We start from the raw sequence: 144179 nt of genomic DNA on the forward strand, positions 1-144179 counted from the left end.
TAGTATTTGATAAGATAAGACTTATTTGGCACTTATGACATTTTCGACCATTTTTAACTACTTTCAATTTTTCGGCCTGGTGCATGAAATAAGAAATAAGTTTTAAAGCAAATAGTATGACAAAATCAGCTTTTTTTTTACTTTTTTGACATTCTAGATTCTATTATTACTTTCCACTTCCACTCGACATTATTAGTAACGCCCACCCACCCCCTCTCCTTTCCAGTGATTCAGTTTATCTGAACTAAATGAAATCAATGATCTTATACTGAACAGAAATAAAATTAGTCGTTAGAATTTGAAGAGGAGGGTGGGCGGGGCTAGTACTTGCCAAGATAAGACTGATTTTAGCAAACAACGTTCCTTCCAAGAAAATAGAGGGCGGGTGGGCGGGGCTAGTATTTGATAAGATAAGACTGATTTTGGCAAATGACATACCTTCCAAGGCAACAGAGGGCGGGTGGGTGGGGCTGGTACTTGCTAAGATAAGACTGATTTTGGCAAATGACATACCTTCCAAGAAGACAGAGGGTGGGTGGGCGGGGCTATTATTTGATAAGATAAGACTGATTTTGACAAATGACTTGCCTTTCAAGAAAACAGAAGGGTGGTGGATGGGCCTAGTACTTGCTAAGATAAAACTGTTTTTGGCAAATGACATATCCTCTAAGAAAATAGAGGGCGGGTGGGCGGAGCTAGTATTTTATTAAATACGACTGATTTTGGCACTTTTGATATTTTCTGCAAGTTTTCAACTATTTCCTAAAATTAAGAATTACATTTTCTTCTAAATTTCGATATCCAGAAGTCATTTTCGGCTTCGTTTATTCGGAAATTTTTACCGTTTTTTCTAAAATCGCCAATTGAAGTATAGTCCTCCTAATTTTTACATTTTCGTCAAGATAGCTCACCATAAAATTTTGTAGATAAAAAAGACAATTTTTGTTTTAATATATTGTTCTTATATATTCACAGAAACGTTTAGAATTTATTAATTTGGGAAAGTGGAGAAGTCCAGGACAGGTCTGATCACGTTAGGTCAGTCAAGTCAGGTCAGGTGCATGAAATTAGAAATAAATTTTATAGCAAATAATATAACAAAAAAATTTACGATTAGCGATTTTTTTTACTTTTTTCAGATCCTAGATTCTATTATTAGTTTCTACTCCCATTCGACAGAAGAATATAATTAGCCCCGTCCACCTACCTTTTCTCGTTTTCAGTGATTGACTTTATTTTTACTTTAAATGTTTTTTTTTTTTAATTATCAGCCTTTAATTTTATCGATTCTGGAAAAATGGTAGAAAAGTAATATTAATTTCCTTTTTTATCTACGTACAAAATATTTATACCGAGCTACTTTGATGAAACTATTTAACTTCTATATTTCAGTTAGCGAGTTGGGAAAAACGGTAGAAACGAAGCCGAAACTGACTTCTAGATAACGAACAAGAAAATGTATCCAATTAATTTTCGGAAATAGTGTGAAAAATGGTCGAAAATATCAAAAGTGCCAAAATCAGTCTTATCTTATCAAATACTAGCCCCGCCCACCCACCCTCTAGTTTATTAGAGGATATATCATTTTGCCTAAATCAGTCTTATCTTACCAAATACTAGTCCCACCCACCGGCCTCTGTTTTCTTAGAAGCTTTGTCATTTGCCAAAATCAGTCTTATCGTAGCTAGTACTAGCCCCACCCACCCACCCTCTGTCTTCTTGGAAGGTACTTGATTTGCCAAAATCAGTCTTATGTTATCAAATACTAGCCCCGCCCACCCACCCTCTGTTTTCTTCAAAGGTATGTGATTTGCCAAAATGAGTCTTATATTAACAAGGCAGCGAGTGGACGGGGCTTGTATTTGCTAATATAAGATTGATTTTGGCAAATGACAAACCTTCCAATAAAATAGATGGTGGGTGGGCGGGGCTAGTATTTGATAAGATAAGACTAATTTTGCAGATAACATACCTTCTAAGAAAATAGAGGGTGGGTGGGCGGGGCTAGTATTTTGATAAGATAATACTGATTTTGGCAGATAACATACCCTCTAAGAAAGTCTTATCTTAGCAAGTACTAGCCCTACCCACCCGCCCTCTGTTTTCTTGGAAGGTATGTGATTTTCCAAAATGAGTCTTATATTAACAAGTCAGCGAGTGAACGGAGCTTGTACTTGCTAATATAAGACTGATTATGGCAAATGACAAACCTTCCAATAAAATAGAGGGTGGGTGAGCGGGGCTAGTATTTGATAAGATAAGACTGATTTTGCAGATAACATACCTTCTAAGAAAATAGAGGGTGGGTGGGCGGGTTTAGTATTTGATAAGATAAAACTGTTTTCCACTTTTGTCATTTTCTTTTGAATTACTGAAATTCCTACCGTTTTTCGAAAATCGCTAATTGAAATATATCAGTTTTAACAATTTCGTCAAAAAGCTCTGTATAAAAATTATTATTATTTATTCTCAACAATTTTTCTCCAATCGCCAAAATAGCATATGATAATAATTGTTATAAATATTTAACAATTTTATTTTGAAAATGAATACCTCTATAATTTTTGTCCGGCACCATCAACAAGCTATGTTTTTTGAATTAAGTCGTCGAGATCTATCTATATTCTGGAATTTTTGGTGGATTTTGAGGCAACTTTTCCAAGAGCTCAATTTTTCAATATGAGATTTTATGGAATGTTTTAATTTTTTCGAACACTGTCGAAAATTATCTAAAAGGAGCGTTCCCAGATGTGCAGCTCCAAAATTCCTCCGAAAATTTCCAGTATTTTTCAGGAATCGCCAAAGTTTAATATTGTAATTCTTAGAAATTTTTAAAAACTTGACTTCGGAAAGGAATCGTTTAGGATTTTCATGTTTTTCGAATTATCTTGTCATAAACTGCGTTCCACAATTTTACTTAACGAAAAGTTTGATAAGTACTTTCTAACATAAGACTAATTTTGGCATATGACATACACTCCAAGAAAATAAAGAGTGGGTGGGCGGTTCTAGTATTTGATAAGATAAGACTCATTTTGGCACTTTTGACATTTTAGACCATTTTTCAACCATCATAATGAATGATCTTATACTAAACAGAAACAAAAATAGTTGTTAAAATGACAAATTAATTCATTGCCAATGAATTGTCACATTTCATGGCTAGCACTATTTTATCACAACTCGTAAATTATTTTTTCTGTTTATTTCAATACCAGAAGATGTAACAAAATAAATAAAAAAATTGGTCTAAAGAGTTTAGACAGTACTTCCCTCGCTGTCGGAAATTTGACGACTGCATGCCTATTGTGTTTTTTTTTCTCATTACATTTTTGTAGTGGGAATTTAAAAAAAAATTGTGATGACGTCATCAACATTTTTGCAAGGACACGTATATCAGTTGGGATAGATGTAGTGTAATACTAAGAATAAAATTATTGTATTCCCAAATTTTCGGGAAAATGAATTGGGTCGTTTTGAATATTGATTTCTTATAATCAATAAAATAACGAAACAATTTACTCACGTATACGGCGCCGGTGTGTAATATCTAGAGACCGGATTTCTGTCGGGCTAGGCAAGGCCAAACTCGGTACGGCTCGTACGGGATCCGAATTCATTGCGGTTGCGGACTGCACTTCGTTTATTTGAGATTAGAATAACGTTGTTTCGTTGCACTCTGCTGTTAATTCCCGTTCTCATTTACTTAGCCGTTTGATTAATAAATCGTTAATTATATTTATGGAATCCAGCACGTTCCCCCCTATAATCGTGACGTAGCCCGACAGAAATCCGCTGTCTAGTAATATGAGGGGCAACTGAAAATCGTTTATGTATAAACATTCTTAATTTAAGATGACAAGCGTAACAGCATACGTGAGAGTCAAACAGAGAAACTGTAAACAAAACGACCATCGGTTTTATTGCTTCGACTTCCGCTTATTATATAAAACATTGGGTTTTATTTTAATTCTTGACGGTGAAATTCACAATTGGTTGATTATAAACATGTCTATTCCACATTCGCGGAACCAAGTGAGCGCATAAAACAAATGCAGGTTTGTAATGTTAAAGTCGATGTAAATAAGCGTGCTACCCTTATGTTTCAACCGAGTTTTTCCTTTAACAAATTTTGTGTCTACCAAATTGGGTTGGTTGGGGTGTAATACTAATAATAAGTGTTGCCTTTAATTTAATCAATAAAATAAATTGACTTCATTAATTTTTTTGAACCACCTCTTAAGAAAATCTAAAAAATATGACTGGAATGATAAATCACAAGTACAAACTCATCATATTTTTTGCATTTTAGATAGGATTTATTCAGCAATATTTTTAAGGGTGACGTCATCAATTTTTTTAGGAGGGATGAACAAATACATTTTGAACAAAAGTTTACCATGCTTATAACTTTAAAATATTCCCAAGATTTCAAAGCATTCGGTTTTGTAATTCCTGATTAAATCGATAAAATAAATTCACGCATTCATTAATTTTTTTGAGTCACCCTGCATATGCAAATCCAAAAATATGAATGGAATGATAAATCACAAGTACAGACTCATCATATTTTGTACATTTTAGATACGATTTATTCGGCAAACTTTTGAGCTGACGTCATCAGTTTTTTGTAGAAGATAACCGAATATATTTTGACTAAAAATTTATTATGCTCTTTATAACCTTAAAACATCTGCAAGATTTCAAAGCATTCGGTTTTGTAGTTCCTGATTAAATAAATAAAATAAATTTACGCATTCATTAATTTTTTTGAGTCACCCTGTATATGCAAATCGAAAAAATTTGAATGGAATGATAAATCACAAGAAGAGACTCACCATATTTTGTACATCTAAGATAGGATTTATTCAGCAAAATTTTGTGGTGACGTCATAAATTTTTTAGGGGGGACGACCAAATACATTTTGATCAAAAATTTACCATGCTTATGATAATTTTAAAATATCTTCAAGATTTCGAAGCATTCGGTTTTGTAGTTCCTGAGTAAATCAGTAAAATAAATTTACGCTTTCATTTATTTTTTTGAACCACCCTGTATATGCAAATCCAAAAAATATGAATGGAGTGATAGATCACAAGTACAGACTGATCATATTTTGTACATTTTAGATATGATTTATTCGGCAAATTTTCGAGCTGACGTCATCAAGTTTTTGGAGGGGATAAGCAAATATATTTTGACTAAACATTTATTATGCTCTTTATAACCTTAAAACATCTGCAAGATGTCAGAGCATTCCGTTTTGTAGTTCCTGATTAAATCAATAAAATATATTTACGCATTCATTGATTTTTTTGAGTCACTCTGTATATGCAAATCCAAAAAATATGAATGGAGTGATAAATGACAAGTACAGACTCATCATATTTTGTACATTTTAGATATGATTTATTCGGCAAACTTTCGAGCTGACGTCATCAAGTTTTTGGAGGGGATAAGCAAATATATTTTGACTAAACATTTATTATGCTCTTTATGACCTTAAAACATCTGCAAGATTTCAGAGCATTCAGTTTTGTAGTTCCTGATTAAATCAATAAAATATATTTACGCATTCATTAATTTTTTTTGAGTCACCCTGTATATGCAAATCCAAAAAATATGAATGGAGTGATAAATTACAAGTAGACACTCATCATATTTTTACAGTTTAGATAGGATTTATTCGGCAAAATTTCGAGCTGACGTCATCAATTGTTTGGAGGGGATAAGCAAATATATTTTGACTAAACATTTATTATGCTCTTTATAACCTTAAAACATCTGCAAGATTTCAAAGCATTCGGTTTTGTAGTTCCTGAGTAAATCAGTAAAATAAATTTTGCGCATTCATTAATTTTTTTGAGTCACCCTGTATATGCAAATCCAAAAAATATGAATGGAGTGATAGATCACAAGTACAGACTCATCATATTTTGTACATTTTAGATATGATTTATTCCACAAACTTTTGAGTTGACGTCATCAAGTTTTTGGAGGGGATAAGCAAATATTTTTTGACTAAAGATTTATGATGCTCTTTATAGCCTTAAAAGATCTGCAACATTTCAAAGCATTCTGGTTAGCAGATTAAAAATTAAATTTCAAAATGTTGTTTTATAATTTTGATTTTTTTTCCAAAAATCTGGACGTTTCGGGTGAAAAGTCGATTCGGAGTTGTAAACTACATGTGTAGGACTATGTTATTTTATACAATTGAAAACCCATTTACTATGTACAATTTTGACGTGACGTCATCGCATTAGTGGTGGGGATGATTAGACAAATTTTGGTTAGCGTTTTACCATTTACATGATATTCTTAATATAAGTACAAAATTTCACAACAATCGGTCCAGTACTTTCGGAGATTATCTGTCTAATAAAAATCCGGGAAGTAAAAAGATTGAGATAAAGTTTTTTATTCTCTATAATTTTTGTATTTAATGTTTTGCTCTAAAATAATTAGGGGAGCCAATATTTTCAAGTTTCTGTTTTTACATGTAAAATCCCTATGTTCCATAAACAATTCGACACCCGGTTTATCTTTATTTTAACTTATAAGGGTTCTCATAAAAAATAATTTTCGTATACCTAATCAAATTTTATAATTTTTCGAAAAAGCTTTATTTTATTGCACTTCAGGAGCCAGGGAAGTTCTGTTGAAATAACCTTCGACCAATTTTTGTTATAAAAAGAGATGTACACGTATTCTGGCACAAATTGCTTATAGAGATGGCTGTAAAAATCTTTTCAATAATTTCAGAATCGTGACTTTTCCATGCATGTATAAACATCAGTGATTGATGTATGCAAGAAAACGTAATGCAATTTATAATGCATTAAATCATGCATATGCAACTAGACATAATAGTGTGAATTATTATAGCATAAAATTTTTCACTGTATAAAAATTTATTAATCACTAAATATTTTACAGTGTAGAAGAATACCTTTGTCATAAATTTTAAGTATATATCTTGTACATATATTTAACCCACAATTGACTGTTATTTGTTATGTATTTTCATTGTTGACGTATGTAAATTTGTGTATCCAGATATCGGCATGAATTATTATTATTATTATTATCATCAGTTTTTTGCATTGTTTGACAGTATATAGAACAATTTTGTGAATGGGGATTTTTGTGGCACCTGTAATTTATGCCGTTACTGATTCATTTCCCTGTTGTTACATCATAGGCGGTGTTTTTTCCCATCGCGGTATTCGTGCCAGGGCATCAGGTGAGTCGGGTCTCCATCATCCAAAGATTACTGCACGACGTGAAATTAAAAGGTGAGTAGCACAGGTGAGCGCGTAGTGAAACTACCTGAGCCTCACAAGGAGGGGATATGGGTCTCTGGAAATAAAAGATACGCTCGTTAACTCGCATCTTAACCAAGTTAAAACCACCGCAATCCCTGGCGCAACCCCGACCATCCACCTTTTCTTCGACCTCTATCTAGCACAAGAAGCCCAATTTATTCGTACGGTAGATAACTGTTGAGGTGAATGTCGCTTTCTTCGAATAACGTTCGTTTGCTACGGCCCCACTATCGCACACTATAGTTGGAAGGTAGGTTGGAAGCTTGGCGGAGGCCAACCATGGCTCATGGTGCAGACCGCTGACCGGCCGCAGACCCAACATTCACAAGAATTTTTTAGTGATGTGATCTAACGACGCTCGTGCTGTTCTAGCGGCGACTCGCCTTTCGACACTTTGAGTGATTTTTGTGTTGTGAAGTGACTGACTAGACGATGGTAGTGATAAGAAGACAAACAGTGTTTGTGCTGGTGGCGGTGGTGTTTGTGAACTGGACATGTGGGAATGAATGTCCCGATGGTACGCAAGCAGGAAATTGCATCTTGGCGAATGGACATAATGGTAGGTTTACAAGAAACTCATTTATGACGTACTGTTTGTAAACACAGCGTAAGCAGTTTGCCGCATGAGACCAACCTTCAAATGTCATACTTTTGTTTACGTTACTTCCTGATCCTGCTGCAAAAAGGATTAGTTATTTACGTCAAACTTCAAACGTAATATCTTTGAAAAAACAACCGATATGAGCTTAAGGAGAAATGTCGCTCTTATTTTCCGTGGTATTTGCAGTATCCACTTTCAAGATATGTATACAGTTATAATCACTTATTAATAATGACCTACATTCGCTGATTCATAATTTAGGTTGTAATGAAGTGTGCCTTATTCAAGAAGTAAGTTCATAGTCAAAGTAGTAAGCTTACGCTCTAAACCGAACCCGAAAACGAACTTCTCGACTATTATTATGATTAATGTAAAATTCCCCTACGCAATTTCATTCAGTGAAAGATCTCACACCAGAAGAATTCAGCAAATTACTTTTTCTTTTTTTTAATAACGAACTCTTTTTGTCGACGTCAATACTCTACGGGTTGACGAAATCATTTTCCGCTTTTCTGATTTCAATGAAACTTTTTTCTATCAAATCACAAATTAACAGCATCCTGTTCCGCTGCTTTTGCCTTCACATTTAACCGATGTTAAAATAATGATTTCGATTTAATTTATCGTTCTAGATTCGCGAATCAAATTTGTATCCACATTCGTGTCATACGTAATCCGCAATTCGTTTTTTCATGGCCTTACACTCAAGCCTGCGGGCAAATACTGGCCTGGCATTGAACTCAGCTCTTGTGACTAGGATTTTTCCCTAGAGGTTCTGGCGAGATCTAAGTTGTTGACACGGTTTATAAAAAAAGAAAATTATTCGTATGGCTTTTTGGTGTAATCTTTTAAACACGTCTGAGAGATTTCGTGGACGATAATCGTACTGGTCACTGGCCGCTGGAAGGTTTAAATACGTGTGTTTCATTTTAACTCTTGTCAGTATGACAGCATAGTACTTTGTGACAAATGTTTTCAATATATATAAGGTGTTTCGTTTCTAAACCTGTATACGAAAAAATATACACATTATATTTGCAGCAAACGAATGAAAAATATGTAAATATAATTTGTTTGACATGTTTTTGATATATCGTATCATGTAGATGGTTAAATCATAACTAAAATTTGACTAGTCATCCCCATCACCAGTGGGATGACGTCATCTCCAAAATTTATAATAATAAGTTTTTTTTTTAATTTAATAAAATAAGATATCAAAACTGTGTAACAATATGTTACAATTTAACTTTGAAACTGCAAAATCGAATGCTCGGTTACCGTAATCATGGGAAATCGTTAAGCAAAATTTATTCATTTATCCCCTCCCAAAACACTGATGACGTCATCTCAAAGTTTTACCGAATAAATCCTCTCTGAAATATGCAAAAATATAGTTTTTAGAATTACTTGTACAGGGGACTTCAAAAATTAATGATTAATTCAGGAATTGTACCACCGAATGCTTTGAAATCTTGCAGACGTTTTAAACTTACCGTAAGCATGGTAAATTTTTAATTAAATATATCTGTTCATCCCCTTCAAAAAATTGATAACGTCATCCTCTTTCATATAGATAAATCAAGGACGAGGGAAGTTCTGTCGAAATAAGTTTCGAACAATTTTTTCTTTCTTAGGTTTAATACATTTTCTTCATTTTTTTTTAATTTAGTTATTGCTAGCTGTTTACATGAAGGTTTTGCCAAATTTATGATAATGGCATCACTTATTAGAATATCAGCCACTAAACTATGTCACTTCTTACGTATACTATAAATTTAATGCAATTACTGTAGAACTGGATCTATAAAACCCAATGACATTAGAGGATGGAGGCGTCATGCTCGTAGTTTTATGTTAAATTTGCGTTGGAATAGAATCAGTCCTCGATCAAATGTCCACGAAAAACTACTGACCGTTAACCATTGTTACATTGTTATAACGGATTATTTTTTAATAATTAATTAAGTCTAACTACGGTAGTATTTGAAGTATGTTCCTGGCACTGTAATGTTACTGAACTGTATCCTACTGATTGTAATTTTTATATTTTTTTAATAGGTTGGCAACATATTGTCAAATTCACATTTACGACAACAAGTCAATAGCTGTCATTTTTCAAACACGTTGTGAACTGACATACATTAATTCTGCTGCCAACGTAGAAAAATAAGCATTTTACAATTAAGCTCCGCCCCTCGGCTTACGACGAATAAGAAAAATCATCAGAAGAAACTTAGAACATGGTCAAAATGGTAGATTTTTGCAAGAAATACATTCCTGATACAAATTTTCCAATTTAAACATGTGTTAAGTTTCATATTGTGAAAAGAAGTCTACACATATTAAAACAAAAAGGCAAAATATAAGCCCGCCCACCCGCCCTATCTCAATTGTGATGATTTTTCTTATTCGCCCTGAACCAAGAAGGCGGAGTTTAACTGCAAAATACTTGTTTCTTTACAAAAAATTAAAAACATGTTTTTGAGTATCGTGTTGTTCAAAGAATACTATGCACATTAAGAAAAAAGGGCAAAATATATACCCCGCCCACCCACCCCATCTCAATTATGATGATTTCTTTATCCGTAGAAACTCAAAATACGTTCAAAATGGTAAATTTTTGTAAAGAAATATGGATTTTGCAATTATGGGGAGCCTAATTGCAAAATCGATATTTCCTTATAAAAATTTTCCATTTTAAATATGTATTAGGTTTCATGTTGTGAAAAGAAGTCTACACATATTAAAACAAAAAGGCAAAATGTAAGCCCGCCCACCCGCCCTGTCTCAATTGTGATGATTTTTCTTATTCGCCCTGAACCAAGAGGGTGGAGCTTAACTGCAAAATACTTACTTCTTTACAAGACAACAAAACATGTTTTTGAGTATCGTGTTGTTCAAAGAATACTATGTAGAGACATTAATTCTGCTGCCAACAATTCACATGGCAATTTTTCGTAGAAAAATAAGCATTTTAGAATTAAGCTCCGCCCCTCGGCTTACGACGAATAAGGAAGATCATCAGAATTGAGATAGGGCGGGTGGGCGAGGTTTTTATTTTGCCTTTTTTTTTCGTAATATACATAGCCATCTTTTCACTAGAAGAAACTTAAAACATGGTCAAAATGGTAGATTTTTGCAAGAAAATACATTCCTGATATAAATTTTGCATTTTAAACATGTATCAAGTATCATATTGTGACAAGAAGTCTACACATATTAAAACAAAAAGGCAAAATATAAGCCCGCCCACCCGCCTTATCTCAATTGTGATTATTTTTCTTATTCACCCTAAACCAAGAGGGCGGAGTTTAACTGCAAAATACTTCTTTAGAAGAAATTAAAAACATGTTTTTGAGTATCGTGTTTAAAGAATACTATGCATATTAAGAAAAAAAGACAAAATATAAACCCCGCCCACCCACCCCTTCTCAATTATGATGATTTTTTTATTCTTAGAAACTTAAAACACGTTTCAAATGGTAAATTTTTGTAAGAAAATATGGATTTTGTATTTATAGTTAGCCTAATTGCAAAATCGATGTTTCCTTATAAACATTTTCCATTTTAAAAATGTATTAAGTTTCATGTTGTGAAAAGAAGTCCACACATACATATTAAAACAAAAAGGTAAAATGTAAGCCCACCCACCCACCCTCTCTCAATTGTGATGATTTTTCTTATTCGCTCTGAACCAAGGGGGCGGAGCTTAACTGCAAAATACTTATTTCTTTACAAAAACATGTTTTTGAGTATCGTGTTGTTCAAAAAATACTATGTATATTAAGAAAAGAAAGTCAAATTAGAAATCCCGCCCACCCACCCTCATTTTTGATGATTTTTTTTTATCCGTAAAAACTCAAAACACGTTTAAAATGGTAAATTTTTGTAAGGAAATATGGGTTTTGCAATTATGGGGAGCCTAATAATTGCAAAATCGATATTTCCTTATACAAATTTTCCATTTTAAACATGTATTAAGTTGCACGTTGTGAAAAGAAGTATACACATATTAAAACAGAAAGACAAAATGTAAGCCCCCCCACCCGCCCTGTCTCAATTGTGATGATTTTTCTTATTCGCCCTGAACCAAGAGGGCGGAGTTTAATTGCAAAATACTTATTTCTTTACAAAAAATTAAAAACATGTTTTTGAGTATCGTGTTGTTCAAAGAATGCTATGCATATTAAGACAACAAGGCAAAATACAAACACCACCCACCCGCCCTACCTCCATTGCGATGATTTTTTTTATTATTAGAAACTTAAAATGGTAAATTTTTGTAAGGAAATATGGATTTTACAACTAGGCTCCGCCCCTAGGTCTGCCAACGAATGAAAAAAAACTTTATTACTATTTAGATCAGGACAGCTGTAGGTGGGGCTTAATCCTTGGGTTAATTTTTTTCTGAATATACATAGTATTCTTTGAATAACACGATACTCAAATGGTATATTAAAGAACGAGTTTCATAAGGCAAATATTGAGCCACGAATCCAAGTTTATAGAACGAGCGGCGAAGCCGCGAGTTATATAAAGGATGAGTGCCTCAATGGCCTTATGAACGAGTTATTTATACTATTTTTTCTATCGCACACGTTTTTTCCCAAAATTTAATTGAAATTTGAATTTTTTTTAATCTGGGGACTTTTGTCGTGGTTGGTGATGGGTTGGTCTGACACTAACCACGAAATATTTGAGGTTCGAATTTTCACAACAACAATTGTAATTCGAATCAATTCGAGTTTTTGTAATTTAAAATTGGTTAAAATGTCTTGCGAAGAAGTTACGCGTCCGGAAACGTGGGAAATTTTAAGATTAGATTTGCCACTGACATTCATCTGACATTTCTCGTCATTGCTACCAATCTTACCGATCTAAATTACACCAGATCTATTAAAGAACGCCTTTCCGCTATTAACGAACTGCTGTGACGTCATTTGCGTGCGTTAATAGCTCTATTAGAAAACCAAAAAACGTGGGCGGTAGAAAAACATATTTTTAATTTCTTGTAGAGAAATAAGGACTTTGCAGTTAAGCTTCGCCCCCTTGGCTCACGACGAATAAAAAAATCATCATAATTGAGACAGGGCGGGTGGGCGGGGCTTATATTTTGCATCTTTTTTTTCTTAATATACGTAACCATCTTTTCACAACAAAAAACTTAAAACATATAGGGTGGGAGCCTAATTACAAAATCAATATTTCCTTATACAAATTTTCCATTTTAAACATGTTTTACGTTTCATGTTGTGAAAAGAAGTCTACACATACTACAACAAAAAGACAAAATGTAAGCCCGCCCACCCGCCCTATCTCAATTGTGATGATTTTTTTTATTGGCCGTGAACCAAGGGGGCTTAACTGCAAAATACTTATTTCTTTACAAGGAAAACATGTTTTTGAGTATCGTATTGTTCAAGCAATACTATGTGTATTAAGAAAAAACAGGCAAAATATAAACACCGCCCACCCACCCTATCTCCATTGCGATGATCTTTTTTATTATTAGAAACTTAAAATGGTAAATTTTTGTAAGGAAACATGAACTTTGCAATTAGGCTCTGCCCCTAGGTCTACCAACGAATGAAAACTGGATTATTATTTAGATCAGGGCAGGTATGGGTGGGGCCTAATTTTTATCTTAATATACGTAGTATTCTTTGAACAACACGATACTCAAAAACATTTTTTTTATTTCTCGTAGAGAAATAAGCATTTTGCAGTTGAGCTCCGCCACCTTGGCTCATGACGAATAAAAAAAATCACCACAATTGGGATAGGGCAGGTGGGCGGGGCTCCATTTTGTCTTTTTTCTTAATATGTGTAGACTTATTTCGAAACAAGAAGAAACTTAAAACATGTCTAAAATGGTAAATTTTTGTAGCAATCAACTTAAATCCTCCACTTTTCTTCTACAACCCCAAAAAATACTATGTATATTAAGAAAAAAAGGCAAAATATAAAGCCCTCCCACCCACCCTCGATTGTGATGATTTTTTTTATCAGTAGAAACTCAAAACACGTTTAAAATGGTAAATTTTTGTAAGGAAGTATGGATTTTGCAATTATAGGGAGCCTAATTGCAAAATCGATATTTCCTTATACAAATTTTCCATTTTAAACATGTATTAAGTTGCGTGTTGTGAAAAGAAGTCCACACATACATATTAAAACAAAAAGGCAAAATGTAAGCCCGCCCACCCACCCTCTCTCAAATGTGATGAATTTTCTTATTCGCCTTGAACTAAGAGGGCGGAGCTTAACTGTAAAATACTTATTTCTTTACAAGAAATTAAAAACATGTTTTTGAGTATCGTGTTGTTCAAAGAATACTATGCATATTAAGAAAAAAGGGCAAAATATAAACCCCGTCCACCCACCCCATTTCAATTGTGATGATTTTTTTATCCGCAGAAATTCAAAATACGTTTAAAATGGTAAATTTTTGTACGGAAATAAGGATTTTCCAATTATGCGGAGCCTAATTGCAAAATCGATATTTCCTTATACAAATTTTCCATTTTAAAAATGTATTAAGTTTCATGTTGTAAAATGAAGTCTACACATATTAAAACAAAAAGGCAAAATATAAGCCCGCCCACCCGCCCTATCTCAATTGTGATGATTTTTCTTATTCGCCCGGAACCAAGAGGGCGGAGTTTAACTGCAAAATACAGTTTGGAACACGAAATTTCAAACAACCTGTCAATCATAATGACAATAAGGTATAAGACTACAATGTTTTTAAATGTCAGAAAGTTGGTTGTCGTTTGAAATTCCGTGTCCCTAACCGTACTTATTTCTTTACAAAAAATTAAACACATGTTTTTGAGTATCGTGTTGTTCAAAGAATGCTATGCATATTAAGACAAAAAGGCAAAATATAAACCCCGCCCACCCGCCCTACCTCCATTGCGATGATTTTTTTTATTATTAGAAACTTAAAATGGTACATTCTTGTAAGGAAATATGGATTTTGCAACTAGGCTCTGCCCCTAGGTCTGCCAACGAATGAAAACTTTATTACTATCAGGACAGTTATGGGTGGGGCTTAATCCTTGGGTTAATTTTTTTCTTAATATACATAGTATTCTTTGAATAACACGATACTCAAAAACATATTTTTAATTTCTCGTAGGGAAATAAGGACTTTGCAGTTAAGCTTCGCCTCCTTGGCTCACGACGAATAAAAAAATCATCATAATTCAGACAGGGCGGGTGGGCGGGGTTATATTTTGCATCTTTTTTTCTTAATGTACGTAACCATCTTTTCACAACAAAAAACTTAAAACATATAGGGTGGGAGCCTAATTACAAAATCAATATTTCCTTATACAAATTTTCCATTTTAAACATGTTTTAAGTTTCATGTTGTGAAAAGAAGTCTACACATACTACAACAAAAAGACAAAATGTAAGCCCGCTCACCCGCCCTATCTCAATTGTGATGATTTTTTTATTGGCAAAATACTTATTTCTTTACAAGGAAAACATGTTTTTGAGCATCGTATTGTTCAAGCAATACTATGTGTATTAAGAAAAAAAAGGCAAAATATAAACCCCGCCCACCCACCCCATCTCAATTGCGATAATCTTTTTTATTCTTAGAAACTTAAAACACGTTTAAAATGGTAGATTTTTCTAAGAAAACATGGATTTTACAATTAGGCTCCGCCCCTAGGTCTACCAACGAACGAAAACTTGATTACTATTTAGATCAGGGCAGGTATGGGTGGGGCGTAATTTTTATCTTAATATACGTAGTGTTCTTTGAACATATAGGGTGGAAGCCTATTTACAATTACTTTGCAATTAGGCTCCGCCCCTAGGTCTACCAACGAATGAAAACTTGATTATTATTTAGATCAGGGCAGGTATGGGTGGGCCTAATTTTTATCTTAATATACGTAGTATTCTTTGAACAACACGATATTCAAAAACATTTTTTTTTATTTCTCGTAGAGAAATAAGGATTTTGCAGTTAAGCTTCGCCCTCTTGGCTCACGATGAATAAAAAAAATGACCACAATTGATATAGGGCGGGTGGGCGGGGCTCCATTTTGTCATTTTTTCTTAATATGTGTAGACTTATTTCGACAACAAGAAACTTAGAATATGTCAAAAATGGTAAATTTTTGTACAACCCCTTTAAATACGGCAATTTCACTGACAGAGCCTGACTCAGATGCTTCCCTAATGTCACTACCTGATGATGACATTTATAATCAAGATGACAAACTAATAAATAATTGCTTTGTTTTATTGTAGTTCAACTTTATGTGTTCTTTTTGTAGTGTTCACTTTTCTCAATCCTTGTTCTCGGTTTTGTTTACTATTTCGGATTCGTAGAAAAAATGTTGTTCACACAACGTAAGTAAAAGACAAAACTAGGTGACCTTCTGTAGTTATTTAACATTGATTATACTTAAACGTTAACTAACGTAACTGCGTTATATAAACAGTTAGATTATTTTAAACGAAACGTTTTAAATTTAAAACACTTGATCTGACTAAACGGCACTTTTGTAGCTTGTTTGTCTAAATAAAATATTATACAACTTAGGTCATCTATTAAAGCGTAATTTTTACGTTACGTTCTGTGTGAAACAGTCTTTACAGTGCGAGTATAATTCATTATATTAGATATTCATTCACAAGCCAGAAATTTAAACACCATTTTTCTTTTACATTTCTTCCCACACGAATGTAACAATTACATCACTTTAAGCGAGCATTTATCTTTTGTATCTTGTAACCTTATTACGTAAACAATTTATACCTTAATAAAATTTCATATAAATTGAGACGTCCAAGCAAATTAGGCAAGCACTTATCGCAATTATCTAGCGAAATTACTTCAAAATTACCACCTCGAACATACCTAGGTAATATTTTTTGCGTCAGGGAAAGGCCGAAGTGAGTTTTCGCAATTGCTTTCCTTGTGCTAGTCCCTGAAATAAATGAACTCATCTTCAGTAGCAACGCGGCAACTGTGGTTGAGCAAACAAATTTTCAACAATAGTCGTTTTTTGTGGCAATTTTTGACGTCGTGATTGTCGATAGAAAATTACGGGTTTACATTCAACATCGAAGAAGAATACAACTGATCACGAATCGAGTCAACCTTGACGTTAAATCACGACTGGATTTTTAAAGACTTCCCGAAGATCTCTTGAACCGCCAAGAAAAAAATTCAATTAAAACGCCTCCAGCAATTACTTAACGATTGATTAGGCAACGCTATTTTAAGGTCAGAACACGCACAGACAACCGTCTTCTGACGTGATTGTTGATTCATTCTATGTCTTCTGTTTTTTTTTCACCTAGTATTTTAAGGAAATGATGACTTCACACACTTCTATAGATAGTGATCAAAATTTTAGGTTTGTAAAGAAATTCGTATTGATAAGGAATACAATTAAACGTTTGTTTTTAGTTGTTTTTGTTTGCAAGATATAAACTAAAAGAAACTGAGAAAGATAGTATTCTTTTCTACCAGCATTCACTAATCATTACATGGAGGCGATAAGACGACAAATTACTGGAATAAATTTTCACTGTTGAACTGAAAGTATAATTAACAAGCACCACCAGTATTTTAGTCGTATAGATATATTTGATTCAACACAAAGCAAGATTTTCTTTGTGTTGGTGGAATTCTCGTAAATATGTTAATTAATAAATTTTCTAATTTTTCGAAGAAGCTATGTTTATTCGATTGCGCTTCAGGGACGAGGGAAGTTCTCTTTAAATAACCTTCGACTAATTTTTTCCCAGCAGAACGTCGTTCTGTTTAATTTATTTACAATTTGTTTTTGCTACAACCATTATATTGTTACGAAAGAAACTCATACGACGCCCATGAGTTCTAGTATGTACGGCGATGATGATTCATCGTGCGGTGTCAGAATGGCCGAGTAGCGATCGCAAAAGAAAGGCCGGGAAGCAGAAGTCGCGATGGATTCCAGAAAGACCTCGATCACGAAAGCTCTAGAAGGAGAGTATGCGTTTAAATCGAAGCCAGCTGCGGGAACGAGGATTATTTATTCAAATCGAGTCAAACGAGTATCGAATAAACCCAGTCAAGTTGCGCCGGAATTATTCTATACGTAATCGCTGTTAGTTGTGGTGTAAATCCGCAAAAAGTATCCACATAATTTCATTTTTTATAAGAAAGATCCTTTAATTAAACCATAACCTTTAATAAAATCGACAAAAAATTACATCCATAGAAATTCCAACTCTGAATCTTTACTCAAACGTAAGTAAAAATTTAAACTTTTTCGTTCTTCATTTTTGATTTTTCAATTTTACAATTTTTACTATTTTTGTTATTCGAAAAGCTAAAAAATCGTAAAATTCAAAAATCGAAAAATTGAAAAAAATGAAAAATTGCAAATAGAAAAACTGAAGAAACGGACAATCGAAACATTGAAAAACTAAAAATGTAAGAACTTGAAAATTGAGAAAAATTAATTAATCGAAAATTTGGAAAGAAGGAAAAACGAATCGAGTTGAAAAACTGGAAAACGTAAAAATTGTAAAATGCAAAAAATAAAGTCGAAAAACTGTAACATTCAAACATCGAAATATTGAAAAAAGAGTTAAACATTGAGTTTTAAAATCCAATAATTTCAGATTACAAAAATTCTCAAATCGTAAAATTGAAAAAGTGAAAAATTGTGTATAAATGTTATTAAATCAGAAAAAGGGGTATTAAATTATGCCAAAAAAATAAAAATGAAGATATCTGGAATTATAATATTTTATCTAAAAATTGAAAGATCGAAAAATTGCAAATCGAGAAACTGAGGTCCCAAATATTGTAAATCGAAAAATAAAGAATCCAAAACTGAAAGTTTTCACATTAAAAAAAAAAAGAAATATTATAAAATCAGAATTGAAATTTCGTGAAATTGCAAATGGAAATATTGCAAAATAGAAAAAGCGAAAGATCCAAAAGTTGGAAAATCGAAAAACTGAAAAATTAAAAAATGAAAACTCGCAGAGATGCAACTAAAAATGATAAAATTGAAGAAACAAAAAAAAAATAAAAAGTAGACAAATTGTAAATCAGAAAAATTGAAGACGAAAAATTGAAAAAATAAAAATTGGAAAAACAAAAATTGGAAAAACAAAAAATTATAAAATTAGAACATTAAGAAATCGAAAATTTGTAAAAATACATACAACAAAAAACCGAAACGAAACATGGCAAATCGAAAGTTTGATAAATAAAAATTGCAAAAACAAAAAATAATAAAATCAAAACAATGAAAATTTGAATATGTAATTGAAAAAATAAAGAAAAAACCGAAACGAAAAATTGCAAATCAAAAAATTGAGAATTGAAAATACAAATTGAAAAATTGCAAAATCTAAAAATCGAAAAATTGTAAAAATAAAGAAAATATAAAGCCGAAATGAAAATTGCAAACCGAAAATTTGAGAAAATGAAATACTGAAGAATCGAAAAACTGAAAAATTAAAAATCGTAAAATGGAAAATGTGATTTTTTTTTAAATTACTGCATTTTTATTTATAAATAAATAAATAAATTTTTAAAATGAAAACTACAATTGAAGCAATGAAAAATTGAAAAATGATGAAACTGAAAAGTCTAATATTGAAAAAACGAAAAATTCAAAAATCTCAAATTGAAAAATTGAATAATCCAAAAATTGATAAAATAATGAAAATAAAAGCCCAAACGAAAAATTGTAGAATTGAAAATTCATGAAATTTCAAATCGAAATATTACAAAATCTAAAGAGTGAAACATCCAAAAGTTGAAAAATCGAAAATCTGAAAAATTAAAAATGAAAACTCGAAGATTGCATGTAAAATTAAACAAACCAAAAAAAAAAGAAAAATTGAAAAATTACTAATCGGAAAAATTAAAAAAATTGGAATTGGAAATTCAAAAAATTATAAAATCGGTATCTTGCAGAACCGAAAATTTGTAAAAATAAAGAAAATAAAAAACTGAAGTGAACCATGGCAAATCGAAAATTTGAAGAAAAGAAAAATTCAAAAGTTGGAAAATTGAAAAAATAAAAAATTTAAACTTGAAAATCCGAAAAATTGCAAATCGAAGAATTGAAGGAATAAAAAAATGAAAAATTGAAAAATTGTTAATCGGAAAAATTGGAGAAACGAAAAACTGAAAATATTAGAATTGGAAAATCGGAACATTGAAAAATCGAAAATTTGTAAAAATAAAGAAAATATAAAACCGCAACGAATCACGGCAAATTGAAAGTTTGATAAAAAGAAAACTTACAGTGGCAAAAAATTTAAAAATAAAAATTGAAGAAACAAAAAAATGAAAAATCGAAAATCAAAAAATTGAAGAAACGAAGAATTAAACAAAAAATTATAAAATCAAGGCATTGATAAATTGATTAATTGAAAAAATATAGAAAAAAACTGAAACGAAAAATTGCGAATTGAAAAATTGAAGAAACGATCAACTGAAAAAATTAGAATTAGAAAAGCAAAAAATTATAAAATCGGAATATTGAAAAATCGAAAATTTGTAGGAACGAAGAAAATAAAAAACCGAAACGAATTATGTCAAATCGAAAGTTTGATGGAAAGGAAAATTATAGGGTCGTAAAAAATTAAAAACGGAAGAAATAAAAAAAATATGAAAAATTGAAAGCCGCAAACTAAAAAATTGGAGAAACGAAAAATTGGAAAAATAAAAAATTATAAAATCAAAACTTTGAAAAATCGAATTTTGAAAAAGTAAAGAAAAAACCAAAACGAAAAATTGCAAAATTAAAAATTGAAAACTTCAACACCTCAAATCGAAAAATAGCAAAATGTAAAAATTGAAAAATTAAAAATGAAGATATCTGGAATTATAATATTTTATCTAAAAATTGAAAGAACGAAAACATTGAAAATCTAAAAATGGAGAATGAAAAATCGGAGAAATTAATGAATTGAAAAATTGAAAAGTCGAAAAACTGTATCATTTCAAGATCGAAAAATTGCAAATCGAGAAACTGAGGTCCCAAATATTGTAAATCGAAAAATAAAGAATCCAAAACTAAAGTTTTCACATTAAAAAAAAGAAATATTATAAAATCAGAACATTGAAAAACCGAAAAATTGAAAAAATGAAGAAAATAAAAAACCGAAACCAAAAATTGAAGGCATGAAAAATTGAAAAATCAAAAATTGAAATTTCGTGAAATTGCAAATGGAAAATTAAAAAATGAAAATTCGCAGAGATGCAACTCTAAAAATGATAAAATTGAAGAAACAAAAAAAAATAGACAAATTGTAAATCAGAAAAATTGAAGACGAAAAATTGAAAAAATAAAAATTGGAAAAACAAAAATCAGAAAAACAAAAAATTATAAAATTAGAACATTGAGAAATCGAAAATTTGTAAAAATACATACCACAAAAAACCGAAACGAAACATGGCAAATCGAAAGTTTGATAAATAAAAAATTGCAAAACAAAAAATAATAAAATCAAAACAATGAAAATTTGAATATGTAATTGAAAAAATAAAGAAAAAACCGAAACGAAAAACTGCAAATCAAAAAATTGAAAATTGAAAACTCAAATTGAAAAATTGCAAAATCTAAAAATCGAAAAATTGTAAAAATAAAGAAAATATAAAGCCGAAATGAAAATTGCAAACCGAAAATTTGAGAAAATGAAATACTGAAGAATCGAAAAATTGAAAAATTAAAAATCGTGAAATGGAAAATGTGATTTTTTTTTAAATTACTGCATTTTTATTTATAAATAAATAAATAAATAAATTTTTAAAATAAAACTACAATTGAAGCAATGAAAAATTGAAAAATGATGAAACTGAAAAGTCTAATATTGAAAAAACGAAACATTAAAAAATCTCAAATTGAAAAATTGAATAATCCAAAAATTGATAAATCTCACATTGAAAAAGGAAAAATTACACAGTCAGAACATTGAAAAACCGAAAAATTGATAAAATAAAGAAAATAAAAGCCCAAACGAAAAATTGTAGAATTGAAAATTCATGAAATTTCAAATCGAAATATTACAAAATCTAAAGAGTGAAACATCCAAAAGTTGAAAAATCGAAAATCTGAAAAATTAAAAAATGAAAACTCGAAGATTGCATGTAAAATTAAACAAACCAAAAAAAAAGAAAAATTGAAAAATTACTAATCGGAAAAATTAAAAAAATTGGAATTGAAAATGCAAAAAATTATAAAATCGGTATCTTGCAGAACCGAAAATTTGTAAAAATAAAGAAAATAAAAAACTTAAGTGAACCATGGCAAATCGAAAATTTGAAGAAAAGTTGGAAAATCGAAAAACTAAAAAATTTAAACTTGAAAATCCCAAAAATTGCAAATCGAAGAACTGAAGGAATAAAAAAATGAAAAATTGAAAAATTGTTAATCGGAAAAATTGGAGAAACGAAAAACTGAAAATATTAGAATTGGAAAATCGGAACATTGAAAAATCGAAAATTTGTAAAAATAAAGAAAATATAAAACCGCAACGAAAAATTTAAAAATAAAAACTGAAGAAACAAAAAAAATGAAAAATCGAAAATCAAAAAATTGAAGAAACGAAGAATTAAACAAAAAATTATAAAATCAAGGCACTGATAAAATGAATAATTGAAAAAATATAGAAAAAAACTGAAACGAAAAATTGCGAATTGGAAAATTGAAGAAACGATCAACTGAAAAAATTAGAATTAGAAAAGCAAAAAATTATAAAATCGGAATATTGAAAAATCGAAAATTTGTAAGAACGACGAAAATAAAAAACCGAAACGAATTATGTCAAATCGAAAGTTTGATGGAAAGGAAAATTATAGGGTCGTAAAAAATTAAAAATGGAAGAAATAAAAAAAATATGAAAAATTGAAAGTCGCAAATTAAAAAATTGGAGAAACGAAAAATTAGAAAAATAAAAAATTATGAAATCAAAACTTTGAAAAATCGAATTTTGAAAAAGTAAAGAAAAAACCGAAACGAAAAATTGCAAAATTAAAAATTGAAAACTCCCACACCTCAAATCGAAAAATAGCAAAATCCAAAAATTGCAGATCGAACAACTAAATAATAAAAAAAATGAAGTGAAAAATTCAAGTCAAAAAAATTGCTACCGGTTTTTACTTTATAGAGGCTATCAGAAAAGAAAAATCGCGTTTTTTTATAATCTTTCAAAGAAGTGGGATTAGTTGGGCTGAATTCAAGGGCGGGGGAAGTTGTGTCGAAATAACCTTCGACCAATTTTTTTAATAATGCACTGTATATTTCCTTATTATTTTGGGAGAATTTTGTTCTCTTTTCGGATTTTCAGATTTTTAACTAGTAGCTGATGCGATATTGTTGTCCTTTAGTTGAAAAGTGATTAAGACAAACATTTATTTTAAAAACAAAATTTAACTGTATTCCAAAAGATCTTGAAACTACGAGTGCTTTATTATAATGTTGTGAGATTTGATATTAAATTTAAGTCAAATACTTATTGAAAAATTTATATTAAAAAAAAATCAAAATATTGTGTTCTACTGTTTCCTCTAGTTATAAATGTTGAAAATTATCATAACCTTGTAATCAAGTGTGTCTCCTGAATAATACACATGCAGGTGTTAATGATTTTATGCACAATTCTAGGTAAAAATCACTAACTGGTCTTGTTATTATTAATTAATTTTCAAATATACTTCCTCAGTATTTTTTTAATTGGGACAGGTTCAGCATTTGATATTTTATTATGTGTTAATTAAGGTTAACTGCTCTAGATTATAAAGTGATAATGTATCAAAAAACAATTTATTTTAAATAGTTGGACCACTTATTCAGCTAAGGTAATTTTTCAGTAACAAAAATTAATTTTAGTTTTTTTTTTCCAACTAATCTTTAGAATGTCACTTCCAATTTTAGAATCTCTTAGAATGTACTCGAAAATTCTGGTATTCCCCTTCTAAAATATTATGTCTTGAATTTTCCGGAAATGTCGTCAATATTAAGTCTTGTTTGGTACGACTCCGCTGACGAAATATAATCAGTTGAAAATCTTTTTTATTTTGTCTACACTTTCCTCGGAATTTCGAAGTACATAAGTCATCGATACTCCGCATTATAATGGACCATGGATATCATCGACTTAATGGAAATAAACCCTATAACACTGAGTTTAATTTGGAAATAACATTTTATCTGAGTTTATATTTTAATTTAGAATATAAAAGAAAACTAAAATATTAAGAAATAAATGGTTGAGTTTTACCCATGTCGATTTTTAATCACCGATCAACGTAACAATAAGTTTGTTTTTAATTTTATAAAATAAGATAATCTTGCACTTGTAGTGTATGAATCAGTGTTGAGTTTTTCCCCTAAACATCCAGATTTTTGAAAAAAAATCTAAATGGTGTAACAGTATTTTGCAATTTAACTTTGAAACTGGGACACCGAATGCTCTGAAATCTTGCAGTGATGTAAAAAAAGTTTGAAGTTTGAACTTAGTGTTTTATTGAAGCATTAAATATATTGTTTTAGAGAAGAGATGCAGATTCAATCCTTTCAATCCCACGGATGACTCGATTACAAATAAAAACTATGTTGAACGCCCGATATAATAATAAATAACATAATAACTCTTGGCAAGTGAGGTTTGTTACAGTATACAGTACAGTTATAACATGACTTCTGGAGTCGCAAATAATAATTACTCCAGACTAAAGAAATATATCAATTTGCTACCTACTTATCAACTTTTGTGGGGCACGGGGTCGGCACCTATGACGATCAATTACTCTAAACTATAAAACTTCGAGTTCTGGTGTTTTCACGATTTTTTATTTTTGCTCAAAAATCTAGATGCGCTCCTTGAAACATAAACATGAATAAACACAAACGTTTAATGTTTGATTGTTTCATCATTTTTTCGCCAGTTGAGTCATCTCCAAAAGAATTTTGAATAACGGAAATTCCATAAAATATTCGCGCAAATGAGGATAGTCACCCACTGAATAAACCTGCAAAAGAAATAATTTTTGAGGATGCGAACGTACGCGGAGATTTGTGCGGTGGGTCAACCGAGTAACCCGCATAAGACTCGGCGAACACTCAAGATTAATTACATACATTATTAACTTAATTATTGTGCTAATTTATTTTCCAGCTGGTAATTTTATCACAAATAACGTACCTGCAAAACGATGTTAGTAGATCAACTAGCGATTATGTAAATAGTGTTCCCTACCGACTCACTATTGAAGTCATCGGTTTCTCATAAATTATAAATTAACCACGATATTTACAATAGTTCTTAGTAAGTATATTAAAACGCGGGTAAAAGTCCGATCTTTATTAGCTATATCAAAAACAGTCTATACTTTCTTCCATGCCTTAAGTGATTGTAACTGAACTTCTTACTTTCGAGCTTTTCTAGGTCAAATATATCATTGGCAGTTAGACAGCCATTAACAATTTAATTTGCAACATTTTTATGGAAGCGTGTAAAAGCGAAATATTAATTTTAGTGTATTTTTCAAATTGTGAATTATATTCTGCATTTGTGATTGTGGAGATACTAAGAAAAGTATTTTGAGACATTAAAATTAAGTCTCATTTAGAATGTGTTAATGTGACACATCACTTCAGTGAAATTTATCTAGAAAGTATATAGGTAGAAGTTTACAATAGAGAAATGTTCATGTTGTTGAATGTTAATGACCTTTTGAAGGTTACTGTCTGTAATTGACCGTCGATAATAAAATAATGCTACTTACTAATGTTTGTAATTCCACTAGGTGTACCATACAGTGTTTTATTACTGATATATTCACTCTCTAAACTGAAAAAAAGTATATATAATTAAAAATCAAAAAAGCAGTTTACTTACGATGAAGGGAATATCTTGTCTCATAAATGTGCGCATAATTATTTACCCAACAATGATCATTTAAACAGCAACACAACTTGGTGGTGTAAGAAGCAATTTAACAATCAAATATAGGTCAAAATAAACAATGGTAGGTTCGTGTTCATTGTTGGCTGCAGCCGACATCACCTAAAACTTTCACTGCTATATATGATAATTTGCATATTTCATTATATTATTTGTTTTAGAGGAACTACGGTGTGAGAGAATACTAAATGTAGATCGTCGAGATAAACGGCAATTAAATGAAACATTGATGTTAGAATTTCATCTAATTTATGATGTGACATGTATAAACTTATAGATGCATTCGTTGTTAGTAGCAAATATACTTTAGTTGACTTATTTTTCTTCTATAAGATTTAAAATTTCTAATCTAAAATTTCAAATAATAAAAGTGGAAGAGCTATGTGTATAAGCGAAATAAATATCTTTATTAAGTTTTATTATTTTCATCACTTTGAAAACATAGAAAATTATCTATTAATTAATTGGTTTATTGGTTAAATAATAATCGTTTCTGTTTAGAGACCTTATATTCGTCACTGGTTTGAAAACGAACATAAAATCATAATTATTTGTACTAGTCCAAAAAATACTTTGTAAGTTTGGAATCAAACAAAATGCCTAAATCTTTTAAGTACCTAATCAACGCGTTTTAAAATTGCAGTTCTGATGGTATAGTTATTGATTAAGACAAAGTTTCTGTTTGAAAAGATCATTACATGACATTTATCTAAATTAACAGGAAGGCTATTACAAGCACTCCAGTTATAAAATTAATCAATATCTTTTTGAAGTAAATAGCAGTCATAATTAGAAGATGAGCCTAAACGTTTTTAGATCATCAGCAAGAAATAACACTTCAGAACCGATTCTTTTTACTATATCATTAATAAATATGGCAAAAAACAGTGGTCCTAAGATAAAACTTTGTGGAACGCTAGATAAGACAGGAACTTTGTCGAAAATGTGGCCAAGGTACTTACACATTGCATTCTCCCTATTAGTTAGATTTAATCAGCTTCACTAAGCTATCAGAAAACCCAAAGCTACATAATTTAATTAATAAGATAGAATGGTCAATTCAGTCAAACGCCTTCGAAAAGTCAGTACACACCACATCAGCTTGTTTAATTTCAAAAGACTCAGACACATATTGGGTGAAACAAACTAACTTGATAATTGACGATCTTCCTTTAATAAATCCATGTTGAGAATTACTTAAACAGTTACGTATATCCAGAAAAAAGGCAAAAATTTTATAATATTATATAGAAGCAAAAAAAAAATGTTTTCGTCAATTAAAATAAGTTCAAGATAATCTTTTATCCATCAATTTATTAAAGTTTATTAGTTTTTTAGTGGGTGGGGCTTAATCTTTGGCTTTTTTGTGTACTTAATATACATAGTACTCTTTGAACAACACGGTACTCAAAAACATGTTTTAGATAATAATTTCATCACGATTGAGATCTAGAGGGATGGGTGAGGCTTATTTTTTATTTATTTATATTTTTTTTACTCAATAGATATAGTTTTCTCTGCGCAACACCATCACTGAAGAACATGTTTCACATGGTAATTTCTCGTAGAAAAATAAGGATTTTTCAATTAAGCTCCACCCCTCGGCTTACGACGAATAAAAAGAAATCATCAGAATTGGGATAGGGCGGGTGGGCGGGGTTTTATATTTTGCCTTTTTTTTTCATAATATAAGTACATATCCATCTTTTCACAACAAAACACTTAAACATAGTACGTTTTTACAAGAAAATCTGGATTATGCAATTATGGGGCCGAGCCTAATTGCAAAATGTATATTCCCATACAAATTTTCCATTTTAAACAAGTTTTAAGTTTCATATTGTGAAACGAAGTCTACACATATTAAAACAAAAAGGCAAAATGTAAGCCCGCCCACCCGCCCTATCTCAATTGTGATGATTTTTTTTTATTCGCTGTGAACCAAAGGGGCGAAGCTTAATTGCAAAATACTTATTTCTTTACAAGTAATTAAAACATGTTTTTGAGCATCGTGTTGCTCAAAGAATACTAAGTATATTAGGAAAAAAAGGCAAAATATAGCAATTGATAAGATAAGACTGATTTTGGCACTTTTGGCATTTTCGACAATGTTTCAACTAAATATTTTCGAAAATTCGTTGAAGATATTTTCTTGCAGACTTCAATTTCCAAAAGTCATTTTCGGTTTCGTTTCTTCACAAATTCGTACTGTTTTTCCAAGATCGCTAATTGAAATATAGCAGTTCTTACAGTTCGTCAAAATAGCTCGGTATTAATATTTTGTAGACAAAAAAGGAAATTATTATTAATTTTTGTTTCGCAAAATACAATCGTTGTAAGAATGTACTTTGTAGTTTTTATATATTTACAGAAATGTTTAAAATTTGTTTATTTGGGACAAGAGAGAAGTCAGGACAGGTCAGATCACATTAGGTTAAATAAGGTTAGGTGCATGAAATAAGAAATAAATTTTATAACAAATACTTACTACATATAACAAAAAATGTTACGATTAGTGATTTTCTTAAATGTTTTTACATCCTAGATTCTATTATTAGTTTCCACTCCCACTCAACCGAAGAACATAATTAGCCCCGCCCACCCACCCTGTCTGCATTTCGGCGATTGACTTTATCCGATCTGAGTAAAATGAATGATCTTATACTGAACAGAAATTGCTAAGATGAGACTGATTTTGGCAAATAACATACCCTCTAAGAAAATAGGGGGCGGGTGGGAGGGGCTAATATTTGATAAGATTTGACTGTTTTTGGCACTTTTGACATTTTCGACCATTTTTCAACTATTTCCGAAAATTAGTTGAAGAGTTGAAGACATTTTCTTACACATTTCGATATCCGGAAGTCATTTTCGGTTTCTATTATTAGTTTCCCCTCCCACTTGACAGAAAAACATAATTAGCCCCACCCACCCACCCACCCAATCTCGTTTTCAGTGATTGATTTTATGGAATCTGAATAAAATGAATAACCTTATACTGAACAGAAATAAAATTAATCGTTAGAATGAGAAGACGGTGGGTGGGCGGGGCTAGTATTTGATAAGATAAGACTGATTTTGGCACTACATGAAAAAATAAAAACTTAGAAAGAAAAATTTTAAAAAGTTTTGAAAAATTAGATATAAGTGAGATGGGACGATAGTTGACACTATCATCCATTTTGCCCTTTTTAAAAACAAGAGTGATAATAGAATATTTCCACATATCAGGAAAGGATAAAGTTTTAATTATTAAGTTAAAAATAATAGATAACGGATAAGCAAAAGCGGCTTCACAGTTATTAAGTAAAAAAAAGGAATATTATCAAAACCAGAAGCTAAGTTAGGATTAATTTTTTTCAACGCCGTAAGAGTATCTGACTCGTTAACAAAGACTATATGTATAGTAGCATTCATAGGCTCATCAACAAACGCATTCGAATTGACATTGGAAGAACGAGTGAACCCTGGTCTAAAGTGGTCAACAAAAGCATTAAGAATATCTTTTGGATTATCAACTATTCGATTAAGGTAATTCATCTGCAAAGGTATTCCAGAATGTTTCTTTAAGTTGCTAATATGACTCCAGAATTTACTCATTTGATGTTGGTGTAAGAATTTCTTTTTTTTTCTATCAGGTTTTCAATCCCAATTTCTGCTTTTGAAGTTTATGGTACTAGTGCAGAATAAAAAAATTGGTCTAAAGAGTTTAGACAGTACTTCCCTCGCTGTCGGAAACGTGACGACTGCATGTCTATTATGTTTTTTTTCGCAGTAAATTTCAAAACATTCGGTTCTGGAGTTCCTGATTAAATGGAGTGATATATCACAAACACAGACTCATCATACTTTGTACATTTTAGATAGGATTTATTCGACAAACTTTTGAGCTGACGTCATCAAGTTTTTGGAGGGGATAACCAAATATATTTTCACTAAAGATTTATGATGCTCTTTAAAACATCTGCAACATTTCAAAACATTCGGGTTAGCAGATTCAAAATTAAATTGCAAAATGTTGTTTTATAATTTTGATTTTTTTCCCAAAAATCTGGACGTTTCGGGTAAAAACTCAATTCACAGTCGTAAACTACATGTTTAGAACTATGTTATTTTATACAATTTAAAACCCATTTACTATGTACAATTTTGAAGTGACGTCATCGCATTAGTGGTGGGGATGATTAGACAAATTTTGGTTAGCGTTTTACCATCTACATGATATTCCTAATCTAAGTACAAAATTTCACAACAATCGGTCCAGTACTTTCGGAGGTTATCTGTCTAATAAAAATCCGGGACGGCAGACAGACAGACAGACGGAAATGAGAGACCTAATTCTTCGTCTTCTAGGGGTCATGAAAGATCGAGAAAACGTAAAAGTAGAGAGTCGGCCGATGGACTCGATTTGCTTACGCTCGGGAAGTAAAAATATGGCAAAATTCACCATTACAATATCTTCAAACAACATCGTTCTCTTATTAAAGATTTAATTAGAATCGCGTACAAACAATATACTTCTAGTATTGAAAACCAACTATCCACTAACCCCAAAAACTTTTGGACATTTATTAATAGTACAAAAGGAAATTGTCGAATTCCTGGGCAGATGAAATATAACAATGAAGAACTTAATTCTCCAAACTTAATTGTTGGTGGTTCTACTGATTATTTCAATAGTGTCTACAAAGCCTCAGACCCTAATTTATCCACTCTCAATAATATGATAATTAGTCCTGCTGCCCTGGTGACTGTCAAGTTTATTTCTCTTGAAGAAATTTTGTCTGTCTTACGTAGCTGCAAAAACTCACTAACTATGGGATACGACGGTATTACAAGCTTCCTCCTAAGAGACTGTGCAAGCATTTTCGTTGCTTCCGCCCTGCTGTTTCTCCTGATATTTGGAAAATAGGATCAATATGTCCTGTCTTCAAGAAGGCATGACTGTATTGAAAAACCCTCCACCATTACAAATTTGGCCTATTTTCACAATTTGTTTCAAAAGCAATTGACACTCGTAAGCAAGTAGATGCCATTTATCTCGACTTCCAGAAGGCGTTTGTCCAAATAACTTGTTTAAAGTACGCGTAATTTTATGTATTTGGATATATCAATTATTTTCTTCTATGGAATGGGAGTGGAAACTAATAAAATCTAGGATGTGAAAAAAGTAAAAAAAGCGCTAACTGTAAATTTGCTTTTTATACGATTTGCCACTCGAACAGTAAAAATTTCTATATTTCAATTGGCGATTTTGGAGAAACGATAGAAATTTTCGAATAAACGAATCCTAAAATGACTTCTAGATGTCAAAATCTACAAGAAAATGTAGAGGTAGTTTTTGAAAATGGTTAAAAAGTGGTCAAAAATGTCAAAATCAGTCATATCTTATTAAATACTCGCCCCGCCCACCCACCCTCTGTTTTCTTGGAAGATATGTCATTTGCCAAAAACAGTCTTATCTAATCAAGATACCGATAGAAATTTTCGAAAAAAACGAAGCCTAAAATGACTTCTAGATGTCGAAATCTACAAGAAAATGTATAGGTAGTTTTTGAAAATGGTTAAAAAATGTTCAAAAATGTCAAAAACAGTCATATCTTATAAAATACTCGCCCCGCCCACCCACCCTCTGTTTTCTTGGAAGATATGTCATTTGCCATAAACAAACAGTCTTATCTAATCAAGATAACGATAGAAATTTTCGAAAAAACGAAGCCTAAAATGACTTCTGGATGTCGAAATCGACAAGAAAATGTCTACCTAATTTTCGAAAATGGTCTAAAAATGGTCAAAAATGGCAAAATCAGTCATATCTTATAAAATACTGCCCCGCCCACCCACCCTCTGTTTTCTTGGAAGATATATACGTTTAATACGGATTTGATCATGAAATAATAAGATCACATCGTAGTCGGATTTCATTTGTTGGGGGAATAAATGTGCCAAATCAGCCACTAGAACATTTTCTGATAATTTGTGGATAATCTTCAAATCTTGGATACGCATTTTAGCAAATTTCTTTTGATTTTTGTGGCGACAGATTTCGCTTTACTTGCTAGTTCTGTAATGTCTGACAGACCGGAAGAAAGTACTCTTCTTCTTCTTTAAACTGAACTCGTTTTTTGTAAAAATCAGTTGTTAGACAATATTGACAATCGAAAAAAAAAAAGAACTCGATTGTGACAATATTGTAATTTAAATTTAAAATAAAAATATATTTTGTTCTTAAAACATAAATAACGATTGCTTTACACTGAAAATTTTATGTTTGACGGAAACGCCGGTTAGAAAGGATTTCGGCTGTGACATTTGTTCAGACACACATTTTACATTATATCGTTCATAAATAACAAAACACGAAATTGGTCTTTCAAAATCTTGTAGTCTGGCAACTTTTCACATTGCAAATACCATCATATAAGTTAATAATGTTTATAATTTATGGTGCATAAATTGATATTTTAGCCCACGAGAGAAAGAAAATTAATAATAAATTGATGCATTTTGTTGCGGTCTTTCACTCATACCAACATTTGTAATAACCATAACGGATTAATAAATCGGAAACAACATAATTTATCATATTACAACTACCAAACAAAATATTAGTGTACTAACAACGTAAACGACATCGAAAGTACAAGTTGTCGCATGAGAATGAACTCTGATAATCACAAACTTGAGAAATTTTCGCTAGAGGAACGGTCTTGTTACGTAATTTCCAAGTTCTCAGTGTTACATCCCACAGTAGCAGTAAATTAATTTTAGATTTTAATCATTTTAATTAAGAAAAAAATGTATACTGAACCTATGATATAATTTTACAGTACATAGGGGAGGGTAAGGTAAAACGGTAACTAGACAAATTAGAATATATGTCTTTCTGGACAATATATCTTTCCCAAAACATTCAAAAAATAGTCATAAATAAATATAGTGGCAACAGGATTACCATAAAAAATGAACTTCTGTCAAATAATCTTTATTATCCTTCCATTGTGTTATTGTCTACCTAGTCTAACCCTATTTTCAATACTGCTTCACTTGATTCATCTTCATCTCTCTCCTGTGCAGACGTTTATTCATAAATAGAACAGTAATAAACATTATTTGAGAGAAATTCATACTTTTACTATTACGGTCTTAAAAGTTAGATCTGCCACTTCTGTTTGTTTGCCACTACTATATCAAAACATTTTTTTAAAAACTCTACCGACAAACCGAATAAAAAAAAATAAAACAAACTTTTTCTTCGTTTCGTTGTTAATTAATGCAGGATACAAGGACAAAATAAAAGCAGATCCTCTTTATAATTTATGGTATATTTACGTATTAATTATGAGTACATTTTTATGAGGGCCATTGATGAATATTTATCATTTATATATATATATAAAAAAAAATTATAATCAGTTCCTTTTGTCAACCTTTTGTAGCGATAAAAAATATTTCATAGTCACTGTTATAGGACTAAAATCACAACAGTGTGGAACATATCCGTCAGTTTTTTATTCTGCCTTGTTTTTTCACATAATCTAATTTTTAACCATAATCTGATGTTCTAATTTTAATGACATGGCATAAAGAGGCATTAAAATGGAGTCCATCGGATGAATGGCCACTTTTGTATATTTAAAAACTATTTTCTACACAAAACGCTAACGTTGATTTAATAGTTGCAAAACATCGATTAAAAATGAATTTACTCTTCCGCTACAGAATAGTTAATGACGTCATTTCAAAAATGTTTAAATAAATGTTTGTTAGGGGCATGACTCAAGATAGAGTGTTATTTGTGCTTTTATAATATACTTTTATTTACTAGAATAATTAAAATAAATTAAAAATGGTTTCTCTAATTCTAATTTGTACTAAAACTGATTATATTTGCTCCCACTGAAAAGTTGATGACGTCATCATAAAATTGTGCGAAGAACGTTTCATTTGAAACTTACGAGATATCATGCTTATGTATATTCAAATGAAGAATGTATGTATGTATATATTTTAAATTAAAAAGCAAATCTTATTTTTGTTACAGAATACACTCTAAGATGCATAGGATGTATCGAATGATATTTCATTGAATCAAATCATTTGTATGTAAAATTGAAACTTCTACATTTTGAATAACTATCATAAATCATCTTAGCAAGAAAGATCAGTTCAGAGCATTACATTACTGCAGAAAAATATATTGCGTAATGTTTGAAACTCGTTTCATCACGACAAAATAAATTTACATAACGTCTACCCGTATTTCCCTCCAGACAAAATAAAGCTTCATTAAAATGCATCGATCGCGTTTGCCTCATTCAAAATTTCAGAGATGTCCGGGATAAAAAACCAACGACTGATTACGATCTATCAACCGTAGAGTATTTTGAAGACATTATTAATTTTTTAGTTACGCAGAAGTGTTTTCCGCACAAAAGAATTCCAAAACATCCATAAAAAAAACGAAACCATGTTTAATTTAGCGTGGTTTACCGCAACGATATCGGAAATAAATAGCGAAATCTAGAATGATGCGGTACAAAATCGCATTCGCTTTGGAAATAGGAAACGCACTATAGTAATAAATTTCGTGTGTTTGTATATTTACGCAAATTTATAATCCTGTAATCATTACAATCAATTGTTTTAAAGGTACAAACATCGCCCAGAATCTATAAATTTGTTATTAGCCATTGTGTTCCGACTTGTTTGTCCATTACTACGGTAATTTCAACGGTCGGTTAAGTGAGAAACTTCGCGATTTCATATTTTCTAAAAAAAGTATACAAAATTAAGTGTACGATATCAAATTACCTGTTCAATATAGCTTAACATACATTAAACCGCAAACAACTAATTACTCATTGTTTTTGGGAATATGCTGACATATTTCTTTGTGTGATTACACCCACAGCGATAGTTGTATCGAAATGGTACTTGCTGTAGGGACTAATTTTTATAAGCATAACAACCTTCCGGGCACTGTTAGTACCACTGATGAGCCAGGTTCTATCTTCGAAGAAGTGAAACTGGTTGCAATGCGGATAAATAATAACACCTTTGTTACCCTCCGGGCATATGCTATTAACCTGTATCTCATCTTCTTTCGTAATGATAATGAATAACGACGTGACCATACACGTGTTGATGGTAAGATTTTCTCTCTCAACCTTTCGGAAATCTGCATCTGTTGTTAAAAATCGTGAAGGCGTGTAACCTTTTGCTGCTCCAAATCATTGATTAAATACATATGTATTTAATCAATGTCCAAATGCTTCGTGATTTATTTTTCTATCGTGAGAAAAAGATATCAAATTTTAAATGGTAAGTAACATAGAGAATGAAAAGCGCTAAAGATCAGTGTTTTACCAAACGCTGCGACGATATTTAAATACGGAACTAAAAAAAATATACTTATATAAATCATGAATAAATAGTTTTTATTAAAAAATAGCAAAAATTAACAGAATTAACTGATTAATGATTATATTCATGTTTAAAATTCAAACGTAAGAACCAAACATGGCTAGAAGCATGAATTTTCTGAAATTTTTATATTGATTTCTTGACAAAATATTTTGAAAGCCACCTGTTTTAACTCTTATATTAATGCAACATGTAGTAAGCCTAGTTATGCCGGCAGATACAGATTCATCTACAGACAAATAGCGGAAGTATATACAAAGCACGCAGTTATCCATCTTGGCGAACTGAATAAATTATTTTAACCACTTATCATGTCATTAGAGTCGACATACAATAACTTGTGGAGCGACGATTTGTATACATTTCAGTAGCCTTGGTCATGTCTTGGGAAGCGTTCATAGTTTATACACAATAGTCATATTTCAGATTTTTTCGATACGGTCCTTAAACTTATACCTACCTACATAGCCAAATAAAACATTTTTTGTGTGAAATATAGCATCCTTAATGGCAAAGTTTGATAATTTTTGTGCTTCTGTCGATACATACAAACCATCCATAAGTTTGTTAACCGAAACGTGGTTCACCTCTTCAGTAGCAGATCCTCTGGTTTCGCCTAAAGACTATACAATCTTCAGAACTGACCGAATTGGAAAAAGGAGGTGGTGTCTATTTTAGGTTCTATTCTAGTTAATTTTCTTGTTCTGCCTCTTCCGGTAGACTCTGGTGGTGTAGACTCGTTGTTTTTGAAAGTGTCAAATAGTTACATTACTTTTGTTCTAGGGTGTATTTACAGACCATCTTCAACACATTTTAATGATGATAAAAACTTAGTAGATAGCATTACTGGTATAACAACGAAGTATGACAAGATTTATATTTTCGGCGATTTTAATTTACCACATGTGAGCTGGCTTGTCAATATTAATCGTACATTCATGGCATCTTCTCAGCTTTTTGTGGATCTAATAACACTAGTTTACAAATTTAAACTTTTTTTCGTATCCAAAAATAAAAAAAATATTTTTTACTTCTAAATTACTTACTGATAACAAATCCAAAAACGGATAATCCTTATCACGTCAGGTTTTTTCATAAATCCAAAAGAATGAACTTTGCTTTACCTTCACGTTTGTGTTAAACTAATTCATGTTAATGCACAATTGTCGCATTAAAAATGTCTTCGAGATCGTGGAAAGAAAGTGCAAATCAGTTTTGTTACATTTGTGGTAAAATTATAGTACCTAAAGCGGGAAGACCTGTTCAAATATGCTCAAAATGAAGGTATAGAGGTTTTTGGGACGAAAATGTGTTACTGTTGGTCTATTATAAGGGAAACTGACAGTACTGCCAATAAAAGAACGTCAGTGTTAACCATTTTTAATTTTTCAGTCATAATGTTTATAATATATACTGGGTGTTGCTTTTATTTGATACAACCCCTGTAACTTTATTCTTATAGATAAACCTGTATTTCTTTGAGCTAATTTGTATCATTTTAAAAGATCTTTGTGAGGTCACACCTCACATTTTTATTATCACTTCCCGTAGATAAGTCAAAAGCAACCAATTATTCTAAAATCAATACTTGAAAAATTTTAAATAACACATTGATGACAATCTAGTAGCTTGAAAAATTGACACTCATGTTATTTATTTACCTAAATGGTCTTTTAAAATGATACAAATTTGCTTAAAGAACTATATGTTCATATATATTTAAAAATAAAAAAGTTATAAGAGTTGTATAAAAGAAAAAAAATCCGGGGTATCTTTATATAAATATCTCAAAAACCTGACGTGATGGATTTTTTCTGCTTTCAGATTTGAATTTCCCGAACCCAAATCCTTTAGATTCAACTATTTGTGTCTTTGGATATAAAACCTTGTAAACTAGTGTAATTGATGGTCATTTGAATCAGCTGGTCATAAAACCGACGAGATATAGGGCTAACCAACAACCTTCCCTGCTCGATTTACTTATAACATCCGATGATTCTTCGATCACTAATTTAGAGTATCTCAATCCAATCGGTAACTCATCGTCTCTCGTCCTTCTCCACACATCCTAGGCATTATCTCACCTTCGCTTACACAAAACTTATTATTTCTTTCTTCATTTCCATACCTAAATCTCGCAATTATTTTTTTTTTTTCTTTCGCGCTTTGTCTGTCTAGGTACTTTGGTATTGTTTCTGTTATTATCTTTCTATAGTCTGCATTATACCTAGATTTACTTACACTCGCTCTTCTCTCTTGTTTATCTATGTCTCGCATACACAACTCTTCTCTCATACTCACCCCCATTTCTCTCTTTCTCTCTATTTCCATCCATGCGTATCCTAGTCTTTCATAATATCCTTGTCTACCCTTGTGATGTTCTTTCCCTGCTTCCTTTTTTTTTCGTTCCACCATTCATACAATATCCTACATTCCTCTTTTTCTTTCAACCTTTCATCATACTTTACAGCTCTTTTCCCAGTGTATACTCTTAATTTCTCTCGTTTACATTCTTCTGTTACTATATAGCCTGGCGTCTCTTTCCGTAGCCCTAACATGCACCTCAAATATTTTTCTTGTACTGCTTCCATCTTTGCATATTCCTTCCATTCCCATATCTCCACTCCATACATTAATACACTCCTAACTAAACTATCAAACATTTTCATCCTTCTTCTTACGTCATGTCCAAATATTATCACACCATTCCCATTATCTGCATTGCTTTGATCCTTCTTTCTCTTATGTGTGCTTTTACCGTATTAGTTGTTGTAAACTTAAATCCTAAATATTTAAACTCCTTTACTGTGTCTATGATTCGATCTTCCCAACGCCACACTTTTTCCTCCCCTTTTCTCCTTTTTTTTCTAAACACCATCATTTTTGTTTTTTCTACATTTACCTCCAGTTTCTTTCTTTTAAAGTATCTTTGCAGATTTTTTTTCATCTCATTCATTCCACATTCATCCTTCGCCAATATTACCAAATCATCTGCAAATGCCAAACACCATACCTTTTCTCTCCCCACCACAATTCCTGCCGCTTGTACTCCTCTAAACATTTCCTCGATATCGCTTATGTAACAAGCAGACAGACTGGGACTTAATGGGCATCCCTGTCTCAATCCTTTCGTCGTCCAGAACATTTCAGTTTCTATTCCTCCCACTCTCACACTAGTCACTGTCTCTCTATAAATCTCTCTTCCTGCTACAATTAACTTTTCAATCAGTCGTCTTCTCTCCATGCATTCCCACAAACACTCTCTGTCCACCGTATCAAACGCGGCTTTTAGGTCTACAAACAGTGCATATACCCGACCTCCTTCCTTTAGCAACTTTTTTTCTACTAGATGATGCAGGATATATGCATTGTCCATTGCCCCTTTACCTCTTGACTTTCCGGTAATATACTCTTTTCGTTCATCTCTGTCACCAACCTTTCATTTAACACCATTGCGTACAGTTTATGTGCCGTATTTAGGAGAGTTATCCCCCGATAATTCTTTACTTTTTCTTTATTACCCTTTTTATGAATTGGGCATATTTGCCCTACTCTCCATTCCCGGGGAAAACCTTTATACGTTCACACATCATTCATTAACTCGCTCAATCTTTCAATCATCCCATCCGTCCCAAATATCCACACTTCGTTTACCAACCCATCCCTCCCCGATGCTTTTCCTCTTTTCCGTCTTCCTACTTGTTTTCCTACTTCCTCTCCTCGAATCTCAACTTCCCTGTCTCTATCACCAATCCCGGTTTTACTATCTTGCACTACAATTCTCTCTTCCTTTCCATTCAACAGTTCCATAAAATGTTTCTTCCACTGTATTATGTATCCGTTCTTTATTTATATACTGCCATGCCTCTTGCTCGGTTCTTATGGCTTTAATTTTTTCTTCTTCTTGCTGTATCTCTTCTTTCTTTTCTTTGCATCGTTTTCTATAATTATTTTTTGCTTGCCAGTACTCTTCTTTTATACCTTTCCCCTTTTTCCACCTTCGTAAACATTTCCTTGCTTCTGTTTTTAAATCTCTGCATCTGCTATCCCACCATCTGTTTCTCTTTTCTAAATTTCTCTTTACAATTTCTTTTCTTATGGCTGATTTTTCAGTTTCTCTTTTTAATTCTTCCATTTTCTTTTCAGTTCCTTTTTCTTTAAATTCCACTTCTAACATTTTTTTTTTATAATGCTCAATTCCTTTTTCATTCCATACCCATATCTTCTTCTCTTTTCCTACTTCATTCCTTAAGCATCCGCTCCCTCTACTTATGCCCCTCACTTTTACTTCTAGTGGCATGCGATCGGAGTCCACTCTTTCTCCTATATTGAATGTTTCTACCTCTTCTTCTGCTAATCCGTTTACTATTACGTAGTCTATTCCCCTCTTTTACCTATCCAGGTAAATTCCCCCTCCTCGTCCCCTTCCTTTATCCCATTCAAGACTTGCCAACCTGGTTCTTCAATTAATTCCCATAGCAAGTTTCCGTCTTCGTTTTCTACTTTATCTTTCGATTTTCGTGTGTTTTTCCCGTCTTCTTCCCTGCTTTTTTTCTTGGATTTCTTGGAGTGAGCATATTTTGCGTGTCACCAAGAGAGCTAACTCGATGCTTTATCATATTTTCTCTTAATGTTTCAAAACGTACTAGAGGACATCCCCTGAAATTACTTAAGGAAAACTTTCATACCACGGTGAGACAAACATTGTTGTCAAACAGAGTTTTTCATGATTGGAATGCGCTACCCCAAGAAGTGGTATTAGCGGAGTCTACCTTAATATTTAAAAATCCAAATATGATACTTATTGTACTAACTGAAGAACAATATTGTCATCCCACCACTTGTTGTTAGGGCGGGCACAACAGGCCAGCCTCTGCCCGGTCGCTTCTTTAATAATAATAATAATAAAATATTTAAAACAAATCTTGCATATAACACTAAATTCCTTAAGATTAGGCAGACTTACCTTATATCGACGGCAGACACAATTCTATAGTAACATCGACACAGATTGTTCAACGGAGCATAGTCTGTACAACAGGATAGTTCTACAAATTTTGAGTACGAAAGTCTCAGGGTAACGACAATTTGACCGCGATTATGAATTAAATTGAATAAAAGTACGATGTTAACATAAGTTCTTCTCGCTTTTAATGAAACAATACTTACATCTATTAAGAGTGCATCCTTTGGATAAGACCTTACAGGATATGAGCCAAATTTAATGTAATCTATGTAGGCGTTTGCAGAATTCTCTTTGAGCTCGCTCTAACGATGAAATATGAACTCGATAATATAGATCCCGAATCACACAACAGTTTTCCAACTTATTTCTAACATAAGCATAGCATATGCCTCTCCGGGCGAGGGAACGCCGTGGTTGCTCTCAAGCCGGAGACACGGATTTCAGGTGGTGAGCGATAAATTAAACGACAAATCGGGTTTATTCCCTGCCACCAGCTACACGGCTAAAATAATAAAACTTACGGCTAATCTTAAATAAAATAAATACAAAATGGTTAAAAAAAACAAGAATAAGACGTCCGGCATGGTCGTTCCTCCTGGGCGCGACTTCCTTCAGGACGGGCTCCTCCTGGACTTGGAGGCGGCGACCTTGAACCTGGAAATCGCGCGAAGACGGTACACAACGCGTGCACGACGGTTTCGACTTGTGACGGTGACGACAAAAAAAACGGTGACATCAAAAATATCTATATCACGCTATACAATCTTCAATAGAATTTACAGTTAGCAATCTTCAAATCGTCAGCATACGCAAATATGGGACAATTTAGCTGAAAAAGTGCAACATTAAAATATATAATAAACAGTATTGGGCCTAGATTCGACCCTCGTGTTACTCCACTGAATGAAAAATATCTAGTATATGTATCTCCAAAGATTTTTGGGACTGGATTTTATAAAACCATTATACAGTACCACACGAAATGGTATTTAGTTTATTAAATATTATAACCATCCCAATACGTATCTGTATCCCAAAGCCAAAAACTAGGCTTTTTGCGAATACGAGTAAATTTGTCGGACCGAGCTTGAGAGGCAAATAACGAGTATACGCAAAAGTATGCTCTGAGCGAGGAATGGATACACAAGATTTTTTGTACTGATTTTTATATAAATACAATTGTTATTAAGTAATTATACTGTTTTTGACGGTATACAATTAAGGAAATGAAAGCATATAAACAATCCTTCATAATGAAACTGAACATTGCACGTAATATTTACTTTATTTATTCCTAAAGTAGCTCAAAACTTAGAAAAACAGAATGACAAGCGATAATACCAACCGTTATCAATCATAATCATACAAAAATCCTTAGGTTTTGATTTTGGTTTTTGACCGTATTAGAGATGCGAACCGGAGGTCTTAGAAAAAATGTGAAGTATTCTTATTTGAAACTGTTTATTATCACTTCTATGTATGTATAAACACCTGCACAGAAGCGGAATTGAAAGTCCGATCAGTCTAGATAGAAAAGAACACATATGTCAGATGTAAACTAGCGTCTGGTACGGAAACCTTATTTATTACTCAATTCATGTGAATAGCATAGAAAAATTTCAGAGAAAATTATGCAAATATCTTCATTATCTTCATATATGAAATTTTTAATATACAAGCAGCAATTAAAAAAAAAATTATGAATAGTCAATATCCATTGTTTTTTTTTTATAAGAACCACCAGATATGAAACCAAGCTGAGTTCATTAATGGTTAAGTGATATTCAATGTACTAGATGTTTGTAGTATGAAATATCCTAGTAAATACCCATTTTCTTCTAAAGTAACTGTGACTATAAAAACTTGGTTTGAATACACAATACTCAGTTTATGTGTCAACAAAATTTTAAGCACACTTCAAGATTCATTTATCACGGACGGGCGATCCGATCCTCGTAAGTCTTGACTCCGGGCAGCGTTAACTACGCCGGTACTCGATTTGTACAACACCCCAAGATAAAAATATAATAATATATTTTTTAGAAATTTATATTAATTTAAAACGACATGTTAAACAGTTAAAGTGACGTGACATTTGTGTTAAGTTTGGAATAAAGAAAATCACAAAACAAGAAGGTCGATGAATTAATTTTAATATTTACTCGTAATTAAATTTAATTGGGTAGTTTCTATCCTCAGAGTGGTACTTTGGTACTGTTTCATGATACTTAAACAACTCTCTCACTAGTTTCAGCAAATATCATCACAATAAAACCCAAGAAACTTTCAAGAAGTCTTGTGTAAAAGCCACTCAATTATTTTCTCTGGTTAAAACGACCTAACCTTCCAACAAGTGGTGTTGATTCATACAGTAATTCCAGCGCATGATTGTTCCAATGAATATGGTTGTTTGTTTTTGATTTTAAGAACTAATTTCTCTATTCTGGTTACCCATAAGTAAGTGCTTTTTATTTTCTTTCCAGAAACGTCCCAAGAGGTGACAAGCCACACACCAAAGCCAAAAGATTTACCCAAGTCGATGAATATGTTAGCAGAAGACCAAATGAGCGACGAACCCAGAGGCCGTGCTCTCAATTTTACCATGAAAGATCCCAACAGCGAAAATGTGTTATCCTCGAATACTACAACGCACGACGAATTCGGTGACCTTAGCGATGTTAGCATAAACGAAGATGAGGACGAAGACGAGCACAGCATGCAAACCGAGAGAATATTGACACCTAAAGTAACAGGACATAATAATGTCACGAACAGTTCAGTGCAAGGTATACCGTTGTAAAAACTATGGTAATTCTTAAAGTTTTCTCCCTTTAATTGCATCCTTTTGTGTTTTCTTAAACATTTGTTGGTTTAGGAGTGTGCGAAAAAGGAGGGTTGACATACGAAAACGGGGAAAAATTAGAAATTGGGTGTGACTCGGTATGTACTTGCCGAAATGGGAAAATGAACTGTGAAGAAAGATGTCCTAAGCCGCTGTTCCGTAAGGGAAAGAAAATAGATGATCCGTTATGCACCGCCAAAGATGCAGAAGATTCGTGTTGCTCGATTATGATTTGTTCAGCAGACACAGGTTGGTTGTTTTAACATATTAATTAGTCAAGTTGGCAGCTTGTAGTTAGCTATTCGCTATATAGTAGTTAGAACTTATGTTAGAGTTCACACGTATTTTTCTAGAGGTAAGCAATGTTGAATATAATGCATAATTAAATAAGTGCACGGTAGTTTTTGACCTCATTATCGCTTAATTTACGTAGTGAATTTTAATAAACACAATTTTAATTCGAAGACTGGTGCTAGTTTGTAAGTTGAATTATTGGTTTTAAATTAGTACCAGAAGAATCTATTGCAAATGGTACTACGCTCTTAATTACTATCTCTGCACTACAGATGATCTGACAGTACTAAGTCTCTCTTGGGAACTTCTGCTATAGTATAAATACTATAAATCTGTCCCTACTGCTGTTTACAATACTTTTCGAATCTGTCTTTTTGCAATCTCAAATCACTACAAGACGTCAACTTGACACCATAACATATAACTTTGATACATAAAATTCTGTTAAAAATTGTCATACACAGAAACAGAACCACTGGAAATATGTACATTCAATAATCATACTTACAACAGAGGCGACACCTTTAATAAAGAATGCGAAGAAGTCTGTACATGTGAAGCTGGTGGAAAATTATCTTGTAAAATGCGATGTCCTCAAGTGCAAAAAACCAACGACAAATGTGTAGAACTACCAGACCCCAACGATTCTTGTTGCAAAAAATTGTTTTGCGATGTAACATTAGACGATCACGAACCTGATAAAGACGTTATCCAGAAACATAAGTTAGTTTTCGCGAAATTCCTTAATACATCGACCATAGAGTTGAAGTTTGACCCAAAACCCAACGATAAAGAAGCGGACATTTATATTGAGGGTAGTTCCAATCAAAACGACTGGAAAACGTACAAAATTCGAGAACAAAAGTATGTTGATGTAATGGAAGGCACTAAATATCTCAAAATGGAAAATACTGACCAATCGATAAAAATTGAAAAACTGGATACAAATGAAACTAAATCAGAAAACGGAGAGTGCAGTTATAAAGAGATGAACTTTAAGTTAAATGAAGAATACAACGATAACTGTACTTCATTGTGTGTTTGTAAAGAAACTGGAATGACGTGTTTGGAATTACGATGCCCGACTTACTTTGGAGTGGACGTTTTAGACCCACACTGTGTGGAGTGGGAGACTGTGCCTCCAGATTTTCAACCGTCACCTCCAAATTGTTGTCCCGAAAAACTGACGTGTAAGAGTAATGGGTCTTGCATCTACGAAGGTCATAGTTTCCAGAATTGGCAACAGCTACCGGAAAATATCACGGGTTGCGATAAGAGATGTTACTGTGAGATGGGTAACGTAGAATGTCAAAACACATGTCCACCAGTTACAGCTTTACCACCACCCAACTTACCCTGTCCAGTTCACCAAGCAATCATCGATCATTTGCCTGAAGACGACTGTTGCATGTACTGGGTGTGCAGTCCACAATCAGGTAAGTGATTCTGAATGCCAAAACAGCTGCGTAGACTATGTGCAGGTCGCGGGCTAAGACGTAATTTGCTTTTCGATTGTTGAATTGCGGTACTTTGTGGGGTTCCTACTTAACTAACATAATGTACATAAATGACAGGACTGACTAACTTTCCACTCTGTAAATATTTTGGACACGGCTTTGGTAGTAGTTGTGGATCGAAATTTTGGAGTGGAACTTGACGAGAACTTTATTTCAGCGACTGGACATAATGAAACAAAGAAAGGCGATAAAGCAATCATAAAAAATACGACAGAAGTCCCATTCAATTTTCTTCCAACAAAGGTTCCTTCTAAAAATAAGGGACCTCTATTGGTTTACACCAATCATGCTAGCAATTCATCGGAAACTAACACAAATAATCCATTCACACCACCTAACATACTTCCCGATGAAAATCCCTTTTACCATAAAAATAATAAAGAAGAAAGCAAAGACTCCTTCCCAGGCCCTTATAACCCTAATTATAAAAAATCCGAAGTTAAACCACAGAAAGGTCAGAAACCTAAACCTAGTAAAGATAACCCACCGCTTGCCACTCAACCGCCTCGTGGAAATTACATTCCTAACCAAAAAGTCAAAAACACGCAGTTTCATGGAACTCAAGACGAGTTGCTTCAGTTCATTCATCAACATCCAGAAATCGGCAATTATCCCTCAGGTTCTGTAGTAGAAATTCATAACGTTCCAGCCAAGCCACCCAACCCATTCATTAGCCCCAATGTTCCAAACGGAAGACCTCAGCATTTCATTCCTTACGTTATTCCCCAAAACGGTCACGTTGACGACTTACCACCTGGCATAACACTCGAGCAAATCTTGCAAGAGGTGCACAAGAATGCCAACCCGCACGGGAGTATGCTACCCTTCCCATCTAATCAGTTCACTGGCGGACCGGTATTACTAGCCCCACAAAGCCCAATTCTACCAAATAGACATAATTCGTCGTATCAAGGTTTGTGTAGGAAGCGACTTTAAGAAAATGTACTACTATATTTTCAACTCAGGTCAAATGTTTCCTGCAAACTATCCCAATATGCCGGGAGTACCACAAGAAGATATTACTGTTACCACACTAGAAGCTCTGGATGCACATACGGTTCGATTGGCGTTTGTTGTTCCACCCGTCATAGTAGGGTTACACGGAAGGGTAGAAGTTCGATACACCCATCATGAGTAAGTCATAATATTTGTTCACATTTAAAGATCCACCACTACTTCAATTTACCCAGAAAATATATTGTATATCAAAAATTAAAAGCTGGTGGGCACTGTCGGAACAGGACCCGATTTCAGCTCAATACCGCGACTAGACGCACGGTTTCCATGGCAACGGTGTAAACAAAACATCTAAATGAGCCACCGCTTTTATCAGTACATCATCAGCAAAAACATATCATATATCCAAGACACAACATCTTTAGCTATAAGTTTTGATACATTTTATACAAGTGGAGCTAGTTAAAAAAATTAGTTTTGATAATTATGACACAAATTTCCGGTTAATTTTTTAAATATTCATACTTACTATTTTGCTATGTCCAATGTGTTTGTAGGCGTTGTAATTGGGGGGGGGGGCACCAGCCGTCCCTGATTTTGAAGTGTCGCTTTGTCAAATTTGTCTTTATCCAAAATTAACAGAAAATAAAAGGCGGAGAAATATGAAAAAGAAATTCTGATCCTTTTATGCCTTATTTTTATGCTTAATTATCATATTTTTCTTTCCAATGAGTTTGTCAACAAAAAATTGTCAAGTCTATAACATTATAGCTCACAAATCGAACATGTAAATAAAATCTGTTGGATAAAAGTAATGTCAAGCGTTAACTTATTATAATATGATAATTGTAACTTTTATATATTGTACTCCCAGTTTAAAGTGATTTTTATAACAAGATAATAAACATTATCACCTCATTATTACCCCACAATATGAGTTGAATAACAAAGTACGGCCCTGCAAGAACCGACCACTTTCTTATTTATGGCTAGGGTTTTACTCAATTGTCCCCATCATCAACTTGGACACAATGGACTTATCATAAAATCCACTTTAAACTGGGAAGACAATAACTTGTATTAAATAACTTTTATTCTATTTTAGAATGACAATCTTGTTTATAAGTACACAATTGCGGGCATAAATTGACCTTTATGGCACAGATCAATCACAAATTGCTAAGCAACGACTGATTAATCCTTGAAATTAATAAGTTATTGAAACAAGCTTCGATATTCAACATTTTCTAAAGATTCCCTGGGCCACCTCAAATTCTTCTAAAATTTCTTTTGAATAATTCTTCATCAAAATAGCCAGCTATGTATTAAAGTTTGCATCGGCATAATTCACACAATCTTATCGGAAATATACAAAACTCGCTTGACATACACCTTGTAAACCGCAAAGATTATTACTGTCCATTGTTGCCATAATGGAGCTGTAAAGTTTTGCTATGTATATGTGAATTGAGTTAAGTTAATCATGGCGAGTATGACTTATAAGGAAGCTTTAACTTAAGCCGCTTAAGTCATAAGAGTTTTACAAGGTGTATGTCAAGTGAGTTTTATTATACTCAATATTTCGTTATAAAATATAGAACAGAACAAAACGTTATATGTACCACGAGTATAATTGTCGATTATGCCCTTAATATCTACATAAATACTAACTATTATTAATTTTTTAGAAAATTAAAAGAAACATTGTTGACTGGAACAGTTATCACTCAAAAATTTTTGTCTTTTTTTTCATTACTGAAGTTAAGAAACTGAAAACGAATAGCTACATATTTCTGATTGGTTTTAAGTTTGTTGTTGTCGAAATAAGTCTACACATAACAAGAAGAAAGCAAAATGTAGCCCCGCCCACCCGCCCTATCTCAATTGTGATAATTTGTTTTTTATTTGTCGTGAATCAAGAAGGCGGAGCTTAACTGCAAAATCCTTATTTGTATACAAGAATTTACCATTTTAAACATGTTTTAAGTTTCTTGTTCTGAAAAGACGACTACGTATATTAAGAAAAAATGCAAAATATAAGCCCCGCTCACCCGCCCTATCTCAATTTTGATGATTTTTTTTTAATCGTCGAGAGCCAACGAGCGGAATTTAATTGCAAAATCCGTATCTTCGTACAAAAATTGACCATTTTAAACGTGTTTTAAGTTTCTAAGAATAAAAATAATCATCACAATTGAGATGGGGTGGGTGGGCGGGGTTAATATTTTGCTTTTTTTTTCTTAATATACTAATATAATGTATTCTTTCAAAAACACGATACTTGAAAACATGTTTTTAATTTCTTGTAAAGAAATAAGTATTTTACAGTACTTGGCTAAAATAAGAGTGATTTTTGGCATATCACATATCCTTTAAGAAAATTGACAGTGGGTGGATGGGCGGGGCTAGTATTTGACAAGATAGCACTAGTACTAGTAAATTTTTTTCGATATTCGAATTTTCGATTGGTTTCATTCCTGTTCAGTCCAATTTTTTAAATTTTCGAGTTTTAGAATTTTTGATTTGTGATTTTTTCAATTTTTTTGCTCTTCAGTTTCAGACTTTGATGTTTTTTACTTTTTGATCGCAATTTTTTTACTTTTCGATTTCTCAATTCCATTTTTCGGTTCTTCGATTTTGCATTAGGTACATTAATGTTCTTTGGTCGAGTGGGAGGGGAAACTAATAATAGAAACCGAAAATGACTTCGGGATATCGAAATCGATAACAAAATGTCTTCAACTAATTTTCGGAAATAGTTGAAAAATGGTCGAAAATGTCAAGTGCCAAAAACAATCTTCTCTCATCAAATACTAGCCCCACCCACCCGCCCTCTGTTTTCTTGGAAAGTATGTCATTGGCCAAAATTACTCTTATCTTAGCAAGTACTACAGCTACCCCCTCTTCTCACTGGAACGACTAATTTTATTTCTGTTCAGTATATATTCAGATCCCATAAAATCAGTCACTGAAAAGGAGACAGGGTGGGTGGGCGGGGTTAATTATGTTCTTCTGTCGAGTGGGAGGGAACACTAATAATAGAAGCCGTAAATGACTTCTGAATATTGAAATCGATAACAAAATCTCTACAACTAATTTTCGGAAATCGTTGAAAAATGGTCGAAAATGTCAAAAGTGCCAAAAACAATCTTATCTTACCAAATACTAGCCCCGCCCACCCGCCCTCTGTTTTCTTAGAAGGTATTTTATCTGCCAAAATCTGTGTCATCAAAGCAAGTACTAGTCCCGCCCACCCGCCCTCAATTTTCTTGGAAGGTATGTTATTTGCCAAAATCAGTCTAATCTTGGCAAGTACTAGCTCCATCCAGCCGATGATTTGCTAACATAAGACTGGTTCACGGTGAATAAAAAAATCATCAGAATTGAGATAGGGCGGGTGGGCGGGCTTACATTTTGCCTTCTTGTTTCAATATGTGTAGACTTATTTTCACAACATGAAACTTAAAACATGTTTAAAATGGAAAATTTGTATAAAGAAATATCGATTTTGTAATTAGGCTCCGCCCCATAATTGCAAAATCCATATTTCCTTGCAAATATGCACCATTTTAAAAATGTTTTTAAGTGTCTTGTTGTGAAAAGTTGGCTATGTATGTTAACAAAAAAAAAGGTAAAATATAAGCCCCGCCCACCCGCTCTATCTCAATTCTGGAATTTGTTGCAAAATCCTTATTTCTCTACAAGAAATTACAGACATGTTTTTGAGTATCGTGTTGTTCAAAGAATACTGTGTACATTAAGAAAAAAATAAAGCCAAAGATTAAACCCGACCCATATCCGCCCCGAACTCAATGCTCAATTGTGATGAACTTTTCATTCGTGGTGAGATCGTGGGGCGGGGTTTAATTGCGAAATCCACTTTTGTCTATAAGAATTTACCATTTTAAGTTTCTTGTTCTGAAAAGACGACTACGTATATTAAGAAAAAAGACAAAATATAAGCCCCGCCCACCCGCCCTACCTCCTTTGTGATTATTTTTTTTAATCGTCGAGAACCAATTAAAGGAGCGGAATTTAATTGCAAAATCCTTATTATTTCTCTACAAGAAATTACCATGTAAGGCATGTTTTTGAGTATCGTGTTATTCAAAGAATACTATGTATATTAAGTAAAAATTACAGACAAAGATTAAGCCCCACCTGCCCTGATCTAAACAGCAAAGAAGTTTTCATTCGTTGGCAGACCTAGGGGCGGAGCCTAACTGCAAATTCCATATTTCCATACAAAAATTTACCATTCTAAACGTATTTTAAGTTTTAAGAATAAAAAAATCATCACAACTGAGATGGGGTGGGTGGGTGGGGTTAATATTTTGCTTTTTTTCTTAATATACATAGTATTCTTTGAACAACATGACACTCAAAAACCTGTTTTTAATTTCTTGTAGAAAAATAAGTATCATGCAGTTAAGCTCCGCCCCCATGGTTCACCGCGAATAAAAAAATTCATTACAATTGAGATAGGGCGGATGGGCGGGCTTACACTTTGCCTTTTTGTAATATGTGTAGACTTCTTTTCACAACATAAAACTTGAAACATGCTTCGCCCCATAATTGCAAAAATAAAACGCAAATATATAAGCCCCGCCCACCCGCCCTATCTCAATTCTGATGATTTTTTTATTCAACGTAAGCCGAGGAGAGGAGATTAATTCTAAAACTCCTATTTTTCTAGAAAAAATTACCATTTGAAATATGTTCTTAAGTAATCGTGTTATGCAAAGAAAACTAAATGTATTAATTAAAAAAGAAAATCGAAAGAGAGGCCCCACCCATTCGTCTCGATTTCACTCGTGATGAATTTTTCATTCGTTGTCAAACCAAGGGGTGGAGCGTAATTGCAAAATCGATATTTCCCTCTAAAAAAATTTATCATTTTAAACATGCTTTAAGTTTCTTGTTGCGAAAAGATGACTACACGTATTAAGAAAAACAAGGCAATATGTAAGCCCCGCCCACCCGCCCTATCTCAATTGTAATGATTTTTTTATTCGTCGTGAGCCACGGAGGAGGAGCTTAATTGCAAAATCCTTATTTCTCTACAAGAAATAGAAAACATGTTAAAAAATTAAGCCCCACCCATATCCATCCCAAGTTCAATTGTGATGAATTTTTCATTCGCTGTCAAACCGAAGGGCGGAGCCCAATTGCAAAATCGATACTTTCCTACAAAAATTTACCATTTAAAAATCTTTCTTGTTGTAAAAAGAAGACATTTTCCTAGAAAAAAATCATCTTCAGAAAATTTTTTTTTTTCATGACTTCTGGATGACTAACATTAATCCTTGACTATTATTGCACTATTCGGTGAACCGTTGGTTGGGATACCCAGTTTAAATTTTACAATAAAAAAGTAGTTTCACAAGACAAATGTGCGAAAACCAAATTTACCAAAGAATGTCAAAAAACATTTCCTCAAGTTGTCGGTTACTAAGAGCAGGTGCTAAATTTTTAACTTCGTCCATACACTGTATTAGTGCGGTTTTTAAGTTTTTACGACATAAATTTCTAGCTCTAGATGCGCTAGATCTAGAATGACAGGGAAGCAAAAACCTATAAAAAGTATTTCCAACATATCAACTAGTGGTGGATCTTTAAAATCAAAACAAATAGTAAGAAATTTTCCGAACTAGTTTGTAATGCGCTCTGTTCCAGTAATCCTGATACAAGTACATGGGAACTCCAAGTTTTCGCACCCCCCAATGACTTAATCGCTACTCCACAACTCGAGTTTGACTTATTGGACCTCAGATCCGACACAGAATATAAAATCAAAATAACCATCACAATGCGTGACTTGCACAACACACCGACAAGTCGTGTTTACAAAATCAGGACTCCCAAAGACGTCAATACCACCACTTTACCACCTATGATTCCGATCGAACCCGAGTTGGCCATCAGCGATATCAATGCCACTTGGGTAACGGTAGTGTGGCGTAAATTCACGGAATACGAACTGCAGTTCATAGATGGTGTTCAGTTGAGGTTCAAAGAAATTGAAGGGAAAGTTTACGATGCTACGCCACTGATTCATAGATCCGTCACGAGCTACACTCTCGAAAACCTCAAACCAAATACCAAGTACGAAATCGGTATTTTCTTCATTCCTTTCACCGGTCAGCTAACGGAACTGCATGCAGAGCACATGCTCCACTTTACCACGGCTAATGAAATCGATACTTACGGATTCAATGTGACGCTGGATATTTCCCACATTAAGTCGACGAGTGTGGAAATCTCGTGGTCGGGAGTTCCCTACCCCGAAGATAAGTATGTCAACATATACAGGGCGATTTATCAGAGCGATTCCGGGAAAGAAGATCAGAGTACATTTAAGATCGCTAAACGGGATTCGCCGACCAAGACGGTTATTATGGATCTCAAGCCGGGAACTAGGTATCGACTGTGGTTAGAAGTCTACCTGACGAACGGCAAAACTAAAACTAGTAATGTCCAAGATTTCATTACTAAGCCCAGGGCGGCACCTGCGTTTGGAGCGTCCACGCAACAGGACAAACTTTCTGCGGGTGAACAAAGAGAAAAAGGAGATTATTACGGACCCCTAGTCATTGTAGCAATTTTAGCTTCCATAGCTATTCTAAGTACGTTAATACTGTTACTAATATTAGTCAGAAGGCATAGCCAAAATAAAGCTGCCATCACGCCACCACCACCAAGAGTCAGTCAGTCAGCGTACGACAATCCGACGTATAAAGTGGAGATCCAGCAAGAAACTATGGGTAAGTTCGACCACGCCATAACACTTTGCTTCATTTTACGGTACTCTTTTTTTTTTTTAATTACAAATTAATTATTCTGTCTAATTTAGCAAACTGTTTCACGAGAATATTTAATACAAATAACAGTGAAAACTGGCTAATCAATTTTTAATGTTGTCTCATCACGCGTTAATTAATTTCAGAAGAGAATTTTAAAGAAATATAATTATTTGTATAGAAATTAAAGAAAAAAATTGGCACAATTGACCACATGAGCACAAGCAAGTTGCTAGATAAGGAATTTTTTGTCTAAAATGGACGTAATAATCATTCATTATGCAGCTGTTATCAATAATTACACGCTTTCGACGTAAACAGGAGGACAACATTATATGTATGTACTAATGATTTTCTTTTGTTTTAGGATTATGAAAACGTCCGAACTACCACCTCCAACCATTTTGACTGTTGTAAATAGTTACGATATACTTTTTACCTTTAAAATCCTCAAATGTATTTAATTTTAAATATTAATTTAATGTGTAATATAAGATTTATTGTAACATATACTGAGTTTTAATTTAAAATATACCAAATATACACGGTGTTTAAAAAATAGTGCCCTTAATTCCTTACCTCCCTTTAAGTAGTAAGTAAGTAATTATTAATTAATAGTCATTTTGAAAATAGAAAAAGTGCACTTGTCCGTAGTAACTGTTCCATCGAATTCATTTCCTCAGATCATCTGTAAAAACAAAAGAGGACCCAACACCGAACTTTGGGGAACATCACTTAATACTTGCTGGTACGAATTAAAAGTACATCCACTCATAACTGTAAGCGATTAGTCAAAAACGCAGTGGCGGCTCGTGACCTTTTGAAATGGGGGACACAATTTAATTGATAAATAATAAATAAATAAATCTTTATTGCCCTGCAGATCCAATCCAATTACAGGACAATTTGCAATTAAATAAATAAACAGAATATAATATAATATAATAGAGTAAATAATAATGCGAAATGCACTATGATACTGTATACCTTATAATAAACTACATAACACAGATCGATCTAAGTGCGCAAATCATTTCAAGGAGTGACGATCGCACAGATGAAATATAGAATTGAAATGAGAAGCCATACTAAGCACGGGAGATTTAACAAGTATATTTGTATTGGGTTTGCGTAAATAAAACGTTAGAGTTTGTCGGGAATTTATAATCGAGGAATCAAGATATTGAAGAGAGATAATAGGTGACTGCAAACAATTTTGTTCCGAAATATAGAGGACAAAAATTTTAGACTATAATGTATCCGCTTAAATTCTAAAGAGTCGACATTCAAAGTCTCTAATAATACACTATGACTAAAACCCCTGGCAGGATAAACATCAAATATTTTGAAATATAAAAACTTAAGAAATCTTCTCTGAATGTTTTCCAACCTAATCTTGTAACTTGTAACAAAAATAATAGAGAAGCCATACTACACTGCAATATTCCAATCTAGACCTAACGTAAGAGTAATACAGTTTTTAATACTAATGAATTTTTAAAGGTACTGCTGTTCCGGGTTATTATAAACCCAAACACTTCATTGACACATTTATGATACTATGATCGTTAAAATTAAGTTGGTTATCAAAAGTTATACCAAGATCTTTTATTGTTGAAGTTCTATTAAGTGGAAGAAAGTTACAGCTGTACGCAAATAATATGGAATCTTTTTTTTTTGAATATGACATTATTTTGCATTTAGAATAGTTCAAAGGGAGTTTATTTATCTCACACCAAGCATGTATTTCATTGACATCGTTCTGTAGATGACGACAATCCTCCTGTGTATAGATCCTAGTGAATATTTTTAAGTCGTCAGCAAATAAGAGCTTTCCACAATCAGTTATATTAACAATTTCATTGATAAAAAGTACGAATAATAACGGACCTAGGTTGAAGCGCCCAAGCAGCAGACTGTCGTCTAATTCACGTCAATTTTTGGTCATAACTCGTCGGCGACGTCATTCGCCCAAAAAATCACGTGAAAATGACGAGATTTTTATGACTTACTTCTGACGTCAAAAGGCCGTCCTTTCTTCGTCATTTTTTATAGATTATATGATCAATTAGATGTGGGTCGTCGTATTCTTTAAAAAGTGGCCTTCATAATTATATTTAGAGCAAAAAACACAACGGCTTAATTAGAAATACACCAAAGACAAGTTTTTTCATTCTAATAATTTCTAATAAAATAATTATTTCTGAAAACTTGTTTACTCTGGAAGTATTATTTTGTAAGTACCTGCTTGGCAAATTATAAATAGAACATCTGGGGTTGAGCGAAAAGACCCAACGACACAAACAAAGTCATAAAAATTCTTTGTCCATTGTCCCTAAAACGGGACAAGGTTTTGAAGAATTCCTTCGTCGAATTTTGATTTTATAGAGACGTTTATAAAGTGATCACGGTTACCAAAAAAATTCGAGAGTGATTAATATTCAGTTTTATTAAATTTATTCTTATCCGTATTTACTATACAATACATCAGATGTTTGGGGTGTGCATTCGGACTTTCCCTTTTTTCGGTATTTATGTTTATTGCACTTCACAGAGAAGCATTCCAATATTTCCAGTTGGTTCTCAACCACCGAAATTTTCTCGTGTATCCGTTACTCACTTCATTTTTAACGCAGTTTTGTGCAAATTTATGCCATTCAGTGTGGGTTGTACTTATTTATAGTAGGTAATTTAATATCTAATAAAGTAATCATTTTAATTTTTACGTGTTTCTGTTATTTTTGATAACTGTACGTAGATAACAAAAGCAGTTTTTTCAGAAGCTGGAAAGACCACGATTAATCACTGAAGATACTCCCACTGATTATGAAGAACTTACGGTGATTGTTTTTGAAAATGAGGCGCTATAAAATATTGCAAAGGTATGTTACTGCAATTTTTTATGAACTAATGCTAATGAACATAATTTTATTTTAGATTTGAAACAAATACAAAACACATGTGCGAAACGAAAGAAATGCTAAAGGAAACGAGTGAAAAAATCTCCAAGATGGAAACTTCATCAAATCTGACAACTGAAAAAGAAAACAAAAACAGAAATTATGCCGCCAAAACCACACCTAAACAAATTTTGACGAATTACAAGATTATGTTTACATATTACAACAAGCAGATTTCTTTGTAAGTTAAAAAAATACAATGAATTCATATATAAATATATAACATTAATATTGGATATTATATACCGGTAGATGCCTGTAATACTACCAGTGACGGCTCGTCAGGGACGGCAGGGTCGGCCAGGCCGTACCAAATAATTTGAGAAATAAGAAAAGAATTTTTTTTTGAAACTCCAAATTTTTTATTAGCATTTTTGAAAAACTGATATGGTAAAATGTACTATAATTTATAAAAATTAAAAAAATAATAAACATAAATAAATAAAAATAATTACTATCAATTTCTAATAATGAAGACACAGTTTAATGTTTTAAATTCATCCCGGAGAGAAATTATTTTACTATGTCAAATGCCTATATAGACACGGGCCCGGCCGGCCGATGCGTTGAAAAAATGATTGCATTTCCACTAATCCATGCACTCTACCGGGTTTTTCTTTTCAGTGCAATAAATTGAGGCAAACTTAAAAAACTTAGGTTATTGATATGATTGTTAAAACAGAATTAATTACATATACTGTGGTTTTACAGTGCATTTTCAATCAAGTAACTCCAACAATGCGATTCAATTGTCTTTTCCCTTTATTCTAGTTTTTTTTAAATATTTTTTGTAAATAGATTTGTTTGTGTTTTTAAGACTGATCTATAGTTTATTATAGTTTTTTTGTTTAATATTCTTTGTAACTAAATAGATTTCTTTGTGTTTTTAAAACTGATTTTTCTTTAAATAGCATATTTTATTGCAACGTTTATTTTTGATTATATATTGTACAATATCCTTTTTTTTGTTTATACTAATTATACTCGTAATTACCTGTATGTAGATTTGTTTGTGTTCTTAGGAGTGGTTTATCTTTAATTTGTTTAATTGACATATTTTTTATTTGTTTATTGAAGTTTATTGTTGGTTGTACAAAATTGTAGTAAATTTAATTTTTTTACACTAATTTGTTTTAACTTTAATTAATATATACTTTGTTTTGGGCTTTACTTGGTGATTATAACGAATTATAATATTTTATTTAGCTAAACAATAAAAAAAAATAAAATTATTTCAGCGTTTTATTTATTGCATTTTTTTTTAATCAAAATATAAAAAACGTCTTAAAATCGACAATAAATGCCGTCTCTAGGACGTCAGTAAATCACGTTAATAATTCGTTACAAAATGACGACTCTAAGACGTCAGTACATCACGTCAATAGTTCGTGAGAAAATGACGTCATCTAGACGAGACATTTGACCGTCATTTGTACGTCAATATCACGTGAAATCTTTGGTCACTATGACGTAAATGATGACCATTTATTCACGTGAAAAAGACGACATCATGTTGCCTGGGTTGTTTTACGCCTATCTCGCGCAGCATGAAAATTAAAACCCGCGATTGAGTTACTCCTGCCGAGCACTGTCAGAACGAGACCGTAGTCCCATTGACTGAAGTGGCTAGGACGTGTGGTTTCTATGACAACGGTATAAACAAAACGTTTAAATCCGGTCTCTGTGCCCGGTTTTCATCAACAATAACATGTCATATATCCAAGACACACATCTTTAGATGTAAGTGGATGTAATTACAGTTTATACAAGTGGAGCGAGATAAAAAAATTAGTTTTGATAATTATAACACAAATTTCCGGATAGTTTTTTAAATCCTGCAAAAACGATTCTATCCATGTTAGCAGACGACCGGAAATTTCATAGTCAGATAAATTTAACAACAAACGTTTCAAACCTATCAAACACCTTAAAAAAATCGAAGTAAACTACATCGACAAAGTTTTCCTTATCAAGACTTTTGGTCCAGCCCTTAAGATAACATAATAATTTGAAAGATATGGACTTATCTGGTACAAAACTATGTTGCTCACTTGGGACTACATTATGAGTACATAGAAATTCAGGGAGATTGTCAGATATATATCCATTAGGTATTGCCTCTGTAAGCTTAACAACCAATGACGTCAAACTAACTGAGAGATAGTTTGAAGGGTCAAATTTCCACTCAGCAGGCAAAATTTCAGATGAAAAGGATTTGGTCATGACTAAAGCTCAGAAGTATATGCGGAAAAAAACATGTAAATATGCGCATGTATATGCAGAGAAATTTGGCACTACATGCAAAAAATTGCTAAAATATGCAAGAAATATAAGTAAAATATGCAAGAAAAATTACGTGACCGTAGGTTCTGTACTTGATTATGTGAAAAATGCGGAAACAGGTCGACTTTTGATTCAAGGGGTACGTATATTTATAATGTTATGTTTGTATGGGGGTGAATGGAGGTCATATTCAACATTTATTACGTTGACTATTCTTAACGAGTAAGTAAAAAGAGGTGATATATTTTATTAGTTTTTCATAATACAATTTCTCAGGAATCCATCGACTTTAAAAATTCAAACACTGTTAGAAAGAGAATTACTAGGGCTTCCAAACAAGATACATTAGTGCCATTTAAGATTTTTGACTTGATAGCCGCCCCTCGTTTCTGGGTAAAAGTAAAAGAACAAAAATAGTAATGTTATACGTCCCCCTTCTACATACATATATTCATTTCAACATTTGCGCGGTCGCCCTCTTTTTCGTGTTCCCGGCGGTTTACAAGTAAATACCTGTTTCGTCCATCGTGAATCACGCATTCTTAAAGATGATCAAATCACTTAAGCTTCTTAATTTCAATCCTGTTCATTGCTGTTTCTGTTGCTTACATTCTATTTCAAATTTTTTCGTTGGTAATTCTTCCTCTTCTAGACACTCTGGTGCTTCTTCAGTGATAATCCATCTCAACAGCTAACAATCTTCTTGTATCTTCTTTACTCCCCATACTTCACTTCCATATTGTTTGGACCATTGCAATTGCTTTACCTTTATTTTTCTGGTTTATGGACCAGAAAATACATTATTAACTTGTACAGCACATAAATGAAGTAGTCAATAATGCAATGAAGACCTTAGGCTTTGTTCATTATAAGTGTTTTGATTTCACAGAAAGTTACCCTTTAAGAACATTATTTTGCACGCCTGTGCAATCCAAGCTTAGATTTTGTGCTATAACCTGGTCACCAAATTACGAAATATATACCAGTCATCATATTGTTACGTTGAACGGGTGAATAAAATTGGCGTGGGTAAAACTCAACAACTTATTTCTTACTAACTCGAATTTACACGACTAATAACTATTATAGCGATAATAAAATAATTCCGGCGCAACGTCTCTTGACTCAACTAGTTGAATAATCCGTTCCCCAAAGGTGGGGCACGCGATCCTTCTCGAAACCCTACTTCACCGTAGACTTCTCCGGAACCCCAATTCGCGACTTCCTTTTCCAGGCGTTTCTTTAGCGCTCCGTCGCATTGAGGATGAATCATCATCGGCGTAAGACCAGACAGTTCTCGACGGCTATAGGCGTCGTAAGGGTGTATTTCGTAACAATATTTACCATTCAAACTAGACGGGCTCTCTTCTGCATGTCAGACTCTTTTATTAGCCCAATTTAATTTCAATTCGCTACAAACATGCAGATTAGAAAACAGTTATTTAATTTCCAAGGTCGGAGTCAATATATGATTGTTTTTCGGGTTGGGACCGTATCAGTTGAGTTTTTGGGCCCAACGTTTCGCCCCCTTTCGTAAGTGGCATCTTTAGGAACAGGGTTGAGAAATTAGGAATCAAGCAAAAGAGCACGGTAACTCAGAATGTCAACCATACCAGAGGCGAAACTCTTTTAGTGGGAAGAATGTCGTTGTGACATTTTTATAGAGACGTGATGGGGGGAACTGTCGTGGTTGAAGCTGATTGGCCGGCTCCGGATGGAGTGGGGGGAGATAAACGAGCAATTGCATTTAGTGTGGGCTTCCAAATATTTGACAGATAATAACCATTGTATCACAGATTTTCCGGTCATAGAAATGGAGTGCTTTGGACAGAACTTGGGAATTTTCAAACAAAATGGTGTGTCCGGTTTCATCTTGAATTCGAATTTTTATGGACCGACCAGTTTCTCCTATACATATATGCTATTTTTTCTTAAACGTATAAGATTATATTAAAAACATTGTAAAAATAATTCAGGAATAAATTCTAACTTGCATTCAGGAATCGTAATGGCGACTTACAAAAATATTTTTGAATGTTGTTATGGGAATTTATCAAACGAAAAAAAAACGTCACAATTGAAATAGCTGAAGTAGGTAAAGCTGCAATTGAAAAACTTCTTCCGACAAAATGAAGTGTTGTTAATGAAGCAGCTTTTAAGAAATTTACCACTTGGTGCTACGAAAAAACGCAGTCGTTTATACGGAAAGTGTCCTTCTGGCGTATTTTTTTGGGAGACCGCCAAAAGCATAAAAAGTTCCAGTTTGTTGTCCTACTATTAGGAACGAAAGGTCTAGTACCGTGAATTTCAATTCGAATGACAAAATTAATAACAGTGATTTGGAAGAAATTGCAAAAAACGATCTTTTTCAAAATGTGGCAAAATGTACCTTTGATAAGTATTATAAACATCAGCAATAAATAATTAGAGTTAAACCGTTTGTCTTTGCCTTATACTGAATCAAGCGTTTTTTAATATGTGACAAAGTGGCCCACGAGTTTGTCCTTTTACAGCGTAAAGTAAAGCAACTTCCACAATCAACTTTTTCTATTTCTAATTTAACTTATCTCATATTTCTTCCAATTTTCATTAGCACAACTGCGAAAATAAGCATTTTAAAAACAATTTCTAGGCATAATATTGTTTCATTGTGGCACAGATCCAAAAACTGAAAGTTTAGTATTCCTTTAAAAAAAGTTGTATAATTTCGAAAAAATTAACTGGATTACTTTAACAGTGGTGGATATATGAACCTTATGAAGTCCTAAAACTTGGAAGGTGTGGTCCACAACGCAGTGCTCATTTTTCATATTATGACAGCAAAATTAACTGTTTTACGTGATATAAAAACTCCAATAATACACTGTTGAGCAGCACCGTCTTGCAAAAATAATAGAAAACAAAATATAAAATTAATCAAATTTATTATTAAGTAAATGTAAAAAACTAAAATAATGAAAATAAAGATGGGTGTATAAAAATATTTTCATCAAATGTACTTCCATAATCTAAATTAATTACATATAAATTAATATCTACAACTTTCTTCACAATGTCATTTACAAACACATAATTTTTACAACATTTATACCTGCAAGAGAAGCGTAAAATATGTCCTTATCAATTCACACTAAGTAAGTAATCTTATTAACATTTATATATATTTACTGAGGTATTTGAATTTAGACAGTATAATAAATAAAGTCATGTCATTAAATTACTACAATCACAAAAACATAATAGAATTTTAAAATAATTACCACAATAAAAAATTAATTTACTCTGCTGATATGCTTGAACTAGGTGAAGACCTGTCTCGTTTATTTTTTTTATTTTTTGATTTTTCTTTTTTTCTTGATGAATTTGAATGACTACTCGAAACAGAATCTGCCGGTGAGGAACTATTGGAATGATCCTGAAGAAGGTCTCTTAAACTCGCCAAGTCATCGTCTTCCGCTTCGATTTCAACATTTAATGAGTCGGTGGGCCTAGAATCGCACGATTTTTTTGGTGTACCGCCACCTAAAACAAAAACGGGAATAAGTTGGCAGCAAGAAATTCCCCAGAATCTTACTTTTCGTCTTTTTATTTCCATTTCGTTTTTTCTTCTTTCCTCTTTTGTTTCCTGAATTCCAATCGATGTCGTCCTCGTCATCACTCGGGACACCACTAAATGAGGAATTTTCCCTCTCTTTACTATTGCTGCTGCTGCTTGCGACACGTCTAGTTGCATTCCTGAATCTGTTCCTTCCCATACCCATACAGGCCTCCAAATGTGGAGCAAACCGTGTTGCTGCTACTGCTCGATCACAGTTTGGACAAACGCAGTCTTGTGTTTTCTTCACATCGTGCTGGGCAAAAATGTCCACTTCGGCCGCTTCGTCCTCGTCTCCGTCGTCTTCTTCCATGTCGATTTCATAAGAATTGGTTTTATATTTACGATGTAGATCAAATATAATTCCTAAGGTGAGCTCGTCAATTACATTGTTTAGGAAACTCTCCACCGAGGTACGTAATACTTCTTTATTAGTGACTAGTTCGTGAAAATCTTTCGCCAGCTTGGATAGAAGTTGTTTGTCGTCTAGTTTTTGCGACTTTGACATTTTTGTCAACATTTAAAAGTGCCGCTATTTTTTGTTAAATGCCACTAGTATAACCTATAAATTGCAGAAGCTCGAATCACTTACCACGTGAACACATCTTTCGGATTTATCACAATTACTAAACGTATTGTTTTGTAGATTTACAACTTGTGAGAATGGGATAACACGAACAGATTATTTATGAATTAATTTCCTCATATTTGTTGCTGGATTTTGTAACCAACTTTGCGTTGGTTACAATGACATGCAATGTTTTCCACCAATAAGCTGGCAGCACTGGTTGACTCGTGGACGCGCCAATATGATTTTTTTTGTATTTTGAAGTTTTATTTTACATTTCTTGCAAATCGCAAACAAATCAATAATTGGCTTCATAAACTATTTTCACCTTTGGCACATTTTAATTAAGACCACAATCGTGATTAAGAACGACTTCATAACACTTTTTTTTTAATTGAAACCGTCAAGGTCGAGGCATCCATACTTGTTTTAATTAGCTATTTTAGATGGTCGGATAAGTTAAGTATGTGAAAATATCTATTCATTTATTTGGAACACAACACGTGCAACAATGAAATATTTTACAATAGAACAATACAATTAAAATTTAACGGCACCGTATTTTTACTTCTCGAGCTAAGGCGGCATTGTAATATAGTCTAATTTTTTGTTTTCTCGACGTTTCATAACTCCCAGTGTATGAAAAAATATTTCTTCCGTTTCTATTTGTCTATCGCGTCTGTGAAATCAGTTGATGTTTTTATCATAGACTATAGAAGAAAGAATATAATGTAATTAAATTAATTCGGTCACATGTTATAGAACTTATAGACAGACAACCTCCGGAACTACTGGACTGATTGTTGCAAAATACTAAGCAAAATTTGTCTGATCATCCCTACCACTGATGACGTCATCTCAAAATTTTCCAAAGAAAATCCTCCTTAAATTTTACAAAATAACGTAAGGTACTTGATGCAGACTCAAGAAGGTAGAAAATTTTTAGTAAAGAGCGAAAGGAAAAGGAGGAAAAGGAGGAAAAATTGAAGGAAACAAGGCAAAGGAAAAGATAAAGAAATAAAGGATGCAGATAGGGAAATCGAAAAAAGGGAAGCTGGTACAAAATTAGGAGAAAAAGGGGCGAAGATACTGTTTTGGAATGTCCAAAAGTTGCGAAAAAAGGAAAAGAAGTTCTGAGACTACGTGGGAAAATTTGATGTAGTGGGAGAAATTTGAAGAGACACTACCAGAAGAATATGTGTGGAAGTGTCAAGGGGAGACAAAAGAAAAGAAAAAGGGGAGAGCAAGCGGGGAAATAGTAATGGGAATTCGAAAAGAAATGCAAGAATTGGAAACGGGGAGTAATAATAAAAACGGGCTAATGATGAAAGTAATACAGCTGGATAACAATCGATGGGAAATAATAATAATCGTTTATAGCAAGAAAATGGAGGAAACCAAGATAAACATAGAAAAGGAAGCAAAATAAAAAGGAGATGAAAAAATACTTATAGGAGGGGATTTTAACGCAAGACTGGGCGACTAGGGGACAAGAATAATAGATAAAGAAAATGGAGAGAAAAGAGGATCAAAAGACAAAGTAAATAACAAAAAAGGGAAAATATTGTGGAAGATAATAGAAGAAATGGGATGAGAAATTTTGAACGAAAACAAGGAAGGAAATGAAGAAGGAGAATGGACGTACGTAGGGGCTAGGGGAGAATCAATTATAGACTATAGGATTGTCAACGAAGAGGCGTGGGAAGAAACAGAGAGTTTCAAAATGGGGGAAGGGGTAGAATCAGCCGACATGCCACTAAAAATAAAAATCAAAGGAAAAGAGCTAGAGTACAAAAAACAAGAGAGAAGAAACGAAAGAAAAGAAACAGAAAAAAGGATATGGGATGAAGAGGGAATTCATAGATACAGAAGTAGACTAGAGAAAAAGAAATTCAAAGTAAAAGCAGATATAGAAGCTATGATAGCAGAACTGATCAACTTAATTGCAGAAGCTACGGAAAAAAGAAAGATATACATATGGTAAAGGAGGAACAGTGGATGGAACGGAGAATGTAGTGAGTTGAAGAGAAAAGCTAGGGAAAAATTAAGAAAATGGAAGAATAACAGGGGGAGGAAAGAAGAATACTTAAAACCAAGAGAGAATTGTAGGAGAAAATGCGAAGAAAGAAAAAGAAAAAAACGAGAAGACAATAAAGTCCCTGAAAAAAAGAAGAAGTATGGAGATATATAAACAAGGAACGGAGAAGGAAGACTGAAGTCCAGTGGCGGCTGGTGGGTCAAAATTTCGGGTCGGCCAAATATTTTGAGTCTACACCTTGGTGTTATATATTTTCGTAATGTATGGCTGCTACTCATTAACCACTGACATTTTACGTGCCAGGATGTACAAAACATCTCAAATGTTTCGACCTGTTAAAATAATTTTTTATAGGAAATTGACAATGTCAGTTTGATTCTAAATACTATTAATCCTTAATTCTACTTGTTCTGCTTTATCATTAATTGAGAACCACCGAAAACATTATTTTTACTGAGTTCCCCGTCGACCGGCGGCTATACGGCTTGCCGACCCCGGACATCCACAATTAAATAATAATAATTAAATAATGACATGCAGTTAAAAAATATAAAAAAAAGTAATAATAAAAGTACCAACTGTTAACTATCTTCATTTACATTTATTTTTTTTTTAATGTATATGACAAATTATCAAATAAATTAATTGAATAATTGAAAAATTAAAATGATTTAAAACTTTAAATTCGTTTCTGAAATATCTGAAAACGCTTAGATGCTAAAAATACAGAAAAAGCGCATTTATGTTGTAGCTAAGTTATGTACGAAAAATAAAATTTTAGATAATTTAATGTAATTTTTTTCGTTTATTATTCATACACAGGAAAATGTATTAAATCGACAATTATTATTAAAAAAAAATAGTATGCACTGAAGAACATCGAAGCCGTTATTGTTTTGTAATTTGTTTAGCTATCTTAAATATTAAGCGTTTTAAAAACTAAATTCGCGTTGCTGGGTACGGCGAAGGAGGATTTCGCCGGACCTGGCACAACATACGTTCCGCCAGGTCTTTGTCTACTATAGTGTGCTAGACAAAGAGAACGATGAAACCGTAAGCTGCTACGAAGTCGAAACATCGAGCATAATGTATTCCTGGATACGGCGTGCCGAAATCTCGCCGGCAAAGCGTGTTTATCAGCATTTAAAATTAGCAACAAATGCTTTATTTTCTACCTACAATATAATAAAATATATTTTTAATATTTATGATCTATCCTAACGTACATTCAAACTTTATTTCTTTTTTTATTTTCTACTTTCAACGCTTACTAAGTATTTTAAAATGACTGGTACGGCGTGGCCGACCCTGCCGCCCCTGACCAGCCGCCCCTGCGTGAAGTCAGTAACAAAATCAAAATACAGGAATGGAAAAGACACTTAATGAAAAGTACTGGTTAAGTTTGTATAGGAAAAGTATTTCTATTGTAAATTTAAATTTTTGCGTGACACTTGATATTAAATTAATGCTCTTCAACACAAATAATGAAACACGTATTTAAATATTTTCTGAAATTCAACCCCTAAGAGGGTAAAAAAGGGTGTGGCTAAGTTTGTATGAGAAAAATATTTTTATGGTGATGTTTACTTAAAACTTGGTATGAATGCTCTTCAGCACAAATAATAAAACACGTATTTAAGCATTTTTCCAGATTTCATCCCTAAGGGAGTTCAACAGGTTCAAAAAGTTATTGTTACAAGACTAATATAGGTAAAGTTGTTTGTAAAATAAAACGATTTACATTAAACTATGAAACTTCTAAAAAGATTAATTCCGATAACTAGTACCTATAACTAATATTTTAGAAAAGTCCAGTAGAGTTGGTCCAGAGTCAAAGACGAAAAAAGACTGTAAAATCAGTACACAATATAATCGAATTACCAGAGATTCTAAAACTAAGGTACTCTTAAATAAAATAGAAACAAAAGAATTTGGTTTTGTTTATGACAAGAGGGTTATTTTAGAAAACTTTGATACAATACCGTTTGGATATTAATTAGACAAAAAAGAAATTAAAGTAGTATACTGGGTGGCGCAGCTTAATATCCCTCTTATTAAAAAACATTATTAAAAACTATTTTAGGTAGGTATATAAATTGGAAGACACCATAACTATAAAATTGAAAGCGAATGGAATATCTACAGCATGTTGCATATCAAATGGAGAAGAAATTCTATTTGATCTAAAAGAAGATGAAGAAATTGAATTGTTACCAAAAATTGCTTTTATTTTAATCACAAAGTTATCTCCAGAAAAAGTAAAAAACATCTGTATAAATTCTTAAAATTTGCTGAAAATTATTGTTGTTGCTCTTTTATATAAAAGTGGTATATTGTAATTTTTTAAAGAGAAGGATAACAAAGCGATTTCATACGAATATGATGAATTTTCAAATATACAGGGCATTACACGAATGAGTACGAGCCTGCGAGAATTAAAAATGCAACCCAAAATACAAATTCAAAACTTACTTGGATGCCTTTTTTAAATTCCGGGCGTTAGAAATTTGTCACTGTTTGTCAGCATTTGAAATAACGATAAAACGGATCTATCATTTATGGGGAATGTAAAAAGAACGCTTCTTTGGCAGCTAGAATGTATGTGGAACCTTATCTGCAGAGAAAAGTATCTGCCAACAAAATCTTTAAAAAGCTGAAAATGTTGGGGAAGAGTTGACCACCAATTAAAAAACTAAGGCGGAGAACAGCTACCGACCCCGAAAATGAGTTTGCTGTCTTAGAAATGGTGGAAAATGCCCCTCACGTGATTCAAAAAACAGTGGCAGCCGCAGTGTGTGTTAGTGTAGTTTCTGTCAACAGGATTTTGAAAGTCAACAAATCTCATCCCTACCCGACCTGACTTGACCTAGCGTAAGAATTAAAGCCCCCAGATTACGGACAACGATCAGCTCTTTGCAATTTCTTTATGTTAATAAAAATCTGGCGATGGCACGTTTTAATGAATACTCCTATTTATCTATACAGGGTTAGTTACCAGAAAATTATTTCTGAAAATTATTTTTACGCAACCCAAAATACTAATAACGTGTATCACTTGATAGATACTAACTGAATTTAAAATGAAAGGCCTAATCCATGATTGGTTTGACTTTGGCAGTGTCCGTTTGACGTCAGTTAATTTTTACATTTTTCTTCATCGTTTACTCCGCTCTGCAACCCCACTGGATCGACGTACCTGTCTCAATCTGCGCTCTGGCAGATGGAAAACAAGTAGTGAAATCACAACGACAAACAGGTTTTATAGGAATTGTTATAGGTTTAGAAAATTCTATTAAAATATAAATTTCTTTCCGGAAAGAATATAAATACATTTCTATTGACATATAAATTGTCGCAAGATCACTTGGAAATGTTTTTTGGGTGCATTAGAAGCAGGGGCGGTTTTAACAACAACCCGAACTGCGTACAGTTCCAAGCCGCATATAAAAGACTGCTGACACAAAACCAAATTTCTGCGTCACCAAACGGAAATATATCTGTTTTAGACAGTACTACAGCCGTTTCCATTCAAAATGCAAATCCCAGCACATCTGATGGGATAGTTGACGGCCCAGTTATTTGTCAGCCCATCGATCATGACTACATTCATAGCATATATTCCTCCACCATCTATGTTGACGACGTGGTGCAATATATAGCTGGATTTGTTGTGAAAAAAATTAAAACGAAAATGATTTGTGACGTATGTTTCCAAGCGTTGGAAACAAAATACACAAATAATCATTTAATAAATTTAAAAAATAGGGGCGGTTTAATTAAGCCATCAATATCCGTATTTAAAATATGTCACACGGCAGAAAAACATATAAGACAGGCTGTAAATATTTTTCACCCACGTATTTTATTGATACTAACTATTAATGTAAACAATAGTTTAAAAGATTGTACTCTTTTTGCAGAATTGGCTCAACATATTTTAGACCAAAACAGTGTGGATAATCACAAAAATTTATTGATTAATTACATTATACAATTTTTTATAAATGTGAGATTGCATCACATTACGCGCACTCAAGAAAGAAAAAGTGGTATTCGGCAGAAACTAAATAAATTAGTTCTATTTTCAAATGAGTAGTAAATATAAGTATTGTGTAGGTGTAGAAATAAATATTATTGTAAGGAAGGAAAATGTATTGCAAAAACAAAGAGAGATTGAAATTATAATGTTATTTTGTAGTGGGAATGAGAACTAATAGAACGTAGGCTAATAAATAAGAAAAAAAACCCTAATCGTAATTTTTTTGTTGTACTAAGTATTTGCTACAAGATTTATTCCTTATTTTAAAGAAAAAAATTAGAGAATGGGTGGGTGGGCAGGGCTAAGTTAACTTTTTCCTAGAGACTTTTTTATAGGCAAGCAATAGCCCCACCCACCCACCCTCTCTTCATTCCAGTCCCCACTCTTACTATTGTTCAGTCTTAGCAAGTTTTAGTCCCGCCCATATACTCTTTATTTTCGTTAAGGGTACGTCATTTGCCACAATTAGTCTTACTGACAATTACTAGCCCCGCCCACCCACCTTCTATTTTCTTAGAAGGTGGGTCATCTGCTACAATCCGTCTTATCTCAACGAATACTAGGGGCTAGTACTTGTTAAGATAAGACTAATTTTGGAAAATAATATACTCTTTAAGAAAACAGAGGGCGGGTAGCCGGGCTAGTACTTGCTAAGATAAGATTGATTTTGGCAGATGAGACATCCTCTAAGAAAATAGAGGGTGGGTGGGCGGGGCTGGTACTTGTTAAGAAAAGACTGATTTTGGCAGATGACATATCCTCTAAGAAAATAGAAGGGTGGGTGGGCGGAGCTAGTACTTTCTAAGATATGACACATTTTGGGAAATGACATACCCTCTAAGAAAGTCAAGGACGAGTGGGCGAGGCTAGTACTTGTTAAGATAAGACTGATTTTGGCAAATGATATACTTTTTAAGAAAATAGAGGGCGGGTGGACGGGGCTAGTACTTGCAAAGGTAAGACTTGAGTTTGGAAAATTAAATAGCCACTACGAAAATAGAGGGTGGGTGGGCGGGGCTAGTGTTTGCTAAGATAAGACTGATTTTGGAAGATTACATATCCTCTAAGAAAATAGAGGGCAGGTGGGCGGGGCTAGTACTTGTTAAGATAAGACTGATTTTGGAAAATAATATAGTCTTTAAGAAAATAGAGGGCGGGTGGCCGGGCTAGTACTTGCTAAGATAAGACTGATTTTGGCAGATGACATATCCTCTAAGAAACTAGAGGGTGGGTGGGCGGGGCTAGTAGTTGATAAGATAAGACTGATTTTGGAAAATAATATACTCTTTAAGAAAATAGAGGGCGAGTGGCCGGGTTAGTCCTTGCTAAGATAAGACTGATTTTGGCAGATGATATATCTTCTGATAAAATAGAGGGTGGGTGGGCGGGGCTAGTACTTTCTAAGATATGACACATTTTGGGAAATGACTAGAGAGCGGATTTCTATCGGGCTCGGCAAGGCCAAACTCGGTACGGCTCGTACGGGATGGGAATTCATTGAAGCTACGGGCTGCACTTCGTTTATTTGAGATTAGAATAAAGCTGTTTCGTTGCACTCTGCTGTTAATTCCCGTTCTCATTTACTTAGCTGTTTGATTAATAAATCGTTAATTATATTTATGGAATAAGTTATGATTAAATTCAGTGATTATCTATCACCCGCTACTGAGTCCCGGCGATCCAGCGCGTCCCCACCTATAATCGTGACGTAGCCCGACAGAAATCCGCTGTCTAGAAATGACATGCCCTCTAAGAAAGTCAAGGACGAGTGGGCGAGGCTAGTGCTTGTTAAGATAAGACTGATTTTGGCAAATGATATACTCTTTAAGAAAATAGAGGGCGGGTGGACGGGACTAGTACTTGCTAGGATAATACTGATTTTGGCAAATGATAAACCTTCTAAGAAAAGAGAGGGCGAGTACGTAGGACCAGTACTTCCTAAAATACAACTGGTTTTGGCAAATAACATATCCTCAAAGAAAATAAAGGGCGAATGGGTGGGGCTGGTATTTGTTAAGATAATAAATAATAATAACATTTATTCCCAAACAGGTTTACACCCAATAACATGGAAATTATTCAAATTACATATTATATTTTAACTTAACATTAGCAATAATAAAAAAGAAAAAGAAACAAAATATAAAATATACACATGCAATAATAATCTAACATTATAAAATAAATTATAACTTCATCTGAGAGATTATTATATCTAAATCTTTAAACTAGGATTCATAAAAAGAAATAAATAAAAGCAAGGAAAAACACACTGTAACAATCATACTATTGAATGCACCGAAGTCTCTAATGATGGATTAAAAAAAATTTAACAATGTTAATTACTGAGTCCGCCAACAAATCAGAATCATTCGAAATTCTGTTAAGCATACTATTCAGTAACATTACCGGAGATTTACGGAGTGCATTAGTTCGAGCGTAAGATAGATAGAAAGTAAGTTTGTTACGGGTTCTACATCTTGGTACATTAAAATTAATTTTATTTAATAACTCCGGACAATCTATCTTATCATGTGTTAAATTATACAAAATAATGGGTTAAATAGTACAAAAGATAAGACCGATTTTGGCAAATTAATGATATACTTTTTAAGAAAATAGGGGGCGAGTGGGCGGGACGAGTACTTGCTAGGATAAGACTGATTTTGGCAAACGATATATCCTCTAAGAAAGTAGAGGGTGGGTGGGCGGGGCTAGTACTTTCTAAGTTATGACAGATTTTGGAAAATGACATGTTCTCTAAGAAAATAACGGACGAGGGGGTACTTGTTAAGATAAGACTATAATAACGTGCAGCAGTTTGTTGATATTTTCGTAAATGTATCTGAATTTATAGAAAATGCTAGAACAGCTTTGTTACATTAGCTAGACTTTAGAGAAAGTTTCTATTTTTATTTTTATTTTTATTTTGTATTGGAATTTATATGATATATATATATATTACCCTGATATATACCCTATATTAAACATTAAATGTTTGCTGGGTTAATAAATACTTATTATTATTATTATTATTATTATTATTATAAGACTAATTTTGGCAAATGACATGCCCTCCAAGAAAATAGAGAACGGGTGCGCGAGGCTAGTACTAAAGTACGACTAATTTTAGCAATTATTACAAAATGTTCTTATACCATTTTAATTTTTCTCCCAAAAATTTGTAGGTCTACGGCAAAAACTCGACACGGATTCATAAATCACACATGCAGGAATATGTCAAATTTAAAGAACATTTACCAAAATTATTTTTTCCAAAAATCTGAATGTCTATAAAATCAACACAACAATAAAGCAGAGGAGCGTCTTATTTTTAAAATTTATTTAATATATACCACCGTAAATTTTGGACGTGACGTCATCCTATTGTTGGTGGAGACAATTAGCCAAATCTTGTTTAGCGTTTGACCATATAGATGATTTTTCTAGGACACAGATGCAATTTCACAACAATCGGTCCAATATTTTCCGAGATTATCTGTCTATTAAAAATCCCGGCTGACGGCAGGCAGATAGACAGAAAGAAATGGAGACCTAACGTCGAGAAAACATAAAAGTAGGCAGTCGTCCAATGGACTCGAATACAATACTTCAACAAACACAAAAAAAATGTATGGGTTGTCCAAACACATTTAAAACCAAGCGTGTAAGGAATTTAACGTTCAATGTTCGTAAGTACTCTTATTCTGATTTTTCTATGATGTGCTAACTTTGTGGATTTTTACGGACAGTTTGTCATTTGGAACTGTTCGATCGTTTAACCACCAAGTCATCTTCTAGAGTTTTGTATCTTTTCCATTATTCGACTATTCGACAACTTTTACACAAAACTAAGTAAAAACATAGTTCATTCCTACTTCTACATGTTTCTTAGAAAGTTGTTAGTATGATTCAACATTATTAAAATTTCGTTGCAGTAGAAAACGTTCTGAGGAAATCTGCTACTTAAAAGTTGATCCGGTGCAAATTTGGAATTCCGGTCGCTCGCGTCCTCTAATTTCTGTAAAACACACAACCCGGGTTTCACCTAATATTATACCAGAGCTACCAACCCAACAATCCAATAACTCAAATATAAACACGCCGAGAGTAGGAATACTAAACTTCGCGAGACCGCAACTGATATTCAGTCGAATACAAACTGCAAACAATCGATCTGACAATAACGCCCTCTTCTCGGAGCATATCCAAACGTAAACAATTGAAATTCCCAAGGTATGGAATCATGGAGGATCGAGGGAAAGGGTACATATGAATTTTAAAATTTTATTTGTTTTTTTCTATCCTATTACTCCCGATTATCCGATAGCAACAGGTTATGGTGTAGGCATTACAGTCTCAGAATGGAGAAAAATTAGAAAAGTAGAATAACGTTTGGGCTTCATGTGCATCAGAAATGTGTGAACATGGAAGTGATAAACATTGCAGCAAAGAAAAAAAAAACTTTAGGACAGAAATAACTAAAAATCACGCAATTTATAAAATAAAATATATATGTAAGTATTCGACAAGTCTTATGATAAGTCTGCTTTTTATCATTTATATGAAAACAGTGTTAATGAACTTGAAACAACACCTATAAAATATTTAGTGGAGTGCCGTAAGGTTTATACCTCGGAACCCGGTTCCACTGAATGGATTTTTGTAAAATCTTTTGAAATGTGTTTTTAACACTAAATACTAAAATGTTTACCCATTTATTTTTGCCGATCTCAGTTTTTTAATTATTTAAATAAATAATAATAATTTTTTCTGAGTTTTCATTGACTTTCTAATAAAAACTCGAAATTTGTTGCTCTTAAAGTTAGATTTTTCATAGGATAACTAGTACAAACATATCCTGAGGCGTCACATAAAAAAATGAGAAGAAGAAGGGATTATACATAGAAGGAACAACAGCAGATGTTTGATGACGGGCGCAACATAATAGTACACGTTGCAACTAGCTAGGCTAAACACGTAGCTGTTTTTGTGCATTTCGAAAACAAAATTTCTGTTTTTGATTATTTTGAATATTATTATAAAGTTATTTCTTTATTGGCTTTCTTAAGTAAAATAACAGTGGATGATAATATCATTCCAATTGACCCACAACTGTTAAGTGTTTCAACGTATTTGCGTCTTCAAAAATAAGACAAAGAACTTAAAATCCACATGATTTTCGAATTAGCTCCTCATTCTCTTGTTCTTTTTGAAGATGGCGAAATACGCAAAACAAAAAAATCTGCATTTTATGACCTAATCGCAGAAATCACGGTGAATGTTAACGATGTACAAAAATTTTCATACGTACCTAATTGATGGGATGTTAATACACCGTTGCAAGTGGCAACTGAATGAAAATTTTGGTACTTTTTGTGAACACTATGTAAGATATTTACATAAAAATTATGGATGCAATATTTATGTAGTATTTTAGCGAACGAGAAAAATAAGAGTAGCCTCATAGATATGTTCCGAAACACACTTGCAGAAAATAAAACATTTTCTTGTCAAGCGGAAACTGAAAATTAATTGAAACTGCAAATAATTTGCAATCCGAAAACGTTGTAAGTAGTTTCTGAGGACGTGGATACTAGTTTTACTGACTGCGCTTTCACCAACTGATCGATAAATTTATTTTCAAAAACCAGCAAAACGTAAAACACCACAAAAAGTATACTCATCTAAAAGCTTGGAAACAGTATTACTAAAGTGTAAACAGCATATCCCGTTTTCAGATTCTGTCACCGGCTGTGACACGACGTCAGCTTTTTCGCAACGGAGAAACAATGTCTTTGCAAAAAATTTAGAGAAACGACCGGACTTACAAAATGTTGCAGCAGTTTTTGAAAATGAATGCAAAGACGGCAACGATATTTTTAACGCTGGTGTTACATGAACCCTTGCTTTATACGTTGTCCCTTAAAAATAAAAGATCTAAATACATTAAAGTACAACTCTTTTGTAAAAGCAACCGCTAAAAATAGCTGCGTTAAATGAGCGTCTTTGGCACCTACTGCAGATGCCGCTTTTGGGCACTTCAAAAGAGTATACCTGCAAATTCAAACATGGCTCGGAAGAAAAATATTACCAGAAGAATGGGGTTGGAAATATGAAAGCAAAATACTGATACCAGAAACAATGACGTATAGCTTCACAAAACTTACTGAAAATGATTTTACAGATGGAAAACAGGATGTATAGCATCTTGTGGGTGCAGGAAGGGTGGATTGAATTGCACTGTAGCTTGCTTAAAATGCAAAGGCAACATTTGTACTAATCCGTCACCTATCATCAAAATTAATGAGGTGGATGACGACAATGATAATCTAGATAATTGTCTGAAAATTTTTCAGTTTTTATAAAATGAAATAATAAATATTTATTTTGTTCTGAAAATCACGTCTTTTTTATTAATGCAGTACATTTTACCTATTTTTACTTCCCGAGCGTAAGCAAAGGAAGTATTGTAATCGAGTCCGTCGGTCGACTCTCTACTTTTACGTTTTCTCGATCTTTCATGACCCCTAGAAGACGAAGAAATAGGTCTCCCATTTCCGTCTGTCTGTCCGTCTGTCCGTCTGTCCGTCTGTCCGTCTGTCCGTCTGTCCGTCCGTCTGTCCGTCTGTCCGTCTGTCCGTCCGTCTGTCCGTCTGTCCGTCTGTTGTCCCGGATTTTTATTAGACAGATAATCTCCGAAAGTACTCGACCGATTGTTGTGAAATTTTGTACTTATATTAAGAATATCATGTAGATGGTAAAACGCTAACCAAAATTTGTCTAATCATCCCCACCACTAATGCGATGACGTCACTTCAAAATTGTACATAGTAAATGGGTTTTCAATTGTATAAAATAACATAGTCCTACACATGTAGTTTACAACTCTGAATCGACTTTTCACCCGAAACGTCCAGATTTTTGGAAAAAAAATCAAAATTATAAAACAATATTTTGAAATTTAATTTTTAATCTGCTAACCAGAATGCTTTGAAATGTTGCAGATGTTTTAAGGCTATAAAGAGCATCATAAATCTTTAGTCAAAAAATATTTACTTATCCCCTCCAAAAACTTGATGACGTCAGCTTAAAAGTTCGTGGAATAAATCATATCTAAAATGTACAAAATATGATGAGTCTGTACTTGAGATCTATCACTCCATTCATATTTTTTGGATTTGCATACACAGGGTGACTCAAAAAAATTAATGAATGCGTAAATATATTTTATTGATTTAATCAGGAACTACAAAACCGAATGCTCTGAAATCTTGCAGATGTTTTAAGGCTATAAAGAGCATCATAAATCTTTACTCAAAAAATATTTGCTTATCCCCTCCAAAAACTTGATGACGTCAGCTCAAAAGTTTGTGGAATAAATCATATCTAAAATGTACAAAATATGATGAGTCCGTACTTGTGATCTATCACTCCATTCATATTTTTTGGATTTCTATATACAGGGTGACTCCAAAAAATTAATGAATGCGTGAATATATTTTATTGAGTTAATCAAGAACTACAAAACCGAATGCTTTGAAATCTTGCAGATATTTTAAGGTTATAAAGAGCATCATAAATCTTTAGTCAGAATATAGTTGGTTATCCCCTCCAAAAACTTGTTGACGTCAGCTCAAAAGTTTGCCGAATAAATCCTATCTAGAATATACAAAATATGATGAGTCTGTACTTGTAATTTATCATTCCATTCATATTTTTTGAATTTGCATATACCGGGTAACTCAAAAAAAAAAATATGAAATCTACTGCGAAAAAAAACACAATAGGCATGCAGTCGTCACGTTTCCAACAGCGAGGGAAGTACTGGCTAAACTCTTTAGACCAATTTTTTATATATGTATTTGGTCCGATATGTATACGATTTTGAGCAACTTGCCTTATTATCAATTTTTTTTGTAAATTTGTTATTTTTAGCTAAAAAATTATAAATGAATGTTAAAGTTACTATAAAGATATCACTTATTGTATATAAAATTGAAATCGTTACTACAAAATTTTTTTTTCTTCATATTTTTCCATTCTTCAATTAATTGTTGTTATAAATTGTTGTAATAGAGATCGGCAAATTTTGATGGGTAAACTTTTTCATTTAAGCTTTTAACAATGCAATCGAAAAGGTTTTACGAAAATCCATTCAGTGGAACCGGGTTCCGAGGTTTTTACATTTTTATGTCTTACGGCACTCCACTAATTGCAATTTAATTGTTACATTATTTACTAATTATTATTATTCAAACATAAAAACTGTCACCGATTACAAATTCCGATGTTTTAATCAATTATATATATTTCTGATTCAATTTTAAATGACCCGCGCACATTGCTGATTGGACCGTAGTACATTCACGACCATTTTAGCCGACGAAAACTTGTTGAGATAGAAAATATCGGTTCTCCTCGTCGATCCAAGTTGCGCGCAAGCTTTACCTGTTTAGAAGTGGTCATGCCTTCTCTTTAAGGCTCCTCCTTACAGTCATTAAAATCTGCCGAAATACGGCAAAACGCCACTTCCAATATCATCCTTACAATAGCACTTGAAGACTTGTGCGACATATCTACTTGTTCGTGATACAAAAATCTTCATGGAAATAGTTTTTATATTGCATTAAAGGCTTTCGTTTTTTTAATAAATAATAAAAACAGAAAAACTTATTTTTCTCTTTGAGCCAAAACTATAACGTATTTTGACTTAAAAAAATCTGACAGTGTAGATAATATTATTGCTCACTTGGGACTAATAATTATTTTTTCGTTAAACTATCCATTTTTTAGTTATTGTTGATTAAAGCAAGACCTAAAAAGGGCATTTTTTGTAAATGTAGGCAACCAAACATTTTCTTTCGTCAAGAACGAGCCAAGAAAGTGTATGATTTACGATAGGGGTTGGCCACTATTGAGAGATTAGACGGATTTAAAACCCTTGTTGAGAAAATATGCAAATGAGGTGACCGTAGTGTGTTCTACCTGAAGGTTGTGGAAACGTACAATTATGTAGGAGTATTATATTAATCTAATTTCAGAATAACAAATAAATAACCGAGTTTGGATTTTTTACAAAACTGCCGAACTTGTTTCAACAGCTATAATTACTGGTGATCCCAAGTTAGACCAATTTCAAAATTATCATGAATCAATGAATATGAATAGAATAGAATAAACTTATTCAAAGCAAATTATGAAGATTAAATAGTTATGTAGCGGCACAATAACACATGGGTAAGCAGAGCAAAGATAAGTTGTCTTGTGGTGTAGCGGTCAGCATACCAGCCCGGAATGCTTGGAGACGTGGGTTCGAATCCCACCGAGGCACAACATTTTTCTCTGCTTACCTATATTGGTGACCTCCGACAGGCAACGCGCACGCAACATCCTTCTGCCACCGCCCTGTGCCCGCTGTGTTCGGGGTCCGCAGCACCGCCAGGGTTCGAACAACGACCGTAAGAGTGGTAGGGGCGACGCCAGCATCTATCTCCTTCGCACCCCAGCACGACCGCGCGCTGTGTCGCTGGGGGGGGAGTACTGTAGCGGCACAATAACACATGGGTAAGCAGAGCAAAGATAAGTTGTCTTGTGGTGTAGCGGTCAGCATACCAGCCCGGAATGCTTGGAGACGTGGGTTCGAATCCCACCGAGGCACAACATTTTTCTCTGCTTACCTATAGTTATTTGGAACTAATCGTGCGTATGTACTGAATTACTTATCTTTATATCTTTATATTATAAGTTCCTCTAAATTTAAAAATGTAGACTGAGATAGAAATTTCTGTAACCCCTGGAAATGGAAAATTATTTGGAAAAATTTTATTTAAAAGTCATGCTCCCAGAAATTATTGATTCACGATGGAGTCGAAATCAGCAACTTCGTCCTATAATAAAAAAAGATTTATGATTTACGGACCATTATTTATTTTTATATCATTATATTTATTATATTCTATCTCAGTCAAAAAAATGTACATACATTTTTAAATTTAGAAGAGGCTATAATATGTATAAAGAATCTTCATAGTGTGCTTTGGAAAAAGTTGTTCTATTCTTTTCTTTTTCAGTGATAATTTTAAAATTTGTTTAAGTTATTTCACATTTGGGATCAGCAGCAATTATAGCTGTTGAAACAAGTTAGGCAGTTTTGTAAAAAATCCAAACTCGGTTATTTATTTGTTATTCTGAAATTAGATTAATATAATACTCCTACATAATTGTACGATTCCACAACCTTCAGGTAGAACACACTACGGTCACCTCATTTGCATATTTTCTCAACAAGGGTTTTAAATCCGTCTAATCTCTCAATAGTGGCCAACCCCTATCGTAAATCATACACTTTCTTGGCTCGTTCTTGACGAAAGAAAATGTTTGGTTGCCTACATTTAGAAAAAATGCCCTTTTTAGGTCTTGCTTTAATCAACAATAACTAAAAAATGGATAGTTTAACGAAAAAATAATTATTAGTCCCAAGTGAGCAATAATATTATCTACACTGTCAGATTTTTTTAAGCCAAAATACGTTATAGTTTTGGCTCAAAGAGAAAAATAAGTTTTTCTGTTTTTATTATTTATTAAAAAAACGAAAGCCTTTAATGCAATATAAAAACTATTTCCATGAAGATTTTTGTATCACGAACAAGTAGATATGTCGCACAAGTCTTCAAGTGCTATAGTAAGGATGATATTGGAAGTGGCGTTTTGCCGTATTTCGGCAGATTTTAATGACTGTAAGGAGGAGCCTTAAGGCTCCGCCACACGGTCATTAAAAGATGCCAAAATAAGGCAAAACGCCAACCCATTTTACGCATTCATTTTAACAGTTGAAGAGAGGGGCGATACATGTGCGTGCTCATGACATAAAAATCTTTAAGGAAGAGTCTTGTATTTTTTTAAAAACGTAGCAGTTTTTAAAATAAAAAATAAAGTGCGTAAAACCCGAGCGGATTTTTAGCGAAAACTATAACTCGGTACGCTTTTAAAAAATATCGAGGTGATAGAGAATTTTTTTCTACTTTAGGCGCCATTTTTCGTTTTCTGTTAAAATTTTACTTCTTTTAGTTATTGTAAAAAAACTGCAATGCATTTGGGGCAAATTTTGGTAAGTTAGGCAACCCAAAATATTAGCTGAGGCGGTAAGCTGTAATTTATGGCCCACACAATAGAGCACCTTTTAAATATCTTAAGCTTATTTGACCACGCTTTGAAGTACCTGACAATAGCATTAAGAAGGATAAAGGTGAGTAAAATTTTTACAGAAATATGATGCCATTTCTACGTTGTTGTTTTGATTTGGTTCCCCCTTTTAATTAAATGAATGATATTAATTAAATGGAATTTTATTTTTGGAATACATTTATTCAAGCTATATTAGGAATTTAGGATATGTCTATGACAATATGTGCAGTAAAGCAAATAAAATTGCAGCTCTAAAGTACTACAATTCCTAAGAGAGGAGTACTTATACTGCACAAATGGAAACGAGTAGACGATTATACATACCTACATACAAACTGGCTGACATGGTCGGTTTTTTAATCCAGCGCCGAATATTGAGTATAGGTACGTTGGCTCCGACAGTACGAAAGGGAGAGATACATTTTATGATACCAAAGAATTTTCAAGCAGAAATTTATAGATAGCAAAAAGGTGTAATCGCTTTGCGTTTTGTGAGTTTGGTAAACAGAGTGCTGACATCCCTCCCTCTATACACTGCATTTAAATATTAAACAATGACAGGAAAATATCATCATCAATAAAATCATATTAATAAAATAAAAATAATAACAAAAAAGCAAAGACCCCTTCAAAGCATAAAATTCAACATTTTACACTTATTGCCAAAAAAACTTAACATTTGTCTATAAATCTTTTTTCAATATATATAGTTCGGAGTTGCTAATTTCGACTCCACCACGAGTCAACAATTTCTGGTAGCATGGCATTTCAATAAAAATTTTCTAATGCATTTACCAAATGTTTATTCCAGAACTCATCATCTCTTTAAACCAAAAAATATTCTAAATCTACGTTAGTGTAGATGATAAAATAACACCATTTTCTTTTAGTTATATGCAGTGGACCCTGTTAGACCTGATACATTTGTTGTGGTTCGGGTTCAAACTAATTGTATTATCTGCATTTATTGAACAATAATTAATGATTTTATTTTTAATAGCTCTTTTAGTTATTTATGTATTAAGGGCATAATCAGGGAGATTGTGGCACGAGGGAATGTTTAAAGCCCGACGAAGGAGGGCTTTTAATTTCCCGAGTGCCACAATCGACAATTATGCACGTGGTACATACAACGTTTTATTCTATTTTAGTTTCTAACTACTTGTAACGAAATATTGAGTATTTTCGGCAAGACTGTGTGAATTGTGCCGATGCGAATTTTAATACATAGCTGGCTATTATTTTGATGTTGTTATGGATACCACGTTGATTATTTGATAATTCGTTTTTCAAAATGTAAATTAAAGAAGCGGAAAACCTTTATTCAAACGAAAGTTTAGAAGAATTTGAAGTCGGTCAGGTAATGATTTGATAAAATATTATTTTTCCAACTTAAGAAAAACGTTGAATATCGAAGCGTGTTTGAATAATTAATTGATTAGTGTAAATGAACAATCAATTGTTGCTTAGCAATTTTTGACAGATTTGTGCTAAAAAGACCAATTTAAGCCCGCATTTGGGTGCTTATAAATAAGATTATGGTTCTAAAATAGAATAAAATATTTTTACTGCAAGCCGCATATGAACATTTAATCTCTGCAATTGAATTAGAATTTATTAACCCATCTGGAGAAGCTCCTAAATTTTTTTTTTCAAATTTGTTAAAGCTTCAAATTTTTCTTTGGCTTTTCTTCATTGTCAATACCAAATTGTATAGACTTTTTTCATAAAGTTTTATCGGAATACACAATACTTTTAACGGTATTTGCGGTGTTATTCCGTCTCTCATTTTGTCCTTTCTTTACTCCATTCCCTACACATTCGCTGACCACAAGTACCTTTTTCAATAGCGTTTACGTTACTCTGTGAGAGCTTTATCAATAAATCCGATTTTTTTCTTTCATACGCTTCAGGTAATATATCTGCAGTTTTCGTTTGTTCATCGTCGACGATATTATTTTTGCCGGAATCCGCACTTCGAATACGCAATTTTTTAATAGAGGTTTTAGTTTTATTAATCGTTTTTATTTTTTCAATTTTTTTCCGCAAACGCCTTCGTATACTAACATTGGCCTCCCCAAATTTTTTTTTTTTTAATAACGGAATTAGGAACGTACCCTTATTATTATAACTTATTGCCGCAGCAAAGCATCGCCCTTGATACGATCCTCATGCAGAAAAACTTATTCTTTTTCCTCCCACAAATTTATTAACGACACAATTGTAGCATTCCGCAGCATTGTTCTCAATATCAAAAAGTAAACTAGACGACAAAGTTGCAACTCTATTTAAAACTTGTTTGTAAGGTTCGTATAAAACACCATTTGCGAAAGTAGAAAATAAAATATCATTTGACTGTCCACTTTTATAACAAAAATAACTTGCACATTGTTCGTGATTGCCAAATATATGCTGGAAAAGAAGGAAGAGGCTCATTTTTGCTAAATTTAATAGCACTTATAATAGCTGTTCTAAATTTTAGAATACTATTTTTAAAAACATTTTTAATAGTGATATCTGCTTTCGTTGTTTTAACTATTTCTCTAATTTTGGAACAATAATTACGAACTATGTGATTTCTACATTCAATTTTTTCTATAAAATATATAATATGCATCATTTGGTTTTGCAGCCCGAACTTTTTTTAATACGCTACTATCCTCGTCGCCTATAATTCTCCTATAAAGTATCTAAAGTAAATCCCTCTGAAACTTCCATGGACATAGATGTTTGCTCCTAGTTTTTAAAACAGTTATGTGTTGGAATTTCTTTTTTCTGTTTCATATAGATTTTACAGAAACTACAAAGTTTGTTTTTGACTCCTACATAAAGAATTTTTTTAGTTCTGGCACCAATTATACGTCCTACCCCAGACAGTGCATTGTAACGGTAGTATATGGGACGCAATCATTATCTACCTCTCTCGCCTTCACAGCTAATCGGTACTCTTCTTTACCTGCGTTTTGGTTTGTTCTTCGAAAAGTGCTTCCATGCTCTGTAGACAGCAAAAAATGGAAGAAAAAGTTTTTGGTGTAAGAAAATCCATTTTAAAAGAACTCAAATTATTTCAGTTGGCATTAAAGCGGAAACGCAGGATGATCTTTAATGTTGAATTGCGGGGCGTCGGGTCGGATGAGTTTACCCTGATACAAGTTATGACGCAAGATGGCAGAGTAGGCATTCCCGGTATCGAGCCCTTCCATGTACGAAGGGAGGCGTACACGGAAGAAGGGCCAAGGGAAGTAGTCATCATGTTCCTGCAAGTCTTAAAGTGTAGAATTAGATTCGAATCAGAAGAAGAAAAAAATTTATTCAAGCAAGAAATGTAAGTATGTAAAAGCAAACAGAAATTTGTTTTAATTTTAGATTTTCCTTGTTGCAGCAGCGGAGAATGGACCCCCAGCCCGGCAAGAGATAATTAAAAGAAAATTAAAATAATTCACTGTACATAGGTACAAGAAACAATGAATAAATGAAACTGTTGATTCGTTATCAGGTGTTCAAAAAAAAAACGAAATTGAGTGCGCTGTGAAATAAACAAGATCTATGTTTATTAAATGGACAATTTAACAGGCAGGGCACACTCCAATTTTTTTTAAGCGCATGTTATTTTTATCCTGTGTAAGTAGTTGATACAAGCGAAGCTAAGTGTCAGTGGAGTTGACCATGGTAGGTGAGAATGGAAGATAACATGACAGAATTGTTTTTGTGGGATTTGAGGAATTTCAAATTTGAAATTCAAATTCAGCATGAATTTTTAGTGTTTTTTAAAAAGTGAGCTTGTTTGAACGAAACCGTATTCATTTTTGTGCTGAAGTGGCTCAATAAAAAAACTGTAAAAAGGCGAATTTTAACTTTTATTATTATTATGTCAGTGATGGTCAACAGGCAATAGCCCAATTACTGACCACCTCAGCAAAATATATGACCAACAGCTGAACCCGCGAAGGCAAAGTTAAACAAACTGAATGTAGCTACATATACAAAGAAAAAACCTGTTTATTTAAATATATCAAATGCATTCTGTTCCGAATTGTATAAAGCACACATCTCGTATATAGGTGAGTGTTTTACAACGTTTAAGCGAGGAGTAGGTAAATAGAAGCAATCATGAGAACGAGATGACAATCTGGGGACAAGCAAATATAATCGACTCAAAAGATCCGGACAATCCATATGAAAATGAACCAACTTTTTTAGAAAATTCAACGATGCAATAGTCCGTCTGCAATATAAATCTCTAAACCCAAACTTATTTAAAAGAGTAATATGGGACGAACCCCTTGGTGGATAAACACCATCCGCCCTAAAAGCTAAGTACTTCAAAAAACGTCGTTGAATCTTCTCCAATGTGTCTATATGAATCCGAGAAGATGGAGACCAAACAGCACTTGCATATTCAAGCTTGGATCGCATATAAGCAAGATATAAAATTTTCAAACAATCAAAGTCACTAAAACTACTGCCACATCTTACTATAAAACCGAGTGATTTGAGAGCACATATATTATTTATGTGATTTACAAAAGAGAGTTTGGAGTCAAAAGTGACTCCCAAATCACAGAAAGAATCAACTCTAGTCAAAATGGTGTTATTGAGATCATAGGGATACAAGGTTTGGGTATTTTTGTTAGTAAATGACATAATAAAGCATTTGTCAAAATTTACCTGGAGAAAGTTAGAATTGCTCCAACATAGAAATTTATGCAGATCATCTTGTAACATCCGGCAGTCATTAATACTCGAAACAGTTCCAAAAATTTTTAAATCATCCGCGTACATAAGAATGTTTGAACTAATACTCTTTGCGATGTCATTTATGTAAATCACGAACAAAAGAGGTCCAAGAACCGAACCCTGAGGCACTCCAGACAAGACAGAAATACTATCTGACACATGACCATTATATTTAACGCACTGAGTCCTATTGGATAAATACGATTTTAACAATGAAAGTAATGAAGATAGAAAACCCAAAATTGCTTAATTTAACCAGCAAAACATCATGAGTAAGTTTGTCGAAGGCCTTGGAAAAATCAGTATAGGTCACGTCAACCTGAAACATAGCATCAAAGCTTTCTGAAACAAACTGTGTGAATACACAGAGGTTAGATATGGTGGAACGGTTACTTACAAATCCATGTTGACAATCAGATATTTTACTACGAACATTAAATAACGAAAATTTGTGTAAAACAAATTCAAAAACTTTGGCAAAGTTACAAATTAGCGAAATGGGCCTGTAATTCTCAATTGTATTTCTACTCCTTTTCTTAAAAATTGGAGAAATAATAGAATGTTTCCAGATATCGGGAAAGATGGCAGAATTTATTATTAAATTAAAGATGACTGATAAGGGATGAGAAAGCACCGAAGCACAATCAGATAATAAAAAACCCGAAATATTATCGTGACCACTCGTTAAGTTACACTTAATTTTTTTTAGCGCTTTAAACACATCTGCATCACTTATCGTGTTGAATTGTATACGATCATTGTAAGACTCACATACGAATTCATTCAAATTTGCGGCTTTACAGTCAGTGTAACCTGAACTAAAATGGGTTGCAAATGCATTTACTATATCTGCAGGATTACAGAGTACCTTGTTATTATAATTCATTTGGGACGGTATACCCCCTTGTTTTTTAAGTCTGCTTATATGTGTCCAGAATTTATTAGGATTGGCTTTTATGTTATTTTCCAAATCGCAGATGTAATCACGATAGGCAATTTTGACATCACGTTTTATTTCGGAATGTACAGATTTGAAATTCAAAAGATCCTCTAAACTTTTACTTAGTTTATACCTAGACCAAAGTTTCCATTTAAATTTGATTTTATTAATAATGTCAAATGTGAACCAAGGCGGGAAGGGGCTATGACGAATGTTACGAGTCTTGGGCACATAAATATCAAGGATGTTAATAAGTTTATTGTAGAATAAAGTACATGCAGTATTCGGATCATTAACTCCATTTGAAAACGACCAATTAATTTGCCCAAGATGGTGATAAAGGTTGGGATAATCAGCTTTCCGAAAGTTCCACCGTTTAACTAATATTTCAGAATTACCTAAAATCTTACTTTTTCCTTGATGAGTATCTATGGTAATTACCAGAGAAGGATGATGACTGTCTTCTGGCAAAAGATAATCATGACAACCATTAACAGAGCACTCATAGTTAGAAAGAATCAAATCTAAAAGTCTGCTATTAGTGTTCATAATAGTATTAAACTGACAATAGTTATTAAGATTTAAAAAAGTGCTTAGGGCAGACAACTTGTTATTACCAACAATATTGTTCTCTAAACCAATATGATATTCAGCAATGTTAAAGTCACCTATGATAACCACACGATCATTCCATAAATCAGCAAGATTACCGAGCAAATTAAATAATGAGATATAATCATCAACAGATGACTTGGGCGGAACATAAATTACTAAAATGTAGAAAGAGACATATCTATATGTAAGTTTTACCCCCACAATGTCAATTAAATGCAACTCATCAATTATAGTTTGTTATATAATAATTGACAAGCATCATCAACATTATCACATCTTTCCAGTATTGACCAATTTTCAGTTAACAAAAGTTCATATCGTAAAGGAAAGTTAGCTTTCCGAAAGTTATACATCTTGCAATTATTATTACTAAATTTATTTTTATTCGATGGTGTACTGTATTTAAAACATATTTCAAGACTCGGATGATGACGGTCTTCAGGTAATAATAAATCATTAGCCCTAACTAAATCACACTTATTATTTGACATAACCAAGTCCAAAAAACGAGAGTTATCATTAGGAACATCATTAAATTGAATCAAGTCAGTCAATTTGAGAAAATTCACAAGAGCTCCAGTTTTTCCATCGTTGATGTGATTAAGAGTTGAGTAATCCACATATGCCGGAATATTAAAATCTCCTAAGATCATAATATCTCCAATAAGAGTGAGGCAGTAGGCACCAAGCAACTCTAAAAAGATTTCAACGTCTTTAGCACTAGTTCTTGGAGCAGGAGGAAGGTATAGGTACTGTAATAACTTGAAGATTACCATGGCCATTGCTTACTTTAACGACCAACAGATCTATCATGAGGACAGAAGCAAAATTAAAATTATTAACGTCAAGTCTATTCGATGTCAGGTAGGAACCAATTTTTGAACTTCAATATGTAGGCTAGCGTTTTCACGAGATAAATTATCAATTTTTGACTCAAGTTCACAAATTTGAGCAGTTAGTGGTCTAATTGCCGATTCAATCAATCCTGTCAAAATTTCCATATTAACCAAACAAGATGTAGAATTATCAGTGGAACCAGATTCTAACTGAGTATCAACAATTAAACTACAAAATTCGCAACACCAGGACCGAAGTTTACCCTGTTTTTTAAGTTTCTCAAAAGAGTCAATATCAATATTGACACAATAAAGTATATGGAAATGGCCTTTACATGATTTAGAACACTTGACATATGGTTCATTACGAGTGTTAATATATCAATCACACTTAGTGCATTTTGTGACCATTGTAACAAATGTTGTTGCAAAATATAAAGCACTCTACGGGGAACAGCAAGAGTTAAACTTCAAAAGAAAAGCAGCAACTCTGCTAAAAAAGATAAGCAACTTGATAAGGTAGAATGTAAACTATGAAAAAGTGCTGTTACTACACACAATCAAAAGTGCTGAAAAACCACACATTTGCCAAAACATGACATTAGTAATGTAACCAGCAACAATTAAATAATTAAATGATAGATTTCACCACAATTTACTCACGAAAATCAGGACCTCGCATGGAGAAACCTGCACTTAAGCACTTAATACATTATCAGGTGTTCAAACAAAAGAAAAAAAAAACGAAATCAAGTGTGCTGTGAAATAAACAAGATCTATGTTCATTAAATGGACAATTTATAACAGGCACAGCACACTCCATTTTTTTAAAGCGCATGTTATTTTTATCCTGTGCAAGTAGTTGATACAAGCGAACCTAAGTGTCAATGGAGTTGACCATGGTAGTTGAGAACGGAAGATAAAAATGACACAATTGTTTTTGTGGGATTTGAAGAATTTCAAATTTGAAATTCAAACTCAGCATGAATGTTAGTGTTTTTTAAAAGGTGAACTTGTTTGAACGGAACCGTATTCATTTTTGTGCTGAAGTGGCCCAACAAAAAAACGGTAAAAAGGCGAATTTTAACTTTTAACAAAGGTACCTTGAAAATCGGGTAGATTTGATTAAACAATGTGGTCTGAAGTTCTGAACAATCAAGTTAGGTTTTCTTAATCGTCAGCTAGTGTTAACACAATTTAACAATCATGATTATTTAAATAAACCACTTGCTAGAAGATTTCATGAAATTCACTTGGTCAGAATAATAATTCTTTGTTTAACAAATTACGAATAGGTTTCTGAATGCATATATGTAAGTGTTCCCCAGTAGCAAGCAATATTTTTCTAATATTTATATAAGATTGATATAATATTAAATGTTGATTAGATATTACAAATATTTATATAATATTCATTTTATATTTATAAATTTATATATGAATTTCAACATATATTACATATTTATGAAATGTCTTTTTATCAAGATACCGAAAAACAAAAATGAAAAAAAAAGTACCATGTTGGGACAACTTGTAGGTAATTTATGTCATAGGGTTTTTATCGGAGCAATATTAAAAATTTATTTGAAAAAATACCACCTATTGTGAAATTGACACTATTCGAAATATCGTGTTGCACACTATTAATTGCTCATTAAAAAGTAATATTTTTTTTATTTTTGCGAACAAAAAATAATAATTTTATTCATCATTTTTGTAAAACTTACTTAAATTTGCGCTTGCTCTGCTGGAACGCGTTTGCGCAATGTGCAACATATACATATTTTCTGTTGTTGTTGGTGGTTCAAAAAGTATTTTCTGTAAGTTCATGGTGTTTGTTCTATTGTGAATTGTGATTATCGGTACTGTGATAAATTCAGAATAGTGTAGTAAATACCGTTTTGTCAAGAAAACAGTACTAATTCTACATAACCTCACTTCTACAAGCAATGCAGAAAATGCAATTTCTCAACACGTAAGTATATTTAAGAGGTTTAATATTCCTGAATATAAGCACATTATGAATGTAGAAACAAAATGATGAATGTCCGGGCGCAACCAAAAAAAAGAAGAAATCCAGTTAGAAATTGCGGGAGATACGCAGAAATTGAATGAATTGGTAAGCATTTATTATTCTTATTATTAACTCCTAGTATTTATATACTAGTTAGTTTCAGACTGATAATAATGTTTATTTTTCAGGAAGAGAAGATGTAAAAAAACATGTAGGTACCTATGCAATTTTGAAGAAATTATTAATAATGAACCAAATTGCTTTCAAGTTTTCAGGGCAAGGAAAAAATAAGCTCTCTTTTAGTGAACTCACAATTAACAAGGCTACAATATGTAAAGTTATGTGATTTTTTAAAAATTACGAAATTTGTAAGTTAATTTAATTGTAGGTACCACACGGAAACGTCACAAAAACGCCACAACTGCTGAAATTTAAAAAATGGTAGGACCTCATTAAGCGCAGACAAAAGCAAGAGTGAATTCTCATCGAAAAAAACATGAGGTATGATTTTTTTTATTTTAATTAATTATATCGCTTTTCAATGAATCGGTTATAGAGCAAATAATTATTAAATAAATATTTCTGTATAACGATTGAAATGTAGCAGAACATTGTTATTTCCATTGACAATGTATTTTTATTTCATTGTAAGTTGGCAGTGTATTTTTATGTTTAAAAAATTTATATTGTGTTTCACATCAGGTGATTTTTTAAATTTCTGCCCATGAAGCTTATGCCAGCAGTTTCAGTTTCACTGCTGACATAAGCAGTGAAACTGAAAAAAAAAGCAGAAATTAAAAAAAAATCACCCGGTACAAATTTTCAACGAATTGGTTCTAGGACAAATGATTTTTAAATGTATAAATATTGCCGCAACGTTTCAAATACACTGTTATTTCCAGTGACAATGTATTTTTGTATTTAATAAATATTATATTGTATTCCATACAAGTTTTTTTATATATCCATACCCCTTTCATATGAAGAACATTTATTAAATGTTCTGAACTAAATAAGTATTAAACATTGAAAATAAATATATATTCAATATTTAAAACCTATATTGATTTTTTAAAAAAAAATCTGTCGTTACCCATATTATTTAAATGTTAGAACTTCAATATTGATTACATATAAAATGTTACTGGGGTTACATTATAACACTTCTTAATTCTTCCCACAAGATTACTAATAGTTAAATCAACAAAAAATAACGCGAACCGGCGAGGGGTTAAAATAATTTCTTCCCGTAGGCGGTTAACATCGTTGTCATGACTACATCATCGAGGCTTGTCCTCACAACGCTAAAGATTGATTACTTCATCGAGGCATGTCCTCGCAACGTTAAAGATTGATTACATCACTGAGGCATGCCCTCGCTACGCTAAAAATTGATTATATCACCGAGACGGTTTTTCCTCACAACGTTAAAAATGTACATCATCGAGGCATTTCCTCGCAACGTTATCAATTCACATCATCAAAGCATTTCCTAGCAACGATAAAAATTTCGTCACCGAGACGCTTTTTCCTCGCAGCGATGATTGGATATTTTTGTGTTTGTTTATTATGTACTCGTATTTTGTATTTGTTGGGGTAACCAGTTCGCGGTATTCTAAACTCTCAAAGTAAATTGCTTTTTTTATGTAACCAATCACTTAGGTCATGATGTAATTTGACATAATGTAAACTCTTTGTTTGAATCGTTGATAAAGTGTGGCAAATATTAATCTCATGTAAATTTTGTTAACTTTGCAAGTTTTCACTGCATACAATATTTTTCTATCTCACAGTTTTAACTTCAGTAATTTTTCTTTGTTGTATAATTTTAATTGAACGTAAATTTCATGCTCTACAGTTTTAACCTCACATAATATTTTTATTTGCACGAGTTTATTTCACACCAGATCTTTTGTTTTATAAATCTTTGGACGTTTTGGTTTGTAAATATTTTGTTGATGAATGTTTCCATCGTATAAATTATTTTAATCTCACATAAGAATTATTTGTTGTTTAAAATTTCACAAGATTATATGGCGAATTTAAATGTTGTTTATTGCCCTTTGAAACTTTGACACTTGTTCAGTTGTTGTTAATACCAGAGTCATAAGAAATTGAACATTTAAAATGGAATTGAGGTTAAATAACACAGACAACGTGGCAGAAGCGAAGTGCGGTTCCTAGTCGAGCTGGCGAGATCTATAGCGTCACCTGCGCCCGTAACGGCCTAGTTTCGGACGGCATGTTCGTCATGCAGGTGTGTAATGTGCTGTGTGGGTAGCCTTTGCGATACATAGAATCACCGTCGAGGGGGGGAACAGCCCCGATCGGTAGCCCCAAACCCCGCTTGTGCTAGAACGCCTCAGGGGTACTTTTGTTACATTATTATTATTATTATTATTAAGTACAAATCCACCAAAGCCGAAGCCTATAATGCTCTCCAAACAGAATTTGTAGGAAATAGAATAAGAGTACTTAAGTAACAAGTAATAAATAAGTTATAAAATGAAGTGCACAAACAGAAAATTAAAATTATTAAGTTAGAAAATAAAAATTACAACCAGATGCGCTATCAGTACCGATATTATACCTAACTAGGTTACACAAAGTTAACGTTCTGAATCAATGCAAATATTTAAATATCACAAATATGACAAAAACAAAGCAAAATCTGAAGTCAAGTAACTAGATGCAAATACACAAGTTATTACGAGCGTGTGGCGACAAATTTAAAATTTTGGCAGTCAATACAAGAACAAAATTTTAATAAAAAAATTATGCAGCGGAACCAGAGCGTTATAAGAGTCTGGCGATCGAACTGTTTCAATTTCCTTCTAGAGCACAGCAGAATTGCTTATAGGGGGCATTGTAGTACGATCGGAGTTTGGGGCTCCCGGTCGTGGCTGTCCTTCCACCCCGACGCTGATTCTATTCTATTCTATAATTACAACAAAGAATTCTTATCCGAAATTAAGACTGGATATCAGACAATTATATGATGGAATCAACAAAATATTTACAGAACAAAAAACTAGCAAAGATTTATTAAAACAAAAAAAAATCTGGTGTGAAATAAAACCTGTGCAGATAAAAGTTACGTGAGATTAGGAGCTGCAGAGCATTGAAAGTTTACGTTCAATTTAAATTATACAACAAAGAAAATTACTGAAGTTAAAATTATGAGATACTCTCAACATGGCTGCTACTAGAACAAAGAAGTTACCTGATGTTAAATTATGCCACACTTTATCAACGATTGAAATAAAGAATTTAAATTATGTTAAATTGTATTGTAATGTCTGTTAAATTGTGTTAGAACCAGTTAACGATTAAAATCCTAACATGAACTGTGAATATTTTTTGAGTGAATTTTTATTAGGATACTTCTTCAGCTTATGGTTGGGAAATAAAATAAATGGTGATGCAATTTGTTTCTTTTTTGAAAACATAATACATACGGACACAAAGAAATTATTAATTACTAAAGCGCCTGAAAGCCGACTAAAATTAAGCACGGCCGTGTTTAATTTACAACGTTCTATCCATAATGCAGTGTTTTAACAAAGCATGAAAGACACACCCGACAGGTACACATTGTATAGACAAGACACCAGCGAGGATTTGATATTTAGTTGTCATGGATACCAGAGTGAATACAAAAATGACCTGCAGTAAACTCGTATTTATCGTTTCGCGTGCAACACATCAGTTTTAATAGTAGTCCGAAGAAGACTATAATCGTACAATGGAAGACGACAATTCTTGGGTTTTCGATTCTTTGGTAGCTTTTCTAAACGGGCCGATCTGGAGTGCTCCGCTTGATAGTTTTATCGAAGAGAAGTCGCTAAGTACTAGCTTTTATGTCGTAACGATTGTAATAACTTTGTGATATAAAATGTTGTAGTCTTTGAGCCGAATGTCACTGAAAATGCTGAATACAGGAATATATTTGACGAGTTCAAGAATTTGGTAAGTATTTGTAAATTTTATTTTGGTAAGTTAACGTTCCAACAGGTTGATTTCATGTTGGGAAACTTCATGGAAGATATCGGAATCACACCTGAGCAATTTGAAGAAGCGTGCAATAAAGGCCACACGTATCCAATCAATTTCAATCATGTAAATATTTGATTTAGCTCGATTATCATTTATTGCTTAAATGTTTCGATTGAAGAACATTTTCGAGCAAATATGGGCGGCGAACGATTACGAAATGTTCAAAAGAATGATGACACAAAGGAATGTTGAATTGCAATTACAGGCTTTGGAATTAATCGAACAGAAGTATGGAATTACGCCACAGTCGTTCGTTCCAAAGAAAAAAGAGAAAGTCGATACTGCGGTTACTGTGGAGAAAACTTCCACGTTTGAAAAGGAAATAATGGAAGAAGTTGCTAAGTTCGCTACAGGATGTAAGAATTTCTTACTTTATTAATCAACACATTTTAGAAATTTTCCAAAAGAAGAAGCGTCTTCAGAGGAAGGTGAGGTGCAGTATCTTTTGGAAGAAAAGGAAATTCTTGAAAAGACTCTCAAGGAAACTAAAGGTTCATTGGAAATAAGATTCGTTTTCTCTATTTACTATTTTTTTTTTTTTTAGAGAAAAGTACCACATCAACGGAAGACAGTCCAAGTGAAGACATTCAGCAGAAGAAACCTTCAGTCGTGAAAGCAGAAACTACTGCAGAAATAAATTATGAGAAAAAACCTGCTCGCAACGAGGTATATACTTCGTGAATTATTTTCAGTTTTATGTGGTAATCTAAATTTTGTTTGAGTTGTTCCTTTTCTTATTTCGACACAGTAGTTGTTAATTTTTGTTTAGATAAACGCAGCGGAACTTATGAAACGTCAAGAATATTTGCGCGCGCAGCGAGATAAATTGGTAGCTTTAAAAAAAGAGGCTCGAAAGAAGCACCTTGGTTCGAACGGTGCATCAAAAGAAAAAGGAAAAGTTCGTCCCAAATCGGCGAAGGCCGCAGAAGCAGTGTTATCTGGAGAAAAAGCGACGATTGAACCTCAGCAGCTTCAGATTCGCAAAGCTTTGGCAGAGAGGTTAAAGACGGAGGTTGTGTCCAATAAAATGTAATAATTTTTCACTTATATTTATTACCTAAATATAACGAGTACATTTTTACATTTTCTTTTAAAAACATTAATTTATTACAAATTAAAATGAGAAATAGAAAATGGCTTTCGTTTTTAAAAACTTATCAACGGCTTGTATAAAAAATATCATAAGGCTGCCATTTTGGGTAATAAATAGGGGAAGTTGACTAAAAGTTGCACCTTCCTGTAAGTGTGTGTAACTTTTAGTTGTGGGTTTGTTTAATTTATATATTCGCTCGTCTCTTGTACGTACGACTTTTGGATGTTCTTAAAACTAACGCTTAATCTATTTGTTACATGAGATAATTTGTTTGTTATCTAAAGTAGTTGAGCGAACATATGAAATCAAATTATACTTATATACAGAAATATATGACATATCCACATTATGAAAAGTTTTGTATTTCAAACCATTTTCTATATGCAATACTGGTCAATAAATTAAATTAGTTTAATAAACCATTAAGTAATGTAGATTGTTAAGAAAAATGGACAAAATAAAATCTTTTAAATAGGAATAAACATAATTTATTCATCACAATAATTACAAAATTAAATTTAAGAATAAAATAATGATTTAGTCTAATTTTTACACTTCATACTGCCACATTTCTATGGAATCGATAGTGACAACTTATTTCAATGTTTTAAACACCAACTCATAAAAAAACAACTAAAATTTAAACTTTTCATTAAATAAACATTATTTCTCAGCGTCAAACTCAAAAAAAAATATTAACCTATTATTTAGATGTATCACAATTTAAAAAATAGCGAACCTGACGACATAACAGTACGAAGTTATTATACAATCTAAGCACTCCAATGACACTACACGCACTTTTTAGACGATATATTCGATACTATATGCTATCTACTGTCTAGATATAATAACTTAGTCTACAATTAAATTCACATCGGTTTCTAAAACTTTTACAATAACATTATGAATACCATCATAACCAATATTTATCTTTGATTGTGTATTAGAAACGTCATTTAGTTCTAATTTGCTACACAGTTTCCAAGCCGAAAAATGCATCGTAAGTTAGAAGTAAACTCACGGCCAACGTTTATAACGTACGAACCAAAGATAAAAAGACTCATTTCGCCCCTTAAAATTTTCAAATTTTGACATAAAACTTGACGAAATTATTTACAACATCTTCCATAAAAATATAACTTTTTTCCCAAGAAACAGGAAACATTTTTCATAAATAACTAGACTTTTTTTAGAAAAATCCTAATTCATCATGTACATGGAATTGATTACCTTTAAAAACTTGATGACTCGTAAATTGTACAATATAACTGAGGAATTTTATACAAAAGGAAGTTAAAAAAGTTGTGCTTTTAACAGCCGCCGGGCTGTGGTAGACATCTTTGTGTCGAGATACCGGAACAGTTCATTCTTCGCGAGAACAAACCACTCCGACTGTTTTGATATAGTTTCGTTTCTTTCACAACTTGGATTTCTGAATTATATTGAGAAACACAGCACCGGTTTAAATAATTGACCGTTCATACCTCCATACACATCACTATGAGATCACACTTGGTCGCACGTCACGCCAGTTTGTGTCGCACTCACCTGCAGTTTGATTGCTCGACTATGATATTCGCGGCCTTTTATTTACATCACCGTTTTCTGCATCTTCCTCATCCGAATCGCCACCCTCGTAATCGACCAACCCCTAAAAAACGCAAAAACGTACGCATTAGAAACAATCTTCCCGACAACATACACTTATTTTAAAATTTTTATAATGTTTAACAGCGTCTTAATATTTGAATTTATATCAGAAACATTTTTTTAAAGAGGGGGTGGGGGGTGGGCTTAATATATTATAGAAACGCATGTGGAGATCTCCTAGTATGCTGTTTGCTACGCCCCATAGAACGAACTGATTGAGAATTAAAGATGAGACGCTAAATGTGGCATGCGACAATAGTCGTATGTAGAACCCCCTTCATATAAAAACAATGTTTAAGTGAAATTTTAGTGTTTGTTCCTTACATATGAAATAAACTGAAAGTATCTGGCATATTTTTTAACCTTTAGTTTAATAAAACATAACGTAGCGAAAAAAGTTCAGGGAATTTTTATTGTTCTGCATCGAATACCAACAAACTCACTAGATTTTCATGGCCAACCCTACTATATAAATATCGTGAACGGATAATACATATCATTTTTTCTGTATAGTGTCAATTTGAACACATTCATTTTCTTCTTATCAAAACAATGTAATTGTTTCAAGGCGGGGGTTATGTTACCGCTTTTGGTACTCGTAAGAGTCCCAAATAACTTCCCTTTGAATATAGGGTAGTTATGAGTATTCATTATTCACTCAACATTCATTTTGTGGTCATACACATTCCACATATTCCATTATTCACCTTTTCTCACTTATCAATAAACATATATCTACTGTTCGCTATTCCTTATGCATGTCTACAAATTCAACAACATCGATGAGGAATATCTAGAATGTGCGAACAAACGCGTTTATAAGATAAAGCGGAGTTTCTCACTAGATTCAATAATCCAGTGGTGGAACACCAGCCACTTACATTTTGCCTTTTTGTTTTAATATGTGTAAGGAAATACCTATTTTGCAATTAAGTTCCGTTCCATAATTGCAAAATGCATATTTCCCTGTAAAAATGTACCATTTTAACCACTTTTTAAGTTTCTTGTTGTGGAAAGGTGGCTAGGTATATTAAGAAAACAAAAGACAAAATAGAAGCCCCACCCACCCACCCTATCGCAATTCTGATGATTTCTTTTATTCGTCGTAAGCCGAGGGGCGGAGCTTAATTGCAAAATTTCTTGTAGAGAAATAAAAAACATGCTTTTGAGTATCGTGTCGTTCAAAGAATATTATGTATATTACGAAAAAATTAAAGCCAAAGATTAAGCCCCACCCATCCTTGCGCAGATCTAAATATGTAGTAATGAAGTTTTCAGTCGTTGCTAGACATAGGGGCGCAGCCTAATTGCAAAATCCATACTTCCCTATAAAAATTTACCATTTGAAACGTGTTTAAGTGTGTACGAAGAAAAAAAATCATCACAACTGAGATAGGGTGGGTGGGCGGGGTTTATATTTTGCCTTTTTTTTCTCAAAATACCTAGTATTCCTTGAACACAATACTCAAAATCATGTTTTTAATTTCTTGTAAAGAAATAAATATTTTGCAGTTACCTAAGCTTCGTCCCCTTGATTCACCGCGAATAAAAAAATCATCACAATTGAGGTACGGTGGGTGGGCGGGCTTATATTTTGCCTTCTTGTTCTAATATGTATAAACTTCTTTTCATAACATGAAATTTAAAACATCTTTAAAAAGGAAAATTTGTATAACGAAATACCTATTGTGCAATTAGGCTTCGTCCCATAATTACAAAATCCATATTTCCCTGTAAAAATGTATCATTTTAACCATGTTTTAAGTTTCTTGTTGTGAAAAGATGGCTAGGTATATTAAGAAAACAAAAGACAAAATATAAGCCCCACCCACCCGCCCTATCCCAATTCTGACGATCTCTTTTATTCCTCGTAAGCCGAGGGGCGGAGCTTAATTGCAAACTCCTTATTTCTCTACAAGAAATAAAAAACATCTTTTTGAGTATCGTGTTGTTCAAAGAATACTATTAAGAAAAAATTAAAGCCAAATATTAAGCCCCACCCACCCCTGCCCTGATCTAAACAGTAATGAAATTTTCATTTGTTGGAAGATCTAGGGGCGAAGCCTAATTGCAAAATACATATTTCCTTAAAAAGTTTACTATTTTAAACTTGTTTTGAGTTTATAAGAATAAAAAAAGTCATTACAATTGAGATAGGGTGAGTGCGCGGGGTTTATATTTTTCCTTTTTTTTTTCTCAATATACCTAGTATTCTTTGAACACAATACTCAAAATCTTGTTTTTAATTTCTTGTAAAGAAATAAATATTTTGCAGTTACCTAAGCTTCGTCCCCTTGATTCACCGCGAATAAAAAAATCATCACAATTAAGGTAGGGCGGGTGGGCGGGCTTATATTTTGCCTTCTTGTTCTAATATGTATAAACTTCTTTTCGTAACATGAAATTTAAAACATCTTTAAAAAGGAAAATTTGTATAAGGAAATATCGACTCTGCAATTGGGCTCCGCCCCATAATTGCAAAATCCATATTTCCCTGTAAATATGTACCATTTTAACCTTGTTTTAAGTTTCTTGTTATGAAAAGGTGGCTAGGTATATTAAGAAAAGAAAAGACAAAATAGAAGCCCCACCCACCCACCCTATCGCAATTCAGATGATCTCTTTCATTCGTCGTAAGCCGAGGGGCGGAGCTTAACTGCAAACTCCTTATTTCTCTACGAGAAATAAAAAACATTTTCTTTTAGTATCGTGAGGGTCAAGAATACTAGGTATATTAAGAAAAAATTAAAGCCAAAGATTAAGGCCCACCCATACTTGCCCAGATCTAAATATGTAGTAATGAAGGTTTTTATTCCTTGCCAGACATAGGGGCGGAGCCTAATCGCAAAATCCATACTTCCCTACAAAAATTTACCATTTGAAACGTGTTTAAGTGTGTACGAATAAAAAAAATCATCACAATTGAGATAGGGTGGGTGGGCGGGGTTTATATTTAGCGTTTTTTTCTTAATATATGCATACATATAGTGTTTTTTGAATAACGCGATACTCAAAAATTTGAAAATAGTAAAAATGAATGTACTGAAATATCGCAAAAGTTTTAAAAATTATGACGTCATCTTAGAATTCTGCCGAACAAATGTTCTTTAAATTTTATAAAACAACATATTCCTGCATGTGTGATTTATGAATCCGTGTTGAGCTTTTACCCTTGGCAACCAAATTTTTGAAAAAAAAATCAATATTTAAGAATATTTTACAATTAACCTTGAAATTGTAAAAACCGAATGCTGTGAAATCGTGCAAATATTTTAAGATTATTTAAAACATAAACAGTCGAAGTTAAGCATATAGTGACAAATTTAATTGTTAAACAATTATTAAACAAAGCTCTTTTGACAATTCGGCAACCCAACAAACAGTGGCGCCCCAGTTGCGGCGAAAAAGTGAAATATCGAGTTAGGGATAAAAACAACCGTGTGGCGTTGATTGTGCAACGTCCTGAAGCCGGTGTTAGCAGTTTTTGTGATTTTAGTCTAGTCACAAATTGCTTGAAAAACCGTGAACAACGTGAACGACTAAACGGAAATATGAAACTGTATCCCTCACTCACCGGCCATGTTGGATTTCCGCAGCGCCACCTACATTCAATTATCGAACTTTGGATAATGAAGATATGAATACTATCGTAAATGTAAGAATCTTATTGACCACTTGGTGCGTTATAATAAATACTATATAACGATAATTCACATTTATCATAAACGTGATTTATAAATTCTTATTTTGAATATAATAATTGGATTAGAAGGTGGTAACTCTACTTTATCTCGAATAATTAAGAGAATGGGATTTCATTGGAAAAAGACTGAAGACAAACGGAAAATTCCTACCTAGGGTTGCCATCCTATCACGTAGAACTTAATCCAACAGAAAAAATATGGGCTCTGGCTAAAAATTTGGTGACATCCAGAAATGTAAATTGCAAGACGTGAAGGAGTTTGTCAAACAAAGAGTTGATAACATTACAGCTGTGGGTTGGGGGAAAATTTTTTGATGCACAAGTGACGAATTTATGTTCAATGTGAATACTGGTGACTCAGCTAGTAAGGGCGGATGAAGACGAGAATCCTGGGGACCACGACATTTTTCCAATAGATTGACATAAACACGATTCCACTTGGGGTCTTTCTTTGCACGTTTATAATTGAATTGTGTAATTATAAAATTCCCAATTTTTTCTATGAAACAATATAAAACAAATATACTGAAATTATTGTGGCTTCCACAAATGTGAATGTTTTGTTTTCAATTTTTGAAACACTATTATGTTTGTCTTTAGTAAATTTTACCAAAAGCACACACTTTGCTGTTGAACTTTCTTTGTCGTAAGTTGCTATAAAGGCAAGTTTTTATTAAATTCAAATTTAAAAAGTTTTATAGAAAAAAAAGTGTGGCTTCGTGAATAAAGAGATTCTATTTACTCCCTGAAATTAGGTCATTCCACTAAAACTTGCTTACTGTAACAACGTCTCTTTCCATATATGGATGGTTTTCTTGAATGAATAAATTTTTTCAGGCATTTCAATTCGTAAAAAAAAGGTGATTAATATCAGTTAACCAAAGGACCGGAAATCATTACACAACAAACGTTCACATTTGACCACTTTGGAAATGAATTATTAATTGTCAAATTGGTTGAAGAAACAATACTCTAGTTTACAAAAATTATTTTCTTAACCTTACTTCTCAGTTTCATTTGACGCTGATGATTGCGTTTCGCCGATAAGTTGCATGATTAGTAGAGAGCGGATTTCTAGGTTTAATGCTTTTTGTGAAAAATGTAAGCACTTAAAAACTTTTTTATATCACTAACTATGATACAATTTGGAGTCATTTGACACATTTTTTTAATGCTTATTTGCTTTTTTCGACGAATTCGAGTTTTAATGCATATTTTGTTCAAATGCCGGCCTTGTCGGGATGATAAATACTTGTTAGTTAGCCGTATCGTATCGTATGCATTTTACCTGGACTTGACCATTGAAGTACACTTACTCAAGACCCTTTCTGTGAATAGGTTCCGGTTGTTTGGGTAATAAAATTTTATTATAGGATTGAAAAAATACTCCATAGATTTTATGACTTTAAATCCTTACTTCCGTTGATAATGAATTAAAGCTTTTAACCAGATGTTCTTTTTCGGCATTTTGCGGCAAGACCGTTGAAGATTTTCTAGAAAAAAGGATTATTGTACCGAACTACCTACCTTAAAATTTTTCTAATGGAAACTTTTAAGTAAATGAACCGTTTATTTCACAACCATCAGTCTATCGCATCTGTCGTAGTACAGTGTTACACGTGGTTCTCCCTTGTTACATGTTGAGTTCTTTTTGGTAATATTACTAATATTTTAAAAGAATGCCGAAAGTAAAATCGACGCCGGATGAGTGGATAAAGGATTTTCCAGAATTAAAATTAGAAAACAACAAAATATTCTGCAGAGCTTGTGTGAAAACCGTAAGCCCACTAATTTTTTTTTATATATTTTCGTTTGTTAATCCTGTATATGTACGTTGTTTTAGATTCAAAATGATAAAAACTATAACGTGACGCAACATGTCAGAACGACTCTTCATGTAGAAAGGAAGAAAATGTTTGAAGTTTCTAAAATTAAACAGCAGATCATACATGAATCTGTTGCATCTACTTCCACAAAAGATGAGCAGTTTCAGTTTAATTTCGATTTATGTAAAATGATGATCCAGTCCAATATACCTTTAAAAAAATTGGAGAAAGGCCCTCTTCAAGAATTCCTTGAAAAACACTGCAATCGACATATTCCGGTTGAAAGTACTCTCCGAAAAAATTATGTAGGCCCAGTGTTTCAGCAAGTTTACAACGAAATTAAACATCGCATTGGAGATAATTATTTATGGTTCGCTGTCGATGAAACAACCGATAGTTGTGGAAGATACGTGGCAAGTTTAATTGTTGGAATCTTAAATGAAAATTTCCCTAGTCGAGGGTATGTAGTAAGTTTGAAAATGTTTGATAAAACAAATGGCAATACGATTACCAGATTTGTAAATGACAGTCTTACGTCACTATTTTTGCCGAATAAAATTTTATTGATGATCTCGGATGCAGCTCGTTATATGTTGAAAGCAGGGAATAATCTAAAAATATTGTACCCCAATTTAATTCACTCTACTTGCATTGCCCACGGTTTAAACAGAGTGGCTGAAGGAATACGTTTGCAGTTTACTACTGTTAATAAATTAGTGGCAAATGGTAAAAAGATTTTTATTAAAGCCCCACTAAGAGTGCAACATTTTGAGGAAAAATTTCCAAACATGCCATTGCCCCCAGAGCCGATTATAACGAGGTGGGGAACATGGATACAGGCCACAGTTTATTATGACAAATATATCAAAGAATTTGAGGAAGTAGTTACGGAGTTTAGCGAAGATTCTTCTCAATCGATTAAAGATTGCATAAATATTTTGGAAAACAAAGATTTGCGACAAGATCTAGCTTTTCTAAGAAGCAATTATCAATTCGTATGTGAGGTAATAGAAAAGTTAGAAAAACCCAACATGTTGTTGGTAGATGCCATAAACTTAGTGAAAGAATTTAAACAACAAGCAAACGCAGTAAGGGGTGATATTGGTACTAGAGTATCTCAAAAACTTGACGAAGTGTTAAATAAAAATGCAGGTTTCGGTATTCTTTCCGACATTGCTCGTGTTTTACAAGGCCAGAAGGTGGAAAATTTGGAGTTAGATTCAACATTAGTTGCAAAATTCAAATTTGCGCCAACGAGTGTGGATGTTGAACGCACATTTTCCAATTTTAAACACATTTTAAATGATCGGCGAAAAAATTTTACAGTGGACAACTTGGAACATATTACAATCATAAATTGATTAAAAAAAACTGAAATACGTGTGTAAAATGTAAAGTCTAGGATTATTGTAATAATATTTTATCCAAAGTTCTAAGAAGTGTTCTTTGATTTGTAATATGATTATGTTTTTAATGCTTTTTTGCTTAAAATAATTTTTTTTTATTGAAAATGTGCTTATTCTTATTTTTTTTTGTGCTTATAAATCCGCTCTCTAATGATTAGCATTAACCTTAGTTTTAAATAGTCGGCACGTTATGAATAAATCGGCCATTACTTTTATACTCGTAGATATTCCCAGTACTGTACTGAGTCACAAATTTCTGTTAATCGCCAATTTAGCAGCATATCACAACAAGTTAACTACTTATTCCTTTTACAAGATAAAGTCGTAGAATTACCCCAAGTTAAACAAAACAAAAAATTACCAAATTTTACGTACAGATAGCATGTCAAATTTTGACATTTTGCTTAATTGTAAAAACAGAAAGTTTTTTTTTATTAACATTCAATATGAATCAGAAACATTTTAAAAAATTGTCTAAAGAATAGTCTTATTATATTCGATAATGCCAGTTATCATAGTAGACTTCAGGTGTTTATTGGAAGAAATTCCTCGAACGACTTGGACTAAGACAAAAATTATTATACGATTGAATAAGAAAAAAAAAAAGTTATGCAGACCATGCTACGAAAGTGAAATGTGGAAAATTGTGACCAGAAAAATTTAAACTTAATTTAATTCGATTCGTCGGAATGTAAAAGAACTTTGAAAACATAATTTCAAAAACTACGTCTTTCCCTAATGAAGTATGAAAATGTAATAATTCGAGTTCCTGTTATACACTGTGAAAATTACGTCAAACATGTGAAAAGGATTATACATTCAGCATGGCAACAACAAAATATTCTAGACAATATGAAAAAAAAAAATTAGTATCGATTCTTCCGATAATAGTGATAATAGTAACAGCACCGACAATAGTAGAGTTTAATTAAAATAACGACTTACTCGCTTGAACAACTGCGTCTTGGTATCATTTGGTATTGATGTCGGAGGTTGCTGAATGCCCGAATTAGCATTATTATTAAGAACTGCCGGCTTCTGTGATGAGTTATTGTTGATTTTAGGCCCATTCGCCTCTTGTTTCTTGTCAATAATCTTTCCTATACTGTCCAAATCCGTATCTATTTTCTTTGTTAAAATGTCATTAGTACTAGGTAACACTGATTCGGTTTCGTCAAAATCGTCGTCTTCATTAAACCACATCTCCTCTTCTTCCTCCATTTGCCGCTGATCCCTCCGATATCTGCTATTCCTCAGAATCGAGGGCACACTAAGCACAGCCAACAATTAAAACACAACTCTTCGGCGCTTCCGCGAAATAAACAAACTTACCCATCCAAGTTATTTCTTTCTCTATCCTTGAGTTTGTCTTGGTGCTGGTCGTACCTAAGTTTCAGCGCTTTGAAAGTTTGTACGTAACAAATGTTATCTAGCGATTTTCCGTAATTCTCCACGACATGCGAACACAAGGTTTTGATGTCTTCGAGCTTGATGAACTCGAACATTTCGATGATGGCCGAATCCAAGAGGTTGTATCTGCCTTTGTTGCGGACGAAAGCGTCTACCACAGGTGCGAAGAGATTACCCTTGATGATGTACCTATTATAAAATTCATCTTTCAAAGCAATCAACTTCCGCATAAACCTGAGAGCACACAAAACTAAGAATTTGTGCGTCGATTTCATTAGTACTAATATTCGTCGCAACAAATCTTTGTTTAAAATGCAGTTTTTTATGTGGTACGTGTGATGCTCCACACAGAAGGACAACAATTCTAAAATCAAACCCAAAAGTTGTACACTTCGGTAGTCCTCTCTCTGAGGTTCATCGTGCGCTGTGTTTTCCAAAAGTGGCGCTGGAACAGAAGCACGTTAGTTCGGACGGTGACGAAATCGGGTCGAATTTACCTATTAAAATTTGGACGCTATGCTTATAGAAAAAGTTAAGAAAATCAGTTTTTTCTGATTTGTTCACTGAGGCAAGCATATTTTCCGGATCCAAGAGAATTCTTAACACGCCCATCAGTTGCACCGCTCCACCCAATTCTGGATCGCTGTCACAGATCATCTGTTCTATGATTATGTTAAGCAGCATTTGGTCCTAAAATAATAACAGTATTAATAAATTAAAATTGACCTAAAAATACAGTATAGTAGCACTAAGATCCGAAGCAGAATCACAAGAGTGTATCAGCAAAATATGGAACAAATGTAATAAAAAATAAACAGCAATTTACTATCTCACACTATCAATATTATGACATGATATATATTTTTTTAAATTACATATTTTTACTTATTATATATTTTTAATATGTATTATATAAAAGTGGGTGTAGTACTATTACGTAAATTTTTGATTAAATATTTAATGAAGGTCATTGTTACTGCTCTCCTTTATAAATAAGTATATTTCAACAGGTGATTTTGTTTACTATTTAAAAATTCAACAACTGATAACTTTGAAATCTTAGATGTACTTTAAGATTATTAGATTTCTGATTAGATAATGAATAGTAGTCAAAAATTGTTGGTTACCCATTACTACGATTTTAAAACAATTTTGTTAAGAAATCTCATTAAAAATGCAAGTTGTAGTTTAACTTCTCTATTTTCGTCTAAACTTATAGGTGTTGTCCTAAAATTGGAGCTGCAGAATCAAATTTTACAATTTATCTAAGAAAATACACAACAGATTGCTACAAATTTAACACATTAAATTAACATTGTCAAAATTATATTTATTTTCTCCGAAAACTGATCGCGTCATTGTGAAATTATAAAATATTTTTTTAATTTTTTTAGTTTCATGGAAGTTAACAGCTGATGACGTAGTAGCTGCTAAGATACGATCGATTTTGGCAAATAACATACCCTCTAAGAAAAGAGAGGGTGGGTGGGCGGGGTTAGTATCTGCTAAGATAAGACTGATTTTAGCAAATGACGTATCCTCTAAGAAATTTAATTAAATTATTATAAGAAAATACACAAGAGTCGCCCAAAATTCTTTTAAATAATTTACAAAAAAAATCTTCATCCCAAAATAATACACCACGGGTACCCAAACACTGGTACTCACAATTTTTTCAAATTCGTAAAAAATAAAACACAAAGCTTTTTTAAACGTACGGTTTTGAAAAAACTTTGACAATTTTTGATACGTCAAACATTTTTAACTGCTTACAAAATTTTTGTTGATTTGTACCTTTGCTTCATATCAGGCAAGCATTGTTAGAATTTTTTCAAATTATTTCAAAAACAATAAAACCATATCTTTGTACATTCTAACTGAAATGGTAATTAAACATGGTCTAAAAATTTTATTACTAGTTAGTGAGATAATGAATGTGTTGGTTAGTTGTTAAACGTAGCAAAAGATCAATTTTAAAATCATAACTTCACTAAGATGTGAGAAGGGATTTTTTTACTATTTTTCCCAAACTCACCAGTTGATTGTTAACAGGCTAAGATAAGACTGATTTTGGCAAATGACATTCCGTCAGAAAAGAGAGGGTAGGTGGGCGGGACTGGTAGCTGCCAAGATAAGACTGATTTTAGCAAATGACAAACCCTTTAAGAAAAGAAAGGGTGGGTGGGCGGGGCTTATAGCTGCTAAGATGTTTTGAATTTTTAAAAATTTATGTTTGAAGTAAACTTGTTCTTTTTGTTCAAAATTTAAGAATGCAAAAACGAAAGCTAAAATTTGACCAAGAATTGAAAACTGGAAAAACTTCAAATCAAAAAATTGAAGATATGAAAATTAAACATTCAAATAAAGGAAAATTAAAATATTTATCTATAAATTGAAAAATCGAAGAAAACGAAAAATTGAAAAACCGGAAACCTAAAAAATCAAAACATCGAAGAAATGAAAAATTGAAAACTAGAAAAATTGTAGAGTCGAAAAACTGTAAAACTGAATACAGTATAACCTCTATAATCCGAACCAACGATTATCCGAACATCCAGTAATCGGAACAGAGGCTAGTTGAAGTCGATATCTCTTTAATCCGAACAAAAACTCTGCAATCCGAACTGAACTTGAAAACATGCACCTACTTTTTTGAAATTTTTAAACATTGTGATATTTCAATGCACTCAATTAATTATCTAATTCTGGAAAAAAGGTTAAAGTTATCGAAAAAATGAAGCCGGAAGTAACTTCTGCGCCCCGAAATCTACAAGAATTATTTTTTAAATTTCGAAAATCGTCGAAAGTGGGTCGAAATTTGCTAGTAGTTGCCAAATAACCTACCCTCTAAGAAAATAAAAGGCGGGTGGGCCAGGCTAGTATTTGCCAAAATAAGACCCATTTTGGCAAATGACCTACTCTTCTAAGAAAAGGTACTAGCCCCGCCCACCCACCCTTTATTTTCATTGAAGAGAGGGTCATCTGCCAAAATTAGTCCTATTTTAACAAGTACTAGCCCCGCCCACCCACCCTTGTTTTCTTAGAGGATGTCATTTACAAAAATCAGTGAGTACTACTAGATTTTTTAGTTTTTCGATTTTTCAACTTTAGAATTTTTCAATTTCTCGCTTTATAAATTTTCAATTCTTTGATCTGTCTTTCGATTTTTTGATTTCTCTTGGCAACTGAAAAAACTTTCGATTTTTTAATTTTACAATTTTGGCAGTTTTCCGATTTCTCAGTTATTTTGATTTTTAAAATTATCGAGAAAATATATATGTATATGTTACTTTTTTTAAATTTTCGATTTTTGATTTATTGTCACCGAGATTTTGGAATTGAGTAAAAAGTAATTTTGAACCGCGATTTGCCATGTTTACCGTAACTTTAAAACATCTGAAAATTTTGTTTCGAATTTTCAATTTTTGGATTTTTTCAAAATTTCGGTTCGAATAAAATTGTTCTTTTTTGTTAAAAAATCGAAAAATGACAAATCGTGAAAAGGAAAAATTTAATTAAAATCGAAAGTCAAAAAATTAAAAAATTGTAGAGTTAAAACTTGAAAAATCAAAAGATTGGAATTAAAAACTGCAAAATTGTCAAACAAATTATCAAATGAAATATTCAAAAGTTGAAAAATCTAAAAACTAAAAAAAAAAAAATGAAAACTGGAATTTCGAAGTCGATTTTATAAGATTTGTTTTTTTTTCCAATTTTTCGATATTTCAGTTTTTGATTTTCCGATTTCTCATTTATCCGATTTTTCAAAATGTCATTTTTTGATTTTTAATTTTTTTTATTTTTAGCAAGTGGTAACCCCACCCACCCATTCAGCCTTTATTTTCTTAGAAGTATAAGTCATCTGCCAAAATCAGTCTTATCTTGGCAAGTACTAGCCCCGCCCACCCACCCTTATTTTCTAAGAGGATATGTCATTTGCAAAAATCATTCTCATACTTGTCAAGATAAGATTGATTTTGCCAGATGACCTACTCTTCTAAGAAAATAAAGGGTGAGTGGGCGGGGCTAGTACCTCAAATAACCTACTCTCAGAAGAGTAGGTTATTTGTCGCCTTTTATTTTCTTATAGGGTAGGTTATTTGGCAATTACTACCATGGTGTAAAATTTCATTTTTGAAAAAGTTGTCTAAAAATTCTAAAAAAATTCAGAGATGTATATACCGGGTGTCTTTTTTATTTGATACAACCGCTGTAAATTTTTTATTCTTAAAGATAAGCCTGTAGTTGTTTGAGCAAATTTGTACCATTTTAAAAGATCTATCTGACAGCAACAATTTTTCAATTGTTTTTCAAGCAACTAGATTTTGAATTAAATGAAAAATGTTTGAGATATTTTACTAAATAGCATGTTTGTTGTTGATTTTAGAATATTGGTTGCTTTTGATTTTGTGTAGTAAAAAAATCAATCTTTCCATTTATGAAAAAATATACCTAGGGTTCCGTTAAAAAAAATTAAGTTGATGTCATTTCCGACTCTACCGGAAGTGATAATAAAAATGTGTGGTTATCATCACACAGATCGTTTAAAATGATACAAATTTGCTCAAAAAAGTACAGGCTTATCTTTAAGAATAAAAAAGTTACAGGGGTTGTATCAAATAAAAGAGACACCCTGTATATTCCGACGTGTTGATTCCAAAAATATAGCATGATTATGGTCACGGAGTAATATTTTTTTCGAATGTATCTGTTATCCATTGTTTGTTAAGAATACTTATTTCCCGTAATAAGATTAAAATTTATTTTTTGAAATTTGTTTTCAGCACTGTATTCGCTGATCCAAACAAATCGCTATTCCGAACACACCTTTCACCAATTAGTTCGGATTATCAAGGTTGTACTGTAATTCTAAATCGAAAAATTTCAAAATCTAAGTAACTATAAAAGCGAAAAATTGAAAAATTCAAGAGTTGATACATAGAAACTTTGAAAAACTTAAAACAAATTCGAAAAATTGTAACATCTAATAAAAATCGGAAAATCGAGAAATTGCAAAATCGGAAAACTAAAAGTTTGTAAAAACTCAAGAATGGGTGCTATTAAAAAAATGCTCAGTCAATACAATATAAATAAAGGCGATGAAGCAATTAAAAATTAATTAGTTAAGAAAAAATTAAATATAAAAATTGAAAAATCCAACAATCGTGAAAATTTCAGTAGTAATAAATATGCTATTTTTGAATTATTTCAAAAAAAAAAAAAAAATTAGAATCCGGGAAACTGGAATATTAAAAAATTGAGAAGTTGAAACACTAAAGCACCAAAACACCAAAGCTAAATTAAAATCTCGATTGCTTGAAAGAAGAAAAAAATTAAGATATCTACAAATCGAAAAATTGAGGAAGTACAAAATTGAAATATCGAAAAATTGCAAATCGAAAATCTGGGAGATCGAAAAATTACAAAATCAAAAAACAAAAAATTCCAAAAATTGTAAGATTCAAAAAATAAAAATTGAAAACTAGAAAACCTCAAATCGGAACACTATAAAATCTAAAAATTGAAGAAACAAAAATTCGCAACCGGAAAACATGAAAATCGGAATCTAAAAATGGGGAAACTGGAAAATAAACGATCTAGAAATTGACAAATCCGGCTAAATGTAAAATCGAAAAATTGTAAATTAAAAAATTCAAATGTTGATACATAAATAAAAATTTTGAAAAACTGAAGATTGAAAACTCAAAAGCTTGCAAATCAAACTATTGTACAATTAAAAAATGACGTTAAACATGTTTTAAGTTTCTTCTTGTGAAAAGAAGACTACGTATGTTAAGAAAAACACAGGCAAAATATAAGCCCCGCTCAATTGTAATGATTTTTTCTATTCGTCGTGAGTCAGAGGGCGGACCTTGCAAAATCCTTATTTCTCTATAAGAAATTATCATGTGAAATACAGTTTTAAGTATCGTGTTGTTCAAAGGAAACTATATATGTGTAGAAAATACAAATCAAAGTTTAAGTATCACCCAATTGTGATAAATTTTAATTTGTTGTCATAATCGCAAAATCGATATTTCCCTACAAAAAATTGTAGGTAGAAGAAACAAAATCACTGTTATTCTCTTATGTACCAAAGGTTGCAATTTAAATTCAGGCAAATATGGGCATGCTTGATTTATAAATGTTACGTGATTTTCATATACTATAAAAACAGAGAGAACGTCGTGTTGCACATATCAATAACTTTTAATTTACAATAACATTTTCTAATGAAAACTCTGCATAAATTTAAAATTTCCTGAATAAAAGAAAATGTTTTGACATCCAAAATATCAACGAACTTGTTTCTTTACTAATCAAGGACATTGCCAATAATTAAAACATTCAATCAGAAGTTTCTACTGTTTTATTAGCGTTAATCAGTTCATTAAAAATAAATAAATAAAAAAAATTATAGTTACATTTCATCTTTCAGGCTAATAATATGATAATTCTATACACGATTTTGCACATTGTTTTCATAATTACACAAACAGATGTTACATTGGGTTTAATCTTTTTTATCTTATTCCGGAAATATTCATTTCATCAATGTACGCACAAAGTATAAGTGTGATATATTAAATTTACTTTCAGAAATAGTAACAAAATACTGTGATTCACCTAACGTTATTTAGATATAGCTTCCCTCACTCCGTCACTCCTGAAGCATAATTAAACTAATCCAGTTTCTTAGATAAGTAAGCTAAAATAAATATAGAGCTGGATTTTCTTTAGAAAAAATTTTGTGGTGACGTCATCAACTTTTACATTTAACACTAATAAGAACATGTTTCCAAAATTTGGGGAAAATGAGTTATTGTGGTATTGAATTTTTTGAAATTTTTAAAAATTGTGATATTTAAATGCACTGTATTAATTAACTAAGTTTGGAAAAAAGGTTGAAGTTATCGAAGAAATGAGGCCGGAAGTGACTTCTACGCCCCGAAATCTACAAGAAAAAGTATTTAATTAAAAAAGTTAAATTTCGAAAATCGTCGAAAATGGGTCGAAATTTGCTAGTACTTAGCAAATAATCTACCCTCTAAGAAAATAAAAGGCGGGTGGGCCAGGCTAGTATTTGCAAAATAAGACTCATTTCGGCAAATGACCTACTCATCTAAGAAAAGGTACCGCCCCGCCCACCCACCCTTTATTTTCTTAGAAGAGTAGGTCATTTGCCAAGATCAGTCTTATCGCAGCGAGTACCACTAGACTTTTCAGTTTTTCGATTTTTCAACTCTTGAAAATTTCTCGCTTTTTAAATTTTCAATTTTTTGATTCTTGATTTCTCTATGCAAATGAAAAAAACTTTCGATTTTTTAATTTTACAATTTTGGCAGTTTTCCGATTTCTCAATTATCTGATTTTTAAAAATATTGAGAAAATAGATGCATATTTTTTTTAATTTTCGATTTTTGATTTTTTGCCACCGAGTTTTTGGAAGGGTGTAAAAAGTAATTTTAACCAGTGAATGCCATGTTTACCGTAACTTTGAAACATCTGAAAATTTTGTTTCTAATTATCAATTTTTGGATTTTTCGATCTTTCAAAATTTGGTTCGAATAAATTTGTTCTTTTAGTAAAAAACTGAAAAATGACAAAGTGTGAAAAGGAAAAATTTTAACTTGAGAACTTGAAAAATTAAAAATCAAAAAATTCCAAAATTGTAAAGTTAAAACTTGTCAAAAAAAAAATCAAATTCGACTTTATAAGATTTGTTTTTTTTTTCCATTTTTCGATATTTTAGTTTTTGATTTTCCGATTATACAGTTGTACAATTTTCCGATTTCTCATTTATCTGATTTTTCAATTTGTCATTTTTTGATTTTTAAATTTTTTATTTTTAGCAAGTACTAGCTCCACCCACCCAGCCTTTGTTTTCTTTTAGATTTAAAGTGTTTCAACTTCTCAATTTTTTAATGTTTCATTTTCCCGGATTCTAAGTTTTAATTTAAATAATTCAAAAAGAGCTAATTTATTAATAATGAAATTTTCACGATTTTACGGTTATTGGATTTTTTCTATTTTTATATGTAAATTTTTCCGAACTAATTAATTTGTAATTGCTTCACCGCCTTTATTTATATTGTATTGACTGAACATTTTTTTATAGCACCCATTCTTGAGTTTTTACAAATTTTTAGTTTTCCGATTTTGCAAATTTCTCAATTTTCCGATTTTTATTAGATTTTACAATTTTTCGACTTCAAATTTTCTAGTTTTCAATTTTTCGTTTCTTCGATGTTTCGATTTTTTAAGTTTCCGATGTTTCAATTTTTCATTTTCTTCCATTTTTCGATTTTTCAATTTGTAGATATTTTAATTTTCCTTTATTTGAATTAAACGATAATTCAAATTTTCATGTCTTCAATTTTTTGATTTGCAGTTTTTCCAGTTTTCAATTCTTGGTCACAGTTTAGCTTCTTTATAATAAAATACAGGTGTCCCATGTGGAAAACAAAACACTCTGTATATTGTAGTGAACTAGATATCGGGGAGGTCGCTGTGACGTTGATTTAATTTATTTAGGGGTATATATGGAAACTGGGCGAGCGCAGTGAGCATAGTACTCGGTTCTGATGTTTTTAATTTTAATTTTTTGTTTTTGAATAAATATACAGGCTGTCCCAAAGTTGTAGCCGCGGGAGATTATTCCTCGTGAATTTATTACATATACAAATTTCGCGTATCATACAATAGTATTCTTTGAACTATTTTGCCTTTTTTTTTTCTCAATATACATAGCCATCTTTTCACAGCAAGAAACTTAAAACATAGGGTGGAGCCTACAGGCAAAGTCGATATTTCCGTATACAAATTTTCCAATTTAAACATGTTTTAAGTTTTTTTGTTGTGAAAAGAAGTCTACACAGATTAAAACAAAAAGCCAACATGTAAGCCCGCCCACCCACCCTATCTAGATTGTGATGATTTTTTTTTTTGAAACTTAAAACGTATTTAAAATGGCAACTTTTGTAATGGAATAAGGATTTTGCAGTTAAGCTCCGCCCTCTTGGCTCACGACGAATAAAAAGAATCATCAGAATTGGGATAGGGCGGGTGGGCTGGGCTTATATTTTGTTTTTTTTTTTCTTAGTATACATAGCCATCTTTTCACAACAAGAAACTTAAAACAATGGGCGGATCCTAATTGCAAAATCGATATTTCCTTATACAAATTTTCCATTTTAAACATGTTTTACGTTTCTTGTTCCGAAAAGAAGTTTACAGATATTAAATCAAAAAAGCAAAATATAAGCCCGCCCGCCCACCCTATCTCAATTGTGATGATTTTTTTTATTCGCTGAGAACCAAGAGGGCGCAGCTTAACTGCAAAATACTTATTTCTTTACAAGAAATTGAAAACATATTTTTGAGTATCGTTTTGTTCAACGAATACATTGCATATTAAGAAAAAAAGGCAAAATTTAACTTAAAATTACTTACTTAAAATATAATCATCTTGATAAGTACTAGCCCCGCCCGCCCACCCTTTATTTTCTTCAAAGAGTGGGTCACCATCAGTCTTATCTTGACAAGTACTAGCCCCGCCCAGCCTCCCTTATTTTCTTGGAGGATGTCATTTGCCAAAAATCAGTCTCATATTGATAAGTACTAGCCCCGCCCACCCACCCTTTATTTTCTTGGAGGATGTCATTTGCTAAAATCAGTCTCATCTTGATAAGTACTAGCTCCGCCCACCCATCCTTATTTTCTTAGAGGATATGTCATTTGCCAAAATCCGTCTCAACTTGATAAGTACTAGCCCCGTCCACCCACCCTTTATTTTCTTCGAAGAGTGGGTCATCTGCCAAAATCAGTCATATCTTGACAAGTACTATCCCCGCCCACCCACCCTTATTTTCTTAGAGGATCTGTCATTTGCAAAAATCATTCTCATACTTTCATTTTTGAAAAAGTCATGTATTATCCATTGTTGGTTAAGAATACTTTATTTCTGTTTAATAAAATTAAGGTTTATTTCTTGAAATTTATTTAGAGTAGTGTATGAAGTGGTTGTTCAATTCCCTTTCAGCTTTTTGGGAATTTCACTGATCCGAACAAATCTCTAATCCGAACACACCTTTCCCCAATTAATTCGGATTATCGAGGTTATACTGTACTATATTTGCTAAGATAAGACTGATTTTGGCTAATGAGATACCCTCTAAGAAAATGGAGGGTGGGTGGGCGGGGCTTGTAGCTGCCAAGATAAGACTGATTTTGGCAAATGACAAACCCTCAAGAAAAGAAAGGGTGTAGCTGCTAAGATGTTCTGAATTTTTAAAAGTTTATGTTTGAAGTAAACTTGTTCTTTTTGTCCAAAATTTAAAAATGCAAAAACGAAAGCTAAAATTTGACCAAGAATTGAAAACTGGAAAAAGTGCAGATCAAAAATTGAAGCCATGAAAATTTGAATTATCGTTTAATTCAAATAAAAGAAAATTAAAATATCTACAAATTGAAAAATCGAAAAATCGAAGAAAACGAAACATTGAAAAACCGGAAACTTAAAAAATCGAAACATCTAAGAAACGAAAAATTGAAAACTAGAAAATTTGAAGGCGAAAAATTGTAAAGTTGAAAAACTGTAAAACTGAATAATTCTAAAACGAAAAATTTAAAAATCTAAGTCACTATAAAAGGAACAAACTGAACAATTCGAGAGTTGATAAATAGAAATCTTGATGTACTAGCCCCGCCCACCCACCCTTTATTTTCTTCGAAGAGTGGGTCATCTGCCAAAATCAGTCTTATCTTGACAAGTACTAGCCCCGCCCACCCACCCTTATTTTTTAAAAGAATATGTCATTTACAAAAGTCAGTCTCATATTTGCCAAGATAAGACTGATTTTGGCAGATGACTTACTCTTCTCAGAAAATAAAGGGTGGGTGGGCGGGGCTAGTACTTTTTCTTGGAAGAGTAGGTCATTTGTCAAAATGAGTCTTATTTTGGCAAACACTAGCCTGGCCCAACCCCTTTTTTTGTTAGTGGGTAGGTTTTTTGACAAGTATTACCATAGTGTAAAATTTCATTTTTGAAAAAGTTGTCAAGATTCTGAAAAAATTCAGAGATGTATATATCCCGACGTGCTTATTCCAAAAATGTAGCATGTTTATGGTAATGGAGCAATATTTTCGGAAAATTCGGTGTGAAATTCGAATTTTTTGAAAATTACGATATTTCAATCGACGATTCTAGGAAAACGGTTCAAGTTATCGAAGAAACGAAGCCAGAAGTGACTTCTGTGGCCCAAAATCTACATGGAAGTATTTAGTTCAATTTCGAAAATCGTCGACAATGGGTCGAAATTTGCATAAGGGATATAATACGAATAAATAATGGGAAATTTCATTTTTGAAAAAGTCATGTATTATCCATTGTTGGTTAAGAATACTTTATTTCTGTTTCATAAAATTAAGGCTTATTTCTTGAAATTTGTTTTCAGCAGTGTATGAAGTGGTTGTTCAATTCCCTTTCAGCTTTTTGGGAAATTCGCTAATCCGAACACACCTTTCCCCAATTAATTCGGATTATAGAGGTTATACTGTACTATATTTGCTAAGATAAGACTGATTTTGGCAAATAACATTCTGTAAGAAAAGAGAGGGTGGGTGGGCGGGGCTTATAGCTGCTAAGATAAGGCTGATTTTGGCAAATGACATATTCTGTAATAAAATAGAAGATGAGCGGTTGGAGTTAGTAGCTGCTAAGATGTTTTGAATTTTTAAAAATTTATGTTTGAAGTAAACTTGTTCTTTTTGTCCAAAATTTAAAAATGCAAAAACGAAAGCAAAATTTGACCAAGAATTGAAAACTGGAAAAACTGCAAATCAAAAAATTGAAGACATGAAAATTTGAATTATCGTTTAATTCAAATAAAGGAAAATTAAAATATCTACAAATTGAAAAATCGAAAAATCGAAGAAAACGAAAAATTGAAAAACCGGAAACTTAAAAAATCGAAACATCTAAGAAACGAAAAATTGAAAACTAGAAAATTTGAACGCGAAAAATTGTAAAGTCGAAAAACTGTAAAACTGAATAATTCTGAAACGAAAAATTTAAAAATCTAAGTAACTATAAAAGCGACAAATTGAAAAATTCAAGAGTTGATAAACAGAAACTTGCCAAGATAAGACTGATTTTGGCAGATGACTTACTCTTCTAAGAAAATAAAGGGTGGGTGGGCGGGGCTAGTAACTTTTTTTAGAATAGGTCATTTGTCAAAATGAGTCTTATTTTGACAAACACTACCCTGGCCCACCCCCTTTTTTTGTTAAAGGGTAGGTTATTTGGCAAGTACTACCATAGTGAAAATTTCATTTTTGAAAAAGTTGTCTAAAAATTCTGAAAAAAATCATAAATGTATATATCCCGACGTGCTGATTCCAAAAATATAGCATGTTTATAGTAACGGAGCAATGTTTTCGGAAAATTCGGCGTGAAATTCGAATTTTTTTAAATTTTTGAAAATTCCGATATTTCAATGGACGATTCTGGGAAAACGGTTTAAGTTATCGAAGAAACGATGCCAGAAGTGACTTCTGTGGCCCAAAATCTACATGGAAGTATTTAGTTAAATTTCGAAAATCGTCGACAATGGGTCGAAATTTGCATAAGGGATATAATACGAATATATAATGGGAAATTTCATTTTTGAAAAAGTCATGTATTATCCATTGTTGGTTAAGAATACTTTATTTCTGTTTGATAAAATTAAGGTTTATTTCTTGAAATTTGTTTTCAGCAGTGTATGAAGTGGTTGTTCAATTCCCTTTCAGCTTTTTGGGAAATTCGCTAATCCGAACACACCTTTCCCCAATTAATTCGGATTATAGAGGTTATACTGTACTATATTTGCTAAGATAAGACTGATTTTGGCAAATAACATTCTGTAAGAAAAGAGAGGGTGGGTGGGCGGGGCTTATAGCTGCTAAGATAAGGCTGATTTTGGCAAATGACATATTCTGTAAGAAAATAGAAGATGAGCGGTTGGACTTAGTAGCTGCTAAGATGTTTTGAATTTTTTAAAATTCATGTTTGAAGTAAACTTGTTCTTTTTGTCCAAAATTTAAAAATGCAAAAACGAAAGCAAAATTTGACCAAGAATTGAAAACTGGAAAAATTTCAAATAAAAAAATTGAAGATGTGAAAATTTGAATTATCGTTTAATTCAAATAAAGGAAAATTAAAATACCTACAAATTGAAAAATCGAAAAATCGAAGAAAACGAAAAATTGAAAAACCGGAAACTTAAAAAATCGAAACATCTAAGAAACGAAAAATTTAAAACTAGAAAATTTAAAAGCGAAAAATTGTAAAGTCGAAAAACTGTAAAATTGCCACCTACCCTTGTTTTCTTAGAGGATCTGTCATTTGCCAAAATCAGTCTCAACTTGCCAAGATAAGACTGATTTTGGCAAATCACTTACTCTTCTAAGAAAATAAAGGGTGGGTGGGCGGGGCTAGTACCTTTTCTTGGAAGAGTAGGTCATTTGACAAAATGAGTCTTATTTTGGCCAACACTAGCCTGGCCCACCCCCTTTTTTTGTTAGAGGGTAGGTTTTTTGGCAAGTACTACCATAGTGTAAAACTTCATTTTTGAAAAAGTTGTCTAAAAATTCTGAAAAAATTAAGAGATGTATATATCCCGACGTACTGATTCCAAAAATATAGCATGTTTATGAAAATTCGGTGTGAAATTCGAATTTTTTGAAAATTACGATATTTCAATGGACGATTCTGGAAAAACGGTGTAAGTTATTGAAGAAACGAAGCCAGAAGTTCTGTGGCCCAAAATCTACATGGAAGTATTTAGTTAAATTTCGAAGATCGTCTTTAGAAAACATGATAGCTTTTACCATGTTTATGATAACCTTCAAAGTAATCGTTTCTGAAGTTTTCATATTGTTTTGAAAACTCTAAATAGGATTTAATCAGCAAAATTCTGACATGGTCCCGTCGAATTTCTGATGGGGACGATCAACAACTTTTGATTAGAGTTTCATCATAAAATTTCAGTCTAGAACTTTTGGAGATTATTAATTAATATTCTTTTCTAAATTATTTTAAAATATCTACATTGTATAGTTTTCCAAATGCTAATTCGTTTTTATGGCCTGCATGAAGGTATGGGTGTAGACAAAAACTGGCCTACTGTACAGAAATTAACTCCCCCACAATAGGATGCAGTTGTAAAAATGAAGTTACTCTGGGACTACTATATCTCGCCATTGTAAATACACACGGTTAGCATAAAACATGTAACATAATATCATAATGGCCTAATTTGGAAGTCGAAAATGATGCATATATGATTACAAATTGTTGTTGTTCTCCATTTTTCTATTACCATGTGTTTTGAACCTTTTGCTCATTTTTGTGAACAATATACCTATTATACTGATAACTGACTGACCTCCTGGATTGATCTCCACTTAAGAATTTTACTTTATTGTGCATGTTTATTATTTGGACAATCTATATATTTGACCTTGTTAATTATTAAATTTACAATTGTAATGACAAAAAGTGTTTAATTCTTAAAACAATAAATTATAGGTCAGTATGACATGATAAGAAGCTGTATGTGAATTTCATTATATTTAATACTAACACTTTTTAATTTATAAAATATGTCAAGTTTTAAATTTTTAAAAATGCCCTTTGATTCAGGGTAATTATAAATCGTGTTATGCAACAACAGTCATAACTTGGCTTATCAAAATAATTAATCTTATGTTCTCATTAAATTATTGTGAGATAGAGAAAAAGTATTAAACGCGATAAGTACAAGGACAACAACTTTGTTCCAAAACATAAAACAATGATTTAATTTGATCAAAATTTCTGAACAAAATCTTACCTCTTCAGTATTGTTTGCTTGCTGTAATGTATATTCCCTGACCACAGATGGTGAAAACTCCACAATATAAGTAAGTATATCAATGGAAGCAGTCTTGGTCTTTTGGTCATCCATGGCCAATGTAATCTCCAATGCAGGTAATATACCTAATGAGGTTAGCGTTTTGTAGAAAGTTTCCTTAGCTTGAGGCTGAAGATTTTGTGAATAATTACAGAATTCCTTTAGAAATAAAACCAAGTCCTTTCTTTTCGACTCAGGCGTATTAACATCGGTCAACATGGTAAAAAGTTCGGTCAAAAACCTTTCATCCTCTTGAACTAGCGACACTATTTCGACTTTGTTGAAAAATATGAAACTACCCAGTGTGGTCAACGTGTTTTCTTCGAATAAAGACGGCGTAGGTAACACTACATCCTGAATGTACTGAACTCGAAATGTTTGATGGATCTTTGATAAAAGTTCAGGATTCTTAATGGGGATGGCTTCTCGGAACATGGCTTGCTGTTTTAGGTACTCCCTGTGATGCTTCTGCGTTGGAGACGACGGATCATATTCTAAACAGCCAACAACGTCGAATATCAACTCATCACTAAACATAACCTCAAACAGCGCGTTCTTGTTCAGAAGAAAAATGTTCTTAAATATGTCATATAAATGGTGCAAGCCTTCGATATTCTCCAGGTCTTCACACATATGAAACACATTGATTAATTTACGAATATAACCGTCACTCTCGATGGCAGCTGATAACTTTTCTTTTCTTATTTGCGAACTCACACAGTTACTAATTAATTCACTAATGTCTTCCAAGCGGCTAAGTTCACAACTCGGTAGCTCAATAGGAGGTGCAGAATCTGACATTTCATCGAAACGCTCATCCTCAGATTCTTCTACAATGTCTTGGGTAATCTCAACTGAAGGATCTTTGCCTTGTACCTGGCAGATCTTTTCCCAAATCTCATCACAACCTGCCTTCTCTTGGAAGCTCAAAGCTAGATCAAAGTTGTCTCCCTCTGACCACACAATCAGAGTGTCTTGCTGCTTTTGGTAGGCAGTATCAGGCTGTATCTTTGATTCCAGTAGTAGAGACCCGTCGCTCTCGGCTCGAACTAGTAAAGATATGCCTTTGAGACGATCAACATACGAAGAGGAGACATGGCCTGTGCCTCTGTCATCCCATTGCCTATCCGCGTTCAAAGCATACAGCTTCACTCTCCTTCTTGTGTCAGTCATGATTTCTTCGTTTTAGTCTTTCTCACTGAACTGGTATTTTTCCCACATTCCGCCTGAAATTAAGTCACAAAGTCAGTGTTAGAGCAAGTATAAACTCAATGTCAACGGCTCAAACGCGTTACCGCGCGTAAATTGAACCCAAAATGTGACTTCTTTATAGGTTATCTACTAACCTGTGTAGTGACGATTTATTAGAAGTTGATTTACAATCAAAACCTCTGTATGCCAAATTTAATTAATTTACAGCCCAATGCAAACACGCTGATTCAAAACACAAAACATATGCCCGATTCCATCTAAATTACCGTCACAGACGCGCAAATTTATCCAATTCTCCCAATAAATTATTCGCGTTCATTATCTATTCGTAAATTTCGATATTTTATGACTTATTTTCGTAAACGGACACAACACTAATTATCGCCATATTGAATTCACAACAACGCTCAACGGGGTTCACAAGGGCAAATGCAAGGACAGCGCGCATACCGAGGCGCCAATTTCAAATCGGGATACCTTAATGTCACAAAAAACCCATTTTTACACAACAAACAAACCAAATAAATTTCAGAATCAATTTCCGCCACTCTAACACCATCAAACACCAAGCATTCTACTCCAAATTTATTAACCGCGACAGGAAAAATCAAAATATCAAAAACTGCGCCGACCTAGGGACTTTTCTTTTAACCACTAAACGTCAGTCACTTAAAATAACCTCTAAAACACAATGCATGACGTTAAATGGACAGGTCGAAGCCGCCGAGCAGCGAAGAGCTAATTAATTAGAACAGTTGAAAATGCTGCCGATATGGTTAAATACTCCGTTTCTAAAAGCAGGTTGTCGCAAAATTTCAAAAATCTCAGCGGTGCGGACACGGTTATACGAATAGATAAACAGGGAAGGTGTGTTTCCGTCACGTTAGAAAGAAAGCTGGTCTCATGTCTTTATGGGATCGCTGTACGGCTCTTGGGGGCTGTGTTGATTATCTCGTTAACCGATGTTTTCATTCTACAAGACTTCAACGTAACCAAGTATATTACTGCCATTTTTGTTGTTCTTTTATACCAGTTTCTGAATGTTGTACATGAAGGTGGGTTTAGTGAGTTTTTGAATGGACAAGGCGCTAATTATTTTGTGTTGCAGAATCTTTAATTATGGTGCATTCGTTAGGGTATCAGGTCACCTCAAAGTATGTTGTAGGTCAGAAGGATTTATTTATTCCATGGAACCAAGTACAAAGTATATTTATTAATGAAGTAATTGTTAGGGTATGGAATGATTGAAATTATTTTTGCTTTAATACAGGTTTTATGTTTCAGCATAAAGTTATTCATTTATTGACTATTTTGACCAAAGAGCAAACTGGTGAAAAGTTGTCTCCGCTGTTTGTGGTAAGAATATTATTAATTGTGACTAAGTGATTATAATATGATGTCTTGTAGGAGTTGCAACCTAGACTCAAGCATTTAGAATTAATATGTAAACATTTGAAAGGTGCAAATAGCTGATAAATTACCATTCCTTATTGTCTTCTTAATGTTAATTCATTTTTATCATTTTTAGGTTTGCCATTATAATTTTATATTAAAGTTGTAAAGATGATTAGATATATCACTGCAAAAGTAAATTTATTGATTTTTATTAAAGAAATAAAACCAGATTTCACTTTTTACTTCCCGAGCGTAAGCCAAGGAAGTATAGTAATCGAGTCCATCAGACGAATTGCCACTTTTATGTTTTCTCGACGTTTCATGACCCCTACAGTACGAAAAAATTAGTCTCCCGTTTCTGTCTGTCGTCTGTCTGGTATCAGTGTCCTGTGTCCATTTTTATTAGACGTCACAATTTGATGACGTCATCTCAATGAACCGTATTTTAAAATGATTTGAATATTCTACAAAAATATACTCCTATAATTGTAGTGTACGAATGCGCTTTCAGTTTTTTCGCTAAACGTTCAAATTTTCGCAAAAATATTCGCAAGTTATAATAACGTTATATTTTCTACCAACACAGTTTAAGGCGGTATCACTCGGCCTGGTTTGGGGCAGTTTTCATCCCATTTGAAATGTGTTTCTTTCGATTTACAATTTTTTATTTATTCAAATTTCCAGTCTTCCAATTTTTCAATTTCTTTAATTTGCAATATTTGATTTTACAATACATATTTATTTTTTTTTATTTTGCACTTTTTCGAATTTCAAGTTTTTCAATTTTTAATCTTTCGACTTTTCAAATTTTCGTTTCTTCAAATTTTCATGTTTGATTTTCACTTTTGACATTTTTTAACTTTTCATTATATACTTTTTCGTTTTTTTATTTTTGATTTTTCAATTTTTCGCGTTGCGATTTTTTAATTTTGCAATTTTTCGATATTACAGTTTCTTATTTTTCGATTTTTCACATTCTCAGTTTTTAATTTTTGTCATTCTCAATTTTTCGTTTCCTCGATTTTTCAAGTTCTCGATTTTTATTTTTCATTTTCCCGATTTTTTTAATTTTCATTTTCTCGATTTTATGTCACAAATTTTCATTTTTTCAATTCTTTTGTTTTTTGTTGTTTCTTTCGATTTTTCAGTTTATCGTTTCTTCAATTTTTCGTTTTCACAGTTTTTCATGCTCCCGATTTTTATTTTTCAATGTGGCGAATTTTTAATTTTATTTTCTCGGTTTATATCACAATTGTCCGTTTTTTCATTTCCTTTATTTTCTATTTTTTTTTTGGTTTTACGATTTTACAATTTTTCAAATTTTCAGGCTCTGAATTTTCAGTTCGTCCATTTTTCAATTTTAAAATTTTTCACTTTGCAGTTTTTGGATTTCCAGTCTTCCGATTTTCCAATTTTTTTAATTTTCAATATTTCTATTTCATAATACGTATTTCTTTTTTTTTATTTTTCACTTTTTCCATTCTTAAGATTTTTCAAGTTTTCATTTTGTAATTTTTGGCTTTTTATTTTTGATTTTTCAATTTTACAATTTCTCGACTTCCAACATTTTTAATTTTTCGGTTTGCATCAGTTTTTCAATTTGGCAATTTTTCAATATTACAGTTTTTCAATTTTCGATTTTTTCAGTTTCCCAATTTTTAATTTTTCCCTTTTCCAATTTTTTTGTTTCCAGTTTTTATTTTTCGATTTTATATCACAATTTTTCGTTTTTTGATTTCCTTTATTTTTTGTTGTTTTTTTCGATTTTACAATTTTTCGTTTATTCAATTTTTCAAATTTTCAGGTTTTTTCAATTTTTTTCAAATTTTCAAGTTTTATTTTCACTTTGTACATTTTTCAAGTTTTTATTATACACTTTTCCGTTTTTTTATTTTTGATTTTTCATTTTTACAATTTGTGGACTTCCAAATTTTCCAAATTTTCAATATTACAATTTCTCATTTTTCCATTTTTCACATTCTTGATTTTTAATTTTTTCCTTTTTCAATTTTTTGTCCCCTCAATTTTTCAACTCCCCGATTTTTATTTTGCGTTTTCCTGATTTTTTATTTTCTCGATTTTGTCACAAGTTTTTGTTTTTTCATTTCCTTAATTTTTGTTGTTCTTTCGATTTTCCAATTTTTCGTTTATTCAATTTTTCAAATTTTCAGGCCAATCGATTCCAATTCGTCGATTTTCCAATTTTTAAATTTTTCATTTTGGAGTTTTTGGGTTTCCACCCCTTTTTTAGTTTTTGGATTTTCAATTTTTCGTTGAACTTTAGATTTTTCAAATTTTCGACAGTTTTATGCTTCGATTTCTCATTTTTTTTTCAACTTTTAGATGTTGTAATTTATCGAATTCAGATGTTTGGATGTTTTGATTGTTCAATTTCTTAGTTTCTCAATTTTTTTCTATTTCTCGATGTTTCGATTTTTCAATTTTTTTAAATTCTGGAGTTTCGATTTATCGATTTTTAAGTTTTCCGATTTTTAAGTTTTAGGTTTTCGAATTTTTCTTTTCTGATTCTTTGATGTTTGGATTTTTTCATTTTTCAATTTTGCGATATTCCAATTGTTCAATGTTTTAAATTTTAGATTTTTCGATTTCTGGATTTTTGATTTTCCAGTTCTTCAGCATTTCTATTTTCCAATTTTTCAAATTCTGACGTTGCTAAATTTTCAGTTTTCCGATTTTTCAATTAATATATTTTTTTTAATTTTCCTGTTTCTCGAATTCGCAGTTTCGATTTCTCAGTTCTTCAATTCTTCGATTTTTGGATTTTTCGGTTGGCTTATTTTTTAATTTCTCAATTTTGGATATTTGTTTCAGTTTTGGGATTTTTCAATATTTTTATTTTTCGATTTTTAATTTTTTGGATTTTCAGTATTTCGTTTTTCAAACTTAAGATTTTTCAATTTTCGACTGTTTTATATATATTTCGATTTCTGAATTTTTCGAGTTTTCAGTTCTTGTATATTTTAATTTTTCTTTTTTCTGAATTTTTTATTTTTCGATTTTTCAATTTTTTGAGAACTCGATTTATCGAAAAATAAAGCATCAGAAAATCGAAAAAATGTAAAATTCAAAAATCTGAAATTTTAAAACCAGATAACGAAAAATCAAGAAATCGAAACTCCCAAATTTAAAATCGGATAACTGAAAAATCGCAACATCGAAATCGTGGAGTCGAAAAATCGAACAATTGAGAAACCGAAATAGGCCAAAATCGAAAAATCGAAAAGTTAAAAATTGAACAATTTATAAATTAAGAAATGCAAATAATGTTTATTACGGATATACCAATACATTTGCTAAAGAGAGAGAATATAAATACATATAAACAAAAGAATATGTTACAAATTCAGTTCTTTTCGACATTCAGTCCTAAAACTACTTGGATAACAATTAAAAATATTTATGCTAGGATGCTTATTTACTGTTAGTTTAATTCGTGTAATGGGCGAATTTTGCCCATAGTTTGTTCGGTGAAAATATATTTTGAAAAGAGGCGAGTTTCTAGATAGAACTACAGGCACAGCGAGATGAAAAAGTTCTAAGATAGGCGTACATTTTAAAAAACTATTGATAACTTTATAACAAAAATAAATGTCAAAGAACATGCGTCGACTACAAAGTAGCGGTAAACCAAAATAGGAACACAGAGTTTTGTATTGATCCTGAGCATAACAAACGCGATTCTTAAAACAAAGAAATTTGATGAATTTCCGTTGTATTTTTTCGATGCGATCCGCATAAAATTTGTACCTTGGGGACCAAATAACAGTCCCATATTCCAGTATTGACCTCACAAAGGCGCCGTACAAAACTGTAAGGGCTCTAGTACTCGTGAAGGAGACCGTAATCCTTTTAATGAAACCAAGCATACGATTAGCTCGAGAAATTATGGTTTCGAGGTGCAAATTGAATGAGAGTTTTGCGTCAATTAGAAATCCTAAGTCCTTGATTGACTGCACACATTGAAGTTCAGCGCCGTTTAAAATATACCTGGGTTTAGTTTTGTTTAACTTGCGACTAAATCTAATGCATTTACATTTGTCTAAAGCTAAATCTAAGTCATTTAACGAGCACCATTTTGTGAAACTATTCAAGTCAGTCTGGATATATTTTTCATCACTGTTTTTGGAAACTTGTTTAAAGAGCTTTAAATCATCTGCGAACATGAGCAATTTGCAATGATGAATAACCGACTTGACGTCATTTATGTATATTGAAAATAGAAATGGACCAATGTGTGAGCCCTGAGGTACCCCAGAGGTTACTAAGGCAGAGCTAGAGCAAAAGTCATTTATTTTAACTGAGTGAGTTCTATTAGTTAAATACGACTCTAGCCATGACAGGAGTGTACCGTGGATTCCGATTTTATTTAATTTGAATAAAAGGCGTTGGTGATTGACGGAATCAAATGCTTTCCGGAAGTCTGTGTACACGGCGTCAACCTCATAGCCACTTTCCAGAGATTTATTTATATAATTGGTGTATAAAAATAGGTTAGTAACTGTCGATCGTCCACTATAGAAGCCGTGTTGTTCATCTACTATTAAGTGTTTAAACTTTTCAGTAAGTCGTGTAGTGATAATTTTATCGAGCACTTTTGGAATACATGATTGTATAGATATGGGCCTATAGTTTGTGACGTTGGCTCTGTCGCCAGCTTTGTGTATAGGTTTTAAGAAGCTATGCTTCCAAAAAGTAGGAAATTGACCATTTTTTAAGGAAAGATTAAAAATATAGAAAATAGGAAGACATAATTCATTTGAGCAGTGTTTAATAAAGGAAGGGGAAATGCCATCAGGTCCTGCACCTTTTGAGGGATCAATTTCATTAAGGCTTTGTAGTACTTCTTCTGCGTATAACTTGATGGTACTTGTAAATACTGGCGTTTCAATGTTTACATTATCATTTTTCGGAAGACTTTTCAGTTTGTAAACAGACTGGAAGTCGGTCTAGGACAATTCGGCGCGGCCGACTTGGCGCGGCCAACTTGGCGCGGCCGACTTGGCGCGAGACATTTTGGCGCAGGGACACTTTGGCGCAGGAACACTTTGGCGCAAGCCATCTTGGCGCGAGCCATCTTGGCGCGAATGAACTTGCACCAAGAAAAATAGATATAAATATACAAAAATTGCACCCGTTGTTAGCATAACCTAATTTTTATAGTCTCAAACGCGGGGAGGGGTAATGTCGACTTTTTAATGGACACACGGGCGCTTCGCGCCCTGCACCCCATTATAAACATACTCCTAAACGTGGAACTTCTTGCTCCGTAGATCATTTAGTTATTGGAATTTGTGCGAATGAAAATGTGTATTTGGTTGCCTACACTTAGCATAAATAACAGGGTGCCAACCAAAGTACGAACAATAAATATTTTTTATATTATATACCGACGTACTCGCGCCAAGATGGCTCGCGCCAAGATGGCTTGCGCCAAAGTGTCCCTGCGCCAAGTTGGCTTTGCGCCAAAATGGCTCGCGCCAAGTCGGCCGCGCCAAGTTGGCCGCGCCAAGTCGGCCGCGCCAAATAGTCCCATTCCGACTGGAAGTAATTCAGAAACATGTCTGCTATTTCTTTGCCGTTAAGTGCTTTGACGTTTCCGAAATAGGTAACATTAGGAACTATTTTAGTATCACATCTTTTATTTTTAGCAAAACTCCAGAAAGTGGCAGCATCGTCAACGATTCGACTCTCGATATTACTAATATATGCTTGGTATTCAGATTGTACGGTATCCTTGCACAGTTTTCTTAACGTGCTGAATTCAGCGTAGTAAAATTCAGTTTTATACAATTTAAATTGTTTGTGTGCAAGTCGTTTGGCGTGTATTAACCTAATTAATTCAGTACTGAACCACAACGGAAAGTTTTTACTTATTTTCCTACGTTTTGGCACAAAAATATCAATTACATAGAGTAAAACATTGTACAGCAATTCCACACAAACATCTACATCAGGGCAAGTTAAAATGTTTGACCAGTCAACAGAGCTTAAAAAAGATTTTATATCGAGATAGTTTGCGTGCTGGAAGTCATAGTAAAAATCTAATGTGAAATCTAACTCATTGTAATCTAAAATATCGCAATTTATGAGAATAGGCGGATGGTGTTTATCAATGGGAAGTAGTGGACTATCTTGACTGATAGAAATGTCCCAATTTGCAAATACTAGATCTAATATTACAGAGTTCTGGTTTACAACATGATTATATTGGGACAGACCCAGAAACTCAAAATTGTCACAGATCCCAGCACTAACTTCGTTTAAACCGCTAGTCGCATGTAGACCAGCGCTGCTTGAGTCCTGAGACCATTCCAGATTTGGCAAGTTGTAGTCCCCGGCAATAATGACGGAGCAATCGTTGTAAGTTTGCACCAGATGGGTTACCGTAGAAACATGGCTTTCGTAAAAGGTTTTAGTAGAACCTGGGGGACAGTAAACGGATCCTACTAGAAACACTTTTTCTCCGGCTGTGAGGCGACACCACACTTCTTCCCGATCTACATTTACGTTAACGAGTTGTGAAGTGATCGAACTTTTGACTGCTATAAGGACACCACCACCTTTTAGTTTTGAGCTAGTTTGACTAGACCTATCTTTTCTGTAAATCTGGTAAGTTTTATCAACAATTTCGCTGTCGTAAATTCCGTCGTCTAACCAGGTTTCAGTCAATATGATCACATCGTAGTCATTGCTGAGAATGGCTGTATAGAGTTGGTCGAGTTTGCTTTTCGTACCTCTAACATTTTGGTAATAAATCGCTAGTGAGTTTTTTTTCACGTTTCCGAGTCAATCCATCTTGGATGTCTTCGATGGTGTAATTGTTTTGGTTTTCTCCTTAAAGTGAATAAATTTTTTGATAGCAATGGACTTAGGCCAAAAGCAAGGGTCCAGAAGTTGTGCAGTATGAGTTACAGGAATTCCAACTTTGAAGCTTTTATATTCCTTAGATTTGACGTTTAATTCAGTGCAGTCTACGTGCAAATTAGAGTCCGACAGTTTATTCTGTATGTAGCTGGTTACATGATCTGTAGTACAGTCCAGACCAATTTTTGAAACGTGTATAAAAGATTTTGGAATCACAGGTTTCAAAATATTGTCAGCATTACCAGTTCCAAATTTGATTCCGCTGGGGCGTTTTTTCCGTCGATGAGTTTGTACTTGCCATGTGTGATCATCATTTTCAGATTCTGGCTGCGGATCATCTTGTGTTGGTGAGTTTAGAGGTAGGGATTTGGGTATCTTTTTCGTCACCTCTAGCCGCTGTGGCGTTTTGACGTAAGGGGTTTGGTCCATTGGTGTTTTGGATGAGTTGAGAGGCTGTATGGTTGGGTTTACTTCGACTTTTTCTGATTCATTGGTTGGTGACTTTTTAAATGAGACGTGGTTTTCAATTGATAGCAGTCTTACCAGTTCTTTGTTGCTTTCAACTACAATGTCGAATTTAACTTTTAAGTCATCAATTTCCCCCTGTAATTTGGCCGTTTCTGATCTAACAGCAATTTGAATGATTTTGCTGAAATCAGCACTGTGCAGAAAGTTTATAATTTCGTTGCTTGAGGCAGATGAAGCACATTTCTCCGTGGATGCCTCGGAGATCATTTCACAACAACACTCAACAAGCTCGTTGTTGATAACTCTTACATTTGTAAGTCGAGGCACACATTTTGGGTGAAAAACAGTGTCACAATTTATGCACTTGGGTCCGTTTACCGCTTTTAGCGAACAGTATTTGCACACGCGATTTGTCATATCGGACAACCACTTAAATTATTTTTTGCACTCATGACCTTTTTTGATAGCTTTCGCGCATTCACCAGAGTGCGGGAGGTCGAACTTCCCGCACACGTGCATTTAACTTCCCGTTGCCATGGTAACCTTAAAATACTCGGGTAGTGTCAACATTGTGACGTGTTGACGGCGCTGTCAATGGCGTTGTTTATAAATAACTCACAGTTAATCTCTTCAGTTTAAAGGTTTATTCGTCGCAAAAAATATTGTACACAACACGTTCGTGAGCCTGCTTCCCGCATTCACGCAAATGCGGCACTCCCTTCGGTCGTGCCTCAAACAAGCGTTCATGCGGGAAGCAGGCTATCCCGAACTAGTTGCGTAAATTACTATTACAGACCGGCGGCTAAACACAAACGGTCGGCCGGAAGTAATAAAGTCTTTGAAGCACCGACAAGCGTCCGAACCCTGTGATGGTCAACGAGCAAAATCGACAATTAAAGTATCGAAAAATACAAATCTCGATAAATCGAGAAATCAAAAAACTTAAAAATTCGAAAAATTGAAAAATTGAGAGATTGAAAGATCAAAAGAACGAGAAATCGAAAAGTGATGAAGTCGAAAAATCGAAAAATAGAGAAATCGACAAACAAAAAGTTAAAAGTTGAAAAATTGGTAAAGCGAAAAAACCAAAAAAAGGAAAAATTGGAAAACTGGAAAAACTGAGAAACCGAAATAGGCCAAAATAAAAAATTAGAAAACTGATGAATCGAAAACCTGAAGAATCAAATCTCGATAAATCGGGGATGAAAAATTGACAAAAACAGAACATCTAAAACCAGGAAGTCGAAAAATCGAAAGATTGAGAAATATTGAAAAATTAAAGTATCAAAAGATTGAAAAATCTAAAATTTAAAAATCCAAAATTTGAAAAATCGAAAAAGTAAAAAGGCAGACACATTGAAAAATCCAGAAGTCAAAACTAGAAAAGCCGAAAAATTGAAATATTGAAAAATCCTAAAACTGAAATATGTACTCGTAAAAACTGAAAAATCGAAAAATCAAAAAAGTGAAGTCGAAAAATAGACACCTTAAAAAATCGAAAAACACTCGAAGGTCAAGAAATGGGAAAATCAAAGCATCGATTAATTGAAAAATTGAAAAATTGAGAGTTTATAAAAGTTAAATTAGAGAAATTAAAAAATCGAAAATTTGACGAAATTACAATTGAAAAACAGAAAATCTAAAACTGGGAAGTCGAAAAATCAAAAGATTAAGAAATCGAAATATTTGAAAAATTCGAAAACTTGAAATGAAAAATCGAGAAATCGAAAAATCAAAAATTTTAACAATTAAAAAATCTAATCCAGGAGTCAAAAATCGAAAAGTTGAAGAATCGAAATATTAAAAAATCCCAAAACTGAGATATCGAAAAACTGAAAAATGAAAAAAAAACTGACGAATTGAAAAACTGAAAAATCCCAAAACTGAAATGTCCAAAAACTGAGAATCTAAAGAATCGAAAAACTGAGAATTCAAAAAAGTGATATCGAAATATCGAAACCTTAAAAAATCGAAAAATTGAAAAATCAAAAACCTGCAATATCGTAAGATCGAAAAATTGAATAATAAGTAAACTGAAAAATCCCAAAACTGAAATGTCCAAAAACTGGGAAATTAAAAAATTGAAAAATTGAGAAATCGAAAAATCAAAAAAGTGAAGTTGAAAAATCGAAACCTGAAAAAATAGAAAAACTGAAAAACCAAAAAACCAGAAAAATCAATTAATTGAAAAATCGACAAATAAAGAGTTTATAAAAGTCAAAAATTGAAAAATCGAAATATTTAAAAATCGTAAAATTGAAGAGAAAAACTGAAAACCGAGAAATTGATAAATTGAGAAATTGTAAAATCCAAAAACTGAATAACAAATAGGAATAAACTGAAAAGTCCTCAAACTAAAATTTCGAAAAACTGAGAATTCGAAAGTTGAAACAGCAGAAATTATGGCCGAAACCGGTTAGGATGTGTATCAGATCACGGATCATGGCTTATAAATCAAATCGTTTCCGAACGCTTAGAGTCGATATTGGCCTGAGTCCGCTCTGGTCTGTAGATCAAACAAGTTCTCAGACGACGAACTGTAATTCATGTGACCTGATTGAAAGTGAAGGAAACAGTAAGCAGCTTGTAATCTTCTGGTAAATCTAGTGTCAATTTGTCGAAAGTAAAACGCGTCGTTAAAAATACTATGACATTTTTTCAATTGTAGTTAATTTTATTCCTAGTCAGAAACAAACACTGTTGCTTACATAAGTCCAAGAGTTCTCAACCGTCATTTAATTTGAACTATGATGCTTATCTTTGTTCTCTGTTATGACGTTTTCACGGGGAGGAAGGCAGTTGACGATAATTTTTCCATCGCCCTCTATCGAGTGGTAGATTTGAAAACAGTTCTGTTGCTGTTTTTGAAGGACAAACGTTGGTGCGCCATCTCTTATTCGCCAGGCGTTAGGTTGGTCTCTTGGAACACATGGAACTCTCTATATGTACATATTTAATCAATGAAAGAGCACTGCTAGCGGTCTGCAGATGTCGCTTTAACATTAAGCTCTAGATCCAACTACGTGTAGACGTTCCAGGGCGTGTTTTGATTGGTTTACGCTGCTTATGACCCGATTGGTAAGCCTTGTTCGTAAATTCAGCTTCTTGGTCGATTGTAACAAGATTGCTTTCGTGGTTGGACTATGCATTTTGGGTATCTGTCGCGTTCTTGAGGTTAGGGCTACGCTTACCGCTACTTACAATATATTTCGTTCATTAACACTCTTTTATTATATTATAATAATGTAAAAAGGGTGCCTCTGGAAGTTTTTTTGTTAATTTTTTTGCATTCTTCATCAAATTACGTACTGTAATTATGTCATCCTGGTGAATCCCATGACTAGCATGTCGATTGTAATATAATTCTAAAGAGTGGACATTTTTTTTTACATTTCAAAGCTCCCTTGATACGAGAATCATTTATAGATACGTTGTATTATAATATTAATAGACAAACGCGAAAAATACAAGATAATTCAGTTGAAAAATATGAGAAAACGGATAATTTGCGATTTTAATAAGTCTATAGAACTAAATTTAAACCATGCTCAACTTTATCTACGTAGACATGTCAAAGCCAGGTAAATAAATGACTTTGTGTAATATTATTATAGTATAATTTTTCCTATTTTTATAAAGAATCTGAATATATAAAGATATGTGTTCTATTTATAAAGTGCAACTTTGGTGTGTAAAGTTAAAACGGAACCTCCTATATATTAAAAAAAGTTGTGATTTTAAATGAGTTATTACATACTTCACTTCAATCTCAAGGGCGAAAAGTGACATATGTCACTTATCTGTCACTTTTCACCCAAGAGATGGAAGTAACTGTCACTTTCCACTCAAGAGATGGAAACGCCTCTCGGTGAACTATAGTTCTCTCGACAGGAATGGAATACTTTCCGCCTCGTTATGTAATGTACTATTGCACTAAATGCGTAATTTTCAGCCTCCAAACGGATGAATTTTCATTTTTCCTCAACCTAATTTATCGATACTGCTATTCTTACATAAAAAAATTGGTCGAACGTTGTTTCGATGGAATTTCGCTCGCCCTTGAAGTACAATGAAACATTTCCAGCATTTTCGAAAAATTATAAAATTTTTAATTGCGCGATGGAGATTGTTCTGAGTGCCCATTGCGACTTCCGCTTCCCGGCGTTTCTTCATTTGAGCGCCGACGTCGGTGATGATGAGTGACCACCGCTCATCACCGTATATACTAGAAAACTCATAGGTGACGTACCGGGGCGGTGTATGGGTTTATTTCGGAACAATATATACAAACTTTGACAACAATCGGACCAGTAGTTTAGAAGATTATCTGTTTAATAAAAATGGATATGAGATACCTATGCTTTTGTATTCCAGGGGTCATGAAACGTCGAGAAAACATAAAATTAGCGGGTCACCCTATGGACTCGATTACAGTATGAAAGTAAAAACAGAATTTTTTATTTCGATATCTATCAATGTAAATTTGATACATACAAATGTTTGTTTAAAGCCAGCAACAAAGTGTAAGTCAATCAGAATTCGAAATTTTGATTAACGGAATAACGGGTTTACCTATAGCTTTAATATTTTGCTCACCTTAATAAAAAAGTACTTACTCTTATGCGCTTTTAACAAAAAACTGATCTACAGCAACGATTAATTACGGATCTATTGTTAGATATGCCGTTTAACTTTCTGGAGCTTTCTTGGCATTTATAGAATTCTGTAGAAAAATATGGTGGAAAATAACCAAAGTAATTTAAAATCATGTATCTCAAAACAACTTTACTGATACCACTTTCAGTTTCAGTTTATTGACGCATCGAAAGAAAAGGAATAAAAAACCAGTAAAATGAAGTGATAAAATACAGGTTGTTCTATTAAAAAAACTTCAATTTTTTGTGAACTTTTGAATTTTTAACAAATTTCTAGGAAACTCGAATAACGTTGCAAAGTCGTAACTGCATTTCAAAAATAAAATGTTGTAGTATTTTTTTTATTTCACCACTAAAAAATGAATAATGTTTCTCAACTCATTGTTAATTTAGTTAAAATAACAATTCAATTTTTTTCATTTACAATAAAATAAATAAACAGAAGTTATAGGGCATGCATTGACAATTTTGTAAAGTTTAATCAGAGGATTTTGTTTTTGTGGTAAAAACGGTGGTGTGGCGGCAGGGCGGCGGTGGCTCTCGGTAGGGGATTAAAACAGTTGGCGGGCGATGCGACATGGTTTCGACATTACTGTGATTGCTAGGGACGCAGACGCCTCTGACGTCGGTTACCCACATATCTGTTGCAGGCATTCACGCTTTGTAACAGCTATTTATTTTCTTTTTAACCCGTTACTGTATTTATTTTCATGTGGGATATTATTGAAACAACTATAAAGCTAGAACTTAAGTTAATGTATATTGACACAATTCAGTAGTATGAGAGGTACATGAGTCTATGTGTAATCCGCGAACGCAATAATTTTCGTCATACACGTATCGAACAACAATATCGATAAAAAAATTGTGGAAAATTGCCAAGAAAGCTCCAATATGTTAAACGCCATTGACTAGTAGATCTGATTTTTTTTAGCATAATTATAAGTATTATCCCTGTTTTTAAAACAATTGCCCAAAACAACTTTATAAACACTTATATCGATATCGATGTCAGGAATGACATGTAGCATGGATTCAATATGTACAGCTTTATCCAGATTCCTGCTGCAACATAATTTATTTGTCCGAGCGTTTTGACATTCATTTTTTCTCCGGCAATTTTTCATTTCGATTTGTACCGTAATACCGTTCGTGTTCGTAATGTATATTTCGTCGTTATTTAACTTTTCACACAATTAATATACAAAATGGCATAAAACACATATTAATTATACAACTACTCCAACATTTACAAGAGTAAATTTTATTTAAATTTTATATAATAAGATACTCCCGGAGAGGGAGCTGGCGTCCGAGCACCGCCGCTCCCGGTGGCGTGAAGCTGACCTCATATTATCCGTTCACGATCTTTATATAGTAGGGTTGGCCATGAAAATCTAGTGAGTTTGTTGGTATTCGATGCAGAAGAATACAAATTCCCTGAACTTTTTTTGTTAGGTTATGTTTTATTAAATTAAAGGTTAAAATATATGCCAGAAATATAAACATTATTGCCGATGTTTTCAGTTTTCAGTAGCAATGACCAAGTTAACGGTATCCATTTCAAACTTTACGCTATTTAAAACAGTTATTCGGCTTTTTGTAAGTGTTTATTTCATATGTAAGGAACAAACACTAAAATTTCACTTAAACATTGTTTTTATATGAATCGGGGTTCTGCATACGACTATTGTCGCATGCCACATTTAGCATCTCATCTTTAATTCTCAATCATCAGTTCGTTCTGCTCGCCCACTCTTCTTAGAAATGGAAATTTCGACCTTTGTGAACAGCCTATTTCCATATTTTCCAACTTTTTTTTCACTTTTTTAAGATTAGGGGAGACCGGGGCTAGTTGGCTACAGGAGTAAGTTGACTCGGTGGCAATAATTAAAAAGCATCGTAACAGAATTCTTTTAAAATTGCACTGTGTCATGCTGACATCTGCTTCCAACTGTATAAAACTCTATAGCATCGTAGAGTCGGTAAGTTAGAAAACACAGCAACTTCTTTGTATTTGTAGTCAGTGAGTAAATTTCGTCTTCCTTAGAAAAGTTGCTAAATTTTAAGATCTAACGGTATTTGTTTAAATAATTTTAATCAGGTAAGTAGTTCAAAGTTATCTCAATGTGATACATTGATACAGTATGCAATAATTTTTCAATTGTTGCTGTAAATTAGTCTTCAATGTAGTAAATACTCCAGGGGTTAGTTGGCTAAGTCATTAAGGGGCTAGTTGACTCATTGAGCCAAGTTACCCCAGGAGGTTTAAAACATAGTCAGGTTTAAAAAACCTTGTTGAAGTGAACATCTTTGATTGGCAGACATGCGTAACTACAAAAGAAAGACACAACGAGCAAATGTTCCACCGGATATTGTAGCACAAGCCGTAAAAATAATCAAAAATGAGAAACGATCAATTAGAAGTGTAGCAAAAGACTTTGATATTCCTCCTAGAACATTAACAAGGTACTGCAAACAAGCCACACTAGGTCACGTTCTTCAGCCTGGTTATAAAAAAGTTAGACAGGTAAGAAATTTTTTAAACACCTAGGTAGGCATATACATACATACATACCTACCCACTCTTCTGCTTCTACAGGTGTTCAGTTTAGAACAAGAAAATAACTTGAAAAAATACTTGCAAAAAGCGTCGGATATTTATTATGGACTCACTCCAAAAGAAGTTCGACAGTTTGCCTTCCAATATGCAACTGCGTTAAAAATAAAAATACCTGAATCTTGGAAAACAAATAAATTAGCAGGAGAAGACTGGCTCTCCGGGTATTTGAAAAGAAATGTGGAGCTTAGCATAAGAAAACCAGAGGCTACCAGCTTGGCAAGAGCTTCAAATTTTAATAGAACAAATGTTAACCGATTTTTCGAAAATTTAAAGACAGTGCTAGATCGTCTTAAGCTTGAGTCCGGAGATATATGGAACATGGACGAGACGGGAATAACGACTGTGCAAAAACCGGACAGAGTGATTGGCCGGCGTGGGTATAAACAAATTGGAAAGATTGTCTCGGCTGAACGAGGAACGTTAGTGACATTGGCTTTAGCAGTTTCCGCTACGGGAAATTCTATTCCACCTTTTTTTATTTTCCCTCGAGTACACTTTAGAGATCACTTTTTAAGAAATGCACCACCAAGCAGTGCAGGAAGTGCAAATCCGTCAGGCTGGATGAACGCCGAACATTTTTTTGCTTTTGTTAAACATTTTGTTAAACATTCAAAAACATCTAGGGAAAGGCCTTCCCTGCTTATACTGGATAACCACGACTCACATCTGTCCATAGATGCTTTAAATTATTGCAAAGAAAATGGAGTCACGGTTTTATCCTTTCCACCTCACTGTAGCCATAAACTACAACCATTAGACAGAAGTGTTTATGGACCGTTAAAGAAATATGTGAATTCTTCTTGCGATGCATGGATGACCAATCACCCTGGCCATACGATGACTATTTATGACATTCCTGAAATTGTAAACTCTTGTTTGCCTCTTGCTGCTTCTCCTGCTAACATAAAAGCCGGATTTGCAGTAACAGGAATTTTTCCATATAATGCGCATGTGTTTCAAGATGAAGAGTATATGCCTGGATATGTCACAGACAGACCGAACCCAGAAAATGTTCAAGATGTTCCAGCTAACGTGACCATTGAAGAAGATCCAGCTGAAATAAACTTTAGCGAGCCACAACCTGGTCCCTCATCTCGCAGATCTCCATCGAATACCCCCCCACCTCCTACACCAGAAAATATACGACCGCTACCAAAAGCAGCACCAGAAAAGCTAAAAAGTACTAGCAGAAAAAGACGAGTAACAGCCATATTAACAGATACGCCAATTAAAGACACATTAGAAGAAGAGCAGAAAAACAAAAGGAAAAAAAACAATAGTGGAGCCAAAGAAAAAGGAATAAAGAGAAATGTCTTTCAAAAAAAAAAAAAAATGAAAAGCGTTAACACTAAGAAGCATATAGTTGCTGACGAGGAAACTGATTCCGATGAAGAAGATACTTTCTGTCTTGTATGTTTAGATAGGTTTTCTAACAGCGCTTCAAAAGAGAAATGGATCCAGTGTACTGAATGCCATATGTGGCCTCATGAAAAGTGCACCGATGGTGATAATCATTATGTGTGCCATAATTGCACATCTGACGAAGATTGACATTTTCAGTCAGTAAATTAGAAAAAATTTTGTGTTTTGCTGTTTTTGCTTTTTTTACCAAAGAATAAACCTTGGTTTTTGTTTTATCTATTAATAAATTTTCTGTGACTTAATTATCTATCAATTTAGTCATATGCCAACATGCCTCTTAACATGCGCCTACTTGCCCCGACAATGGGTTAATTTGGCGCAATTGCAAGGCGTTTTAAAAAAAATCAAAACAAATTTTTACATTAATGTAGACGTGGTTTAGCAGTGTCTAAATGTTGCTGGATCTTCCACCTTTCTTCTAACACTGATAAACCTTCCATAAACGGTTTCAAAACGGAAATAAAAGATCTAAAGTAAAAAGTGCGCCAACTAGCCCCGGTCTCCCCTACTAAAAGGGTTGGTAAAAGACAACAAACTTGCTCTAGTGCTTTGATGGGTTTAGCTCTTCTGAAACATTTTTCTGGCCTTAAATTGAATGATTTATCTATATAGCTATTACTAATGTTTACGTAAGTGCTCTTTATTTGCTTTTACTAGGTACTTCCAAATGCTTATTAATAAGAACGTTACTATACGCCTTCTCCAGGTCCATGAAGAGTTACAAAAAAAAAAGAAAATGCTTAAAATTTGGTACAAAGTAACAACGTGGATGATCTAACTAAAATTATACTTATTTAATTTTTTGTATCATTTATTTGCATTTTATTTCTGATCGTTAAAAACAGTTGGGATTATCGGCATATTAATATTACTTATACTTAACGAGAATGAGCAACGAAAATAATTCAAACGTAAGTTATCTATTAAAAAATTAATTTAGTAGCTTTGATTGTGATAAAAAGATAGCTATAAAACAAAAGGGGAGACCAACACCACCACTCCCATTAATGGTAATGACAGGGAAGAAAAACAGAGCATTTCATGAAAATAATTATAATAAAACTAAATAGTTAACGGCTTCGGTTTTAAGAAACAAATTATACTGTTGGAATTGTGTATTATTCACAAGTGATAAATTTTCCGTTTGGGATAAAACAGGCTATAATAATTTACAAAATTTGTCGAGAGCTATAGAATGGCATGAAAAATCACATCTGCTACTTTAGATTCTGCTCATAAGAGGGATATTGAGAACTATAACGAGAAAGTTGGTGAAAATAGGGCAATTTTGAAAAGACTAATGGATGCAATAGTTTATTTATCTATCAACGCAGGAGTGTTCTTTTCGTGGGCATGACAAAAAAAAAATTTAGATAATCAAAGATATAAAAAGTTTTGTCAAATTTGAGCCTCCTCTGAAGAAAACTTCACGAGCCGCCACTGCAAAGCCTACTTTACTATATAAAGATCGTGATAGATAATAGCCCAGGTCGGCCAGACGTGTATGTTTTCAGACACTAGTCGGCCCAGGGCTTGATACTGAGGTACGCCACCCCCACGCAATATCGGCGAAATTTCAAGGCAAAGGCACTGAAGGAACAAAGTGGGGCCGAGGATTGATCCTTACCTCTTGCATGATATGACTGATATGACTGAGAGATCGTTTCTCGAGCACCTTCAAAATTAAGCAAAGAGATTTTTTTCGTACATTTCGATTCCTGAAGTTTTTTACGGCTTCAGTTTTTCCAAAATTCGTTCCAAATAAAAATCGCCAAAATAAACTGAATATTTAGAAAACCAGTTGTATCAACTTGGGATTATTCTATCTGATAGACGCACAGTTCCGACAACAGGATTTTTTTCATAATTTTTGGCCAGCCAGTTTTTCCAGATTCGCCATAATAAGTCTTTAACAAAATTTCCAAAATTTTTCTAGAATTTTCGACTGTAACCCTCAATCTTGGACTGGGACTATCAACATGCCATATTTTTGGATTCGGGTCGTCGAAATCTATCTCCCAGAATTTTTCTGAATTTTTAGGAAACTTCGCGAAAATCCAAATTTTTCAGTTTGGAATTTTTGACCTTTTCTCGAGAACCTTCAAAATTGAGTAAAAGAGATTTTTTTGTCCATTTCGATCGACTGAAGTTTATTACGTATTCAGTTTTTATGAAAATCCTACCATCTTTCCAAAATCGCTAAAATGAAATATGACAGTTTTTAAGATATTTTAAAAATTCGACTTAGAAAGCGAAAATTTCGAAAACCAGTTTTCTAATTTCTGCGTAACAATTTTTGGCTACCCAGTTTTTCCGAAATAGAGCTAAATCATCTGCATCTGCTATAGCTGAAAAAGTCACTGAAGATCTTAACCATGTGATGAAAATTCTGTCACCATTGGGAACCTATCCACAACCTAGTAAAATTATTAGGATGGGTCAAAGCAAACCTAACGTAAACAGGCCTCTGAAAATATTATATGATTCGGAGAGTTCGGTCATGGAAATTTTAAAATCTAATAAATTAAATCCCAATCGTCTTCATCATTTTCGACCGGATTTGACAAAAATGCAACGCGATCATATTAATGGTGTAAAGAAGGAATTTTCGGATAGGATTGGCAACGGTGAAAAAGATATTGTTTTAAAATATAAAAATAATTGTCCTTCCATTATAAAAAAAAATCTACAGCTAACAATTTGTCAAAAAAGTAATCCATTTTTATTATCAGAATGCTGGGGGCATAAGAACAAGACTTAATGAATTTTGTTTGGGGGTTAATGCTAGTGTGTACGACGTAATTATTATCACTGAAACCTGGCTCTACGATAAAATATCTGATCCTCAATTATTGTTGCGAAACTATAACATCTTTCGTGCTGATCGAAATATTAACACTAGTACAAAATTGTGGTGTATTAGTAGCTGTTAACAAAGCATTTCATTCTTCTATTTTTATGTATGGTCAAAATGTAGAAAGTGTATATGTTCATATAAATACTAATAAATTAAGCCTAATTGTTGGGGGTGTCTATATACCTCCTGCATCTGATATTCATGTTTACAGTGATCACTGTTTTGAATTAGAATCTGTTTATCAAAGATTTCCAAATTGCGACTACATAATTGCGGGTGATTTCAATCTTCCCTTTCTTATTTGGGACAAGAATAAAATTACTAATCATTTGGTTGGTTCTTCTAAGGATTGCTATGACGTCTTGATTTCTACTTATTCTTTTTTAAATCTGGATCAGGTTAACAGTATCCCTAATAATCGTAACGTTTTCCTTGATCTTATATTTTCAAATATTACTAACTTACAAGTAAACGCCGCCGTTGATTCAATCTTTGATAACAGTCTCCATCACATTTCGTATTCGTGGTCTCTTCCTAATTTTTGTGTTTCCGTTCTGTCTTCTGAAATGGAAATATTTGACTTCGCTAATGGGAATTATCATCTACTTAATGATTATCTGGCTTCTGTGGATTGGGAAAGTTGTTTTGTTGGTCTGGATCTGGATGATAAAGTTTCAGTTTTTTATGGTATTCTTTTCGATGGCATCGATAGGTTTATTCCAATAAAAACTGTTAAATTGAATAGTTCATCATATCCTAGACGGTTCAATATAGAATTAAAAAATTGGATTCGTAAGAAAAAAGCAGCTCATTCAGTTTTTCGTAAATCGGGCACGATTGAGGATTACCTTTATTTTAGATCGTTGAGGGATCACTGCAAAGAATCAGTGATCCCTCAAGTCAGAGATCAAGAATCAGTGATCAAGCAGATCTCTATAAGTCATATTTGACTAGAGTTAACAATAGTTTGTCGAGCAACCCTCAATACTTTTGGAAATTCATTAAGGATAAAAATAAAGGCGATGGTATTCCAGAAGAAATGGTTTTTAATGAAGAAAGTGCAAAAGGTGGAAATGCAATTTCCAACTTATTCGCAAAGTTTTTTTCTTCTGTATATGAAGAGAACAATAGGAATTTCAACCTTAATTTTGTTCCGGATATGGAAGTAAATGATTATGGTTTAAAGGTGTCTATTGCTGAGGTGTTTGAGCATATTTCCCAAATAAAATCCTCCTCCAATTGTGGTCCAGACGGGATTCCAAGCATTCTCTTAAAAAACTGTGTCTTCACAATTTCTCTTCCATTGATTTTGTTATTTCAATCGTCTCTAAATGAATGTAAATTTCCTAAAGTTTGGAAAAACAGTTATATTATCCCTATCTTTAAAACTGGTGAACGGAATAGAACTGATAATTATAGAGAAATGTGTAACCAATCTGTTATTGCAAAGATTTTCGACTTCACAGTGTCTAAACAATTGCAGTGTATGTCGTCCTGCATAATTTCTGAAAAACAACATGGTTTCGTTAAAAATAGATCAACTCTGTCGAACTTAATAGAATACTATTCCTTTCTTAATGATGCTTTTGCCAATAAACTTCAAGTTGACGCTGCATATACCGATTTCTCTAAAGCCTCTCGATAAAGTAAATCATAAGTTGCTACTTTTTAAGTTATCCAAATACGGTTTTAATAAGAACACTATAAAGTGGTTAGCGTCATTTTTAAGTGATAGACAGCAACAGGTGAGAATTGGAAATAACTTATCTACTCCCTTTTCTGTAACATTGGGGGTGTCACAAGGTTCACACTGTGGGTCTATTTTGTTCCTGTTATTTATTAATGACATAACATCTTGCTTTCACAATTCGAATTTTTTATTATATGGTGACGATTTGAAGCTATTTAAATCTGTTCAGTCTATGACTGACGCAATGGAATTGCAAGCTGACCTTAATAGATTACATGCATGGTCTTTGAGTAGTTTACTACCTCTAAATCTCAAAAAGTGTTATGTGATCTCTTTCCTCAACTCTAAATCATTGGTAACTTTTAATTATCAGTTAGAAAGATCTGCCATAGCTCGTGTGAAAGAAATCAAGGATTTAGGCGTTATTTTTGATTAATTCCTTACATCCAAGCAACAGTATTATCATTTTTATAATAAATCAATTAGAATGTTAGGCTTCATCTGGCGTCATTGTTGTGATTTATCTCAGTGATCCATTAAATTGTTGTACACTTTATTTGTGCGTTCTCATCTTGAATATTGTTTCCCCAGTATGGAATCCATATTATAGAGTTGACTGTGATCTAACAGAAAAAGTTTAAGAGGTTTCTTCGTTTGATTGAATTTAAACTTAATCGTAGTCATCATCAGGGTGATTACACTTCGATTTGTAGTTATCTCATTATAAACTCTTTAGAGGATAGGCGTTGTATGTCGGATATTTGCTTTCTCCATGGCCTCATAAATGGTAACATTGACAATTCTTTACTGTTAAGTAAGTTAACGTTCTTAATTCCTGCAGCCAATAGTCGTATTACGCGTAGTTCAGTGACGCGCAGAATTTCTGTATCTAGTACCAACAAAACTAAGAATCATCCTATCTTAAGAATGATGGAGACAGCAAATCATCTGAATAAATATAACGATTTCGTATTATTCAACAGTGGTAAACACGAGTTTAAAAGAAAACTAAAGCGATTATTTCCGACACAATTTTTAGTTTAGAATTCTATTATTTTTTCTTACTTATGTCTTCTGAGTTTAAGCATTATAAACAGTGCATTATGAATATATATTTTTTATCTGTTCTCATTTCTATTGCTAATTTTTCTTATTGTTAAGATGAATTAATTAGGTAGTTTAAGTTTGTATACTTGTATATTTATTTTATGTACTATTATTGTAATTGGAGTTATCCGTCAATAAAATAATAATACTAATAATAAATTAAACAACTGCTTAAAAAATGTCAAATTTCTTCCAATATTTTCAGTTATGGCTCTTAGTCTTGAACTGGGACCATCAATATGCTATATTTTTAGATTCAGATGAATTTTTAGGCAAGATTGAATTTACAATTATGTTCCGCCTTGCATTCTAACAGCGAATGGAAAATTTATCGCAACGGAGCCTGGGGCGGGTGGGTGGGGCTTAATCATTGACTTCTTTTCGTTAATCTACTTATGTATATTTTTCTACTACACGATACTTAAAATATGCTTCACATGGTCATTTCTTGTATAGAATAAGGTTTTTGCAATTAAGCTCCGCCCCGCGATTCACGACGAATAAAAAAAAAATTCATCGCAATTGAGACGGGGAGGATGGGCGGTGCTTAAATTTAGCTTTTTTTTTCTTAATACGTACGTAGTAATACGCTTAATCATTCGCTTATTTTTATTAATATAGAGTTTTCTTTCAACAGGATACTTAAAAGATAGACGTCGTGTTTGTTTAATTGATGGAACCATTAATTAATTAATCTATAATTTTCATCTGGTTTTACTTTTTTTTAATTCTTTAACTCTTAGTCATTCCTTTCTGAGTAAGTTTTTGAAGTAGTATATACATTGACGATATTTCCATATTAGGGTTATTATTTTTTTTTAGTATTTTATTTTTTACGAAATTCCGTTTTTGAATGACCAAACGAATATAAGCAAATCACCTCTGTTAAACTTAAGGTTGTAAATTCTTTTGTTAGTTTCAGTTTAAACGAAATTATCTTTCGTAAAACCAGTGCTGATGTGCTGGAGGAGTGGTGCAGACGCTGGCTCATCACAGTCAATCCCGATAAAAGCTCTCCGCCCTTCATCACGAAAAGTCGTCAAGGCCTGGTAGGGCACGTCTCGATATTCGGATAGATCATTCCCTGGCAGGACAAAACAAAATATCTAGGTGTCTTCATTAACAAAAAGCCGGTTTTGAAGTTTATGATTAAGTAAATCTATAAAGTAAATTCACGTCTTCAGTAATTTTTTCAATCATCCTGCATAAGCAAATCCAAAAAAAATGAATGGAACGATAAATCACAAGTATAGAATAGACTCATCATATTTTGGACATTTTAG

The 144179-nt window shown here is 32.9% G+C and overlaps 5 protein-coding genes and 1 long non-coding RNA gene across 9 annotated transcripts; 4 read left to right on the forward strand and 2 right to left on the reverse strand.

Annotated features, from left to right (window-relative positions):
* The first annotated feature begins 7359 nt into the window (after positions 1–7359).
* Positions 7360–53197, forward strand: LOC135136262 (putative epidermal cell surface receptor). 4 transcript variants are annotated; one of them, XM_064065464.1, is made up of 8 exons: positions 7361–7888; positions 42761–43063; positions 43153–43368; positions 43878–44849; positions 45088–45843; positions 45896–46064; positions 51564–52651; positions 53055–53197. In XM_064065464.1, exons 1-8 carry the CDS (start codon positions 7762–7764, stop codon positions 53060–53062), a joined length of 3639 nt encoding a protein of 1212 aa, XP_063921534.1. In that variant the 5' UTR covers positions 7361–7761; the 3' UTR covers positions 53063–53197. The 4 variants fall into 4 exon arrangements, with proteins under 4 accessions (XP_063921536.1, XP_063921534.1, XP_063921535.1 ...); XM_064065465.1 differs by having other exon boundaries at positions 7362–7888; positions 45580–45843; XM_064065466.1 differs by lacking the exon at positions 45088–45843 and having other exon boundaries at positions 7360–7888.
* Positions 53198–60926: 7729 nt separating this feature from the next.
* Positions 60927–62293, reverse strand: LOC135136231 (SAGA-associated factor 11 homolog). Its single transcript, XM_064065421.1, has 2 exons — positions 61505–62293; positions 60927–61452 (listed from the first exon to the last, which is right to left on the reverse strand). Exons 1-2 carry the CDS (start codon positions 62043–62045, stop codon positions 61208–61210), a joined length of 786 nt encoding a protein of 261 aa, XP_063921491.1. The 5' UTR covers positions 62046–62293; the 3' UTR covers positions 60927–61207.
* Positions 62294–88149: 25856 nt separating this feature from the next.
* Positions 88150–89370, forward strand: LOC135136370 (uncharacterized). Its single transcript, XR_010281695.1, has 5 exons — positions 88150–88460; positions 88516–88604; positions 88688–88710; positions 88768–88831; positions 88888–89370. It is a non-coding gene; the product is annotated as an uncharacterized LOC135136370 (long non-coding RNA).
* Positions 89371–92171: 2801 nt separating this feature from the next.
* LOC135136142 (cilia- and flagella-associated protein 36) lies at positions 92172–93690 on the forward strand. The gene is made up of 7 exons (XM_064065276.1): positions 92172–92347; positions 92404–92468; positions 92514–92618; positions 92674–92897; positions 92949–93046; positions 93100–93221; positions 93325–93690. Exons 1-7 carry the CDS (start codon positions 92245–92247, stop codon positions 93586–93588), a joined length of 981 nt encoding a protein of 326 aa, XP_063921346.1. The 5' UTR covers positions 92172–92244; the 3' UTR covers positions 93589–93690.
* Positions 93589–120211, reverse strand: LOC135136141 (serine/threonine-protein phosphatase 4 regulatory subunit 3). The gene is made up of 6 exons (XM_064065275.1): positions 119929–120211; positions 118523–119808; positions 104144–104336; positions 103569–104091; positions 103182–103506; positions 93589–95302 (listed from the first exon to the last, which is right to left on the reverse strand). The coding sequence occupies exons 2-6, from the start codon at positions 119753–119755 to the stop codon at positions 95219–95221; spliced, it is 2358 nt and encodes a 785-aa protein (XP_063921345.1). The 5' UTR covers positions 119756–119808; positions 119929–120211; the 3' UTR covers positions 93589–95218.
* Positions 120212–120454: 243 nt separating this feature from the next.
* LOC135136411 (uncharacterized) lies at positions 120455–121386 on the forward strand. Its single transcript, XM_064065666.1, has 4 exons — positions 120455–120849; positions 120903–121027; positions 121079–121150; positions 121202–121386. Exons 1-4 carry the CDS (start codon positions 120567–120569, stop codon positions 121265–121267), a joined length of 546 nt encoding a protein of 181 aa, XP_063921736.1. The 5' UTR covers positions 120455–120566; the 3' UTR covers positions 121268–121386.
* Positions 121387–144179: the final 22793 nt, after the last annotated feature.

The sequence above is a fragment of the Zophobas morio genome, unplaced genomic scaffold (assembly GCF_036711695.1).
Source record: "Zophobas morio isolate AGI-343-1 ecotype UQ-CSIRO unplaced genomic scaffold, CSIRO_AGI_Zmor_V1 ptg000026l, whole genome shotgun sequence".
In the NCBI taxonomy this organism is placed as follows: Eukaryota; Metazoa; Arthropoda; class Insecta; order Coleoptera; family Tenebrionidae; genus Zophobas; species Zophobas morio.

Bases quoted from the DNA above. Each gene is read 5' to 3' on its own strand.
- LOC135136262 (XM_064065464.1), top strand. From the start codon at position 7,762: ATGGTAGTGATAAGAAGACAAACAGTGTTTGTGCTGGTGGCGGTGGTG. The intron at 7,889-42,760 runs GTAGGTTTACAA...TTTTCTTTCCAG, and splicing joins CTTGGCGAATGGACATAATG to AAACGTCCCAAGAGGTGACA. The intron at 45,844-45,895 runs GTTTGTGTAGGA...TTTTCAACTCAG, and splicing joins ACATAATTCGTCGTATCAAG to GTCAAATGTTTCCTGCAAAC.
- LOC135136231 (XM_064065421.1), bottom strand. From the start codon at position 62,045: ATGTTGACAAAAATGTCAAAGTCGCAAAAACTAGACGACAAACAACTT. The intron at 61,453-61,504 runs GTAAGATTCTGG...TTTTTGTTTTAG, and splicing joins TGGAAATAAAAAGACGAAAA to GTGGCGGTACACCAAAAAAA.
- LOC135136142 (XM_064065276.1), top strand. From the start codon at position 92,245: ATGGAAGACGACAATTCTTGGGTTTTCGATTCTTTGGTAGCTTTTCTA. The intron at 93,047-93,099 runs GTTCATTGGAAA...TTTTTTTTTTAG, and splicing joins GACTCTCAAGGAAACTAAAG to AGAAAAGTACCACATCAACG. The intron at 93,222-93,324 runs GTATATACTTCG...ATTTTTGTTTAG, and splicing joins AAAAACCTGCTCGCAACGAG to ATAAACGCAGCGGAACTTAT.
- LOC135136141 (XM_064065275.1), bottom strand. From the start codon at position 119,755: ATGACTGACACAAGAAGGAGAGTGAAGCTGTATGCTTTGAACGCGGAT. The intron at 104,337-118,522 runs GTAAGATTTTGT...TTATTATTTTAG, and splicing joins AAGCAAACAATACTGAAGAG to GACCAAATGCTGCTTAACAT. The intron at 103,507-103,568 runs GTAAGTTTGTTT...GGCTGTGCTTAG, and splicing joins GAAAGAAATAACTTGGATGG to TGTGCCCTCGATTCTGAGGA.
- LOC135136411 (XM_064065666.1), top strand. From the start codon at position 120,567: ATGGTTAAATACTCCGTTTCTAAAAGCAGGTTGTCGCAAAATTTCAAA. The intron at 121,028-121,078 runs GTATGGAATGAT...TTTATGTTTCAG, and splicing joins TTAATGAAGTAATTGTTAGG to CATAAAGTTATTCATTTATT. The intron at 121,151-121,201 runs GTAAGAATATTA...GATGTCTTGTAG, and splicing joins AGTTGTCTCCGCTGTTTGTG to GAGTTGCAACCTAGACTCAA.